The sequence below is a fragment of the Triturus cristatus genome, chromosome 7 (genome assembly GCF_964204655.1).
Source record: "Triturus cristatus chromosome 7, aTriCri1.1, whole genome shotgun sequence".
Taxonomy (NCBI): domain Eukaryota; kingdom Metazoa; phylum Chordata; class Amphibia; order Caudata; family Salamandridae; genus Triturus; species Triturus cristatus.
Genome location: NC_140590.1, coordinates 942775484 through 942919662, shown reverse-complemented (window position 1 = coordinate 942919662; position 144179 = coordinate 942775484). Strand labels below are relative to the sequence as shown.

At 43.1% G+C, this 144179-nt stretch overlaps 1 protein-coding gene across 2 annotated transcripts; it reads left to right on the top strand.

Moving 5' to 3' along the window:
* Positions 1 to 63624: 63624 nt before the first annotated feature.
* GFPT2 (glutamine--fructose-6-phosphate transaminase 2) lies at positions 63625 to 138459 on the top strand. 2 transcript variants are annotated; one of them, XM_085617930.1, is made up of 20 exons: positions 63625 to 63750; positions 85758 to 85865; positions 86373 to 86471; positions 94795 to 94920; positions 97542 to 97600; positions 98036 to 98170; positions 100375 to 100436; positions 101628 to 101707; positions 104894 to 104980; positions 105347 to 105467; positions 107262 to 107425; positions 110008 to 110103; positions 111434 to 111531; positions 122114 to 122234; positions 125286 to 125443; positions 126402 to 126516; positions 128625 to 128752; positions 129967 to 130134; positions 132847 to 133008; positions 136604 to 138459. In XM_085617930.1, exons 1-20 carry the CDS (start codon positions 63744 to 63746, stop codon positions 136646 to 136648), a joined length of 2139 nt encoding a protein of 712 aa, XP_085474056.1. In that variant the 5' UTR covers positions 63625 to 63743; the 3' UTR covers positions 136649 to 138459. The 2 variants fall into 2 exon arrangements, with proteins under 2 accessions (XP_085474056.1, XP_085474057.1); XM_085617931.1 differs by lacking the exon at positions 104894 to 104980.
* Positions 138460 to 144179: the final 5720 nt, after the last annotated feature.

The following is a 144179-nucleotide window of genomic DNA, read 5'->3' as shown; positions in this document are numbered from 1 at the left end:
ATTTGTCGTGTATCACGACCTTACCCGGACCGCGTGGACAGTTTCTCGTCTTCCGCCTCCAGCGCCCGATCGTCCTCTACTCTCCGTATTTGCAGCGGCACTCCTGATGGTTCCCAGTCAGGACCGTAGATCACTCGAGAGAGGTCTGCTCGGAACCAGTGAAGTTCGGATGATCGGCTGCCAGACGAGGGTCTATTGGGCAGGAGCTCTCCCGATCGTTGCAGTCGTTCACTCTGTCGTCAGGACCTCTCCCACTGGATCCACGTGTCTCTGATGGGCCCCACGCTTGGGACGCCAATTGTTAAATGGTAGCAGCAGTTTCAGTCGATAACCCTTCAAGTATTGCCCGGCGGTAATCGCCTCTCATACCATTCGATAATTTACCAATGAAAGAGGCAGGCGCCGGAGACTGGAAGGCAGGAAACAAAGTTTTATTCCGTCGGAGCAGAACACATCAGATCAGACAGCAAGGTATCGTCACGAGGTGCTCTAACTGCATCTCTGAGGCCTGGCCTCTTATATACAGGTTTATGACTTTATTGCAGGTTTATTGTACATGGCACATTCTTGAGATTACTTTGATGTATAAAAGAACGTCTTTGGAATCCCCACTTCGAACTCGTTCCCACACATATCTACAGTGGAAGTCCCCACCCCATCTACAGTAGGAGATGGCTATCACGCAGCTGGACATTCCGCCAATTCCCGGGGGTGTGTGCAACCGGCCGGGTCTCAGGGGGTAGGGGCTTTGATCCACTGTAATCCCTTTGATGCGGGGTGTTTCCCTTACAGTAGGGGCAATAAACTGCATCCGCAGGGCTAGGTGATGGCCTGGGATTGGTTCGGACAAGGGGGCGCAGAGGAAGGGGGTTATAAAAGAGAGGCATGACCATGTATGGGATGTCGGTCAGGCGTGGGATGTGGTTCCATGGCAGGGTCGCGCAGAATGAGGGGGTTTATGGCCCGTGTATGAGAGAGCGGGGGTGGCTAGCGCGCGGGGGATGCTCGCAGCGCCAGGGGAACGCACTGGCGATCGAGAATGAGCGGGGAGAGAGTGGGGTGCCTAAAATGGCGGCCGTGCATTCGCTGTGCGTGGCGCTGGGGAGAGGCAAGATGGCGCAGATAATGTTCAGTTACAAGCTAAATTTCCACAGGTGGAAAAAGCACATTTGTACAACAGGTCACAGCCTTATAAACCCTCACTACATAGGGCACTCCCGGTTTTATCCCGCAGCAACCTTGGTCATTCAACATCAAACAACTCCCATTTGAAAGTAATCTGAATGCCAGACGAACTGCAGCAGCCGGGGAACCCTTCAGATAACAGGCTAAATTTGCCTTGGACTTATTACATGCTCCGTGAAGTGTGACATCCCTGCAAACTAAAGAATGACCTAAAGTATTCTCACAGTCTATGTCGCTAAGAAAATAATCAGTACCTCCATCTTTACACCTGTGAGTGAAATGTAGGACCCAAGCCTCATGCATAAATCTCTCCCCATGCCCTTTATATCTGTCTACTTGATAGTGTTGTAAGCAGTTCATAAAGTGGAATGTTTAAATCGCAGAGAAATAAACCCATGAATTATCCAATCAGCTGCTATTGTCTCCGCCACAGTGAAGGGTAGTTTTTCTAGCTGTTCTATGTTTAACATTATGTATGTTGTGTCCTCCCTTGCCATCATTTTCTGTTCTCATGTTAAATTGTATGGCAGAAATAAGTTAGTAGTATTCAAATGTTTACAGAACACTCAATCATTGCACAGAGTCTGCAAAGTCCAGCTCAATTGCATGATGGACCTAAGCTGTGTTTGTCCATGCTGTAAAAGGGACACGTCTCTCTGTATGATGTCAATAGCTGATAATACAATGTTACCCAGAGAATAAATCTAGTAGATAATGTAGTCATACCATTTGCAGATCCTACTAGAGATTTTTCTAAATTTACTCTGTCAAGTTCACATATCTGCTCAGAAGCATCCTGCTGTGAAACTTTCTACAATTCGTGTATATTGCATATAAAAAGAGCTTTGGACGTGGCTTTGTAGGACCTAGCAAAAAATCCTGTAAATCCAAGTCATCAGAAAGGAGAGAGAAGTGTTCTTTCACCTCATCCAACATGAAATGTTTGAGCCATTCTAAGCACAATTTTCCGTCGCTGTATGTTGTAACTCCCCCAAGTGTTGTGTATGCGCATAATGTGGGTCTGGCTTATTTATCCTAAAACCCTTTGTGTTGTTGTGAAAACATGTGTGACACCCATTAGTGTCTAATTCCCCTCCAGCCAACCCCCTGGACAGGAATGTGAAATATTATATGTACCTTTCTTGACCATGATGTTGAACGTTTCCTCCTTGTCATTTGTGAATTGCTGCACAGTTTTGTTCAGAGAAATCATTTTTCTTGGTATAAGGCACACTCTAAACAAGGTTCATTGCCTTGAACTTGCCAGTCTTTAGTTTCCCACACAGATTTTAAATAATTATTATCACTCCAATAGTCATACTCCTACATTGACAACTGGGGAAAAGAGGGGGCTGAATAAATTAGCCTGGTATCAGTTAACATATTTTTCTTCACCGGGTAAGGGTGAAGATTATAATAATAAGACTCTAGGTCTGCGGGATTCTTGCGAGAAAAATATGCAAACTTGTGTGTAAATGTATAGCAATATTCCCAGTGTGTGTAATTAAATTCTGCATGTGGAGTATTCGCTCTATGTAAGTAATGGTGCTCATAATGGTGAAAACAGAACATTTTATCATAATTGGATGTTCCACTATACATATCTTCACTTTCAAATAGAGTATAATGTGCTAGCATTGACCTCACAGTACAAATATCCGAATCATCTGAGATGCTGCTAGGAGTAATAACATCATTCAAAGAAATCTTAAACACATATGGTATCTGCAAAGTTTCTGTCAGTCCAAAAATATTATATGGTACCTTATCCCAAACAATTCCATCAATTACTGGAACCACTGAAATGTTCACAAGGGACAGTTCCCTTTGCACTTTGTTTGATGAAGAATGAGGCTTTAACACCTCGTTTTTCAGTTCTATAGCAGATCATTTTGGAAAATAGTATCCATTCATAAGCAAAAAGAATATTCTCACAAAACCAATCCAAAGAAAAGGAAAAGCAACAAAATGTAAATCCAAATATAAATCCAAGGTGGGACAAAATATGTATTTTTAAGCCAAATTATGAATGCACGAGTTCCAAGTGGTGTAGGGTCTGACGAATCCAGGTAAAAGTCATCAATGTCAGAAAATAGCCTGAGGCAGTTTGCGCAAATGTAGGAGTCTCGTGGGATTGTGTCATCAATGATGGATCATAATAAACAACTTTGTGGTTGGCATGTGGTGTTGAAACCTGTGACTTTGCATACAGTGTTTGTATGGAGTTTGTAGATGTAACTGGAAGTAGCAAAACTTCAGTGTCAGATGTCCCCAGCTGGGTAGAAGAAACCTCAATGTTGGTTAAAGTGTGTAATGTGATTTCCTGTATGGTAGTGAGAGGAGGCATGTAACTACCCAGGAGCACTCGTGCTTACTGTGTAGGACTTACAATATGGTGTGGTTTGATCAGATCTATTGACACAAACCTTTTGACACAAACATTTTGTGTTAACAACCAGCAAAGGGCGGTAAAAGTACACTTCTAGTACCTTCAACAGCCAAGTCAGGAACAAGCACTCTGTAAGATGGGCCAAATTCCGTTTTGTCCACAATTTGTGCTCAAACCAAATCCCCAATCTTTGGAATCCAGCCAGGAGTTGCTGTTTTCACCTGCACTTCGCCAGTGGCAGAACATTTCTCAAGCTCGTTGCTTTGTTCGTCCCGGAAGTCTTTCAGTTATCGTAAGACACCCAAAAGTTCACTGATATCAAAGGGCATTTCCACCACCACTGTACTAGGATTGTCAAGGTCTGGAACCCACATCTTAACCCCAAACAGGACCTCCCAATGTTCCCATAGTTTCCGGGTAAGCCTTAGAGGCAAATGCTGGGCCCTGCTCAGAATGGAATGCAACTACTACATTTGCGCTGATGAAGACTTGCAAATCTTTTCTAAACATTTGAGCATCAGCCATTCACTGTGGCCATACCCATAGGAATCGTGAACAAGAGTCCACTGCTAACATAATGTATTTAAAGGAGCCATCAGTGTGTAGGGGTCTCCAGTGGTCCAGACAAACGCAGGCTATAGTCTTGTCTGAAATTAAGAGAGATGTCTGTGGTGGCTGTGCTGCAGTGGAAACCTTTATTTGTTGACAAATGTCACATTTAAGGACATAATCTCTAGTTTGTATGTAAAGACCAGGCCACCTGTAGCATTGATGCAATAGTGAAACTGTAGGTGCCACACCTGCGTGAGCAGATGCTAAACCTGCATGTGCTGCTAGTGTTAATTCTAGCCTGTGGTCTGAATTTGGAATCACTCTATCCCACCCTCCGGGAAGATGAGCAAACTGAATATTTGAGCACTTAGCTAGTAGGCGTATTTTGCTGGAAAACCTTTTGGTAAGGGGGTGCCACAGCGGGACGCTGTAATAGCCGTCATTATGTCTCCATCTATCCTTGTGTTAGAATTAGGGCTGGGCGGAGCTCGCGGAGTCTCACTCCGCAGAATTCCACGGAGTTAGCAGAAATCTCTGTTGTATTCCACAGAGCTCTGCTCGCAGGCAGAGTATTGGTCAGCCACCTCTAGCAGGGCTTAGTGTCTCCATGGTTACCTGTGTGGAGCCTTTGGGAATCTCCAATAAGGCTGCTCGTTGTGGGCTTTCATTGGTTTACTTTTAACTGCCACATTTGTGTTTTCTATCAAATATTCAGCCAATGGTTGTGCATGTGCGCCCACAAAAGTAATCAACATGCGTGGGTGGGAAATTGCAAATCATAGCTCTTCAAATGTGCTAAGGTCACAACTCAGGCAGGGCAAAAATCACAGTTTCTTTCAGTATAAATATATACAAAAATGTAAGCTGCATTCACCGCCTCCTGACCCTCCTACAGCCCGCAGTCCGACACCTGAAGCAGCTCAGCAGTCATCCAGATTCCAGGATCCACTGTGGAGAGGAGCAGTGATAACAACTTTGTGGAAGGATGCCATGATGGCAATTGACAGGACACACATGACTAGAGGTTCCAGGGGACGAAAAGAGTGGCACATTGACCGGGAGCCCCAGTCGCGCAGCCACCATAGTAGCACTATGCCATGCCATATCCTCCCACCCCTGAGAGGAGGGGCTCGGTTAGAGCACGACTCATGTGATGTCACGAACAAATGGGGCGGAGAGGAGGCAGGCGGGAGGAAGTCTTAAAGTAGAAGGAGGGTTTTGTCTACAGAGAGTGGGGAAAGGGCAGTGAGAAGGAAGGAGAAGGAACGAGTGGTGTGACTGAGCTGTGAGCACACCACTGCACTCTGCTCCACTGCCGGAGTGGTGTGTTTGCCAAACTTCGTGCTCCACGCATAGCGCGGAGTACCAAAAACTCTGTAAATGCCGTTGGTGGAGCGGAGACTACCGCCCATCACTAGTTAGAAAGAGTCACTGCAGCTACAACAGTAGTTTGCACTGTTGCCTTAATGACTGCACCAGTCAATGAATTGCCTGCAATATGTATTCCTACACATTGTTTACTCAGTGCGTGAATAACATGAGCCTATGGCAAACTCGCTTCAAGTTTTGATACCTGTCCCCAAAGCATCTTGTGCTTTTTAGTCTACTCTTTATAATCTCCGAATCCATTCTGACTCCATTAGTGTACATACTCATTGTAAGACTGGACATGATAATACGAATCACACACTATAAGTGTGGGGAATTCAGGATGAGTATTCTCAAGTGCCAAAATTAGATCTTTCAGTTCAGAAAGCTGTGCCCTTGCTGGGTTTGCTGTTATGGTCAGCACAGTAAACACCGCAAGAAATGCCAATACTGATGATCATTCGGCAATCACACAAACCCAATTTTTATGATCATCCGATTTTTTTATTTAATTCCTTGATTTCAATCTTTTGATTAGTTAAAATGCAAATATTTAGAAAACAATTTTTAACATTTTGATACTGTAAAGCTTTAAAGATATTTGAACATACACTGGAATCACAAAAGAAATACTAAATGACATACAAAACGCTTTGCATAATATATTACAAACACTAGAAACAAAAATGACATACAAGGCAATTGTAGCTCAGGTTCTGTACAATATTCAACCTTAATCCAAACCTAATACTCCTGACTGTTATCTTACTAGATAACTTTTTTGAATGTTCGCAGAGGCAGTGGCCAAATAGTGACCCTACTGAGCTCATTGTATTCGTTACAGAAAAGAGAAACTTAGTTGTGAGCCCAAGTGGTGGCACATAATTTTGAACACTTATTTGACAAATGAAAAAAACTGTTGACGCGTTTCAAACCCCATTCAGTTTCTTAAAGGGTTCTCCTAAGGACACATAATGCTTGTAGACCTGAAAATTAAAGAAGGGGATGAAGTTAAAACCCAATCAGTATTGTCACTCACATTCGTTGCTCTCAATCCATCCTAACACAGCACAATTTATTTACCTCCATTCTTAACTTGCGTTACATGCACCTTCTTTCACCATAGACCATCATAAGACAGCTGGAGGCTGCCACCAATGGCAACAATCCAGAGGGAAAATAACATTAACAAATCTATTGTCATTAGAGTGCGTGATAGAGTTTGAAGTGAAGTAGAAAAAGCCCTTTCTTTTTAATAAGGTACTTACTTTGGGGGAAGGCCCAAATCCTGGACTCGCATCCCTTCTTGTTTGTTAACTTTTTCTTTTATGGAATTATCTAATGGGAAAAAGAACCCTTTGTAAATTTGTGCCTTCTTAATAGTTCTTAATGCTTGTTATTCTTACGTAAAAGGCTTCTGTCAAATGCCAGTAAACTGTGTAAACTGTGTAAGTCTAAGGAATAATACACTGTAGATTCCTAATAGTACTTTCAGCCGTGTTGGTGTCACCTGGTTCGATAGTTCCAGTACCTTTGCCTAGCGGAGAGAGAACACTTCACTTGCAGATACACCATTTGTGATTTATACTAGAGTTATTTACGAAAAATGTGCTACGCAAACTGGGCGGAAGCTTGTGGGAGGGGGCCAGCAAATGGACGTGCCAAATGCATGGCTGTCATTATTTGAGTTTGCAGTGGCTCACATACGATACAAAACTTTGCCAAAAGGCACGGGGCTATTGTCAGGAAACTTGCTTTATCATAATCCTGCGGTCCGTGTATCCTTATTAGACAGCATCGTGAAACATTTGTGACTTACGGGTGAATTGTATGTAAGAAACGCTCTACAAATTATGCGAACACTTATGGGAGAAGGCAGCAATTAAACATACCGTAAATGTGGCTTTCATTAAGTGGGTTTGAACGGCACACAAATAATACGAAACTTTACCAAAAGGTTGGCATAACAAAATTGAATTAGTTGCCTGTATAGTGTAACTATACCTTTGTAAAGTGTACAAAGTTCTGCTGCTGTGAGAACTCTTATTTCTTGATATGATGTATAGCCTATTAGGATAGACCATGTTTCATGTGGCAAGGTGCCTTGGAAATAGTACAGTAAAGAAGCGTGGCTAGGTCAAACCTTGCGCAAAGCCATTATTAATAGTTACAATGTCAGTATCTAGTAAGTGCTCAAAGGGAACAGTAGGGGAATGGCCACCTACGTATCCCAAAGGCCCCTGCATCCAAAAGGCACACAAGGAGCAAATTACAAAAACAAAGTCCCGTCCCCGAGCACAACGTAATTGTTATTTCCAAGAATTTCTCCTAGAAAATATCAGTCCATATCTTAAATATTCAAGATTTCTTTATTCTCTCATTTCGCTCAGAGCCGTAGGTTTTTTACAGGTGGCTCCTAATCATCACAGTGCAAAGCCGATATAGCCAAAATGTAGCCAACACGTGTTTCTTTCTGAGTATATCGCCCATTGACTTCCTCAGGGCAGCTAATAATTACAAAGTAGTTCCACCAACATCCAGGCAGAATCTTTTCAGGGTCCCATTCAGCATGGGTCTACTCAATGGGACTTTTATTTCCAGAAGAAAAATTGTCGTATACAGTTGCAGAAACAGGGTCATTCAACCAGTCAGAGTTGGTCCTTGTGGTTACGTCTGTTCCATCAAAGAACGTATAGTATGTGCAAATATCGTATCTCGGAGAGTACTCCACCCGTAATAGAATTCCGCATGCGAGTAAAAAAAAGCCTTGGAAATAGTTAATGTGTTCCTGATATGTTAATTGAAGTTCTGAATCTTCTTACGGTCTGTAGTTGTTTGGTATGGGAGCATCAGTGTATATGTGAAAGTTTCCTGTGTTTCCGGCATTTGCTGCAGGAAATGTTACCAATGAATAGAATATCTCTGGCCTGTCTGCTTCTTGGGCTACTACCACAAAGGTAAAATCCCCTCCAATAAGAGAGAGAGCCTTTATTGTTGTAACATTTGTTTTATTGTATGTCTTCAGTTTAGTGGTAAAACCACTTGTGCTGAATTAGCCATTTTAATATGTGAAAATCAGAGATGGTAACTATGGAGAGGTGATTCTTTTAAAGGTTCAAGCTCGCACAACCTACAGCCAGAAATAAGGGTTTCCTACTTTGCTGAGGAGGATTTTCACTAACAGCACTGATGTCTCCGGATAAATGGTGAGTAGGGTATTTGGACACACAGAAGAAAATTACTCAGGAGACCCATTAAATTAGTACCTGACATAGAATGTTGGTGGTGTCATGTCATACACATCCTACTATTTCAGTAAGACTGCGTGTTTTGGCAACATAAATGTCAAAACTATGTGTAACTGAGTCTGTGCATTTCATCATAATATCTTGACCTAAGTCCTGGCTAGCTCACTGTGCACCATCTGGACCTTCAACCTTACAAGGTACCTCATAGTATATGCAACCTCAGAACATGGCAACCCTGATTCCTCAAGGAAATAGTGAAAACAGATTTACCCTTTTCATTATTGCCTCAGACTTGCCCAAAGAGAGAGACATAAGAAATACACAAATTGGTGTTTCAAGCATTTATTGAAGCAATTAGATTCTAGCACAAAATACGTACTGCAATGATTAATAGAATGGACAAAAACAATGTTGCCAGCATTACAAGAATGGTGAAAAGAATGAAAAGTTCCACCATTGTGCAATTACGTTGATTATGTGCAAACATATAATTGTACAAGAGTTACCTAGTGTTACCTATCTTCTAAAGCATAGGGTGTGCAAGTCAGCCAGAATACCTTAGAGTGATCTAACTCTCCATTTGCCTGTGGGTATGTGTCATTTGGAAGCCAGTCTTGGTGTATAATAGGCTGCCTTCCCTCTCAGGATAGTAACAGGATTCAGTGGGGCTAGAATTCCAGCATAAGGGGACCTTGACAATCCCATTGAAATGCTCCTCTGCCTACACAAGGGCTGGGTACAGTTTATGTAATAAACGTGAACCATTGTCTCAATACAGGAGTTGTGGTCTGGCTGTCATTGCTGATTCTACCCCCAGAGCTGTCGCTGAACAGACAACAACAAAAAACACATTTTGCGCAGTGAACTTAGTCCTTCTACAATATTTTCTAGGGCCTGAAAATGTGCCTTTGAAGAAGTGTAAGTGTAAGCAAACCATTTTCTGAGAACATTATTCCATACGAGTTTACAAGCAAATGTGTGTGTTAAAGTCCTTCCTGTCTGCCCAGGGATTTGATCAGTGTTGTCAGGGCCCATTTGTTACCATTGGTCGTCGGATGGACCTTTTTAACCTGACTTAGAGGTGATGGGAGTTAGCCTTTCCATCCAACAAAACATTTAGGTTGGCTACCCAATGACGACCAGGAATCGGTAGCCAAGTTAAAAAAAGGTTTATAACAAATTAATAATCGAGTTAAAATGCACAACTCTCAAGACCATGTTGTAACTGGAAAGTTCCAACCTCCTAAAGAAATTGAGGCGGACTAGTATTAAACAAACAAGCTATTCTGTAATGACTAATAGTCTAAGTCTTTCTTGCTTATACATTAGTAATCTAAATCTCCCAAATCCAGTCCAAGTGGTTCTGTAACCTAGAATTTCTCCATCAGAGAAGTCCCATTAAGGAATTTAGGTCAAGATAAAGCAAACCAGGGAGGAAAGTGTTAGCATTTCAGAAACTCAGTCAAGGGTCTTCATTGGGTCAGGAATAAGTGTTAGTCTAAACCACAATTAAGGAAGAATCAAGAGGAAGCATGGCGGTCTGAACCCTTCAAAGTGCATCCAGGCAGTAGGGATTCAGGGAAGGTGTCTGCAAGGAAAGTAGTTCTGAAGTCAGATGAAATCTGAAGGGATCTCGAGAGAGGTATGCTGTGAAGTTTTATGGGGTGAACACTATATTATATCTCACAAAGTCTTTGGGCAACACCCCTTGTACATTTCACCATCGCAGGTTCATTGTTCTCATCAATTCTCATGGTGCATATGGCAATTTCAGTAGTTTATCCCACACTGGACATGGGAATTACATCTCTTTTTCAAACACACGTTGGTTGCAACATTCGCTCAATAGTCCTTTCAGTTAACACTCTGGTTCCCCATGTACTTTTGTCAAGGTCTTCTTATCAGGCTCTCTCCTCTAAATCTGGTACAGTAATGTATCTATTCTAAACTAACAATGCATGAGAAAACCTACAATAAATGTTGTATTAGCAGAAAATTGAGAACAGTATTATATGAAATGCAGCATGGTGAAATACAGGTCTAAATAGTCAAAATAACTTAAATAATTAACTCAATGGTGCACAATTAATATGTGCATGCACTTTTACGCACAAGTGAATATAAATATCTCGCACGGTGTGCCATATTACTTGTGACATACAGTAAACCTTTATTTTAATCAAGTGTAAGTATGGCCCCTAACTACATTGAAATACATTTAACATTAGTACACATATTATATAACTATATTGTTCTAGGTAAAATCACCTTCTATATGTATGAGGATGGTTTTAATCAAAGTTTCAAGTATTAAGTGTTATCCATGTAATATAGCACATGTTTATGAAAGTAGAATTTCATCTTCACAGAAAGTATATAATCAGTTAAGAGAGGATGGTTTTAGAATTTATTAATACTTCAATTAATAGGTATATTAGGATGATTAAAACTCACACATAAGTATATTCTCTAATTCTACAGCAAATGCACTCTTCAATAATAATGTCGAATGCAACATTTTCATTAATCATTTAGTCATGTAAGAAACGTGTGAAGTGCACCTTCATGTCACGTATCTGTTAAAATGTTTGTGACGCATTTGTGACGTGTAAAGAGTGGGCAACTTTGCACTGCACTGATCCCCCTCTGATGGTGAATCAAGCCATCATATCAATGTCTTTATCAGATGCAAAAATCACAATCTGGTTGTTTTCATCATCTTTCTTCTGGAATCCTCCTGACATTTCATGTCATCATAGTATTTACTCTGTCTATCCTATAGTTTCATATCTGCTCTCTTTCTCTTCACTCTCTTTTTCACTCGAGCACATTGTATACCTTATAGATTAGAAACAAGAATAACAATTATCACTAAGGGTTTCAGAATGTTTCCAGCCATTCCACTACCTAGGCTTCCAAACCATCTGCCTATATCAGAAAATCCATTCCCTATTGCTTTGCAAGCTCCTGTTGATGTTAACCCCTTCAAATCTTTTTTTCAGGTCAGTAATATTACTAATGTACTTCTTCAAGTTCTTACTTTCATCTGGAAATTAAGTACAACATTGCTGATCTTTCAACATCTGTCAGACTCCGCAATTTTCTGCGAGGAGGAAATCTAAAGCAAGTCTATTCTGCAAAACCATGGCTCTAATGGCAACCATTTCTGTATCTATCTGCAAAAATCATCCAGCTGTAATAGTAGAAAATTTGTCAACCACAGTAGAAAGCTTTCTAATCTTGTGTGAGTTAAGTGTTATTCCTACAGATGGTATGAAAGCATCAGAGATGTCTCCTATAGTTTCACTAGCACTCACACCTCTCTTTGTTCCCACATGTTGTTCCCTTGTTGACTCATCAATTTGTCCCACATGATAAATCTTTGGAAAAACTATTCCCATTTAACATCTTCCATACAATCTCTTGGGTAACCTGTAAAATGCATTTTTCCCACAAATGCAATAAGCTCCAGGAAAAACAGGATCAAGTCCATCTAAATATAATCCCCAGTTTTCTCTATCTTCGAATGTAAGGTAACATTTATTAGACTCTATGAAATTTGTGTCAGTTGTGCATTTCTAATGAAATTACATCATTTTCCTTTATGTTGCCAATCTACAGCTAATGATTTATGATAAATGTTTTAATGTTTTTTAGAATGCTTTTATGGTTGTACACTACCCGAATAAAGCTTGTTTTGAATTGAATTGAATACAGCTAATTCTTCCATGTGATTCCCACTGATCTATGTTCACTCTCGTCTTTAATCCATTGTCGCACATTTGAATGATTTGTTGCTATAGCTAAAATGTCTCTCCTTCTGTCTTCTACTGAATCTATGAATCTACATCTGTTAAGAACCAAGATAAGTTGTCTCTATGTGTATAAGCAGGCTCCATTGTCAAGGTGGGTCTAAAGAAATGTCCCACTATCTCAGTGTTTTTCACATCAGTCAGCCTATTCAAGTGCTTCAGCACAGGAACTTCTGAAAAGATCAAGTCATGATTCAAGTAATAGTATTGAAAATGACCTTCCCTGTAGAATAAGCTCAACAATAAGCTACAGGTAACTCCATTTGTTAAAGAGAAATGGTGATAGTAATAACCTTGGCAACTGATGCAGGTAGTTGCATACAAACGTAGCAATCCATAGTGTCAGCATATTCATAAAGTAGTTTTGAATAAACATTCATTGAGTAATCTCCTCGAGAAGCATCTACATGTACTCTTTCTCATCTAATGTGGGTAAACTATTGTCAGTAGTAAATGACATTTGAGAGGCACGTGTGAAAATAGGCTCTTCTACCTGTGAAGCATGGGGTAAACTCAGAATTACTAATAAAGCAAATATACTAATGTCACAACAACAAATACTACTACACAAATGTGTTTACATTTATTAGTATTTGCGTCAGTTCTTTGATGACAGACTGTTTAACTAGAAGATTGCAGAACAGTCCTTGTAGTTAGTTCCACCTGCTCAAATAACAAAGCAAAGTTCAAATGTATTTTTCCAGTAATGTATGTACAGTGATCTTTGTGAGACTTCCTTAGCCCTACTCTGTGTTCTGCTAAAGGACCACCTTACGCTCCTTCACCAACTCGGGCCTTGGTACTCTTCTTTGTAATTTGGGCAAGGATATAAAGTTCTGTCCTTAATAAATGCTCAATTTTGAACTCATTAATGATCACTTCCAGGATTGTTTACTGGCAATGTAATTTTAAAACTCAGTTTAGTCACAAAGGTCAATTCAGAGAGGCTCAATTGAATGCGAACTGTTATAGCAAAAGGTAGAAAATGCTCTCTCCCAGTCATTTGCTGCTAGGTAAGTCCATTCAGGTGAGGAGTACCTCTGACAAAGCACTCTAGCTCTCTTTGTCCCGCCTTACTATTGGCCCTTCTTCATCACTGCCACCTAGGCTAAATTCTTCAGTATCTTCTGGGAAAGTGTGTGGTATGTGTAATTCAGGCAGACAGCGTCTCTGTCTCTCCTGTCTTCTTGGCCACTGCTGTCCTGGTACAACTCACTTTACTACTGCACTAGGCCCTTCCCCATGGTCTAAAGCTGGTGCAGTCAGACTGCTGGATGAGCCCCCTCTATACCAGCTTCAACTGTGGACTCTCTCAGACCCCCCTCAGGCCAAACAAGTGCTGTCCTAGCTGCTGGCTAGTCCCCAAAAGCTTGACTAATCTGCCCCCTCTATCTCTCTGTAGCCACCAGCACATCAGGAACAGGTGCTGTTATATCATCAAGGAGACATGGGACTCTGCAAATATGGGCAGCATGTACCCAATTAGGGAGACCTCCACACTTCACAGCTGTTGTGATGACCAGAATCACTAGGTAGGGGCCACGCCTCTTTGGCTCCAAGCATGATTTGCACCTGTGCTTCTTCACTATAACCCAGTTGTTGGGACTGAGGTCATGGCACTGCTCCTCTTGAGGTGGGTCTCTAGCCTCTTCAACCTGGTGAGACACAGAACTCCTTGTGTTTGCTTTGTTCACCCTATATTGGCAGGGTATGCCCAGACGTGGGTCCCTTGCTCACTTTGCCACTAGATTCATGCTAGCCTGGTTGATGAGGGGTGTTACCTCGAAACCGGTCCTAAGATGCTTGTTTCCGGTCCAGGGAAGACCTGGCTTGGTAGATTGAGCTGCACTGTTCCCATGGGAAACAGGGTCAAGACTGATTTGCATATGGCTGGGTCTGAACTGGGGTGGCAAAGTGAGCTAAAGAACAATGATGGATTCAACCCGGATCTGTGACTGGGGGTGAGTGTCTGAAAGTTTCAGCGCTCCGTCCATCATCTCCTTGTGTTTGCTTTGTTCGCCCTACACTGGCGTGGGTAAGCCCAGACGTGGGTCCCTTGCTCACTTCGCCACTGGATTCAAGCTAGCATGGCTGATGAGGGTTGTCACCCCAAAACCGGTCCCAGGATGCTTTTTTCCGGTCTAGGGAATGCCTGGCTTGGCAGTTTGGGCTAGACTGGTCCCATGGGGAACAGGGTCAAGACTGATTTGCATATGGCTGGGTCCGAACTGGGGTGGCGAAGTGAGCTAAAGAAAAATGATGGATTCAACCCAGATCTGTGACTGGGGGTGAGTGTCTGAAAAGTTTCAGCGTCGGTCCATCATCTCCTTGTGTTTGCTTTGTTCGCCCTACATTGGTGTGGGTAAGCCCAGACGTGGGTCCCTTGCTCACTTTGCCACTGGATTCAAGCTAGCCTGGCTGATGAGGGGTGTTACCTCGAAACCGGTCCCAGGATGCTTGTTTCCGGTCCAGGGAAGACCTGGCTTGGTAGATTGGGCTGGACTGTTCCCATTGCTGGTTCTGAACTGGGGTGGTGAAGTGAGCTAAAGATCAATGATGGATTCAACCCAGATCTGTGACTGGGGATGAGGGTCTGAAAAGTTTCTGCGCTCCGCCCATCATCTCCTTGTGTTTGCTTTGTTCACCCTATATTGGCAGGGTATGCTCAGACGTGGGTCCCTTACTCAATTTGCCACTGGATTCAAGCTAGCTTAGCTGATGAGGAGTGTTACCCCGAAACTGGTCCCAGGATGCTTGTTTCCGGTCCAGGGAAGACCTGGCTTGGCAGTTTGAGCTGATCTGTTCCCATGGGGAACAGGGTTGAGACTGATTTGCATATGGCTGGTTCTGAACTGGGGTGGTGAAGTGAGCTAAAGAACGATAATGGATTCAACCCAGATCTGTGACTGGGGGTGAGTGTCTGAAAAGTTTCAGCCCCACATCCATCATTTACTTGTGTTTGCTTTGTATACCCTACGTTGGGAGAGTATGCCCAGACATGGGTCCCTTGCTCACTTTGCTGCTGCATTCAAGCTAGCCTGGCTGATGAGGGGTGTTACCCCGAAACCGGTCCCAGGATGCTTGTTTTCGGTTCTGGGAAGACCCGGCTTGGCAGTTTGGGCTGGACTGTTCCCATGGGGAATAGGGTCAAGACTGATTTGCATATGGCTGGGTTTGAACTTGGTTGGCAAAGTGAGCTAAAGAAAGATAATGGATTCAACCCAGATCTGTGACTGGGGGTGAATATCTGAAAAGATTCAGTGCTCCATCCATCATCTCTTTGTGTTTGCTTTGAGACACAGACCGCACCACATCAGTCTTTGCAGTAATCAAGAATCATATCATCAGTAATGTTCACAAGCATATTCATGGGCATAGCTGGCAGTCTCATGGCCCTCCACATGTTGATTTCATGGTGCAACAATCCTGTCCTCCTACCTGGAGTACTATGTAGAGTCATCAACACAAGAGAAAAGTATCAGGCCACTTCTGAGATATAGCACACACTTTAGTCAAGCTGGATTTCAACGTGCCATTGACGTGCTCCACAATTCCAGAAGCCTAAGGTCTGTAACTGCAATGTAGGCTCTGTTCAACTTGTAATGCTGCACAAAACATCTTCAGGACCTCAATGTTAAAATGGGTTCCTCCTTCTCACTTCAAAGAAGTCGGAAACCGAAACAAGGTATTAACTCTTTAAACAGCAATTTGGCCACTGTGAGACCATCATTTCTCCTTGTCGGTTAAGTTACAACCAACCGTGAAAAGATGCACACATTAACTAGAACATATCTTAATCGATTGCAAAAGGGCATCTCAATGAAGTCCAACTGATTCCTGTTGAAGAGACCTCCTGATCTCCCTATGTGACTTAGTGTAACTGCTGTTCTTTTACCTACATTTTGCTGTTGCCACTCAACACATCTGTTATGTTATGTTAATGTTGTGTTAAATTAACTTATAATGCGCATGAATCACCCTCAAAGGGGTACCTCAGCACAGCAGAGACCACAAACGTGCAGCCCTAGAATTAGATTAGTTTGGTTTTAAGAGGTTTCCTGAAGCTACGGTAAACAGTACACTTTCATATGTGAGTAGGAAGTTTATGCTAGTACTCAGAGGCCAGAAATGAGAAATCTCTGTCTCCAGAGCGAGATTTTTTAATTTGTGGGACTGAATGTTGCGACTTACTCATTGATCCTAAAGACCTTCCTGGCCGATAAGGGATGAGTTTCTCCACGAGGTATCTGGGTCCGTTGCCCCCTAAGACTTTTTTTTTTTTTTTTTTGTTTTTCAAAACCTTTATTCAGCATGAATACGAAATACACAGCCCCATGCCTACAACCAACCTGTGACCGGCGGCTTGATACGAGAAGGAAAATGAATGTTAAACACAGCTGCCTGCCTACAACCCTCCAGGGGCCGGTTGCGGCATAAGAAGCAGGATAATTAGCATGCCAGCATGAATGACCACCACCCATCAACCACGGAATACTTTGCATTGAAACAGTCTACCCACAATAACATGCAGCAATGGTATAGAGGTGCCTCGTAATCGTGCACAATGACCGTCTCACCTCTCAGCCCCGTGTGCTGCCTGGCCGAGGGTATGGCTGTGGGTGTGACAACAGATATGCCTGTAAGGGACCCCAGATGTCAGTTGGCTTAGAAGCGGAAGGCAGAAGTATCCTGACAGTGTACCATATCACCAATCCAATCCTTAAATTTGGGAGCCCTGCCCCGTCCCCATCTGCAGGCTATCAGACGTTTCGCCATAAGCAGGGCGATAGTGGCAAATCTGCGGACCGGTTTTCGTATAGTTTTTGTATAGCCCAGGAGTGCCTGCGTCGGAGAGGGTGCCAGTGGGACATCTATCATTTCCGAAACGCCGGAATACACTTGTTGCCAATAGTCGGCAATCTCCCGGCATCCCCACGTCGTGTGAAGGAAGTCCGCCCCCGGAGCGTGGCAGCGCCAGCATAGATCATCCTCTCGAAGGCCCACCCTATGCATGTGTGCTGGAGTACAATAGAGCCTATGTAAGAACCTATAATGAATCACCCTGAACCTGCTACTGGAGGAGATCTGTTCAGTTTGTAAGCAGCAATAGCTCCAGAGTTCATCATCTATGGGCAGTCCTAGGTCTTCCTCCCATTTGGTACGTGCCCTGCAAGGCAAGGAGTCTGGAGTAGTGCGTAGCGAGTGGTATAGGGTAGAGACTGCGTGTGCCGGAGTGGTAGCCTTGAGTAACCGATGCAAGGGTTCCAACGTGGGTGGCTCACTAGGAAACTCCCCTGTCACTGCTCGAATACCACTACGAAGCCTGACATATAGGAAGGTGTCCATGAAAGTGGGTGCAAAGTGAGCGAACATGTGAGATTGGGAACGGAATTGTCCGTCATGATAGAGGTCCCCCCATGTTGTAATGTGGAATTTGGCCATAAAGTTTTTAAACAGTTGTTCCTGTAAAAGGGGCAACCGGGGATGGTATGCCAGGGGAAGTGGTGGAGAATAAAGCAGCGGTGCGCGTGCCACCTTCGCAATGTATCGCCACGCCAGAATGGAACTCGAAAACGTGGAGCGGTATGCCGTATGTGTCTCTGGTGTACTGAGTATCGCTCCCTCCAGTGGGATAGGAGCAACCAGCCAATGTTCCACAGCCGTCTGCGGCAGGAAGGGCGTGGGGCGAATCCAGTGATGAATGTAGTGGGCCTGCGCGCTATGATAATACATCTCAAAGTCCGGGAGGTCGAGCCCTCCCTGCACGAATGGACGAGTCAACACCTCCCAACGAAGACGCGGCCTCCTCCCTCCCCAGACCAGGCGAATGAGCTCAGACCTCAAGAGACGAAAGAAGGACTTGCCAGGGTAATATGGGATATTCATGAAAAGGTACAGGAGTTTCGGAAGAACCACCATCTTAATTAAGGAAGCGCGGCCCGCAAAGGAGACGGGCAGCGTGATCCATCTAGACACGCATGCCTGGATATAGTCAAACGCACGGCCATAGTTCATCCGCATTAGCTCTTCTCGGTCATGGGAGAGAAGTATGCCCAGGTAGCGAACCTCATCCATTTCCCACCGTAGAGGGTAGTCCAGAGGGAAAGGCTGAGCGGCCGCAGTCAGGGGAAATATAGTGGATTTTCCCCAATTGATATGGATACCAGACATACCCGCGAAGCGAATAAACTCACGGAGGATAGGGTTGAGGTTGGCAGCGGGATCACGTATGTAGAGCGTGATGTCATCCGCGTATAGGGAGATGAGGACCTCTCGCTGAAGACAGCGCAGTGCCTTGTCTCGGTGATGTTGGCGGAGCCGGGCCGCCAGAGGTTCCATCGCCACCGCAAACAGCAGCGGAGATAGTGGGCAACCCTGCCGGGTACCCCGCGACACCACAAAAGCGTCCGATATGTGCCCATTCAACCCCACCCTAGCGGCCGGCCGGTCATACAGGAGATCTATCCAGCGCGTGAAGCCCAGCGGCATGCCCATGTTGCGCAAAATACAGTGGAGATAGTCCCATTCCAGAGAGTCGAAGGCCTTGGTGGCGTCCAAAAAAAACGCCACCAATGGCAACTCCGGGTCTACATTGTGCATGATGGAGAATAGCGTCCGGAGATTATTGGAAGTGGCCCTGCCAGGGACGAATCCCGCTTGATCTGATAACACCAGGCCTCCCAGCAACAACTGCAACCGGTTAGCTAGTATTTTAGTCAGGATTTTGGCGTCACAATTAATTAACGAGAGAGGGCGGTACGAGTCGCAATACTGAGGCAGCTTCCCAGGCTTCAACAAGGAGGTAATCAGTGCCTCCCGCATTGACGGAGGAAGCGTGCCCGATTCATGCGCCTCCATAAAGACCTCCCGGAGCACCGGAGCAAGGATATCCATATACGCCTTGTAGAAATCCATGGGCAACCCGTCCAGGCCAGGGGCCTTTCCCGGAGCCATCTGTTTGATCGCATCTCTAACCTCCTCCAGGCCGATCGGCTCTGCCAGGAACTCTCGTTGACGGTCAGAGAGCCATCCCAGTGTGAGCTCCCGAAGGTAGTCGTCCATGTCCAGTGCACCGACCCTAGTAGTAGAGTATAGTGTGGAATAGTGTGTAGTGAAGGCCGCCAGAAGCGAGTGCGTGTCACGTAAGGGAGTCCCATCCTCCCCCTCTAGCTCCAGCACAAAATTAGAGACTCGCGGTGGGCGGACCGCTCCTGCCAAAGATTTACCGGGTCGTTCCCCTTCCCCGTACGTACGAGCTTTAAAGTACTTGCCCCGGAAATTTACCTCTCTTTCAGCGGTGGACATGTAGTCCGATAGCGTCTCGCGGTACTTTGCCTGCGCATCTGTATTATTGGCGTAGTCTGGGCTATGTTCTAGGGTGTGGAGTGTAGTTTCCAGTTTGCGTAATGTATCTCGCAAGGTCCTTAGTACCCCGGAGCTCTTAGAAATGCAGAAGCCCCGTATTGTGACCTTTAGCGCCTCCCAGAGAGTGGCCGCCCGGTCTACCGTTCCCTTGTTACGGGATAGGAAATCTTCTAGCTCTTGACACAATTCGGTTCGAAACAGTTCATCAAGTAAGATGGTGGGTTGGAGTCTCCAAGTCTGAGGCCTACCCATTATTTCGGGTAGACGGAACTTGGCCAGTACCGGAGAGTGATCGGAGTACGTACGGCCCACATGTCGCACCTCCACCAAGGAGGGGGCTAGGGCCCTACTCACCATAATGTAGTCTAGTCTGGCCCAAGTTGCATGTGCATTATTCCAGTGCATGCCTTCCATAGAAGTCGGGTGTAAGTGACGCCAGCCATCCACGACATCATGGGTGTCGCAGATGTCCCTTAGGTATCTGTGGGTATTAGTGTAGTGGTGCATAGATGGGTTCGACCTATCCAAAGTGGGGTCTAAAACAGCGTTGAAATCTCCCCCCCAAATGAGGTGTGTGGATCCCACGTCTCTAATCTTGTTCCAGAGAGCAATGAAACTGCTTGGGTTGTCGCAGTTGGGGCCATAAGAGCAGGCAAGGGTGATGGTCTCGATACCTATCCTACCCCACGCCATACAATAACGACCCTCGCGATCCGTGGTGGTGCCTATGGGAACATAGGGAACTCCCCTTTTAACTAGGATAGTAGTGCCTCTCGCATAAGACGAGTATGGCGCATGAAGTGAGTGGGCAGCCCATCTGGCAGCGAAGGTGGCATTGCGGAGGGGGTCCATGTGAGTCTCCTGAAGAAATACAACCTGAGCCTGCAACCTGTCTAAGGCACCCAAGATTCGCCTCCGTTTCCTTGGATCCCCCAGGCCACGGACATTCCAGGTAATAGCAGTGAGCAGTCCTCCCCCCCCCCCCAGCTCAGTGCGTGTGGTGCGGGTCATTTGTGCCGATAAATGAATTATGGGTTAAGAGGCGCAACTGGCAGCAAGGCCATAGATGTATTGGTCGAAAAAGGGTGGCATGCTGTGCTATTTCAACAAGTAAGTTCGCAGTGCTCATGCTGAAGAGCAACAACAACCCCAAAACAGTCCCTAGAAAACCCACCCCCCCACCCACTCCGACATCCCAATCATGTCGGGCATCCCCAACCCCGATCCCACCCCCTCCCACCACTGCAGCCCAATCCTGCCGGAATTTAGACCCCCTCCCATCCTTTACAACAGACATATACGCAAAAGTGGGGTATACCCTCTAGGGGACTCGCCGGTGTGCCGGACCCGCCTTTCCCAATCCCCTTTTTTTCACCCACCACACCATCACCCCAGTGGGGGAGGAGTTCAAGTGGGACAGGGGGGGAGTGCCAGGGCGAATCCTGTCATCAATGTCCAGACCAGTACCCTGTTAACAATAGGTGACAGCACATACGGGTCCCCAAACAGTAAAGTCTGTTCATCTCTCACAGCATAGAGAGAGGGCGAAAGGCCAAGGCAGTCCTATACTGGGCCAACGGAAACGGTCCCTCTCAAAAGCAGGATCCTCCCCAGCTCCACAGCCAAAGTACAGGTCACTCAAGAGAGAGGAAGCAAGAGCGAGGGGGAGCTGGCAGTGCCGAGGAAGAAAGACAGACACATGAAGGGGGAAAGAGACAGAACATGAACCAGAACAGTGGTACTCATCAGTCCGGTGCAGACGTCGGAGAGCTGGAGCCCGATCCCGTCACAGGACTGCGTCGCCGAGGGGCCGCAGAAGGCTGTTCTTTCAAAAAGTCCTCCACCTGTTGCGGATTGCCAAAAAAAAGGGGCTTGCCATGATGGGTGACCTTGAGCTTGGCTGGATATTGCATGGAGTAAGGAATGTCTCGTTGCTGTAGTTTCTTCTTTACTCCTGTAAACTTCCGACGGGCATCCTGCACTGCCTGGGTAAAATCCGGGTAGAATGAAATGGTGACGTTTTCATGCAGGATCGGTTGTTTCTCCCTGGCCAGGCGCAGTACGGCGTCCCGATCCCTGTAATTCAGAAATTTGATGATGACAGGGCGCGGCGGGGCACCAGGGACCGGACGAGGCCCCAAGGAGCGGTGGGCCCGCTCCACCACCAGCTGTGGCGAGAAAGAGTCCCTTCCAAATTTATCGATCAGCAGCCGCTCAATGAAATCCTCCATATGGCCCCCACCGCTGGACTCCGCAAGGCCAATCAGGCGAACGTTGTTCCGTCGGGAGCGTGCCTCTAAATCTTCATTTTTGTCGGCAATGACCTTGAGCAGCCGGTCCATCTGCGTCAACTTAGTCGCACCAGCCACTGCGCCATCCTCCAGCTCCGATATTCGGTCCTCCGCCTCTTTCAGGCGCTCTCCGTGTTGGTCCAGCCGGTGTACCACCGCCTCCAGGCGCGTGTTCATATTGTCAATTTTGGTATCAATGGACGTTAAGCTCTTCTGCATGCCGAGAAGGATAGTTTTCCAGTCCACCTCCTCCTCCTCGCTGGGACCCGACTCTCCACTCTCCGCGGGCAGCGCACGTGTTTTCTTTTTGGGGGGGTTGAACTGTAGCGTCGCTTGTTTTGCGTCCGATTTGCCCATGGCGGCCTCAGACGAGAGCCCAGATCTCCAAGAGTTAGTCCGCCAGGTAAGTTCAATGTTGTATGCGACCACGTGAGCACCAATTCGAGGGGCCAGCCACAGTCCGCAGTGCTAACACCAGCTCATCAGACGACCAGTCCCCTCTATCCGCCAGGATTCTGCAGCTCAGCTTGGCTTCAAGGCGCTCCGTGCAGCCACAGCCCCTTCTCAGCCCCCGCAAGGACAGGGTCGCGCCACTCCGCTCCGTAGGCCACGGGGTGCCGACCAGGGGATGCACCAAGCCAGGCCCAGAAGAGACGTCCGTCAGGCAAGGGCCGCAGCCACCTCTTAGCGTCAGTGGAGGGGCTCTGCCACCAGCCCCCACCTCGATGCAGCTCCCGGTGCCCCCGGCCACGGCACCCCCGCGACCCCCGGGCCGAGAAGCGCGCTCCTCCGCCTCAGCGCGGTCCAGCCGGGCGGGCAGGGCACTTACACGCACCGCGTCCGCAGCCCCGATGCAGCGAGGTCCCCTCAGCGTTCCCCGCACGCCCGGCACATCAGGTAGGCACCGGCAGTCGCGATGCAGGGAGGGGGACGTCCAGGCCCACCTCGGCTGTCGAGCAGAGCGTCCGCCGCGTCAGCCACAGTCCACAACTCCCCCACGGCTCGCAGGGCCCGATGAATCCCCGGTCTCGCGTTGCTGGGAGCCTCCGCTCCGATGGTCCGCTCCTCACGCTGCCCCGTCCGCAACGGGTAATATCTTCACCGCCAAGGCGCCCACGGACCTGGAACTCACACCGAGTGTACCCGCGACCTTTAGCCGTCCATTGGTGTCGTTTGAATGTCGGTAACTGGCCTGTAGGATGGTGTTGTAGGGTTTATTGTCGCCCGGCTGGCGAGAGCCTCACTAAAGCGCGGCCATGACGGTCCAGCGCCACCTAGCGCCCCCTGCCCCCTAAGACTTTATGCACTAAGCAGCAAATTTTTAAAATACTTCTTTTATGCACCAGAGGCCAATGGAGGGAGTGCAACAGAGGAATGAGGGAGATCTAGATGGCAGATTTTGACTTAAGCAAGCAGCTGTGTTTTGGACTATTTGTAGTTTATCCAAAAAGGATTTGTTAACTGCGACAAGAAGAGCATTGTCATTGTCCTGGCAACTAATCACCAAAGCCTGAACTAAGGTCTTGCGCATTGAAAGTGGGAGCAAAGGAAAGACTCTGCGCAGCAGACTCATTGCTTGAAAGCAGGTGCCTGTGGTAGCCACTGCCTGATCTAGCAAGAGTCTGGTCCAGGCGAAAGCCCAGGTTTTTACTGAAGATTTGAGTGAAGGTGCCGCTCCTAGTTCTGAAAGTATCTATTCTAAACTAGCAATGCATGTGTGTTAAAGCCGGATTACATGTGGCATATAGTAACCTTTATTTTAATCAACTGTAAGTAAGGCCCATAACTACATTTACATATACATGTAACATTAGTGCACATATTACAAAACTATATTGTTCAAGGTAAAATCACATTCGACATATGTGAGAATGGTTTTAATCAAAGTTTGAAGTCATTAAGTGTTATACATGTAATATAGCACACATTTATTAAAGTCGAATTTTATCTTAACAGAAATGACATTATCTATTAAGGGAGGGTGGGTTAGAATTGGGGGTCTCTACTTGACAGTGGCTTGCACCCTGTCCAAGAAGGGACCCTTCCTTCTAGTCAGGATGAGTAAAGTATACACCTACTTTTGCCTGTGCTCACCCTCTGGTAGCTTGGCACAGAGAAGTCAGCCTAAACCACAGAGGCAATGAGTAAAGCATTTCTATATAACCCACAATAATACTGTGAAAACACCACAAATAAACCCACACCAGTTTATAAAAAGAAAGAATCTTTATCTAAACTAAACAAGACCACAATGACAAAAATCCAAAATACTGATATCAGACTATGACTTTTAAAAGCTAAAACCAGTTCTTTCCATAGGAAACTATGAATGTGTCACTTTCAGCACAGAGTACCTGGGATGTGTCAAAATCACAACCAAAAACAACTACAGGTAAGGTGATGCGTCAGTTCCTTATGAACAGGGTGGGTGATGCGTCGGTTCCTTGCTCCAGGGGAGATGATGCGTTTGTTCCTTACTGACATGTAGGGGAGGTGATGTGTCGGTTCCTTACTGGAGAGGAGGTGATGCGTCAGTTTCTTACTGTGCGGGGAGGTGGTGTGTAGGTTTTTTACTGTAACCCCAGAGTTGATGTAGATTTGAGGCCCAGGCGCAAAGAATGCAAAGAGTGAAACGCCGGACGCACTGGAGGCAGATGCGGCAGTGGTCATGCAGGTGCTGCGTCGATTTCTTCAGCTGCAGGCCAATGATGCGTCGCTTCTTTAGCCGCACAGCAGAGTCTGCATCGTAATCGGTGCATTAATCTCAGACTTCAGAGATAGGTGGACAGGACACGCCGGGCAGCCATTTTCCATACCAGGAGCAGGCGCTGCATGGATTTCTTTGGCCTCGCGGAGCAGTGCGTTGGGAATTTCTCCTACGCCTCGATGCTGCTTTAGAAAAGTCAGCCCTGAGGAGGGTGATGCGTCAATTTCCTTCACAACTTTAGTTCTTGACAGCTTCCTTTAGCAGGAAAAAATTCCAGAGGCCCAGTTCCTGGAATAGCCACCTCCTGGCAGGTCAGAACAGCCAGCAATGGAGTTCCAGGAAGCTGTGGGTGTAGTGTTTGTGTCCTTGAGACTTCCTTCGTAACAGGAGGCAAGCACACACAAGTCCTTGGAGAATCTTGTCAAGCAGGTTGCAAAGCCAAGTCTTTGTCCTCTAGTTAGCAGAAGCAGCAACTGCAGGCCAGCCCAACAAAGAAACACACAGCAAAGGGGCAGTACTCCTCCTCACACAGCTCTTCTTCCTTGGCAGAGGTTCCTCTTGATACCAGAAGTAATCTAAAGTCCTGGGTTTTTATGCATAATATTTATACCCCATTTTTTTTCTTTGTAGTCTTTGTTTGCAAGAGTCTCTGAGTTCTGTCCTCCTTGTTCCAGCTTCATTACAGGAGGTGGAGACAGCATTGTGCAGAGTAGGTACAGCCTATTCAGGTGCTAGTGAAAACTCCTCCCACCACTTTAAATAGAAAGGTCTACTCAGCCTGGCTATGAGTCACCCAGGAAGGGTATGACACACCTCAGCCCCCCTTGTGATTGTCTAGAGCGAATGCACAACCCCAGCTCCTGTCACTCCAAAACCAGACAGTGAATACACAAACAGGCAGAGGCACACAAGATAGTTAAACAAGAAAATGCCCATTTTCTAAAAGTAGCATTTTCAAACACACAATTCAAAAACCACCTTTACTAAAAGCTGTGTTATTAAATTCTGAGTTCAGAGTGCCTAAACTCTAAATCTCTGTTTTTTCACAATTAAAAGTTACACATGTAAAATTTTACAGTGCAGCTTCAATGATAGTCTGTGGGAGAGATAGTCAATGCAATAGTGAAAAACCGAAATAAACAGTATTTCACTATCAGGACATGTAAAACATTCCTGTATATGTCCTTCCTTTCACATACACTGCACCCTGCTCACAGAACTAACTTGGGCCTACCTTAGGGAAGAGGTGTGGCGCCGCGGCCAGGTCGACGGACTCCGGAATCTGGGGATCACGGTTCGATCCCCGGCGGCAGATTAGCCCAGCACCATGTGACTCTGGGCAATAGCTTGCTTAATCTTCCCGACGGCCCCCAGCGCCTAGAGACCCTAACGGGTGATTGTTCGCGCTTTACAAATGTGGATTATTATTAGGCGTGTTTTACATGTAAGAAAAGGGAAGGTTAGGGCCTGGAAAGTGGGTGCACTTGCTAGGTTGACATTTCAGGTAAAACTGCGTGCACTGAGGTGGCAGGTCTGAGATACATTTGAAAGGCTACTTGTGGGGGGCGTGGTCTGGCCACGCAGGAAGATGGCCGCCTGACGAGTGAGCTCCGCCGCGGGATGGGCTCTTAAAGGAAATATTTTACCCCATATCGGCTTTGGAGTCCTCTTCACGTGCCCTGTGGTTGCCGGAAGTTGGGGGGCACGATTTGAGCGTGTTCCAGGGATGTGACGGCGTAGTCTTCCTGGTGTTAATCGTCTTGACGAGATTGTGTGGCGCTGCTTGCCTGACGCAGCCCGCCTGACGTACTTCCTTCGGCTGCCTCATCCTCCCCCTGAAGCCGCGCCTCTGTTGCTCATGGAGTGCGCCTGCCCCCTCATGAGGCCGCGCCTTTGTTGCTGTTGAGGAGCGCTTGCTTCCTTATGAGGTCGAGCCTTTCTTGTGGATGTCGAGCGCCCGCCTCCTCATGAGGCCGCGCCTTCGCTGCTGCTGTCAAGCGCCTTCCTCATGAAGTCACACCTTCGCTATTACTGTTGAATACCTGCCTCCTCATGTAGCCGCGCCTCCGTCAATTTTGTCTGCTGCATTATTTTCCTCAGAAATATTACCTGACAGGAGTCATGGTTCTTGTTGTGCTGCTGGTCTGCTACTGGTAGGATTAACTCCTTTTACAATTTCATTGTGGCGCTTTTGTCATTCGCCTCAGCCAGTCATTTTGCGCCTCACCCTCTGCAAAGTTAGTGATCTTCTTGCAAGAACAATTCACGATTTGTCACTCAAAACTGAACTTCCGAATTTAACTTTTTCACCCTTCTATGAGTGGCCTCACCTTTGTGATAGTTGCAGTTTTGCGCCCTTCGACTTTGATAACGACTGGTGCTGCATGGAAATGACTCTTTTTAGCGCAATTTGGGTGACTCACATAATAGCGTGCCTTAATTCAATGTCATTATAGTGTTTTACTCAATCTTTTCAGTCAGGTTGTGTATTCTTTGCTCTGATATGGCTCATGATTTCCCTGCATTTTGCAGTTCTGTTTATTCTGCAAATACAACTGTGGTTATTAATGTCATAAGCGCGCATATGTTGTTTCATCTTATCTCAGTTCTATTTATGCGCCTTTGAGCATGGCGACAGTTACACTATCTTCACCAATGCCTTAATCCTTTGCTTATGGTTTTGGGGACCACTAAGCAGTGATTTCCCCTTCATGTGATCTACTTTTGCATTTTAGTGTCTGGAATTGCGATATATTATTACCATACACCAACTGCTATTATTGTGCTTTTGTATGTCCTGGTATTCCACTGTATTTTTTTTTTTTTTTGTGATCATATATAAGCATTGTCTACCGGCAAGACGCCTTCACGCATTTTCAAAGTTTCTGTCAAATATTCTCCTCAAATGCCTGCTCCTAAGCAAGGAAATAAGTCTTCTAAGCCACTTCTTTTTGCAGAAGCTCTTAAGCAGACCATCAACATGCCAACAAAAGGTTCTGCCTCCTCTCCTCCCGTTTTACCCCCGGCTTCGGCCTCTAACGGGGGGCAGGCATCGGCGGCAACTCTACAACGTATTCTGCACGAAATATCTGAGGTTAGTCGTCGATTAGATGACATGAACCTTACAATTACATCATTAGCTGAGGAGACTAAATCAATTAAAACAGAATTCACCAGCTTTCATGCGAAGATTGAATCTCTTGACTCTAGAGTTCAGACGGTGGAGAACCGCTTGGACTCCCTTCCCAACAAAGACCGAGACCTCTTATTCTTCCATAGCAAACTTATTGATTTGGAGGACAGAAGTAGGAGGGATAACGTTCGTTTTTTTGGTTTTCCAGAGCGCATTGAAGGACAGAGTTCCAGTGCATTTCTGTGTCATATACTTCCTAAGATGACTGGTATTTCTTTCACTCCACCTCTGGAGATACAGCGGGCTCATAGAATTGGCCCTCCACGTGTTGATTCTGCTGCGCGCCCACGGCCGATCATTGCCTGTTTTCTCCGACATGACCAAACTAGACAACTACTGTCTGCTGCTCGGCTTCAAGGTTCCTTCTCTTTTGAAGGCCATCGCATCCATATGGCAGCCGATTTCTCCAAGGAAACCAATGAACGGCGGAAGGCCTTTCTCTCCATGCGACCTCAATTACGTCAGTTAGATATCAAGTATGGTCTATTTGAACCTGCACGTTTTCGTGTTAACAAAGATGGAGTCTCTAAGGACTTTTTTGATCCAGAACATCTTTAGCAATTTTTGGACTGCCTTCAACCTCAAGATATGGAGGTTCTCACTGCATCTTCGCAGCAAATCCCGTCCCAATCACCCTCTAAATCTTCTACTCCAATGTCAGATCGTAGCAGGCGCCCTCCCAGTAGCCCTAGACCTCGGGGTAGGGATCTTGAACGACTTCATCGCTCACAAGAAGATAGGAAATCTGCATTACAATCGGTTTCGGCTGCTACATTCCCACAAGACTTGCAAAGAGACAAGTCCCGCTCTCCTCTTAAAACCCCTTCAGATGCGGACTGAATAATGCTTCCTCCTGTGGAAATAGTTATCTCCAGTCCTATTGGCAGTTAATGGTAGACTCCTTTTCCTTGCGAGTCTTGTTTCTATTGTTAATTCATCATTATATTTTTGACATATTTTGCTGTTCTTATAATATTTGATTGCCTTTTTTCATCTCTTTCTCACTAGCTTCCTATCTTATTTCCTTTCCCTTTCACTTTGCCTTCTGCTATTTCTCTGCTTTATAATGCTATTCCTTTTTCTCCCTGCATTTATTACTCTCCATGTTACAATTTTATTGCATATTTCTAACTGGTTTTGCAGTTACTTGGGTGCCTTGGCGCCTAATTGTTTGATTATAGTTGTATTATTTTATTTGCTCGCATGCATATTGGTATAGGCTTTTTTGATATGCGTATGATATGTCTTATGCTCTTAGGTTACCTCACATTTAATTATTGTTAGATTTCTCTTCTTACGTAATGTCGCTTCTCAATTTCTATTTTGCTTTCTTTACTTTTCTTCTGTTCTCTTTTACAATGCTCTTCTGGGCTTCCCTTCTATATTATTAATGCATTCCTAACTGTTTCTCTCTTTCTGTGGGGTCTTTTCCCGCTGCGGCGCTCTAGTGCGCCCAGACCCACGGGTAACAGTCTACGGTTTTTTGTTCTTTACTTGCTACTATTTAATATTTTATAGTTTCTTTATTACTGTACTGCTTTTCTAAATCTTATCTCCTTTCGTCATTACTTCTTTTATTGTTTCCTTTATGTATCTCATCTAAATCAGAGTATCGTTTCCACTTATTTTATTTCTGTTTCCCCCTCCTTTTGTCATTTCTTTTCCTTTTTTCTTTGTTTGGTTCAACACGTTGTTTTGTGCTTCATTTTCCTGTTTCTGATTTTTGCTCTATTCTACTATGGCACAGGCACATTCTCTTAATGCAATTACTTGGAATGTACATGGCCTCACCCATTACATAAAACGGAAGAAAGTACTCTCCTATCTCCAGACCAAACATGTAGATGTGGCCCTGCTTCAAGAGACCCATTTGGATGCTCTAGAATCAGATAAACTTTGTAGAGACTGGGTGGGCAAGGTTATCCATAGTAGTGTCCAACAAGACGATTCCACAGACACAGGCCCCCTCCGCAAGTGTGGAGTAGCAATCCTCCTTCGCAAATCCCTTCCGGTCACTGTCTCTAAAACATGGTCAGATGTAAATGGCCGTTATGTATTTGCCAAACTTAAAATTGGAGAGTCTCACATTTGTGTTGGGTCTGTTTATGCCCCTACGGGTACCAAAAAACATTTTTTCTTCAATTATCCCGCCTGCTGCTCGAAATTAATGCATCGCAATATTTGATTGGCGGAGACTGGAATGTAACGCAAGATTCCATTCTAGACAAAACTGGCCCATTAGATAGGGGCAATGCGTCAGACAGAGCTTTGTTAGGGGACATCATATCAGATATTGGATTGGTTGACCATTGGCGTTTCAGCCATCCAACGGATAAGGAATATACTTTCTTTTCATCGGCTCATGGTACATTTTCTCGTCTTGATTATTTCCTCATCTCACATTGCACAGTTCAATTGGTTACAGACTCCTGCATCCTGGAAGCGGCCTTGTCTGATCACTCTCCTGTTCTCCTTTCCCTTGATCTGGGTCTTTCTAGGCCTGGACGTAAGCCATGGCGAATGAATATCCAACGCCACAGGACTCCTACTGGTAAGTCCCAACTGCAATCTCACCTTCAAAATTATCTTTCTACTAATCAGGGGTCTGTCACTTCCAGCAGGACTCTTTGGGCTGCGGCGAAGGCTACTTTGAGGGGGCAATTAATGCGTGATGCAGCAATTGCTAATAAGCAAAATGCAAAGAGACAAGGTGAGCTCGAATCCGACATACAAACTTATTCTCGCCTATACACCACATCTCCGTCTTTACAAAACCGTAAACTACTCGAGCAAGCTCGAATGGCCTTAAATAGCCTTTTTACATCTAAAGCAGAATACGCTTTACAGAAAATGAAAGGTCGACATTACGAGCAAGGGGAAAAGGCGGGAAGGCTATTAGCCGCGCAGTTGCGTCAGAGGGAGGCGTCTATGGCCATTCCGGCCATTAGATCTGCGCAAGGACACTTGTGCACAAAACCTCAAGACATTGTTAATGAGTTCGCCTCCTTTTACGAATCTCTTTACACTTCCGATAATCGAATGGATTCGGATAAAATGACAGCATTTCTTGCAAAAGTGCATCTTCCTTCTCTTTCGGCGGAGGGCAGAGCCATTCTCGAGGGTGAAATAACCAGAGATGAGGTTTCTGGTGCGATTGCTGCCCTGCCTTACCACAAGGCCCCTGGAGAGGATGGATTTCCTCCTGAATTTTATCGCTGGGCAGGTCACAATATTATTGATACCCTACATGCCGCATTCCAGGAGGCGGACAGTGCATCTTCACTAGGACCCCTTTCTAACAAGGCTATTATTGTTGTGCTTCCAAAGCCAGGTAAAGATCCCCAGCTTTGCAGTAGTTATCGTCCCATTTCTCTATTGAACTCTGATATTAAAATCTTGGCCAGCATTCTTGCTTCGCGTTTGCGTAAAGTCTTGCCTTCTTTGATACACCATTCTCAAGTAGGCTTTGTACCGGGCCGTTCCTCCCGGAATCATCTGCGTTCTCTGGCCCATGCACTATGGTCGGCTCAACATCTTACGGATGATGCGTTAGCCCTTTCACTTGACGCAGACAAAATACTTGGGTGTCCTCGTTAATAAAGGATTGCAAGACATGGTTGCAGATAATTTATCTCCTCTTATATCCCAAATGCAACGGGATTTTGATAAATGGAAGGCTTTGGGTCTTTCTCTTTGGGGCAGAACTCAGGTGGTTAAAATGGTTACCCTTCCGAGATTTATATACATTCTAGGTATGCTTCCTCTGCAGATCCCCTTATCTTTACTTCGATCAGTAGATGCCCAGATTAAAACTTTCATTTGGGGTACTGCTAAGCCTCGCCTTACTATCACTAAGTTAAAGGCTCACCAGTTATCTGGCGGAATTGGCCTTCCATCTATTGAACACTACTCTTTGGCGTTACATGTTTCCCAAATCTCATATTTTCTACCTGGCATCAAAGATTTACCACAATGGGTTCAAATAGAAAGACATCTCCTATCCTCAGAATCGAACCTCTCTCCTCTGTATGGTAGTGGCACTAGTCGTCTTGACCCAAAAAACCCGATATTATCTGCCATGCATAAATCCTGGCAGAGAAGTCATAGATTATTAGGCTCAAACTCAAGAATCCATGCTAAGGCTCCCCTATGGAATAACTCGGGGATCCGTATTAATGGTCGTATGTTATCCTGGCCTGAATGGCGAGCTGCAGGTATTCTCTGTCCGGATCAACTTCTGCATGATGGGGATTTTAAGTCATTCTCTCAGCTTAGGGTAGAATTTGATCTTCCCCTTCATCATTCTTCCAAATATCTTCAACTTCAACAATGTTTGAAGACCCATATGGGATCATCACCATGGCTCCTGCAAGATTCCCCTATATTATCCTATTTGCACATTTGGGGGAAATTTAAGGGTGTTACTTCTGGTATATACAAAATGTTTTCGTCTCATCTTTTTTCTAAATCTCTTTCACATGATCTTCAGCGTAAATGGCAATCTCGCCTCTCAATTTCCTTTTCCGATACTGAATGGGATTTGATTCTAGAGAATTTAAACAAGGGAGCCCGTGAATCAAGGCTCAAATTTTGTCTTTTCAAAATTCTGCATGATTGGCATTGGTCTCCTGTCAAATTACACCAAGCTGGCCTTCTCTCTCATTCTAATTGCTGGAGATGCTCCAATTCAGGTTGTGATATTACTCATATCATTTGTGAATGTCCTAGTATCCAATCCTATTGGACTTTTATTGGTGTTACTTTGAATTCCACTATGCCCCTAAAATTGCCACTTACATCTACTAACATTCTCTTGCATGATTTACGTCACTCCCCAAAGCTCACGAAACCACAACTCCGCCTTTTCCATACCTCAATTGCTACTGCCAAAATATGTATACTGCGTCATTGGAAATCAACTTTACCTCCCTCCCAGGAGGATTGGTTGGTGGCAATGATGCAAACTGCCTCCCATGAACGCACAATCTATAATCTTCAGGATCAAGCTGACACTTTTCTCCGAATTTGGTCTCCATTTCTTAAATCAAATGCTGCTGATTCTCCGGCCTCCACTTCTACCCAAACACATTAATCAGCTTTCACTCTTTCTGTCCTTTGTTTTTTCTCTTGTCTTTGTTTTTCTCCAATCCTTTGCTTCCTCCGTTGTTGTGTTCTTCTGCCTTGATCCAATTACCTTTTCTTCGTTTTATTTCTTTATATTTTCAGCACTTTTTATTCTTCTAGGTCTTTCCTCTCTTCTTTCCCTACAGCTCATTTTTATTACATTTCATTCTGTGTTTTGATCTCATTGTTGCATTAACTAGTATTTATTTATTTAAACGCATATTTATATCGTATTTATTTATCAATATCTTATTCCATGATTCCTTTCAACATGAATTTATTTTCTCTTTATTTATTGCTGTATATGCTCTAATGTATTTGCCTTATAAAACTCAATAAAAAATTTCAACTCAAAGAAAGGCTACTTGTGTGGGTGGCACAACCAATGCTGCATGCCCACTAGTGGCATTTGATTTACAGGCCCTGGGCACACACAGTGCACTCTACTAGGGACTTACCAGTGAATCAAATAAGAAAATCATGGATAACCAGTCATAATTACAATTTACACCAAGAGCATTTGCACCTTGGCACTCATCAGCAGTGGCGAAGCGCCCAGAGCACCTAAACCAGCAAAAATGAAGTCCGGCACACAACCAAAAATACAGAAGGCAGAGGCACAAATTCAATGGAAACCATGCCAAGGATGCCAGGATGGTTTTAGAATTCATTAAGACCTCAAATAATAGTGATATTAGCATATGATTAAAACACACACATAAGTATATTCTCTATTTCTACAGTAAATGCACTTTTTTTTTTTTTTTTTTTGAAACCGTTTATTACAAAATTCAAAAAATATACACAGATGGGCCTACAACCGTCAGGCCGGCCGCTAGCAGACAGAAGGAGCATACGGTACAAACAACAGCTCACATGCTGCGGCAAAAGGAAATGCACAGGAGTTAGCAGCGTTGATAGCCACACCATCCGGAACCCATATAACGATTTCTTTTTGATATAAATAACAACAAAAAACAAATCCACAAGGCAACCCACAATCGGAAACAGCGACATGTGCTCCCCTAGGAGGGGGACCCTACCAATCCATAGGAGTATCAAGGGGGGGAAAAGGTCAGGACAGGGACTAGGTGGACTCAGTGCCCGGTACCGGGGCGAGAAACCGGCTAAGGGGACGGGGCCGGAGACGGATCGGGCAATAACGGCGGGGTACAGATTCCCCCGCGGTAGGCGTTCCAGGGGCCCCATACTTTCACCCATGTCCCAGGCTTACCTCTCGCAACATACACCACCTTTTCCCGAAACATGCACCAGTCCATGTTGTCCTTTCAGGCCGAGACGGTCGGCGACCTCTGGGAACCCCACAATTGGGCAATGTCACGTTTGGCCACCATGTATCCCAGAGTCACCCACCACGTCTGCGGCGCCGAGCAGTCGGTTGGCTCCCACACATTCAGAAGGCATCTCCTCGCTTCAGGCGGCAGCGACACACGCGTAACCACCCGCAGGACCTCATGCACACCACGCCAGAATCGCTCCACCTCCGGGCAGTCCCACAAAATATGAAGAAAGGTCCCCAAGGAACCACACCCACGCTTACACAGCCCGTCCACAGCATAACCCATACGCAATAGCCTTGGCCCCGTGACGTAGACCCTATGGAGTATCTTGAGCTGGACGAAGCGAAGGCGGGCCGGTATGGCCACCTCTTTCGAGGAGGCCACCGCAGAGACCCAGTCCTCGTCGTCCAGCTCCAAGCCATCGGCGACCCATGCCTCACGAAGGCTAGTTAGCAATCCCGCGCGGTCATTAATAAGTTTTTTATAGATTAGTGAAATCGTGCTTTCCGGTACATGTCCATCCAGCACTCTGTCTTCCAGAGGGGAATACTCCGGGATGGAGGCAACATCCGGGAAGACGGAGCCTAGCGCATGACGGATCTGCATATACCGAAAGTACTCCCTGTCCTGCAACTGGAATTCCGTCTGCAACATCTCGAACGTTTTGAATCCCCCCCTAGTCCAAAGATCACCCACCCTGCTGATGCCTATCATGTCCCACCTCTCGAAGCCCTTCGAAGTCCACAGGGTGCCCAACTGCTCAGCTGCGTATAGTGGCGACGCCCGAGTCAAACGACCTTTCCACCCCATCGCTACATTAGCCGCGTGCCACACTTGTACCATGACACGTGTGGGCCCCGTCAGACGTGCGTCGAGCGAGCTGGAGTAAAGCGCACGGTTATAATCACCACCCGGCAGTAACATCTTATCCATTTCAAAGGCAGGATTTAGAGCGGGCCCGTACATGCCGTGATTAATCTCAGCCAGCTGGGAGGCCCAATAATACCGCTTGATATCCGGGAGGGCAATCCCCCCGTCATACCACGGGAGCGTCAGCTTCGCCAGAGCGATACGCGGCCTCCCCTCCCAGAACAGGCGGCGCTGCAAACTCTCTACTTCGCGGAAGTAGCGCGCCGGGACGACGTCCATTGTGTTCTGCAGAGCGTATAGGAAACGCGGCAGCGACATCATCTTAAACAATGCCGCCCGGCCGAGCGGCGAGAGCGGCAAGCGCCTCCAACGTGCGACATCCTCCTTCAGGCGCTGGAGGGGGGGAAGCAAGTTCTGACTATATTGGGCCTCCGCATCCAGGGTAATGAAGACCCCCAGGTACCGAAATCCCCGTGGGGCGATCTGGATAGGACAGCCCCGCGGAAGGATAGGTGCCTCCCCAGAGAGAACATAAACGCACGATTTAGCCCAGTTGATGACAAGGCCGGAGTTAAGGCCAAATGAATGCAATACATCAACCAGTACTATCAATGACTTACGTGGGGAAGCCAGGTATAGGAGAATATCGTCAGCGTAGAGAGATACGCGGTCCTCATACTCGGGGGTCCAGCGGAGACCACGAATAGAAGGTTCCCACCGCAGCCACTCCACCAGGGGCTCCAAGGCGAGCGCGAAAAGGAGCGGCGATAACGGTCAGCCCTGCCGCGTGCCTCTGCCCAGCTCGAATGGAGCCGATACTCTACCGTTCACGACCACCTGTGCCAGCGGGCCAGAGTACAACAATTTAACCCAACTGATAAACCCAGGGCCAAACCCAAATTTCGCGAGCGTCGCCCAAATATATGGCCATTCCAGTGTGTCAAACGCCATAGTGGCGTCCAAGGACGCCAAGATGGCCGGCTCCCGTATGTACGGGACACGTGCGAGCACCCCATGCAAACGCCGCAGGTTAAGCGCTGTGTTGCGATGGGGGATGAAGCCGGACTGATCTTGGTGAATCAAGTCACACACTACGCCGACCAGCCGATTGTCCAACACTTTGGCAAGAATTTTGGGCTCAGCATTCAATAGCGAAATGGGCCGATAGGATGTGACTCGGTCCCGCGGCCTCCCCTCCTTGTGAATAACCACAATTGTAGCCAGACGCTGGTCTAGCGGGAGGGAACCCGTCGAGTGGGCCGCAAGGAACATAGCACGGAGATGTGGTGCCAGCGTATCCGGTCGCAATTTATACAACTCGATGGGAAGACCATTAGGACCCATGGCCTTGCCGGAAGCGACCGAGCGTATGGCGAGGGCAATTTCGTCAGAAGTTGGAGCGGCGTCCAACGACACTCTGTCCTCCTCCGAAAGGGAAGGCAGCGCGATATCTCTGAGCAGGGCATGGGAATCCTCTTCAGAGCGGGAGGACACCGGGGAATACACCCCACGGAAATAGTCTGCAAAGCAAGAAACAATTTCTTCCGGTTCAGTGACACACACACCATCTTGTTTCTCAATCAAAGGGACAACTCGACTCGCTCTCTCCTTTTTGTCCAGCCACGCAAGCAATTTACCAGCCTTATCACCCACATCATACAGTCTCCCCTGTTGCTCTCTACTGAGGCCCCTGGCCGCCTCCGTGACGAGGGCCTTATAGGCCGCTTGCTTGAGTCAAAGAACATGTAATTTGTTATCCGTCACCCCACATTCTAGATCCCCCTCCAACTCTGTTATCTCAGCTTCAACACGGGTCACCTCCTCCTGCTCGCGCCTCCGGGAGTGGGAAATAAGGGACAGGGCCTCTCCTCGGAGCACCGACTTGAACGCCTCCCACAGTGAGACCGCCGATGACACAGACCCCATATTCTCGTCAAAGTAGCGCTTAAGGGATTTAACAAACTCCGCGCGGATGGTGGAGTCACGCAGGTACCAGGGATTAATCGGGACCACCCTACCCTCTCCCCTCGGAAGAATATCAAAGCGCAACAAGAGCGGGGAGTGGTCCGAGATACCCCGTGCCAAATGGCTCACCTCTCCCACCCTCCCCACATGAGCCGCCGGAACCAGGACATAATCTAGCCGTGAAAGGCTACCATGAACCCCGGAGTGGAAGGTATACTGGAGCTGCGTGGGATGCTTCAAGCGCCAACAATCCACCAGCCCCAAGGTATCCAAGAGGCCAGGCAACCACGCCTGGGCCCGGGGGAGATCCCTAGGGGGGTGACGGTCCACAGTTCCGGAAACCACAGCATTAAAATCCCCCCCCACCACTAGAATCCCCTCCGGAAGGCCAAGGAGGAGGCGCCCCAGGTCCGCAAAGGTAGTCGTCTGCAGCCCCGGCGGGACATATACTGACACAAAAACGACCACTCTGCCCTCCATTCTGCCCACCAAAACCGTGTAGCGTCCCCTGTCGTCATGGAGCACCTCATCAATCTCCAACGGGAGCGAGTTCTTAACCATAATGCCCACACCCCTTGAACCAGACGTGAAGCCCGAATGGGCCACAAGGCGGTAGCCCCGTCGATTCATAGCATGAAAGGAGTTGCCAATGAGGTGTGTCTCCTGCAGAAAAACTATATCGGGCGAAATTCGCTTCAAGAACTGCAGGACCACACCTCGCTTTATCCTGTCCCCCAGTCCATTAACATTCCAGGACAACAAACTCAGTCCCCTACCCCCCATTATAAACAGAAGCCATCGCTTGTCCCCCAGAGAGCACTTTAAAGATAACACAATGATACATTTGCCTTGTGGTGTAAACGAACAGCACCCCACCCCAACCCACCCGCCCCAACAAAACTCCCCCCTCCCTGCACCCCTGCATGAGCCCGGACAGCCCCCCCAACTTGCAGTGTGCCTGTCGCCCCTATGTAATGAAACTAGCTAGACCCCCTAGAGGAGGAAAGAGTACCCCCTCCAGACCCCTCACAACCTCCATGGGAGAGGAAAGAACAAAGACAGAAGCTTAGTCGAAAGTGGCATCATAGTCGTCCAGAGTGAGGACCAATATCAACCCCTCAGTCCCGATCCAGTGGGCCGTTTCCACCCCCCGCCTCCCCCCCCCGCCATCCCGACCACGATCCCCAGACAGAGTATCCAGCCAGTCCCCGGCTACTTCGGGACGATCAAAAAAGTGCGTGCGACCATCCACCTCCACTCGCAGCTTGGCCGGGAAGAGCATGGCATATTTTAGGTTCATGTCCCGAAGTCGGCGCTTAACGCCCAGGAAGCTCAGTCTCTGCTTTTGGACCGCTTGGGTAAAATCAGGGTAAAAGTTCACCTCCATATTTTCCAGCTTAATCGGCCCTTGCAGTCTGGAGGCTTGCAAGATCGCGTCCCTGTCCCGAAAGTTAAAAATCCGGGCAATGAGAGGTCGCGGAGGGGCTCCGACCTTCGGCCTTCCCCCGGGAACTCTGTGGGCCCTCTCCACGGCAAAAAATTTACTCAGTCCCCGAGGCTGGAGATGGGTAGCGATCAGGTCTTCCACAAATAGATCCGCCGCCGCTTCCTCCCGTCCCTCGGGCACCCCGATGATGCGGATGTTGTTCCTCCGGGCCCGACTCTCGGAATCCTCAAGGCGCCGATCCATAAGCGCACTCGCCTGACGAAGTCGGCGCACCTCCGTTTGTAGGGCCGCCACCTCAGTCGTGAGGCCCGATGCGGTGTGGGCCAACGAATCAACCCGGTCGTTGGTCTTAGAGAGATCAGCCCTCACCAGGCCAACATCCACAAGGACCGCGTCGATCTTATGTGCCAGGGTATCGAACCGCTGGCCCACCGAGGCCTTCATCTCGGCAATGGCGCCCATGACGTCTTGCAGAGTCAGATCCGTGGGCAAGTCCGGAGCATCAGAAGGGCCCTCAGAGGACTTGTGTGGTCCGCCAGGAGATCCCCTCTGAAGGGTATAGCGGTCCATGATGTTGGACTGGTGTGCGGCGCCACGCCGGGTCGACTTGGTCTTTGATCGATCTCCATCTTGTTTCGTGGCCATCGCCACCGTTCTCACACTCGCACCAGCGACGCCGTAGAGGGCAGGCAATCGGGGCCACAAGCTCCGAGGGGGGCCACCCCAGATCGGCGGGGTGGGTCACAGCCGGCAGGCAGGCAGGGTCCCCCAGCGACGCCACACCAACGCAAAGAGCTCCGTGATCTCACTCGCAGAGAAGGCGAGGGGGTGCGAAAGTGAAAGCGAAAGTGCGGGGTACGCGACCCACCAGGCCCAGCCCGCCGTTGTTGTTCACTTTGCCACCAGGTCACCCCTCAGCGCAAATCCGGGGTCCGGCGAGGAGAAGGCCGCAAACTTCAATCGGTGCTCACTCCGGCACCCGAGGTCCGACTTGAGAACGGGAAACGGGTACCACCTCAGCTCAGGCTCACCAACACAGTCCCCTCAACCGAGGCAGGATAAATACAGGATAAATGTAGGAGGTTGCGGAGGTCCTCGGGAGCCTCGCACCTACGCGGCCATCTTGGTTGCGCCGTAAATGCACTTTTTAATATTAATGTTGAATGCAACATTTTAATTAATCATTTAGTCACGTAAGAAACATGTGCTAAGTGCACCTTCATGTCAAGTATCTGTTAACATTTTTGTGACACATTTGTGACATATAAAGAGTGGGCAATTTTGCACTGCACCAGCCTATGACAAAACACAAAACAGAATGGTAGAAACAACATGAATCAACCCTTGGTCAATCACTGCCCTATCCAATATTGGCATCTTCCTCATCCTGTCTAGAAGACTCAGTTCCAGCTAATCTCGTAAAATGCTGCAAATTGCTTCTTTAATCCTCAAAGTAATGAATGTAACCCCTGATAAAGGAATTATCACCACTGAACTTCAAATTCGATAAAAGCATACTTTTAATCAAGAAATGAAGCCTGGACATTTAAGAACATAATGAGTTTCAAACCTCTACTTCCCCAATGAATTCATTGAGACAGCAGTCACTACTATTTGGGTGCAAAAACAACAGTTGATGGACAGAATGCAGAACAATGTCATACATTCACCCCAGTACAGAGATCTCGGCCTAAATCCATTGTTATTTTGCTCACCACGCCACCCCAGTTCAGACATGGCCATATGCAAATCAGTCTTGACCCTGTGCCTCATGGGAACAGTCCAGCCTGAACTGCCAAGCCATGTCTTCCCTGGACCAGAATCAAGCATCCTTGGACCGGTTTCGGGGTTTCACCCTCTTCAGCCAGGATAGCTTGATTCCAGTGGCATGGAGAGCACGGGACTCACGTCTGAGCATACCCGTCCCACTCGGGGTGACAAATGCAAAAATAACAGTTGATGGACAGAATGCAGAACAATGTCATATATTCACCCCAGTACAGAGATCTGGGCCTAAATCCATCATTTTTTTGCTCACCATGCCATTCCAGTTTGAACCCAGCCATATGCAAATCAGTCTTGACCCTGTGCCTCATGGGAACAGTCCAGCCCGAACTGCCAAGCCAGGTCCTCCCTGGACTGGAAACAAGCATCCTAGGACCGGTTTCAGGGTTTCACCCCTCTTCAGCCAGGATAGCTAGATTCCAGATCTCTGTACTGGGGTGAATGTATGACTTGGTTCTGCATTCTGTCCATCAATTGTTTTTGCATTTGTCACCTCGAGTGGGACGGGTATGCCTAGATGTAGGTCCCGTGCTCTCCATGCCACTGGAATTAAGCTATCCTGGCTGAAGAGGGGTGAAACCCCGAAACCGGTCCTAGGATGCTTGTTTCCAGTCCAGGGAGGACCTGGCTTGGCAGTTCGGGCTGGACTGTTCCTATGAGGCACAGGGTCAAGACTGAGTTGCATATGGCTGGCTTCAAACTGGAATGGCATGGTGAGCAAAAAAACGATGGATTTAGGCCCAGATCTCTGTACTGGGGTGAATGTTGACATTGTTCTGCATTCTGTCCATCAATTGTTGTTCTTGCATTTGTCACCCTGAGTGGGACGGGTATGCCTAGACATAGGTCTCGTGCTCTCCATGCCACTGGAATCAAGCTATCCTGGCTGAAGAGGGGTGAAACCCTGAAACTGGTCCTAGGATGCTTGTTTCCAGTCCAGGGAGGACCTGGCTTTGCAGTTCGGGCTGGTCTGTTCCCATGAGGCACAGGGTCAAGCCTGATTTGCATATGGCTGGGTTCAAACTGGAATGGCATGGTGAGCAAAGAAACGATGGATTTAGGCCCAGATCTCTGTACTGGGGTGAATGTATGACATTGTTCTGCCTTCTGTCCATCAATTGTTGTTTTTGCACTACTATTTGGGTGACAACTATGCTCTTCATGTTTTTTGTAAAGCTCTCTGATTCCCCCATGTCTAAGTCCTGGGCCAGGCCTTTTATCAGACCACATCTTGGGCAGAATCAAATTCAGCACCCCATGCTTACCCTCATTTCGTCCTAGTTGTAGCCTACAACTTGCTATAATGGAAAACAGAGTGCAAAGCCATTTACTGGAATGACATTTCAAAGTCATGTTTTCTTTGCATCCTGGTACTAGGACTCCTGCAGTTATAGAGGGCACAAACCAAGCTGCAAGTACTTTAATGCATAGAACAACTTTAGAACTTCAAGAAATACCAATAGTAATCAACCAAACACTAATGTTTTCCTTGCAAGCATTATTTGACCAGAAAGAGGGAAGATTTTTACCTTTAGAAAACAATACCTAGCAATTAGTGTTTGTGACTTATTACGAGTCTGGCGGTGCATGGACCGCCAGACTCGCGGGAGCATGGAGGTGCCTTATTATGACCAGGGTGGTCGGGCTGCCCTAGGACCACAGCAACCGCCAGGGATCGGAGATCTCTGGTGGATGGGATAGGATTGTGAAACTAGAGTACTAATGTCAGGTCTGTGCTAGCGAGTATTATAACCAAAAGTGAGCAACCTAATTTGAACACAAAGATTTAAAGGATGTGCAGATACCCTTAGTGGAAATTTCACAGTTCACTTTCAAAATTGATGTTGTTAGTGTTATTTGAACTACTGCAAGGCTCTCAGAACAAAAATTCCAAGATGGGGGCTGCTGAGAAAATTCCATTTGAAGTTTCAACTCTAGACTTTTAACATGAAGAGCAGTGTTCAACGGCACTAGGAACACAACACACACTTCAACCGATCTCCTGAGAGGAAAGCAGTGTTCCTGTATTGCTCAGCATTAGAGTGATGAAGAAAACTTGATTTTGGAAGTGTCTCTTCAGTGCACTTGCTCTTAACGTTATATGAGCTTGTGCGTTTGAGGAGATTTTCGTGAGCAGTGTTCTCAGTTACAAAAACGTACAGTGAGTAGTGTTTCCTGAAGAGACTTTCAAGAGTGTGTTTGAAGAGGTATCGTTACGTGAGTAGGTACTTCTAAAAAAATAATATAATCTGTTACTTGCTCAGCAGTTTTTTTTGTGAGAATTATCAGAACTGTCTTTTCAACAAATGAACTGAGTACCCAGTCGAAAGGAAAAGGGAAAGTTAAATAATACGTTTTAGCTTTTACTCAACGCTAGAGATTACTCATAAATGCAATAGAATTCAGCAGACAATTCAACAATCTAAGATGCAAAAAATGGGAAGCTTATATAAATATCGTCTCGCCAGTAGGTAGTTATAGTTAGGACCCTGTTTCTATTAAAAAAATGTTTTTTCATTTGCCAATATCTTTAGTGCCGTTTGACGAATCTTCGCGACATTTTCAAAACTAATGGTTCACTCAGGTAAGCTCCTATCCTGAAAGTTTTGGGGTGATTCGTCAAGCGAGGCCGAGAAAAAAGGGGGGTCCCAAAACGCATTTTTCCCATGTTAATTTCCATTGGAAACTTTAGACACGGCTACAGCCCAAACTGCTGAACGGAATTACACCAAATTTGGCAAAAGGTAGCTTTTGGTCCAGAAAGCACCCTTTTCTTTACATGGTGTAAATGCATTCAGTGGTTGCCGAGAAGTTAGAAAAAAAAAATATCGATATCTGAGCGACTTCTGAGCAAGAGCTGACTTCTGATTGGCTGCCAACACTCCAAACAAGAATATGTTGGCAGCCATCTTGTGACTCTATAAAACCGAGTCACAAGAAAACAGTAAAATAAAGGTTAAAAAACAAGAAAAGGGGGCAGGGTAGAAATAACCTGTCCCCCTAGGCCTGCTAAGGGGGTCCCACAAGAACCCTCAGGGTCCAAAAAAGCATTTTTAAAAATAATTTCAGCGTAACTCGCACTGGGTGCACGAATCCAGACGAAATTATTTTAAAAAAACAAAGCGCGGTCTCCCACGCTTTGTTTGTTTCAAGCCCCTGGGTTGGCCAGGTCCCGGGGGCAATTGTAAATTATGCTGTGGGGGCCCATGGAGGCCCCCGCAGGCCTGGGTAATACCACCTCCCTGGGGATTTGTTTATCATATGCGGCGGGCAGGCAGCCTCCCTGCAGCCCCAGGATCTGCCACCTCCCCGGCTTTTTCACAAAACTTGTGTGGGGGGCGCCTGCCCCCCGCTGCCCTAGGGACCGTAACCTTGCTGGGGCATTTCTAATTATGTGGGGAGGGTGTCACGGGCCCCCCCCAGCCCCAGGGACCACCATTTCCCTGAGGCAATTAATTATTTTTGGGGGGGCTTGTAAATTCATTGTAGAACAAATTGGCCCGAGGTAAAAAGAGGATCAATATTCTACAGAGGTCTCAAAGAGGACTGACCAAAATTTGAGAATTAGTAGACATGGTTCTACAAATTGATCAGTGATTAAATGAACGAAAAATTGAAAGAAAAAGAGATCTTTGCCCCACTCCTCCTCTGTTTGATAGAATAAAGTCTAATGCTACTTAATCCACAGAAACATCTTCAGGAGAAGAACCCATGCGGTTCACTGACACAACATGGATCTAAAAAATATCGATGTTCTAAATATCGAGTTAAAAATATGGACAACAAATATATCGACTTCTATACTTAATCAGGTGAGTACAAAAATATAGATGTATAAAATATCAAATTTTATATAAATATAAAATAAAATAATATCTATTAAATATAATTTTAACAAAATAAAATACATTAAGGTGCCGATTCCGATCCGGGTCGGAAAGCACTCTGACCGAGCCGGATCCGGAGAGTTTTCCGACCAAGCCGGAGTCCTGCAGTCCGAACGAGCGAATACGATGCTGCCAGACTCGGTTCGCTCATACTCACGCAAGGGCGCCCGCTACAGTGGGTATGCGTCCCTGCCATCCGTACCATACATGCCTGTGTTGGGGGGACCCTTGGGTCTCCCCCTGTGTCCGAGTCATAGGGCTGCGGGTGACCGGGGGTCCGACGCGGACCCTCATAGGCAACCACCCAGACGTTTTGCGAGCCGGACACTCCGGCTTGCACAGGCTGTCCGACGCGTGCATCGTACTGGCTCTGTCGTAAAGCGCATCGATTGCACGCCACAGTTAGCTTCCAACCGAGACGTACGTAGCAGTTCGGACCCGGGAACGACTCGGTCGGTCAATTTCATGTAGCTCGCATTGTACTTGCTCGCTCGTACAGCTGTATGAGTCGGGCGGAAAACACGCGTACGGCTCGTAGTTTTTCCGGCCGGATCGCATTCGCTGCCCTTCCGATCCGGATCGGAATCGGCACCTTAATATACATTTTAATTAAATATAACTAATAAACTTAATTAATAAAACACACAAACATACAACTGTATACATATAGTTACAATTAATAAACTAATATGTTTAATTTATGTTAAAAGTTTAAAATAATATAATGATTTAAAATATTAAAAAACAAAAATTTATAATAAATTAAAACATTAAACTATTAAAAAATATTTAAACTTACATTTCACAGTAGGGAAAGTGTTGGATAGCAAAGGGGTAAAAATAACTATTCCCACTTCAGTGAGTGCAAAAGTAGGGTAAGTGTTGGATAGCGGAGGAATTACATTTACTATTCCAACTCCAGTGAGTGCAACAGTAGGGAAAGTGTTGGATAGCTGAAGAAATGATTCTTTTAAACTAGAAAATATTTACAAACAAAACAATTAATGAATACATAAATGTATTTATTTTATTTCCTACCCTATAACACCACACCAATAACAAAACACTTCAACATTTTTAATTAAATGTACTTCCATAATTAACATAATTATTAATCAATTAAAAAAATATTGTTAATAAAAAACAACTAATTAATATTAATTGACTACACACACTATAATATCCAAAACACACACCTAAATCAAACTATAAATTAATAAAACACAATTAAAACTTATTTTTGAATTAAAAACTATTCCTAATGAGAACTAATAATAAAGTACATAAATGTATTTAATACCCACCCTTTACCCCTTTAAAAGTAGTAGTAGTAGGTAGTACTTATAAAGCGTACTGTGACCAAAAATGGTATCCTGACGCTAAGTAAAAACAACACACACAAAAATAAACAATTACCCAAACTAAGGGCATCATTAGGATGGCGGCCATCTCGACGTAAAAAGGGACTGCCCGCCTAAGGTGCGGCGGTCCCGTTGGGGAGATTAGGATGCGCCCGGCACACTGGCGGGCTCATCCTGCATTTTTGACATTGCGGCGGGCGGTGCTTCCAGCACCACCTGCCGCAATGGCAAAAATGCATTTTGTGCATTTGCATTCACAACGTGGCAGGCACTGCGCGGTGCCTGCCATGTTGTGCATGCAAATGCAGGGGGGTACCATAGGTACCCCCCATGTGCACCCCCCAAACCCCAAAATTCCTGGCGACCCACTACGGGCCCCCAATGGCAAGGACCGCTGCCGCCACGGAAAGTCAAATCCCCGCATGTATCGTAATATGGATGGCGGTATCTAACAGACACCGCCACCATATTAAAACCACACGGTCGACTCATCAACCGGGCGGAAAATACATAACAATAATAAAAAAACGATAATATTAACAATTATATTTGTGCAAACAATATTAAACACTTACTTTAGCAAAGACTTGGCTGGCATTGGCAGGGGGCGTGGCCAAATGAAACATTGCCCATGCATGGGGGCAGGAGACGCCCCGTCAGTAGAAGCCTGGAAAAGAGATATGGAATGGTGCTATTGGGCACAACAACCAGTTTATCAAAGCAGGGGCTGCCCACGCAAATGGGGGAAGATATGGGGAGCATGGGCAAAATACAGAGGTCTTTGGGCAGAGGAATGTGGGACGCATACAAACCTCCCTAGATCAAATAGCTGAGCAATATCTCATGGGAGAGCAATAATGGCAGCAGCAAAATTGCGAAAACCAATGTACGATGTAACATGGTGTACAGGGAACACGTAAACTTATGTGACTATATACTATATGTATGATGTATATCTGAAGATTGTTATTTGTTCAATAAAAAGATATTTTAAAAATAAGCTGAATGAGTGACGTAAACTTGTTCTTCATGATCTAAATAATGCGCTCGACAGGATTCATTTAATTTTCAGAATATCATGCTTCATAGAGTTCATCTGATTAGACCAAATAATTCACAAAATAAAAATGTCACAAATTCTAAAAAAAACAAAAAACACTTACCTTAAGTCGTTATTCTTGACCACGATATTCTTGCTGTCGATGTTTCTGGACCATGATATTAATGACTCCACATTTATGCAACTCAGTATTTTTTACACAATATTCTGTCTCTGCACCAACAAATGCAAATTGGATCTATTTGAGGCCCTTTATCAAGAGAAGAAAGAGAGAAACAAAGAGTTGGAAAATTATGTATATATTCTTACCATCCATGTCATTTTGTTAGAGATTCTGAAGAAACCCAAGAGTAGTAAACAGTTAAAAGACAAGCCCCATCATAGAAGGATGTGCTCTGATAGGTGCAGCCAACAAGTCAATTCCAGTTGTTCAGCAGATTGCCAATACACTTCACTCATCAGCTCCTCATCTTATCATCTCATGTACAATCATGTTGGGAAGATCTGAATTGAAGGGGATATATGTGATGATAGACTCCGAAGCCACTGGGAATTTCTGTGACATCAAATTTGAAAGAAAGTTTGGGATTTGTTTCTTCAAAAAAGAAGAACCAGAGTCTGCGTGAGCTGATGACGGTACGAACCTCTCATCTGGTTCCATTACTGATTATATGGAGGCGATTAAGCTCTTAGGTACTGACAGACATCAGAGTTTTTTTGTTTTTTTTACTTTATTTACAATTTTGACATAAAAAAACGGCCTTCTGGTACACATCCACAAGTTGAAGTTGAAAGGAAAGACATGATACAACATAAACAAAACCCACTTAGCCACGTATACTACTTTTGTCAACTCCATACACGACAATCCCCCTGTTGCACACAACAATTATACACCTTGTAGTTCATGATTGATTAATCGTAGGTTGGTGGAGAGACCTTCACCCCACTCCAATGGAAACTATCCCAGGCGGAGTATGGGTCGGGGAGGATTGTTCAATTTCAAACAAATAAGCTTTCAAGGGTCCCCAAATGTCCCTGGGCCTAGAAGTAGCTGGCAGTGTGGAGGAGAATAAATCACTATTAGTATTGCAGTGAATAGGACTATTTAGCCAAGCTTTGACAGTAGGGATACGCTTGCACCCTCAGGCTATAACTATTTTCCTTTTGGCTAATAGTAATGCTATTGATGTATATCGACAAAGCTGCTTAGGGATATCCTGAACGTACCACAGCAGGGTGACCTGCGGGGTAGGCCGGAGGTCCAGACCAGTCATCCGCCTCAGTGTCACAGAGATCGTCCTCAAATAATTGTCCACTTTCGCACAGTTCCAGGTCATGCGGGTAAAGTCTGCATAGTGTGTCCCACATTTGGGGCATGCATATGATCTCGAGTGGTCAATGGAATGGAGCTTACCTGGGGACATGTATGCCCTCCACAAAAACTTGAAATTAAGCAATTTTTGCCTGCTGTTCAGAGAGACTTCTTTAATCTGTGAACAACAAAAGGCCCATTGTGAGTCATCAATAGGGTGGCCCAAATCTCATTCCCAGTCAGCGCTAATTTTTGTGTCCCTGGCCGGTATCAATGACATAGAAGTTTTATATAGTTTTGAAACTAAGTGATCTCCCTGTGTGCTTGTAATGAGGTTCGTCAAAGGCAAATCTGATTCTGGTTTTAGTGGGAATTCAGGCAACAGTGCTCTTAAGTGCACAGCGCAGTCTTTTAAGTATGAATTTATCCATGAAGGACGCTTTGCGGAATCTAGAATCCTCTGCCAGGTGAAACATTTGTCTGCCCGGAAAAAGATCTCCACAGGTTACTAGTGAATATGCAGTGAGTGTCTTCTGAACTATCTTTTTTGCACTGATAGGTACCCACGGATTGTTTGTGAGTAGGATGGCCGATGAGTATAACTTATGCCCCCCGGTGACCGTAGCTAGTTTCCGCCAAGCCCAGTTTGTCATGGAGGCTGAAAAAGAAGCAGAGAAGCTGACCCCACAGAGAGTATATGATTGCAAGATCAAATTAGAACCTGGGGCCATTCTGTCTTGTAGTAGAATATATGCATTTACGGAAGCGGAAAATCTTTAAAGGAATACTTGGATCAATATCTGTCCAAAGGATTTATCCTCCCCTCTCAGTCTCCAGTTTCTTCACCCCTGTTTTTTATTCCTCTGAAGGATGGAAATATCAGAACATGTATTGATTATAGGGCTTCAAATCAAGTCACCCAGAAGAACCAGTATCCTTTGACATTAGTTTCAGAGCTACTAGATCAAGTAAAAGGAACAAGAATGTATACTAAGTTAGATCTTCAAGGAGCATATCAACTGGTAAGAATCTCTGAAGGTGATGAGTGGAAAATGGTCTTCAGCACGTGATTTACTTTATTTGAAAATCAGGTATTGCCTTATGGATTGTGCAATGTTCGAGCTGCGTTCCAACATTTTGTGAATGATGATATTTTGAGATAATTTTTGGTTCATTGTGCTGTAGTATATATAGATGACATTATGATCTTTTCAGCTAATTTGGGAGAATATGTCCTACATGTGAGCGCAGCCCTTGAGAAATTATTGGAAAACTACTTATATGTTAAGTTGGAAACATTTGCTTTTCATACAGATTGAGTTAAGTTTTTGGAAGGAGTATCAATTGATCTCACCAAGTTAAAAGCAATACAAGATTGGCCATCCCCAAGGAACATCAAAGAAATACAAAACTTCATTGATTTTGCAAATTTTTATAGATGTTTTGTCCCAAATTTCTCAGAAAAAGTCAACCCACTTACATGTCTGTTGAAAAAGGTGTAACATTTGTCTGTATTATCGAAACGGACATAGCCTCCAATTCCTTGAAGGAAGTATTTTCTACTGCACCTGTGTTATTACATCCAAACCCAGAAGAGCTGACTCATCTGACACGGCTGTTGAAGGAATTTTATCTCAAAGACATAAAAACACCAGATAACTGCATCCTGTGACTTACCGGTCCAGGAAACTAATGCCTTCACAAATTAATTATTCCATTGCTGATAAAGAGTTATTAGCAGAGAAACCTGCCTTTCAAAAGTGGAGGCATTATCTGCTAGGGGCAAAGCATGTGGTAACAGTTTTTACAGATCATCGGAATTTGCAGTTTTTGAAATCCGCTCAAACTCTTACGCCAAGACAATTATGGTAGTCGCTATTCCTTGCAGACTTTAATTTTGTATTGCCTTATAAGCTGGGAGTTACCAATGGTAAAGCTGACACCTTGTCTCATCTAAACTTTGGAGATAACAACATAATTCCTGAAATGAAGCCAATCATTCCCCAAGAAAGTACAGTGTGCACAATTCAGTACTCAGATATTGAAGCAGGAAAAAGAGATTCATTTTCAGAAAAAAAATGCTGAAATGGCTAATAGAAGGACCAGAAAGAAAAATCAAGAATGTTATGCCATATTTTCAAGGAACCTTATACTTACTAAATGAAAAATTGCAGAGATTAGCCTTACAGCATTGTCATGGCAGTTCTCTTGCAGGGCAGAAATGAATGAAAAAAGACTTTGGAATTGGTACAAAGAGAATTGTGGTGGCCAAATCTCAAAACTCAAATGAAACAATATGTTTCAACCTGTGAGCTATGCATTAAAGGAAAGGCTTCTAGGCAAGTGTGACAAGGACAGGTAATGCCACTGCACATTGCCCCCTATCCCTGGCACACAATCACTATGGATCTCATAATAGACCTCCCCTCAAGTCAGGATGTTTGTACAGTCTGGGTGGTGGTAGACACTTATTTAAAAATGAGTCACTTTGTCCCACTAAAATCCATTCCAAAAGCACTGCAGTTGGCACAACTATTTACACAACCTGCAGTGAGAGCACATGGTATTCCTAAATTGGTGATGTCAGACCGGGTGTCTCAATTCCTATCTCGTTTTTGGCAGTTCTTTTTGAAAAAACTGGGAGTAGAGTTTTGTTTTTCCCCCAGTTATCATCCAGAAACTGATGAACAAACTGAGAGGGTTTATCAAGAATCGGAACAATATTTACCTCTCTCTCTTAGATCATGGGGTAGACTGGTCAGAGTTAGTTTGAGCTGCACAATTCCCTTACAATAATGCCGAACACTCTTCTATTGGTTTTTCCCCCTTCTATTTAAAATATGGGAAACATCCCAGTATGTTGATAGGTAAAGAAGAAAGTGTGGTTCCAGCTGTTGAGACCTTTGTGAAAGAGTTGCAGGACACTTATCAGTGAGCAAAGACCAATTTAGCAGAGGCTACGGGTTCTTACAAGAAACTGGCATATAAGAAAAGAAGAGGTAATCCAGTTTATGTACAGGGAGAGAAAGTCAGGTTCTCTACCTGTCATTTCCACTTAAAAGGTAACAGAAAATTTTAACCTCGTTATGTGTGACCTTATTGGTGTAAAAAATTATAACTCCAGTAACTGTAAAAGTAAAACTCCCCTCTCGATTAAGAATACAACCAGTATTTCACATATCCCTTCTCAAGAGAAGTCCACCTGATTTGAGGAAAAGCATTTCTCCCGATCCAGTCCAAGTTCATTCAGAAGAAGAATTTTAGGTTAAAAAAAATGTGGATGCAAAAAAGGTTAGAGGCAAGATGTTTCACCTCATAGATTGAAAGGGTTTTGGACCAGAGGAGAGATCCTGGGAACCTCTTTCCAATTTAAATGCCCAAGACTGGTACCAGAATTTCATAAAACATACCCAAACAAACTAAAGATTGGTGGAGAAGGACCCTTGGAGGGAGGTACTGTCAGGTATGTGCAAGCGAGCATTACAACCAAAAGAGAGCAACCTCATTTGAAGGCAAAGATGAAAAGGATGTGCAAATACCCTCAGTGGACTTTTCACCGTTCACTTTCAAATTGTATATTGTTAATATTATTCGAACTACTGCTAGGCTCACGGAACTATAATTCCAAGATGGCGGCTTCAAAGAAGATTCCATTTGAAGTTGCAGGTCTAGACTTTTAACATGAAAAGCAGTGTTCAGCGTTAACACTGGTGCGCTAGGAACGCGACGCACACTTCAACTAATCTCTTGAGAGGAAAGCAGTGTTCCTGTGTTGGGCAGCCTTTGAGTGTAAAAGAAAACATGATTTTGGAAGTGCCTCTTTTGCGCACTTGCTCTTAACACTATCTGAGCTTGTGCATTTGAGGAGATTTTCATGAGCAGTGTTCTTAGGTACGAGAACATACAGTGAGTAGTGTTTCCTGAAGACAATTCAAAGAGCGTGTTTGCAGAGGTATCGTCACGTGAGTAGAGCTTTAAGTCTGGAGAAGACTTTCATCTGTTACTCATTCTGCAGTTTTTTTTTGCGAGAACTGTGTGAACTGTTTTTCAACAAATGAACTGAGTAGCCAGTCAAAAGGAAAAGGACAAAAGAACAACAAGAATTATTCAAATAAAGTTAAATAATAAGTTTGATTCGGCACAAGGGATTATTCATAAATGCAAGGAATTCACCAGACAATTCAACAACCCAAGATACAAAAGAAGGGAAGCTTAAATACATAAAACCTTGATCTACATTTTATCTAAGAAATAAAATACAGAGAGAGACTTCTACTGAATTCACTATAAGGAAAAAAATAAGTGAATTTACAGGAAGGCATCAAGTGCTTTATTCCAATCCCCTTCTCTTCCCAAATATATGACATAGGTGAAGGTCTTCATTTATCTAAATTTATCACATACAAAATAAGAGAGCAGCTATATCACTGTGAAAACAAGGTAAAATAAGAGTATAGATTTAAAATATAAGATAGAAGTAGGCCAGTGCTTTGATTGTTGTTTGCATATTTTATATTTGTGACAAGTGCAGTAAATTAAAATCCATTTGCTCCACAAAGAAGAGGATTAGGCGAGTTACCATTGAGGATTAGTGAAGAGATGTAAGGCACCTTCAGTGGTAGTCTCTTTTGTCTACCCATCCCTGTGGCCCTTGCTGGTGGTAGAAACAAGCCTTTTTGGGTTGTTGCTGGCAGTAGTGTGTGAGATTTGGGCACAGATATGCGATTTTTGGCAACTAGTGAAACTAACATTAACAAAGATATGGAAATCCTAGCAAACAGCAATGTGGTTCATTACTGTGAAAGTAGAACTTTCTGTACCCCAGGGATAACAATAATGCTGGTACTTAAGAAATCGGATTGTGCTGAAGAATACTTCAAGTATTAAAGGCCACAAGAGACACTAGTAACCCTAGTTGAGACCTGGGTGGGTACAATATCATACAACAATGTCTCAATGGGAGTCAATGGGGGACTACAATGTAGAAGGTAAATTAATTACTAACCCCGGGCAGAGCTGGCGTGGTGAGACTACGCGGAGGTCCACCGAGTTGGGGGGAAACTCTGTGGAACTCCGCTCCACCACCCTCCTCCACCCTCCTATATTAACAGTTAAAGATTAATTTAAAATTAAATAAAAACACCCTTACCTGTCCTGCGGCGTCCCCGGGCTGCCCTCCTCCCTCTCACCGTCTCTCTCCTACGTGGAGTACATCTTGACAGAACTGCGCATGCATGCTCGCGCATGCACATTTCTCGCAAGACGTCTTGCAAGAAATGCGCATGCATGCACATGCTCAGTTCTCTCAAGATGTAACCCACGTAGGAGAGAAACAGTAAGGAGGAGGAGGGCAGCCCGGAGATGCCGCAGAACAGGTAAGTGTGTTTTATTTAATTTTAAAATAGTTTATAACTGTATTTCGGGGGGGCGGACTGGCTAACTCTGCTCCGCTGCGGAGTCAGAGTTTTGCCCTTTACTCCGCATTCCCAGTGGAGCGCGGAGTGGGCAAATCTCTGCACACCCCGCTGGCGGAGTGGAGTATATGCCCAGGGTTATTAATTACACAGCAACACGTAGTCCCAATTTTTGGGTTAAATTATGTTATATTAACAAAAAGAGAAGCATAGATTCATACTTTACATGGATTGTGAAGCAGCATCAACCATGCTTATTTTAGTTGAATGCTAAGTGCAAGGTGAACACACTGTGCTTGTCAAAAAGTGTTTAAACAGCGCATGTGAAACATATAAAACAAAAACAGAGCTTTTAGGAACATTTGAAAAGAGTATTATGCATGAATATTTACTTTATAATACAACCAGTAGAAAATCATGACACAATCCCAATTAGGCTGATACGAGTCAATGGTGTTTCGACCTTCATGACTTGAGGTCATCATCAGGACAAGGGGACACAATAAAGGTGATTGTTGCCTGATGGGGAACAAGATGAGAGTTACGCCTAACAAGGAGTAAACTTAATTCAATGCAGATAAAAGTGATGTATTTGTTATAAGGTACCTGAATGAAGTACAAGCCACAAGGAAAGGAGGAGAAAAGAGCAAGGGCTACATTAGCCACCGCTAGCATAACTTAGATGAAACAGCCTCCTTTAGAACAAGTAAAAGTGTGGCCAATACACTCATGTGGAACAAGACCGCCAAAGCGTATATGCCTGGAGCTGGGCCCACCCAGTTGGTTACCAGGGAGGAGGGAGGGGGTCCACAAGCTGTCTTTCAAGATGTAAGCAAATTTGGACTGAAGAAGAGGTAGCTCAAAGGGCTGTAGGAGACAAATCACAATAACCTGGTCAGAATTTGGTGTGAGGAGGACTCAAGTAAATAAGGTTACATGGATGAGAACTCACGCATAGGTGAATATAGCTTAAGGGAGAAGCATGTCCGTGCTTGAAAGGTACGCAAAATGCGAAAAGTTAATTTCAGTCTACAAATGACATAATGAATCTGAAATTAATAATAAGCTGTAATGATTATGGGCGCACACGCTATTAAATTAAAGACAGCACTGCCCAAGGGTTTCTACTCACCCTGTGGAAATAGAGTAGCTGAGGAATGGAAGAAATGCAGAGTGATGACTGCACATCTTTTTAAATTGGAGCGCACTACAGTGAATGGAATTTTGTTTTTAAGAGTTATGATTGAATGCAGAAATTATTTGTGTCTCAAGCTGGAGGGGGCACACCATTGAGATGAAGTAGAATTGCAAAATATTGTAATTGCAATTGCATTTATGTAGCACTTACTACCCCGATGAGGCATTGAAGTGCCTTATGCCTTGCTCTAAAACTCAAGGTTAGTGGTTAGTACAGTGTTACTTGGTTGATTGTTGTTAGTTATTTATTGGTATTAGTCTTGTATGTTCAAGCAAACCATTACATGCAGTCATTCCAGTTTCTTTATGGTGGACTAAATTAAAAGGGGTAGTTGCAATCATTAGTGGGGGAGTATGTGAACTAATGCACATGGTTGGTTGAGATTAATGGAGGAGTCAGAAGAGATCAGGTATTGTTGGGTTGCGTACGTATGACTTAGAGGAAGCAGGAGAGATTGTGATCTTGTAAGTGAGTTATAGACATTTGCAGAAATACAATTATAGAGAATGCATATGTGCGATTATAGTAGGCTGTGCTCAGAAAGAGGTGGCATGCATAGGATAAAAGGAAAGAGTGGGACACTTGAAAGAGAAAAATAAACTAAAAAAACAAAATGAGAGGCGACAATCAGAAGTTTAAATTAAAAATTAGTAGTTCATGCCGAATTTAAAGCGTGTAGAAAATACATTTGAGACAACGTGCAGTTTCAGGATGAAACAATCTAGAAAGAAACAACATTATTTACTTTTTTTTAAAAGTTTTTTATTGGCATTTCTAATCATATAGAAAACATTCACATGGATAAATGCAAGATGTGACATCTAACAAATACAATATATATAATGTCCATCCGTTCGGGCAGTTGGTCTTACGTGGGATGTATTCCATGCAGTACAAAATTAAATTGTGAAGCAATCAGTGCAATCAATTGTTACAGGTACTACATGGTACATGTGTTACATGATGCGATCTGAACAATTCCACCCAGTCCCACATTTTAAATGTGCCCATGTCATTCCTACCTGCAGTCCCAGGGGCCCAATCCTGTTAGCAAGAAGTAGGTTGTCTGTTATCTAGCCGGATAAAAACCCAAAGTTCATATGCCATTGTAAAGGGAGAGCATTAAACTAGAACGCAAGGAAAAACATAAAACAGTCCTCATATGCACCGTCTCAAACAACATTACTTACTTGTGCAGATTGTGCTAAATTAGGTATTTTTGGGTGACAGTGGAATCAGAACCGTCTGTCCACTGCAAATCTACTGCTAGTCCACCAATCAAGCCAGGTCAGTTGACAGTGGTGAGGGGGTAGGGCAGCCAAGACGGGGGCGGTGGGGTTGGGGGTGATGGGGGGACTTGGGGGAGAGAAATGAAAATGAAAAATACTTACCTGCCGCTCCACTTCCGCTAATGCTGCCGGCTGCCTTGTTGCTGCTCTCGTCCGTCCCGGAAGTAAATGGGCCTCAAAGCACAGGCTCCCCATCCAATCCAGGCGCTGCTTTCAAGCATGAGCACAGTGCCAGGATTGGTCTGAAAGGGCTTGTTTGCAGCTCAGACACTGCCTGGGAGCCTGTACTTTTCTTTATCCCGGCTGTGCCACACAGTTGGGTTGGAGAAACATAATTGTGCATGCCTAGGGTGCCTGGCCAAACTGACATGCGCACTTATAAGTGCACACTGCTCCTCCTCCCTGCCATGCCCGGCCCACCTTACCCAATACTTATTGCGATGTCAGACAGCGATAAATAAAATGATAATAACGTTGTGTTATTATCATTTTATTTATCATCTGCTGGCTTTGGGCAGTGGGGTGATGCTTCTCTGCCATTACGGAGGATCCGCCCCTGTCAGTTGATCAGCTTAAATGTTTGAAAGTGAAAAATAATGCTGGACGCATATGTCTAGAAGTATCAGGAGCTTTAGGCTGCACTCAGAGGAAGCAGTAACTTCAAGATCATAGCAGTGTGAGAAACATACTTGGGAAATAATGTAAACATTGCATAAGAGTTCTTGCAAATGCTGGGGTGGGTGTCTTCTGGTGCTCACCCTAACGTTTGGCAAGTCCTTCACCAAGGATCAAGAGCTGTGCCTGATGCCTGTAACATGCTGAAAGGTACTGGGTTGGAAAGGGCATGGGTACATACATGTAATAGAGTCCGATGGTCAGGTCATTGAAATGTACCAAACAGTGTGATTACATTATAATAAGCTCTTATGAGAGAAATGCTGACTGACAATTGCACTAAGATACCTGGCCATGACACTACGGTCCTAATGCCAATTCAGACACATACAACAATAATAATAATACTGCTTCATGGATCCAATCAATCAAAGAAAATATCAGCTGATAAAATAGAAGTCGCTCCATAACCACGATGTAGAAAGCACTCTTTTGGATTTAGGGCAACAAATCATTCAAAGGTACCTCTGGGCTCATTTCCTTTAATACCATTAAGATTAAACTTCGGTTTAAAAAATGTTCTGACGTGATGGGCACAGCACAAACTGGAAGGTCAGTGCGACTTGAGAGTAGCATAGGAAGTGCCAAGGCTGGTAATGAAAGAGGGAGAATGGCTGGAAGAAAATCTACCTGTAGACAGCAATCCCATTTAATGACAGTGCCTACTAAAAGTGCGTCATTAAGTGCAACATATGACAACATTACAGTGTTAATGTGGAAAAAAGGTATTAGGTTGGACGTTGGCTTGTGGTTCAAGTATGTAAATATGTTTTTGTTTACTGCCTGAAACTGGAAGATGCTGCTCCTCTGTGTTATTTGATTGTTGATGGAAGCTACTTCATTCATCTCTTTTTTAAAATGGCAGAGCTCAGTCTATCAATGGCCTCCATGAGTAGCCCTGAGAGAGGGAAAAAAGAGGTGACTCTCCAAGCAACATTTTGAAAATGGTGAACTATGTGATCTGGATTTACCTTTGGTAGATGTAAGGTGGGAAATGTATTCAATAAAAACTCAAACCTCAAGATTAAAGAAAGAAACTCTTCACAGACCCATTGAAACTATGGTGATGGCGGGATCAGAAGCTCCTTCTCTCGGAGTTGACCCACCAGCCCCCTGCCGTACAGTGTAGAGTGCCATGGAGTCCTTTGCTCAGCGGTGGCTCCTCCTCTAAGGCAGAGGAGCATCGCCCCACTGACGTTAATAACGTTACGTTATTATCATTTTATTTTCAGTACGGAGCCCGGACCCTAGCCCGAGGGTTGGATAGGGCTTGGTTGTCCTCACAAGGAGAAGGGGTGGCTGATACATCATAAGTGCGCATGACGATTTGGCTAAACCGTCAAGCGCACTTACCATGTTCTCCACCCAGCTGTATTGCAAAACCTGGAGGAGAACATGCACAGGCTCTCACTCCCTGTCTGAGCGGCGAACCAGGGCGCTCAGACCAATTATGATACTGTAGTCATGCTGGTGACAGCAACGTTGTGATTGGCTAGTGGAGTCTGGGAGCCTGTGTGCTTTCTGCTTCCTAGAGACTACAGAACAGGACAGAGGAGAGGCGGCAGCTGGCCGGCAGAAGGAGTCGTAATCAAGCCCTCAGTATACTCATGTATCCCTTAAATGATTACATTACAAAAGTTAAATGCACATCAAGATGAGTCTTTTATATAACCAATTGCCAACACATGTTTAGCAGTGTCAACTCTACCACTCTTCAGGGCTATAAACTGAAATTTCTCACTACTTTGTTCAAGGATCTTTAATATGTACTCTCAAACCCTTTGTTACTGGATTTCTTTTCACAGGCTGCACATCTGTGTTATGGCATTCAGTGTCCTTTTAAAATATTATACACTTTAATTTGTATTTCCATGTTGCTATGTATTTTCTGTTCTCATTCATTTACTATTCTCAATGAATAGTGAACAGTAATTCACCAAGCCCCTGAGCTACCCAATACGTTATCAGTGATTTAACACATCTTGTCACCACAAGGCAGACAATCCACACCTCAAAAGTCCAAAGAGATTCTTGGTCTCAGAGTAGGTACTCGTGGTGCATTCTCGTATCTGCCTTCAGTCAAGGCAAAACTCTCCTGTTTCACTCAGTTTACATGTTCCATCTAGGAACTTTTGTAGATTGCATTTCACCTGCAGTAACATGTCGTAGGGAAGGCCAACATTTTTTTGTTGTCTCTTAATTATTTCCATTTGGCTAGACATGGGACCTCCAGGTTTGGTGTCTCAGGAATCACAATTTATTTATTTTATTTATTTATTATTTAGGATTTAAATAGTGCAGAAGCCACTCATTGAGTGCCCCCAGGATTTAGCATAGTCACCAGAGTAATCTTTATGCCATGATTAATAAAACTCTTTAAAATATAAGGTAAAAACATGAATACTAAAAATATCTCAGTGTATTATGTACTGGATGCAGGCTGGGATCAAAAGTATACTGGCGGCATCTAAATTTAGTAGAAATAAATAAATACCAAAACGGTGACGTAGAGAAGGGAACAGCATCTTGACGTCTTAGATCAGCGGAGTTAGGAACTGAATCAGTGTGTTAAGTACTGGATAAGGTGCAAATATCAAAGGTGCGCTAGCAGCATCTGAATTAAGTTGAAGTAAGTAAGTACAAAAACAAGGAGACGTCTTAGACCTCTGGAGCTTAGGTCACTTTAGAGCAGTTCATTATGAGCGGACCAAGTGTCTCAGATGAACTGATCGAGTTTCTCAGACGAACATAGCTGCCCGATCTTTAGATGTTACATCCTTTAGTCTCTGTTTCATATTGCTGAACACCAAGCTTACAGCCTTGTAGCAAGTTGAGGCACAGTGAGCAATAAAAAGTGGTTTCAACAGTCTGTGGCACGATGTAAGAAGTGCAGGGCAGCAAGAAAGCACAATAGTTTTTATAGTGGCAGAGTCTGCAGTTTTCAATTGCCTTGAGTGATCGCCATCTTGGGTAAAGATCTTTTTATGTAGTCCCATTAGCCTGGCAAAAGGATTTCTTTTAGGCAGTGTTTATGGAGTTCACATGTCAGATATGGTTGTATGCTGGAATACAACCACTCCACAGCTAGCAAAGCACTCGTATTTTGGAGCATATTCATGTCACTTTCCTCGGATAGCCCTCTAGATTGTTTTTTCATGGCGTGTTTGAGCATGGCATAGGAGAGCTGCGGGATGTTTAATATCTCTTGGTCAATTTGAAGGGTGTCAATAGCAAGTTGTCGGTGTGCTGACCAAGGATTCCCCCTTTGGTTGAATATGGACCGGAGGGCTGCTTTCATTGTGTTGGCCTGCACCTTGATTATTCTGTGGTAGTAATTTACAAATATCAACATGCTCACTCACATTTGTTTGTCTTTTCCCAGACTTTGAGCTTTTGCAAGTTCCCTGGGCCCCATTTGATCCTTCTGTTTAGATTATGTTTTTCCTCGCTCGTAGGGCATTAAAGGTGGTGACAAGTGGAAGGTAATCGCTCTCTGAATGTGACAGGATATCGCATGTAGCTGCACCATCCACTATCCTACTTTAGGTAATCATGTATTCCAAGGAGCTTATTCCTTTGAAGCATTTTTGGTAGTTAAGTTCTGGAAAGTTATTTTCAATTGTGTGCTAGACGGAGCTCCGACTATGTGCTTGAAAAAGGGTGGCTAACAAGTTGTCAGTTTTGTATCCTGATGCCAAGTTTGTCAGGTAAGAGTCCAGGGATTGATGGTTAAAATCACCACAGATGATGATTGCATGCTTTGTGCTTTCATACAGAATGGATTCGAGAGAATTGCGGAACTTGATTAACCTTGCCAGGCATCCTGTCCCAAAGCAGTTAAAATATATATTGACAACCAAGATCTTCACCTTCTGGCCATTTATTTGCAGGCCTTCCAGGGATGCCAGTCGGTGCCAGATTGTGTTCCTAGGCCCTTGGAAATGGAATCTGGTCAATCTGAGAACAAAATCCATGCATTGACTCTCAGCACTGTTTTTTTGACGCAGCACCACTGTGCTGTTGAGAAACCGCTGTGCCGGCGAAGAATCAACGCAGCGCCTCCTGTGCAGCCGAAAGATCACTGCAGCCCAAGTCCCAAGCACTGTATACCGACGTCCATGGTGCACGCTCCAACACTGCCACAGGCCCTGCTGTGCAGCTGAAGTAATCGACACATCGCCTGCTTTGCGGCTGTGAAATCGACGGAGCACCTGTTCAGCCGCATCGACACAGCGTGTCTGAATTTTTGATGCATCATCCCTGGGTGCCAAATTCTTCACCGACGTCGCACAGCAGTAACAACCGAAGCCGCATGTTTAGAGATCAACGCATCAACTCCCCTCATAGTAAGGAACTGATGCATCACCTCCCCTGACAGCCAGAAACCAACGCATCACCTCCCCTGCGCTGCAGTAATGAACTGCTGCATCACCTCCCCTGGTAGTAGGGAACCGACGCATCACATCCACTGGGAGTAAGGAACCTGCGCATCGTTTTGCTTTTCCGGCACCTCAAATCCCCTTTGCCTGTTTTTGTCTTTGATTTTGGTGCATCTCAGGTACTTTTTCCCAAAAGTGACGCTTCCACAACTTCCTAGGGACTGAACTATTGTTAACATTTTAAAAGTGATATCTTTACTTGTGAATGTTGGATTTTTGTTATTTTGGTCTTGTTTTATTCAGATAAATATTGGTTATTATTCTACATTGACGTAGTGTCCTTTTGTAGTGTTTTCTCTTTTTTAATGTGTGTGTATGCACAAATACTTTACACATTGCCTCTGAGATAACCTGACTGCTCGTGCCAAAGGGTTATCTAGCTGTGTGACTCCCTTACCCTGACTAGAGTGAGGGCCCCTACATGGACAGGGTGTAAAAACTGCCAGAGACCCCATTTCTAACACATATAATAACATCCTCCATGTTACAATGCCAAAGATCCATCAGGCCGCTCTTCTTTATTCTATTGCGATAGCTCTGTCGCCGAGCGGCCAAAAACAAATAAAATCTTGCATGCTGAACTTAGCCCTAGTGCTGAATGTTCCAGGTGTTCTGCTAGAGTGCCTATGAAGCGGTATTGTAAGCAAAACTGAGTTTGAAGAATGTTAGCCCATATGTGCACACAAATGAATGTGTTTCAACTGTCACCATGTTTAGAGAGAGAAGGCAACTTAAGAACATAAGCATGTAAAAATGTCATTTCTTCACTGGGCCTAATACCTCCATGAAACAGTTTTGACCATGTTAGTTTTAGGTAGTGTGCGGCACTGTGGAATAGTTTACAGTAAAACACACAGAAAGTGCTGCAAAAGTGAATAGGGTCAGCCGGGGAATTTTTACCCCATTGGATTGGGAGTGGCCAGGAGGTTCCACTACCCTCGGGCTGCTTTATGCATTCATATGGCCCCTCCAGTAGCCTCTTTAGAACACTGCTGGACCTGTGGAAGACAGAAGAAAGGGCAGCACTTTCTGTTGTGAACTGTGAAGAGAACCCTGAGGGCTGGACCTGTTCCCATGTGTACCAGGACTTAGGAGTAGACTCCAGGGGTCAGTTGGGTGACCTCCTAATAAGTTACAGGAACACAAACCTGCAAGACCTCCACTTTCCACTTCTAAATGCTTTACACATTTTCCTAACTAAGTCTGTCTGCTGTGTGCCTTAGCTTCCAGGGGTTGAGCTCCGGCTTAAATGACTGAAACCTTTACTGAACCCAAGGAGACTAGAGCCATTATTACTTGTGATGGACTGCCATTCACCCCACTAATAATCCACTTTCTGACAATCAGATCATATCTATTTCCATTCCTAGTCCTCAAATAACATCTCACTCCCTGCTAGGAGTGGTGTGGATGAAGATGCTTTCGGCGCAGCCCCGCCCTATTCCTCTGTTCCAGCGCAGATGAATCTGCTGTCAGAGAGCCTCTGTCCACAGTCACAGAAACCGGGCGAATGTCGACATCCTGTCTCGTTTCCCATGTCACGCAGTGGTGTGCTCTCTCGAAGAGACAAGAGCGCCAGAGGAGAGTCGGAGTTGTCATCAAAGGGCAAAAGGTGTGGATGTGACTCACTCCTCTGCGTCGACATTCCTCTGAGAAGCGTCAAGCGAAAGGCTTTACCTGCTGCTTTCTTTTGGATACACTTTTGGGAGAGGCAAACCGCCGTTCATTCAGTAAATTGTAATAAAACTTCCTGTGGCCATGGTATCGCCTCAGGCTTTCATTGACAGGATTTTAAGGGAGGTAAATCGGCGCTCTGACCCCGAAGAGTGGAGGAACGAGGGCAACACGAGTAACCTCGTATTTTAATGACATCAGAAATACTTTTATTTTTATTCAGACACATACGAGAAACATTAGGACAGAAACGGTAAAGGCACGCGCGTAGCAAAGGACCCCACAGTTAACAACAATAACATCCCGTGATGCTATCGAGAGTCAACATAACGCAGAGCGGAGCAAAACGTGGGGGGAACAAGCTGTGAGTTCGGAATATTGAATCTTGTTTCATTTCACAGCAGCAAATGCTGCAGAGATTGTAAACTCAAAACGGCGATGCCCTCTGTGTAGAGCAGACGAGTGTATACTATAATGTATCCTTTTTGCGCAGCAGGAGTCCTCGGACAGTGAAATCTGTTCACTGTGGAAGCCTCGGAGCCGAGCGCACACAAGTAACGAGTGTTTAGTTTCAGGGTTGCTGCCAGAAAATGAGCCAACTCCGGAGCCCAACGGGTGGCCATGGGAACCCGCGACAGCCAATGAGGAGACAGCCAACCCCGGCCATGCCCTTGCGCTGCTATAAAGGCTCCTTCCTCGAGAAGGGATGAGTAAAGCTGACGCGCAGCACCGGGATTGCTGAGCCTAGCTGAGAGCTGCGCAACCTCAAGACACCTCACCTGGGGTTCCACATTTTCTGCTGCGTCTACGGAGGCTCAATTATACAAGAATGTGCGGTAAGAGAAGACACTTATATATTTATAACACGTTTTCTATGTACTGGAATCTGGTTTTGCAGGTCTGGGAGGCGCAACAGGGATTCTGAGTTATTAGCCTACTTTAAAAAAAAAAGCTATGAGTTTGGAACACCCTGTCGCTTAATGGCACGCGAAAAGTCAATTGTAAATCCGTTCAAAGTTTTCGTATTCTCTATCTTACAGTTAGCGCGAAATAAATGGAGGCACGATATCTCTTACCTGGATAAAAAGAAACATTGCAACTTTTAAAGGCTAAGGTGGTGAAAGTATTTCTAGGAGTAAAAGTTAACCGGCAGAACTTTAAATTAAACTTGCATTGCCTTTCAATCACCGGCCATCAGTGGGTGATGTAGTGTGACGTTGGCAGAGCAATGGGCACCTCGAGGACAGACTGTGCGCACGGTCCTGGCACGCGCGGTGCCCAGACTGGAAGTGCTTTTCACGCTGGTTCTCCCTGTTTGTGATAAATAACTCGAGTCCTGGGCCAGCGGCGAGGGGTGACCAGGCTCTCGAATGACAGATGAGCGGTAATGCCTTACATATGGAGGAGAGAGGGGGCTCCTGCCTGCTGCTGCCCCGGGCTATGTTCACAGACTCTCTATGTACTGGGGAAGGGGCGTGTAACGTGGCTGCAAAACTAACTTCAGACGGATAGTGGTCCTCATAAAACAAGTCTTTCATTCTATTGACATTGCATTTATAGAGCGCTTATTAGCGGCTGGCGAGGCGTTGTAGCGCTTTATAGGAAGACTCTTAACATAACTGAACGTTTCAGAACAGGACCAATGCCCCGGAGTTTATGTTTCCATACTTGCTCTTTGTGAGTCTGGGTGGTGTTTATTATAACTGGTGGTAAGTGACTGATACAAACAAACAATGCTTTATTCCTGCAAAGTTCTTCTGTTAAAGTAAGCATCACCCGCAGTGACAGTTACATATACTTTACCCCCCTGGCTGCATTTGCAAGATATGTTTTCAAGAGTTTGATTTTAAAAAACTGGCCCTCTGCTAAAGAGTGCAACACACCGTGTGAAAGGTTTCAAGATGTTTTTTTTAAAATGTAAAACAGGAAAGTATGAGTTTGGTGGTCAGAAAGTTGTTTATGAACTCGTGTAGTTAGGTCGGATGAGAAAGGCGCCGTTTATGTTGGTGCTTAGAAGTAGACACCAGCAGTACAAAGCGCTACTGTTCTAGGAACTTCTAGTGTAATGGACAAAGCAGTCCTGCCTTTACCATGAAGTCATTACTTGAAATAAGAAACTTTGATTAACTTGAGATAAACCTTTCCTTTGGTTCTTATGAAGGCCCTTTACTAGCTCCAATTCTCATCCATTGAGTAATTAGGAGGAACTCACACTGCGTGACTCGCACTGTCCATTATTAGTTGGGCAAAGTGAGCATGGACCCCACGACTGGCCATAACCATGGCCCCTTAAGGCGTTACATTAAGCACACAAAAAGTTATGGAAGGATTGTTTGCAAGTTGTCTAACCACTGGCTATCGCTCGGGTTAGCATTCCAACCTATTGTTTTTTGCCCACAATGCCACCTCAGATTAGATCAAGCCATATGCAAATCAGCCTTGGTCCTGCTCCCGTGGGAACAGTTCAGTCCGAAATGCCAAGCCGGCTTCTCTCTGAAATGGAATAGAAGCAACGCAAGACCGATTTCAGCCTAATTGGGCCTCTTCAGTTGGTTGCAATGGCAAAATGAGCACAGGACCTACGACTGGCCATACCCGTGGCCACGTAAAGCAGTACATTTAACACACAATAAGGGATGGGAGGAATGTTTGCAAATAGTCTAACCACTGGTAATCACTCAGTGGCGCATTCTTACCCATTGTTTCTTTGTCCACGATGCAACCTCAGATTAGACCCTGCCATATGCAAATCAGCCTTGGTCCTACTCCAATAGGAGCAGTCCGGAACAAACTGCTAAACCAGGTCCTCTCTGAATCAGAACACAAGCCACCCAAGACTGGTTTCAATCTCGTTGACCCCAGTTGGAGGCAAGGATTCCATCCATCTTCTTGCTGGGACAGATGGTTCTCATGAGGCGCATGGTAGGTACTGTTTGCATAAGGCAAGCCTTTGTCTAGAGTGAAAGTAGAGTGAAAAACAATGGACTGGAAAACAGCCCTGAGTGATTGTCATTGGATGAGAATATTTCAAGTATTCCAGTCAGCACCATATTGCGGTTGATGCTCTAAGTGCCATTGCTATGTCCAGACTTGGGCAACATGTTCGCTGTGCCATGGGACTCAAGCCACACCCTCCTGACGAGCCCCAGCTACGGCAAAACCAGTCTGGGGTCATTTGTGATCCATTCTGGAGGGGCCTCGCCTGGCAGTTTGGGACAATTGTTCCCATGAGGAGCAGCATAGGTACTGATTAACACAAAGCGGGAGGCATGGTGGTGAAAAACAATGGACCGAAATGCGTCCCTAAACTGATTGCCAGTGGTTGAGACTAATTCAAACATTCCATCCATCACTTTGTTTTTGTTGCTTGTGCTTGGAATATTAATTTTAAATGTTGGGGTGAAGTTCTATCAGCCATAGTTGGTTGATTGCATGATTTCGCTCCATCAACGAGTCCCTGTATGAAAAAGTGTCCTTACTAGCTGAAACTCTGGATATCGAACTCGAAATCCAAGGACATCGTTTATCCTCACAAAATTCCTGCTGAGTGCCAAAACACATTTATCAATCATCAGTGTTCATCAGTTATTTCAATTTTTTTACATAGATCGTGGGCCTTATTATAACAACTGCAGCCCAGTGTCTGTTTAGTGTCTTGTGTAATTGGTTTACTTTTGCCAACACATATCCCAGTGGGGAATGCTAATCCCAGACCAAAGGCACTATTATACAATGACTTTACCTGGCACTTTATAACAGGTGGTTTCAGCTGAGAGGCCACCTGTGATGATGGGATCTAAAAGAGAGACTTTACTGTAGTTCCTCCATATCAGGGGTTTACGAACATAGACCTGAAACTCAACAACTTCCCACCTCTCATCAAATTGTCCTGTCATGACAGAATTCCAATCTTCAGCCTATATGATGACAGGTAGGTTGCATTGTGTACGCACAACAAATAACAAATTGGCCCGCTTGCCTTCACTACGCAGCTGTAACCTAGATAGTACTGGCTCCAAATCGGAGAGTTAGGACTTTTCTGCTTTTTTTCTGAGAAAGCAGGACTGAATTTCTGTCTTCCGAAATTCATGTTGTTGATTCGTTCCCGGAGAGTCCTCCTTTTTATTTAATGGCCCACTCAGTACAATCAGCGCCTGACTTCCTCAACCATTTTCCATTGCTTCTTTTTTTCACGACCGATTTATGCCTCAATGTTATTGGACTTTGTGGTCCCAATATATGGAGCCATTTTAAGGGACAATCTATTCCCTGTCAGAGCCGAGTCTTTTTAAACACCATCGTAAAACTCACTTCTTTTTGTGAACCTTTCTATTTCACAACTGCTCCTAAACCTGATGCTGCTGGACTGGCCTGCGCCAGGCGTGGCTCCTGCAGGTAGACGCAGTGGGGTAGGGCACGGAGGGGGGTGGGCGGTGAGTAGTCAACAGATGACAGAATAGTGAAATTAAATAAATAAATAAAACTTATTCTGTCATCTGTCGACTTCTCCCCTCACCCCGCCCCACCACGCTTAACTGCAGGCGCCGTGACTGGCCTATGCATGTACTTTATCTTTTCTAGTGTCAAAGACTGCATTGACAGTAGGCACACCCTGTAAGAATTCTGAATAATATCAGTCAGTCTCTTCCATGCCGTCTTGGGCTCTCAACATCAACGTGTGGGCTAGCTGTCTTCTCCTTTGTGAGATTTGGCATTGATTTGTGGCGTATCATATTACAACACACTGGACTGTGGAAGCCAATGAGAGCAAGAGCACAGTAAACACACAGAGGCACACATCAACATCAGAGAGTGAGCGCAGAATGTGTGTATCTGCATGCGGAATACAAAAAAGGAATGAGTGGAATGGTTGAATTAATTTCAGCCACTGGCAATTACTCGGGACTGCATCTCAGTCAGTGGTTTTTGTGCCCACCATCCCTCCTCAGATTAAGCCCCAATGGGAACAGTCCAGCCCAAACTGCCAAGCCAGGTCCTCCCTGAATGAAGACAATCAACCCAAGACCGGTTTCGGCCTATTTGGTCCTCTTCAGTCGGGGGCAGCTTGGTTCCAGTGGAACAGTGAGCAAAGGAGTGTGTGTGTAAGAGGGCATGAGCATGGAAGGCATGCTTCAGCATTCAAGCAAGTGCATAGAAGTCCTTCACTAGTAAGAGGACATGAGCCTAGAAGACCTTCGTCATTGTCAGAGAGGGAGGGCCTTGAAGCATGCATGCATGGATGAACATTGAGGGCAAACGTCAACATGAGACCATGAGCATAAGTCGTGCATTGTTCCGAGAACATGAACTGGGGAGGTGTGCATTGTTATGAAAGTTAGCGTATTGAAAGCATACTTAAGTATTAAATGATGAGCATTGAAAAGATGATTTGCGAGAGGAAGAATATAGAGTCATGCATTGGTATAAGAGATATAAAGCACAGAAACTGCAGATGGGTGAGAGGGCATGGGTGTAGTAGTATGCATCTTTTGAGAGTGGTAGAACTCAGAATCTATGGCATCGCGAGCACAGAAGCATGCATGGTGGTGAGAGAACTGGAGCAAAGAAGGTGCACATTGGTAAGAGACCATGCCCATAGAATACAGACGTCATTGTGACGGAGGTGGAGTTTAGGAGGTAGGCATCAGGAAAGCCTGCTTCTACGTCAATGGCATTGAGCGTGCAGGCTCACATGCCTATTCCTAATCCCACCTCTGCACAAGTTCGTGTCAGTCAATAGACAGTAGCTACAAAGTAACACCCCCTATTCCCTAAATCACTTTATTTACAGCCAGCAACGAACATGAAGGTCAAGAATGAAATGGGATTGTTGTACACAACACTCCGTGCCGCATTTGTATTGTTCCTAAACTCCGTATTTAGCAGATGTTAGTTACTATGACCCAACTTTAGATAATCAATATGCCGACCTCTGAAGGATGAGCGTCTGAGTCTGCCATACCTGGATTCGAACCCTAGGCCTCCAGGACACGCACTGGGAAAGTGTAGACCGCATCTGTGGTCATGAGCTGTGGGAGTGTAGCATTCCTGAGCATCATTCACCAACCATGCAGGAAGCGCTTACTTCTCTTAGTCTCATTGTTTCCTGTGACCTTTAACCCATACGTTTGTCACAGCAGACACTTTATAAAAACAAGTATTATTGCAAGGGATAAATGGCAGAGGCTTCAGCCCGTCAATGAATATGTTTACGGCATCAAGACCTATCAAAATTTCAATTAGTTGAAACCGTAGGTGTGAGCATCCACTGACAAGAGTTATTGCATTGCACGGCTTGTTTTCTGTGAATAGCTGTGCTAAATACAATAGGTCTGAGTTAGTTATGCTGACAAGCCAATGATCTAGGCTGGTCTGGTTATTATGAAATAATTGTACTGCTTAAGGCAGGAGGCCTGACTTATTTATTGAGAAAGGAACATGCTATTCTGTGACCACCGCTCTTTCTTTTTTTGCATAATTATGGGTTTGCCTCGTTTGTCACACAATCCATCATTTGCTGCAGAATCTGCAGATTGAATTTTTTAAAAATGTCTCAAGATGAAACGGATCAAAAGATTAAAACGCTGTGACGTGTTAGTGTGCAGCAGAAGACCCTCCACAAAGGTTAACTGGTCATCTTTCAGTTGCTTATTTCTGCATTTGGTTGTTAAACTGGCACTAATGGGGGGAAATGTTGCCCATACAGTATTAACATGTGTAAAATTGACAAAATAATGAAGTAATACTATAAAAAAGTTCTTCATTTTGCTGCATAATTAGGCTTTTCTTGCCTCAAATTTAGTCAGCCGCATAATTTGAGGCTCTTCTGCGGCATAATTCCAGAGGCTCTGGGCATACGTTAAGGGCAATAGACAGCCCTTTGTACCCCACAAGGCATTTCCCCAGTGGGCTGGAGCCCTTGGAGGCTGGTTTTGAGAGCCCATGGCCACTCATGATGCTTGCGTCACTTCCCCTAGATCCCCAGGTTCCTTGCAGCAGTCACAGGGTGGCATCAGGAGAGAGAGAATGAGAGGAAGGGGGGAGGTAGATAGAAAATAATCAGAGAGGAGGGAGAGAGAGAGGAGAAGGCGAGCGAGAATGCTTAGATGGAAAGAGAGTGACTGTGCAAAGAGACATAAAGAGTGGGCAAGTTTGAGCTTTTTTTTTACAAGACTGCTTTTGGTCCCTCATTCCGAGCCTGGCAATAGGCTTTTAAGGGTGGGTTGGAATTACACTGTGATGAAACATTTGGACAGGTAATTTGTTGCATGGAATCTCTCAGATTATTGTACTAGACAGTGTGACTGTATAATGTTACGACAAATATAACTTTATACATATTTGTGATTTTGAAATTACCGGAAGTTGCTTTGTGGTATTCTGATTGGTTCAATGGTAAAAGCTGACAGATTCCAGTGGTGTGATCTGTTTATTAAGAAAAGCTATAACAGAGGCAGTAGGGCTGGCATATTTATTGTGAAAAGCATATGTAAATAGGCCTTTAAGAGTGTATTATTAGTACTCCGTCTATACATTATGACAGTACCATTTCCAAGATTGCCACCAGCTGCTATGTTTAACCTTTTTCTTATTTTTTTATTGCAAACATACGCCCACCAGATTTGGGCAACATCATTTTTGTTTTTTTAACTTTTATACTTTTAATTGATCTTCCCTATGTGTGTTGTGTTTTTTTTTTATACATACTTTATTGATGACCGTGACAATATATCCAGTGCAATTAAAACAATAGAAAGGTGGTCTTTTGTAATGAAAACAGCTACAGCATATATATCGCGTGAATCTACCATACCCTATTCCGATTAGTGGGTAGGAAATGAAAGGCAAAAGTCCCAAGAACAACATAAGTTCCGTATCCTTGCAACTGTGACACCAAATTTACAATATAAAGCATATATAATTCCAATTAATAAAAACAAACAATGTGTGTTGAGTTATGTGTGTGTTTTGTCCTGGATGGGTGAGTGGCTCAAAGCAAGAGTGAATCATTGAGTGACCATATGAGTGCAGGAGTGAACGGATGAGTGACAAGGTGTAAGTGTCATGTGTTACTGTACGTCTAAACTCTCCACTGACTGAAGAGGCACTTTCATTTATAGATCAAACCTATTGACATTGCCTGCGCGTATAGTATGTCCTAATATAGTTATCATAAGATTCAGTATATTAACTTTGAACCATTAGAAAATCAGCACATTCTGTGAGAAAATATTGCTTCTGAGATAGGCCTGTTCTCTGCCTTTGGAATCAGAATATTACAATAATTTGAGGTTGATCACATGGCACTGCAGCAGAGCTCCTTCTCGTTCTAGAGATGCATTCAGCATCCCGTACCAATGTGTTATCTTCAGTCGACATGTCTGTACATTTAAGTTCAGCCAGTTAGAATGTCCTTGCAATGCCTAAACCTATATCAGCTGCAGCATCCCCATTGGGTCCTTCCTCTTTGTGATACCGCATCTCTGGAACGCCCTTCCCATCGGCCAGCACTCAGTCACTTTGCTTCCCAGATTCAAGCCCTCTCTCAAAGAATATTGCCTCTACCTAGATTCACATCGATGACCAACTGCACAAAGTATTTTAACTGCATGCGCTCCCCTTATCCCTGACGATACGCGGCTTGTGAATGATTGCTCCATTTACTGTCCCATCTTCCATCAGTTATACCTGCCTCCTCTTCTACATGTTCCCACCAAAACTGACACTGACCTGGTACTGCTGTCCTGATGCAATGTACACAATGTACAGTGCTCCTTGAGGAAATGCTCCTACTGCTCAGTCAATGCAAATATACATTGCAAGCCAGGTCCTCCCTGATGGAGATGGCCTGTTGGATGGAGTGGATACATGCAAGCATATCCTGTTCAGCAGAGAACTGATGACAACATACTCCAACCCGTGATTCCAGCTGGGGCTGGGGGGCTGCGTTCTCCCATTAACTAATGGGATTCGTGCTTTCTCTTGACCGCATTGCACAACCTCTGACTGTGGCTGTGATATCCTCAGGAGCTGTTAAGGTTAATTCAGGCTTTTACCGCCTCAGAGCTCTGTAAGCTCTAAGACATCTTCTCTTGATTCGAGATCTGTAGTCGAAAGGGGTCGGTGTATTTTATCCACAGTCAAATAAACCATATAATAAAATGCAGCATTTATGATGTGGTTTCATAACATTTCAGTTATAAACATGTAGGTAAATATGAGTCTTTCAGTTGGCAGAGAAATCCATAATTGGCTGGTAATGCTGGGTAAGTCTTGTCTCTCGAAGCAAAATGCTTAGGGTGAGTACTTTTGGAAAAGACGAACCATTATGCTAGCATGGAAAAAAACAAACTACCTCTGTGAGTAAAACATTGCACAATATATAGCCCTGGCATAGAGACCAAAAGCTACTCTGCTCCCTTTGAAGTAGGGGGCAGGCGGAACTCTTGGAGTTTCCCTTCATGAAATTTCGTGTAGTTACAGAAAAACTCTGCGAAACTCCTCAGAGTTCCACCAGCAGGCAGAAATATGCACGTTGCACTAATTTAGCACCAGTAGCGCAAGCAGTGCTGAAAAATTTGCACAAACGGCACCATGCAGTGCACAAAAGCGGGCAACCATTCGAGTTGATTTTGCTGCAGCTCGAGTAGACAATATACATGAGATGCAGCAAATCTACTCAAGAAGCAGTCCTCTGACCGTAATCGCTTGCGGCTGCCTGTAAATGGCCACGTTAGAAAATCGCAGTAGGCGACGCCAAATCTTGCTTGTATTTCTGGAGCCTCGCTTAGAAAAAGTTCTGCCACGCGATAATTGGTAGATATTGGCCGGATGATGCGTTTCAAGAGTAACCGGAGTCGCCAAATTCCGGCAATTCCACATTCTGTCCACCCCTATTTTTACGAAAAGTAAGGAAAGAAAGTTGCAGGACCAAACACTCTAACAACTGTATACAGCACGTTCTTTCTTTTACTACATGACTGCTACGGATTTTCATAAGGATTTTTGGAGATCAAAGCATATTTATTTGACTTGGACAACTTTTAATTTTTTCGCAGCCACCATTGCGCTTCCTTCTGGAATATTCATTAGATTACCCAGGCTTCTGATGTAGTGTTTAGCAGTCAACATCAAAATTGTGAATCACATTATAACCTAAATCACAGAAAAACAACGAAATTATATCTGTATACCCAGCAAACAGCTTACACCTAGTTATTTTAGTTTCACAGAAATGCACAGCATTTTTATTTTCCATTAAACAAAAGAACGATGGTGCTTTCATACTGCAGGGAGGTTTGCCCACAACAAAACATTCAGTACTGCTCTAATTCAAACCAACGCAAAGCAGTGTAACTTTAACCCCCCCACACACACACATTTATTTATGCAAATAGCTCGCTGCAAGTCCTGGGTATTTCCTCTTTTTTATTTGGGAAAACAAGGGAGTGTGTGAGGCGGAACAGTAGGAGGAGGTGATAGAAGACATAAAAAGAATTGAAGACTAATAGTGGCCCTGGCACACCTCAGGCAGATGAGTATGATGGCAGTGTTGCATATCATACAGAGCTGGTTGGTGGAGTGATGTCAGATCTGTGCTGTAAATTGCACAAAAGCGCATATTCACTGAATGCGGAAAGGCAAACTAAAGAAAGCCCACAACACTGAAGGGAATAAAGCAATGGGGCCTTCCCTCATGCAGGTAAAAGGATGATAGGGACTGCCCCTTACAGAGCTACGACAACAATACGATGAAAATATTTAAAGTGAAATGAAAGAAAAAAGAACAAAACGGAGTCCAAATTATTCTAGCTACAGCAACATTATATACAGTTAAAATAGCACATGAAACCTCCCTACCTACTTCAAGTGGCTTAGGCGGAGCATTCCACCCAACAGTAGGTCCACAGTAGCCACTAGTGGTTTTAACAAATGCACTACTCCCACCCTGTGCTGGTCACAGTTATACCGGTATAGGAAAGCTAATTTTGCACTCTGGTGTGACAATGTTCAGATCCTGTTTCCAGTCATGGCCGGCATGACTCGCGGGTGGGGGATGCGGCGGGTTTAATTTAAAATTAAAATACATTTTTTAAAAAAGTTACCTTACCTTCGCTGGCCTGGTTCCGTGTCACGTCTGCTGTCCTGGAACAGGAAGCAGGCAGCCTCGCTCCCCTCCCCTAAGCCAATCACAACACTGCAATGGCAGCGTTGTGATTGGTCGGGACTCCGGCCAGCCAGGCGTCTATGGAGAGGCCATTTTCTCCATTTAGGCTGCATGCAGCCGACATGGAGAAAAGGCAGAGTGCGCATGACTGGTTAGGGCCGACCAAACAGTCAGCGCTCTCAGTAGTAGGGCAAGCCACTCCTCCTCTGCCCTAGAGCAGACCCTCCCACCCCCAACCAAACCCTTCTCCTTTCTCTCAGTGCGAGAAGCAGAAACATAAAATGTTAGTTGTGAGAAAGCAGTGGGGTGACGCTCCTCCGCCCTGGTGGAGAAGCTGCCCCTGCCTGTTTAATGGACTATAGTTAATGTCACTGTAAGGGGAAGATGAGGAGTCCCAAAAAACATACTAACTGGCCTCTTTTGTAACTTGCACATGTCCATCAATGTCGCCTAACACCTTCCTTCGCCTAACAACAACATGACTCCCTCTGACCACCAATGAGCCTAAAGTATCAAGCCCTAGTTGGAAATCTTCTCTCTAAAGTAACTATCACACTTGCCCTTAAGACTACCAGATCCAGAGACAAAAGTCCAAATAATGCGAACAAGTAGGCTTGGGCACGCTCCTTTTAATAACCACTAATATGTGGATATTTCCAATAAGTCACTTATCTTTATGTCATGACTAGATCATTCTAGTCTGGTTTTATGTATGAGTAAATCCATTCTGAGTGTAACTTCATGTTCTGTGAATGATAAATATGAATTAACATTCATAACTCAAGTCGTTTGCACCTAAGTTCAGCTTATGTGCAAACCTCGTTACTTGTTTAATTGGCATATTCTGAAGATAATGCAATATGTGAGTAAAATAAGAAATCACTCCCACTAAAGCAGAGAAGGATTCAATATCTGGTGATGAAACGTCTTCATGTAAAAACAACTCTCTAATCGGAGAGAGAAGTGTACTGTTAAAGTTGACTAGAGTGGTCAAACCTTCATGTAGAAAAAGACTGTTTATATGAGTGTTAATGACTCAATATTCATACACCTCCAGTAGGTACTGCTGAGCGATAGGAATAAAGCCTGGAACACAAGATCTGAGGTGAAATAATAATTTTCACTTGAGCTTCAAACATAGATTGACATATGGCTTTGTTTAAGACTGGAAATAAGGTGTGAAGCAGCAAACATGCACCTGCCAAGGCGAGATAATTCTTTCATATCTGAGCTCCTAAAATGAGTACATTTGTACCCTTGTCAAGCAGTGAACCTCAGGGTACAGGTGTAGCTTGGTTAGTAAGATTGGGGGGTTGGGGTGTGCGAGCTTCTGATTTCCTAACAATCTCGCTGGCATGGCTTGCTAAAATACATTGTATGAGAAGCAGGACAGGGGGGTGGGGGATCAGTGGAAAGGGAAAAGAGTGTGGATTGTTAGGGGTACTTAAAACACAATCGCTTGCAAACTAATCAACATTTTTTTAATTTTTGAAGGCCTTCAATACAGAGATGAGTGTGTGTGTGTGGCCATGTAAAAATACCAGGTAAAATCTGACACACATTTAACAACACCCCACTGAAAGCACTTGTACCCATCTATTTAGTACATAATACAGTTTAGTGGGGTCTACCACCCCAAACACCGCCTCCTTCCGAAGCTACGCCCCTGCCTCAAAGTGAAGATTCCCTCTTTTCTTGATGTTCTGTGTTTATGTCGACCTACTACTCTTTTTATGAATTAAGCCCAAGAGAAAATATCACGTACAGGCTTCAGTTTTTGAAAAAAAGACCTAGTTACACAAAAAGCTTAATATACGAGTATAGAGCCACTTTCAGATTCAGACAAGTTGATTATGCACTTCTGCACAGGTTCACCCACACAGAGACTTCTGTGTCCTTATCTACTGCTGTAAGTGGAGAGTGATCATTCAGGGCGTGAATAACCTAAAAGTGGGTATGCACACAGGATGTTCACAAACTACCTGGGACCCACCTGGGAAACGATCAGAGGTGGAGATTATATTCTCTTAAGGCAGTAAATCCCTTTTCACTGGAGAAGGTGTAAAAGAAGAGGTTTCCCTTACCTTGTGCTAAAAAAGCAACTTAGAAAAAGCATTTGTACATGCACAGTTTCTGGGATATTCGCAATACAGCACTAACAAGGGACAAAATATTACCCCCCACCACGTAGAGCGTAAAAAACAAAAAAGTGACTCCTGGTGCAATAGCTGTAAATTATGTGATGAATCAAAATATCCTGCCTGTTCCATCAACAAATTGCCTACATTTTCTAGCAAATGCAGTTACAATCACTCTGCCCATTTTACCGTGTATATCCACACTTGTAACACGTGCCAACAAACTCACAGTGGGCGTACACCCCACCTACTGCTTACCATGGGTTGGTTTTGTTATCACTCTCATGTGTTTGCTTCTTCTTCGAAGGCCTGCCTCCCTCTTCTTTGGCTTGTTCCTCTCTTGTAACACAGCCTCTTTAGCATCCTTCTGATAGAAGCACTTGTATCATGCTCACATTCCGGGAAATGCTTTTTTCTTTTTCTTGCTGCACCCATGAGAGTGCATGTGTTATTTAGCTCTCTCATTTGTGTGCTGCTTCCCCCTCAAACACAAGCCACAGTACTCTCGGTGTTGCTTCCAAGCCCTCCCAGCTTGTATTGGAAAAAATTAGCAACACGGTTATATTTTTGCCAGGGTATGACTTAGGAGCAGACAATAATGATTTTCTTTGTTTTATCTCGTGTATTCCACCTAATCTATGAAAGCTCAGGCCTTGGCACACTAAGGCTTCTACGGCGCTGGGGGAAAGGATATAAACTGCACTCACACAACTAGAGTTTGAGGCAGAAAATACTTAGAAAGACTAAAAATGATATGTTTCATCTACTGAGGCCCATATATCTGCTCCCTGGGCTACTGCAGAGCACCAAATGGCTCTTGCATGTGTTTCAATTATGGGTTCTGTGGAAAGTAAATTAGGACTTGGGAAGCGTGATCCTTTGAATCCTGAAAAAATCTTTATTCTTTTTTAATTCATTTCACAATTGAAAAGTATTTGAAAAATAAACTATACCAGTTATGAAGATACAAACTAGTGAATCTTATGTACAGTTCTAAGATACCTTAAGATATGTGTTTGTTTTTTCCTGTAGTATTTTCGATTTTTTTAGTTTTTAACATTTTTTGTTTAAACTATACTTTATAAACAAGCATTGGGAAAGTCAATACATTTAAAAAAAAAAAATGTATGGAGTTTTATGTAGTGCAAACTTGACCCGAAGGTATTGTGTATCAGATCGCTTTACATAGCACCAGTTGCGTTACATGCAGCCACATTCATTTTTGTTAGACACGGGGAGATTAAGTGATTTGCTCAGAATCACAGGATGTTGAGCATCATTGCCGAGACTCGAACCCGGTTCCCCAGATTCAAGTTTGACTGCCCTAGGTGTTAGGCCAACTCCTCTCCCCTCTGTTGCCACTGTTATTATACACGCAAGATCTATTGGCTTTGCCAATGCTTGTTCATGTATTTGACTGCCATAGTTTACATGGCCTTCACAAACATGTCTTAATACATTGGTAGGCCTAGTTTTGGGGGGTCGGGGGTGAACTGACACGGCCCTGTGGTGGAGGGGGTCACCAGCTGGAGGTCTTCAACGGCAGAGGCTGCAGTCTGGGACCAAGCAGTTGTCCCACCCCTAAATAAGTTGCCGGGAGCACTATCTGCTAGTTTATGTCTGATGCCCCGCTTGCCCCAAACCTTAAATTAATCTCTGTGTACCATAAAGGTGAACATATACTTTAAGATGATGAAACGGGAGTACTTGCTGGCTAAATATATTGGATTTTAAAACCTGGTAAATATGCCTGTGCTGGATTTAATTTCAACCAAAGCGGATTCCCAAAAACATACAGTATTGCAATTTCACATAAAATCGCGCTGTTCAAAAGGCATCCACTGAAAACCATAAATGTAAGATTGATTTCTCTTATTACAAAGAATGTGCAGAAAGGTCTGTTTCAGCTCAGCCTGAAACGATAACGTTGAGTAAAATATTCCCCAAGGGTTCCCGAAACCTTTGGTTTACACAGGCAGCAGCCCAGCCACGTCATGCAAACACAAGGCCCCTTTAACAATCACAGCACAGGGGCCTCATTGTAAAGGCGCATTCAAGGGGTCTCCTCTGGAGCCAGATATTCACTCATAAGACCCACAGTGGTGGCTTGCATTTTTAAGCGAGGAGAGTAAAATGTCTAAAATAAAAGTGAAGTGATGAGCCGAGTGGTGAAAATAAAATATGCAGCCATCTTTTTCCGACTGGTGGTTACACAGGATAGCTGGCTAGGCTGTCTCACTGTTGCTGCGTGAGAAGTTGTACTTTAGGCAGCAGCTTGCCTATTAAGATGTACGTTTTATAGTAAGACACTTCTTATTGGACTATAATTCTTTCGCAAGTTTTGATAGTGGGGCAGTATGTTAGCGTCTTTTAAAAATACGAACCTGGTTTTCTGAAGCCGCTAACAGTGGAGCGCGTGGATAGTGAACGCAGGGACCCTCGTTAGACAGTGCACATGTATCCTCTTTGCATGAGCAACTAGCTGAGTTTAAGGTGGAGGGCTACCTTTTGTGATGAAGGCACAAATAGCTAAGCTGAATGACTGTGCGCTCTTGTAGCCAATTAGTTGTGGTGATCTGCGCCACACTGCAAAGCTATAAGAAATTCACAGTGTGATAGAGCCACTTAAACCCTGCTTGCACGTTTGAGGAACCAGAGAAATATATCATCCATGCACAGGTGCGGGACCGGCCCCAGACCTACCCCAATTAACCCTCCCTCCCAACTAAGAATTTTCCTTGGGAGGAGATAGAGACACGCAGACATCATGGATGCGTTAGAGAATATACAATTCTCCGGCCATATTTATTACGTTCACCATAAACACAACATGACAATTATATCAACAAAATTATTCGATTACCCAAACTTTTCAATTGATATTTACAATAGGAACAGCAAGACATTTATCTTGGGAGAACTAATAAATGTCAATTCCTATCAAGAGTTCCTCAAAGGAGTCATGACTGGCCACCCTCCAGGCACCAAGGCATTGACCATTCAAAATGATTCGGGACTGACTGTGGTCCCCCATACCACAAGTTGCATATCACAAGGGGAACTCACCTGCCCCTCAAGATAGAGCGAGCGTGGGCCAGCAAAGAAACTGAGCCCCCAACACCACCGTGCCAGAGCCAACCCAAGAAGGTAATCCCCCATGGCACCCAATGGGGATGGGTCTGGGTAACCGGGTCATACCTTGGACCCCTGGCGCAGACGCTATCCCCCAACATCCTCCAGGGCCCTGTTATGGAGCATCGTGAGAGGCTTGGGACAATCGCTGTAGCGGGAGTCCCAACCCCTACTCTATACCCCTACGGCAACCCCAGGCCCCGGTTCTTAAGCCAGAGGCTTCCTAATTCATAATTCGCCTGCAATTCAATTACTGATTCCAAGGTTGTCCACCTGTTTTGTGACCAAGACATGACTCCTTCCCCGCCCGCGACCTGACCCCTTCCTTGCCCCAATGAGAAAAAGATGCTGTCTAAGGGGATGGGAGGGTGGGACAAAAGGCGTCTTCTAAGCTGCGATCCCACGCAGTAGCAGGCCACACAAAGTGGGGGGGGGGCACGGTCACAGGCGCGTGGCAGCAACAAGGTCATTGTCAGGGGCAGCCAGGCAAAGAAAACAGGTAATCCAGGTGGGGAGGCCCTCCCATTCTTATCCTCGCCTGGCTGCCCCCACTGGCCAATCCTGATCACGAGCGTCCAGCCAGCGAAATTTTTTGAAAATGTGGCGCCACTGCTGGCGCCGCCCGATACCAGCCCGAACCGGCTAGCTCCTGCCTTAGGGGCCTGCCATCGGTCGGCGTTGTCCCCAGGGCCATTCTCTTATCTGGAAGAGGCCTGGCTTTCCCTGGACCACAGGATTAGAAAATTGCATGATTCTTGTTATCTATATATATATATATATATATAGTCTGTATGTTACCGTACCAGTTTTGATCCGTGGTCCAATTTGTTCCTCCCTGAAAATTCACTTCTAGAGATGCCACTGATTTGCTGCATACTTCTACATTCGAGCCCTATTGTGTAATGTCTGTTTTCTGGTGGTCTTCCAAAACCACTCGACATTCGGCCTGTTGAAAATCTTCTTGTCGCTAGAACGCATCAATGACAAAGGATCATAATGCTTGGTTTCCTTTTATGCAGCTTTGTAGCTATTTTTAAGTTGCGTTTTCATAACGATAGAGTGTTTCTTATTTATTAACAACGTTAGCATTCTTTGATTATCTGTACAAAACATTTGAAAACAAATGTGGTTTGATTATGGCCAATCTGAAATATTTCATGCGCCGGGTCCAACCGGGTAAGTTGAGATCAGACTCCTGCTATCGTTGTTGTGGAGTTCTCCTGATCTCTGCTCTGTCACCCTTACTATTCAACTTCCATAGGAGTCCCTTGAAGGCCGAATTACGGCCCATGGTCTTTGGTATGAGGTATTTGCAGACATTTCCGACATTCTGTTGAATCTGTATGATAACTCTCTGAAAATCCTTGTCTTTTAGTGAAACCAGGCACTTGATGACTATTAATCAACTAAGTATCAATGCCAATAAAACAGATGTAGGGTTCTGGTCCATTTAACACAGTAGCACTTCACAGCCAGTCAGTCAGGAACTAGGGTTGTCAGGTACTGACTTGTCTTTGTCCATTACCGCTGCTACTAAGGCACTTATTACCATGTGTTTAATCTTTCAAAGATGACTCCATGAATATGGACATCACATATTATTCTTTTGATAAATTTGGTGTTATTTTCTGGATTACTGTACAACTTAATAGTATAGTTAAATACAACTCAGAGCAATCTAAACAAGTTACAAGCAGTATAAAAATACATGCAATCCGATTTGTGTGCGGTCTTAAAATCTGTGACCATTTGGCTTATCACAGGCCTCTAGGCTGACTTCCAGTTAAGCAGATTATTCTTGATTCGGCATGGAAATCACTGCAGATGTTTAGCCTAAATTACTTGATGTAAAGTTGCCATTTCAAGCAAGATACTAGAGAATTACTTTGAGTATTCGGTCATAAATTAGTTCCCACTAGATGAAGTGCACAAAGTTGCTGGCATGCAGTCGATCATAGTTGGAGTTGGATTGTGGAATGCTGTACTCTCTGGTGATCCAGCTGAAGCTTTTTAAATTTGCTTTACTTACTTACACATTTGGTTCTGTTTGCTAATTATTTTACCCTAATTTACTCCTCTAATTGTACTTGGCCCTTTATGAATAGATGCTCAATTTTAATTAATTTGCCTCAGAGGCAATGATCCTCTGATGACTCTTTCTCCACTGATACGAGGGGTGGAAATTAGGATGTCTAAACTCTCTGTTAGCTGGCCAATGAGGACCATTAATTGACAGCCAACTCACAAATTATAAATAAAATTTAGATACACTGCTCTCAAGACCATACTGTAAATATAAAGAATAACAACTGGAAGTCCCAACCTTCTGAAGAAGTTAAGACGGGTAAGAATTATACATACCAATAACTCTGCAGTCGCTACACAAAATAAGAGAGGCAACACCTGATGTTCTGTCAGGGCTTGCTGATTCTTTCTACAATGCATTTAAATCATCAATACGATCTAATGACAAATCAACAAGACTCAATAATAGGCTCAGGCAGATTTAGAATATATTGATTATTGCATTAGAGATGCAAAGTTCAACACAATCACCAATTGTTTAAGTTTCTCAGTTGGAAATATCACACCTTTAATAACTGTGCCAAGCATTTAAGCAGGTGTTTCAAATCAAAAAGTAGCCACAGAATTGCAGAGTTCGACTTTCAAAAAGGCAGAAGGATAATTTGTAGACTAACAGCTCAATTTCTAAGGGGATGGAAATGCTTCAGCTATAGTCCATTAAGGACAAGTCCATAAGCAAAGCATGAATAAGATCTAAGAAAGCTTTGGCATGAAAATTGGTTCGTGTGCCACAGACTGCAGCATAGACCAGGCACTCAAGTTAGCAAAAGTTCAAAAATCGACTAGCATCCATAATGCAATGTAGCTTGCTTCAGAAAACATTTCAAAAGGAAAGTCTGTAAGCTGTCTGTGCAAAAGGACAAATGGTATCTGCGTTGCTCCTCCTTTGGGGTTTCTTCTTCTTATACATCCTTTGGTAAAGTCCTTGTGGCGTAACATCACACCACCATCGAAAGACCATCACATAAATTATGGTCACACAATGTCATCTAAAATAATTGAAACATCAAGCTAATTTCCCATGCTGGTCAAACAAAACTGCAAGTCCACATCGGCCTAACGTTGCTGAAAAGAAATAAAAAGTTGCAGCCTATGCTCATAGCTAACATTCTATTCACACAGGAACATTTTGCTGTGCACATTTGCAAAAGAAGTGAATTATATCAAGGGACTGCAGAGTTCAGACCAAATAAATTACATTATATCTTGGCATAGAACGAATCTTTGATTTCAATCAGGGGAAGGTCAATACCAGGGAAAAAGCACCTAAAAAATAAGGCCTTAAAGTTAGCATCGCATAGTTAAATGAAATAAGCTTTAACTCTACCTTAATTGTAATGAATATAAATCAATTCACATATAGTGTATAAACTTTCACAAATATTATTACATGAAATGTCTAATGTTAAAAATATCCTACTACTTAATTTTTTTGTATTAATATCATAAATGCACGTTTTCCAAAGTTCAAAATTCGGATCTCGTTTGAATGTTTTCATATTCTATCACGTCCCTGTTATCATTCTGTAAAACATCAAGCTTATACTTCATTGTTTACATATTTTGCACCATTTTTTTCCAAATGTTCCATATTAACAATAGGCCTCATATTACTAAACGACTATATTTTAGCATAAACTCAATTTTTAAGCATGTTTCATTAGGGCAACTTCATTTATATGTATTAATGTTATTCTACATATGTTTTCTTAATCTCACATTTTAAAGCACCCTTTATGGTTCTTCTGCTACACTTGTCTCTATTTCATGTATCCCTATATATCGCATGTAATGTAAAATGTTAACGTTTTTGTGTGCTCTACCTATAAATGTGTTGTGTATTATGATTTTCAAAAGTGTAAGCTGAAAGAATATGTTTAGTGTCTGGTACCCTTATTTGCCTGTTTGGTTCTATTATTGCACTTGGCTGACTCTGTTTAATTTCTTTTTTTTTTAATGTTGCGTTGTTATCCTATTTTGTATGCACTTGTGTTTGACCTGGCCATTTTTGCAGGGTTGTTACCAAACTTTTTGCTTTACTCGTGTGTTTTTTTCTGACCTGTTTTAGTGGATTTTAGGTCTCCAGCCATTTTACCACTGCTATTCAGTGAATGTGCTCTCTCCTTTAAACATTGTATGATTGGCTTGCATTTGTTTGGCATATATATTTTACCTGTAAGTCCCTTGTACAGTGGTATCCCATATACCACGGGCCTGTAAATTAAATGCTGATAGTGCTAATTTCTGATCTGAAAGGAGTAGTGTTACCATGTTTGGTATGTTTGGAATAGTGGTGCTAAATATGTACAGTGATGGTGTTTTTATGATGTGTGCAACATATAAGTCTTTAGCTTATTGCACTAACTTTGATGTTTTGACAGTTGCCTTTAGTGGAGTTTAGTCCACGTTTATAAGCAATACATAAAAATAGTGTTATATGATACTGTGTGGAGTCTTTTTTGTGGTTCATTTGTTGTGTCGCTGGCGTGAGTGTGTTGCGCAAACGCTTTACACATTGCCTCTGAGCTAAGATTGACCACTCGTACCAAGCTACCAAGGGGGTGAACATGGGTTATCTTGGGTTTGCTACTCCCTTACCATGACTAGAGTGGTGGGTTCTACCTGGCTTAGGTGAATAACAGCCAACGAGAAACCTCATTTCTAACAACTTTGAAGCTTCATTTTCTGGCATGAGTATGTTATATAAAATAAATATATATAATATATGGAAATTGATTGATGCAGTGAGTTATAAGGAGAGTCTCAACATGGTTTTTCCTATTGCACATTATCTAGAGAACTTTTAGCTGGAGCTGTAGAAAGAAAGCCAACTCGACATAAAATAGAGGTTGTGTTATTGAGATTTTGGTCCTTCACTGACTCTCTGTCCACCACCAAAGCACTGTTCCTGATGATGACTCTATATGAAGTGATTGGCAAATCATCTTTCATTATTATTTTGGTGCTTATGAATACTGGATTTTAGGTTGAAACAATTGTTGACACTGAATTCAGCTGATCTATGATATTGAGTGTTATTGACCATACACACGATCAAATGGATTATGTTGACTATTCATTAGGCTATACACAATTCTACAGTCTCGCCATAATTCATTTTCATCAATTTCATGTTTTAGAGACAGATCATGTACACTAAGACATACTGAAATATTTATAGATGTTTAAGATGTCACTACCAAGTAAATGCATTGTAGAAGCTGAAGGGACTGTATTGTTGTTTTGACATAAATACACAACAAGACAGCTATCATTAACTTCACAATGCACCGCTCATGACCTCATGGATGATAACAAAAATCCCACCATTGATGACATCATAGTAAATTTGAAATATCGCATTAGGCATTGTAATAAGGTGATAGTGAATATGAGATGCAACAGAAGTGCTCACAGACATCCCACAAAGAACGATGGCTGAAGTTACAGTGAAAACACTGAGACTACATAGAGGCAAAGGGTTACAGTACCACTGTCTGCCAACAGATGGCAATACTGATGTTACTTGGAAATGAAATGCTATAAGGTACCATTGAATGGTTACAAATTTCCAATGGCAGCTGGTAATCGTTTACAAAGTGCAACCTACTTATTTTGACTAGCTTCCAGTGTGTGCGTGTGGTTGACTATAAGAGAGACATCTCTTGGTATTCTAAAGTCAGGAAGTAGGACAATGGACAGATGCCTGCTTACCCCAGATGTAGCTTCTGGAATATTCCATTTGTGTGGCAATTGTGACACCAGTGTTTGAGGGATAGGTGGTGTAATCCCAGCACTCAAGAGAATACTTAGACAGAGTTCTTCCTCCCTTGGCAGGCCGCCATCCCGGCATTCGCTCATGCAGTGGGGTGAGCAGCCAAATCCCATTCCTTAAATTTGAAAGATCGATTTTGTGCTTTCCTCTTTGCACACATCCCTTTTCTTTGCGTTGTGCCTGAATTGCACATCATATACAGCTCAAAGGGTTCTGTGCACTGTGATATGCATAGGTTGCTAGGTGCTGCGAGATGGCCAGATCATGAATCTTTTTCTCAATGTGATTGACTAAAATTAATTGGCTTAGGTGGCCTCAGGTACTAGTAATTAGTATTTCGAACTATTGCCCATAATTCCACTTGATTTGAAGTGAAGCCAAGCTCTCTGGAATAACCTGTACAGCTCTTTTGAAACTTTACTCCACTTCAGTTTTTAAAATAATGGCACATTCCAATATCTCTGGATCTTGTGATTAAAATCAAATCTGTGTGTGTAGATTTCGAAACAAATGAAATGAGTTCTTGCTTCCCTTCTTCTTTTACAGGAATCTTCGCTTACTTGAACTACAACGTGCCCCGCACCAGGAAAGAGATCTTTCAAACCCTGATCACAGGCCTGGAAAGACTGGAGTACAGGGGATACGATTCTGCAGGTATTTGAAATAACTTCTGGTACGCCTCAGTCAAAGAAAGAGGAGTATCCCGCCCCATGATACCAGGGCCACTCCATGCTCGAGGTATATAGCCCCAGTCCTCCTGCGGTGTGCGTGCTCCCTTGTGTGCCCCTACGCCTGCACAGATTATCTGCTGCTCTTGAGAGCTCCCTTTCAATACAGATGCTTTCAAAGGACTGTGTAATCAGGCCCTTGTCTCATGCTGAGGTGTGAGTGCATTTAGATGCTTCAACTTGTCAATAGGTCTAGATGGGACATAAACTCAGAGCAGTGGAACTTACAGGCAGTCCCACTGAAGACAATACAACCTGTGCTTGAATCATGACCTTCGTGACGTTCAAGGTCATGTGTCCTGCATATAGACAAACCTATGAGCCCAAATATGATCGGGTTCGAGTTCAGTTGCAGACTAGACATTTTCTAGAAGTTCGAAAATACATATTTGTTTGTCTAAAAGGGATTTTGAATTTGCTATTTGCATTCTAGGTGTCGCAGTTGATGGTAACAACCATGAAGACAAAGAAAGGCACTTAAAGCTCATCAAGAAAAAAGGGAAAGTGAAGGCCCTGGATGAGGAGCTATACAGTAAGTTGAGGGATCTGTTTAGTATTACAGCGTAACATGCCATTCCTTTGCGGGGCCACCAGAGCAGGAAAAATAGAAACTCGCATAGGGTCGTACTCTTTAGGCCGGATTCACAACATTTTACTTTTGCCATCTTTACAGCTACAAAAAGAGTTGGGAAACAGCACATTTTTCACAAAAGCTGTTTAGCAAGCTACATCTGCAGAGCTGTTGGTGTGCAATTTGTGCTTTTACCTGCAAATTCTTTAGGTGCTAAATGTGTACTGTTGGGCGGGACAAGGGTGTTATGCATTCCTTTATCACAAAGGTATGCAAAGAGACAGTGTCATGGCCACTTACAGGCCTGGTGAGCTTCAGGCTGTCATGGGAATGTCCACTGCTGTTGAGGGGTAGAAAAGTATGGTATCAGTTCTGCAAATCCTTCTATTCCCCTAATTAAGTGGTGCAATTTAGTTCAATACATTGGCATGTGGGCTTCTGAGGGCCTGTATATTAGGCGCATGCACAGTAACCATGTTTTTAAAAACTTTGTGATCTTGGCAAAGTGCAAAATATGTAATGTTTGAAAAGGAGGAAGGTTTCTGAAGACCTTTGCAGCAATGGGGAGCCATTCCTTTGGCTGTGAGAGACAGTGAGAGGCAACAGGGTGGACCTCTGCCCCTTATCAGCCATCCACTGTAAGAGACTCCCTTTCGCAGCATATGTCCTACGCAATCACTTATTGCTGTCACTTCCTGCTGTCTTAACCTTCCTTCGTCCCCCAGAAATTTTCCTTTCCACCATGCGCACCATTGCCAGAACTACATGTGCTCCCTGATCCCCATACGCCTCCCCGTCACCCTTCTCATTCTGTTGTACCATGCCCTAATCCCCAGACTCCATCCACTCCCTTCACTGCTCTCATTCTGTGTTATACCTTGCTCTAACCCTCGGACTCCTCCGTCACTTTTCTTATTCTGTGTTATATCGTTACCTAATCCCCAGACTCCACCACGGCACATCTCCTATACTGTGTTATACTATGCCCTGATCCCCACACTCCACCCCTTCACTTCTCTCATTCTGTGTTATACCGTGCCCTAATCCCCAGACTCCACCCCGGCACCTCTCTCTTTCTGTGTTATACTGCGCCCTAATCCCCAGACTCCACCCTGGCACCTCCCTCATTCTGTGTTATACTGTGCTCTAATCCCCAGACTCCACCCCGGCACCTCTCTCTTTCTGTGTTATACCGTGCTCTAACCCCCAGACTCCACCGAATAGGCCACGTATTCACGCATACCTTTGCAACGCATGCCTTTACAACGCGGGCAATACAATGAACAAGTCGTCACCGCGAGTTCGATTACAACGCAAGTCATTGAAACGCAAGTCATTACAATGACTTGCTTTAGGGAAGTGCTTCACTTTGGAATCGTATATTTAACTATTCCAACTCCAGTCTGTGCAACAGCAGGGAAGGTGTTGGATCTAAAATTCAACAATGAGTTCCCTAAAGCAAGTCATTGTTATGACTTGCGTTGTAATGGGACGCGTGGTAACAAAACATTCATTGTAGTGTCTGCGTTGTAAGGGCACTGCGTTTTTCTGATAGCTTTGTAAACTATGTTTCCCGATTCCACCACGGCACCTCTCTCTTTATGTGTTATACCATGCCCTAATCCCCAGACTCCACCCCGTCACCTCTCTCATTCTGTGTTATATCATGGCCTGATCCCCAGATGCCACCTGGGCACCTCTTTCATTCCGTGTTATACCATGCCCTGATCCCCAGACGCCACCCAGAAACCTCTCTCATTCTGTGTTATACCGTGCCCTAATCCCCAGACTCCACTCCTGTCACCTCTCTCATTCTGTGTTATACCATGCCCTAATCCCCAGACTCCACTCCTGTCACCTCTCTCCTTCTGTGTTATACCATGCCCTGATCCCCAGACTCCACCTTGTCACCGCTCTCATTCTGTGTTATACCATGCCCTAATACCCAGACTCCACCTGGGCACCTCTCTCATTCTGTGTTATACCATGCCCTGATCCCCAGACGCCACCCGGGCACCTCACTCATTCTGTGTAATATAATTCCCCTGATCCCCAGACTCCACCCTGTCACCGCTCTCATTCTGTGTTATACCATGCCCTGATCCCCAGACGCCACCCCGGGCACCTCTCTCATTCTGTGTTATACATTGCCCTGATCCCCAGACGCCACCCGGAAACCTCTCTCATTCTGTGTTATACCATTCCCTAATCCCCAGACTCCACTCCCATCACCTCTCTCATTCTGTGATATACCATGCCCTGATCCCCAGGCCCCACCCCATCACCTCTCTCATTCTGGGTTATGCCGTGCACTAATCCACAGACTCCACCCTGTCACTTCTCTCATTCTGTGTTATACCATGCCCTGATCCCCAGACTCCACCCCGTCTCCTCTCTCATTCTGTGTTATACCATGCCCTGATCCACAGACTCCACCCCGTCACCTCTCTCATTCTGTGTTATACCATGCCCTAATCCCCAGACTCCACTCCCGTCACCTCTCTCATTCTGTGTTCTACCATGCCCTGATCCCCAGACCCCACCCCATCACCTCTCTCATTCTGTGTTATACCGTGCCCTAATCCACAGACTCCACCCCGTCACTTCTCTCATTCCGTGTTATACCATGCCCTGATCCCCAGACGCCAGCCAGGCACCTCTCTCATTCTGTGTCATATCATGCCCTGATCCCCAGACGCCACCCGGACACCTCTCTCATTCTGTGTTATACCATGCCCTGATCCCCAGACGCCAGCCGGGAACCTCTCTCATTGTGTGTTATACCATGCCCTGATCCCCAGACGCCACCGGGTCACCTCTCTCATTGTGTGTTATACCATGCCCTGATCCCCAGACGCCACCGGGGCACCTCTCTCATGCTGTGTTATACCATGCCCTGATCCCCAGACGCGACCCAGGCACCTCTCTCATTCTGTGTTATACCATGCCCTAATCCCCAGACTCCACTCCCATCACCTCTCTCATTCTGTGTTATACCATGCCCTGATCCCCAGACCCCACCCCGGCACCGCTCTCATTCTGTGTAATACTGTTCCACTAATACACAGACTCCACCCGGTCACTTCTCTTATTTTGTTATACCATGCTCTAATCCCCAGACTTCAACCCAGCAACTCTCATTCTGTGTAATACTGTTCCCCTAATCCCCAGACTCCACCCCGCCGTCACCTCTCTCATTCTGTGTTATACCATGCCCTGATCCCCAGACGCCAGCCAGGCACCTCTCTCATTCTGTGTTATACCATGCCGTGATCCCCAGACGCCCGCCGGGCACCTCTCTCATTCTGTGTAATACTGTTCCCCTAATACCCAGACTCCACTCGGTCACCTCTCTCATTTTGTTATACCATGCTCTAATCCCCAGACTTCAACCCAGCAACTCTCATTCTGTGTAATACTGTTCCCCTAATCCCCAAACTCCACCCCGGACTGCCCTTCCCCAGCCTGCTTTTCTAGATTTTCAATCACGTTCTGCAGACTAAAAAATACCATGTTTGTCAAGGGCGCGTTTCCTCTCACAACCGTATTTTTGTGAATACGCCCCTTGTTTTTATGTTGGCCCTGAAAGCGTTCTGGCTGACATGGCGCATACTAAATTTAGTGCCTGCGAAGGTTTGAGATTCATGAACATTTTTGTGTAAAGCTCCCATTCTTTAGCTCCGACCAAAAACTAAATTTGATGGCACCTAGGGCCGGTTTTGGTTCCCAGTCCGGCCCTGCTGGCAACCTACACTGCTTGCCACTCATTTTCCATGTCCCTTGTGTACACGTTTTAGAATGTTCCCTTCTTTGTAGTTTGCTGCAGGGTTCTCCTTTGGGTGAGACAGACACTGAGAAGCGAGAGAGTGCATGATCAGTGCGAATGATGCTTTCCCTCCTTGTGAGAGGATTCCTGCCGCTCCGCATGCCAGAGCAGCCTCACTCCCTCACTGTGCTCGAGGCTCGACAACATGAGTGCTCGGAGACATCCTCTGCGATTCCTGCTATGTATAGAACAAATGAATGGAATGAAGCCCGGGCACCGCTAGTAAATTAGGGGAAAAGAGCATCCCTAACTCCATGCTATATACACATTCATGTTTTTTTTCATCTTTATTTTTTATTAAGAAAATAAAAATCCTGAGTCTGTCTGGATGCAAAAGCCCCTTCTAGCCTAGCTCCGACTTTGAGTTCCCTCAAAGAACCGAACACCGGCGGTGCCTATTTAATTTTTCTAATGTAAACACAATACTATAGCCAACATTTAGCACGTATGAATAAAAGTACCTTGTCACAGAGGTTCTCCAAATTCTCGCCAGTAAAAAGTCTGTTAAATATTTGTACCAGATGTCGATGACCAGTTTTAACTGAATGACGTATGAGCTGCTTGCGTCCACACTCCCCCGATACCTTTGGCGAGAGTGACCAAAAATAAGGCTTTCAAAATGTTCAGAACTAAAAAGCAGAAAACACAATCGCCCTGAGTCAGATAAACGAGCCTATATGAATGAATGAATGAATGAATGAATACACACTTGTATAGCGCATGGCTACCCGAGGGCATCCCAGCGCTTCATGTCTACCTTTAAAATATAAACTACTATGCATGTTTTGTAGTAAGCTCTCTACATTTTTGTTGCATTCTAACCGTGCATAAAACATAGTAATTTTCTGGAATGCAGCATTGCATCAGAGCACAACCCTTATGCTGCATTGTCTCACTGTGTAGGGTAGTACAGGAAACGTGAACAGGGCAGGCTCAACAGCAGCGGGGGTGTGCACTGAATCGGTGTCTGAGCAAGGAGCTCCTCGGCCCACCTTACTTGAGAGTCTGGGAGTTTGAAAAGAGTCTTCACAAGACAGCAGCGATCTCTCAAATGCTGTTGGCGAAGACAGCCTGAGTCTAAGTTCAAACCATGTGAGCCCTGAAAGTAGGTTTTCTTGAACTTTACTGGCATTCGGTTTGGTTGGTATATCCTATCAGTGAAATCTTTATTCAGAGCATGTTGCCGCAATACTTTTTTGAACACGTGCAGGCTACCATCAGCCATGTACATCAATGGTATCACCTGTTCGACAGACAAACGGCCCAAGTTCCGTTTCGCCTAAAAAATATATAGTTTTGGAAGGGCAAAAAAATGTCATGGATATGCAGGGAAAGTAAGGTGACCACACTGTTGCTCGAATATGAATTTACCTTGAAAAAAACAAAAGACAAGAGGGGTTGGCAAAACAAGAACAGTTGGTTTAATTAAAATCTTTGGCCAGGAGTACAGATACAGAGGCAGTTCTGAGGACTGTCTCAAAGTACAATCAATCTGAAGAAGGTCTTATACATTTCTTTGGGTATCGTAAGTGTGCCTGTGGATATTTTTGAGGTAAAATATTAAGGGCCTTGTCTTTGGAGTCATAAATACGGCCCCTGATAATAACTGTGGTTGGCCTGGTCCTTGTGTAGACACACTTGGGACCAGTGGGTAATGTGTCCAGATGTCTGGCATGAGGGGTACATGATCACTGCGTGTGCTGTGTGTGCTGTGTCCTGATTGGCTGTGTGTTCCTACCTTCATATGGCATCTGACTTTTTTGTGTTTTTGGGAATGCATGCAACCCTCCGGCCATATGTGCTTTATTGGGGCCAATCTCCCTGGACCATTGTAGTGTCGCTGCACCTATCTGAGGGATTTACCTGAGTTTTCTGTTCACGCGTTTGTCTGCCGGCTACGTGCATCCGCACCTGTGACCTGGCAATCAATAACCTCAGCCTAGGTCTCAGTGCCTGCCTGACCACGTATTTCTGAGTAGGGGTTGATGGAGAGTTCATGACGGGTGAATTTGATAATAGAGATGTGATTTCGTTCTTACATGAGAATGTATCATTATAAACGTTGGCATCGATTTTATCAATATTAACAGCATTTAAAGGGGTAGTGTTCTGTGTCTAGGTGCCCCAGGTTTAGTGTAGGAATTAAGTATTCTGCCAAAAACAGTTCATAATGTGGGTGACACAATGCCTATGGAACCACTTTATTTAGGGTGTGTGTTTTAAATGGAGTGCGATTTGTTGGAAAAAATGGTTTTCAACAGGAAAAAGCTTGACTGTAAAAAAAAAGTTTAACATTCTTTCCCAAGTCTGCAAATCAAACAAGAAATTGCATTCCCATTCTAGATCACCAATATTACTCCCCTTTTCAACATCTACTCTTTGCATTCACAGTACCACATCCTCAACATTTAGCGCTATTGTTTACTCAGACTCAGGGCCGGACTGGGAACCACAACCGTCCGTGGCAAAGTGCTCGGCCGCCCCCCCCCCGCCTCCCCCTCCGGGTGATGCCACCAAGCTCTTTGCCAGGGCTGGTTTTCGGAAAAATGGCCCTGTAGCAAAAACGGCCCCCAGGGGCCCAAAACCGGCCCCCACCCGTGCAGTGAACCAGGGGATTGCCCGGTGCCCGCTACAGCCAGTCCGGCCCTGCTCAGACTTAATTTTGTATACTTCCTGTCCTATTCGAAGAGCTCCACAGCGCATGTGCAAGATCTGTGCCACACAAATATCATTAATATATAAACACTGCAGATATGTGCCTACGTTATCAAATGCATGTTTTATGTTTGAGTCACAAGGGAATGGATTTAAACATCCAACACCCAAAAAGTAGTAAACCTCATGAGGGCCCGTAGAGGGGACACAAGTAAACCTTCACTTGTAAAGTGACCCGGGCTCGGGAACTTCAGCTTCTGGATGCTGAGTAAAGTTTTCAGACTGCATAAGACTTCGCAGATGCTAAGTTCTCCATATGCGAATGGTACAACTGGGTTGGTTGCTATTTGTAGAATGTCTCGTCTATGAAGGGAAGGACATCCTGTGGCTGAGAAATGACAGGAACGATAAAGCATGCGATGGCCAGAAAATGGGGGCTGGGAAGGGATCTGTCTAGACCTCTGGGGACAGTGTGCATAGAGTGCAGAGGAGGGTTGTGGTGCTAAAGTGGCAGTGGACCATGTAAAAAGAAGGTGATGCTAAGGATGTGCATGGGTGCTGGCTCTCATAAGCGATGTCTAATAAGCGACATGAGTCCACCCGCTGCTTTTGTGACACTAGAACGCTTTCTTGCTTTCACAAAGGGCTGCAGAGGCTCCTATTTATCCACTTCTTCACACACCCACTAGTAAACTATGCACCACCAAAGTATAAGTCAGTCATTGTGTTATTTAGTCTTCTGAACTATTACCTTTGCGGATAAACCCCAAAGATAGTCTGAAAAAATGTAAATACTGGGGCTCAGCCGCAAATGTGTTTGGTTACTTTATATATGCATTCCACACAATACAGAAATTATGCTTCAATTGTGCAATTATATATGTAGGTTGGTACTTTTGGTACACACATACAGTCACTTACTGAAGCATTAAACATGCATATCGAAATGTGCCTGTTTTGTATCCTTGTGCATCTGTCAAAGGCCTGCAAAAGTGTGTGCAGTGCATGCCTCAATGTTTGAGAATAGCATATGTTACTACTTGTAGATGGAAACCTACTTTTCATTTGTGAGCCCTCTGATGCTCCGCTGGGAATGCCCACTTTTGCACAAGCACATGGAACTGACATATGCATAAATAATGCATATGCGTCGCGCAGTACACACGTAGAGCAAAATTGTGCATGTGTATTGCACGTCTTGGAGTAGTGCATACTTCACATGTATAAGTTATGACAATGAGAAACTTTTAGTTAGAAACGTCACACTATTTGTGGAAAAAACACTTAGTTGGAAAACAACTAAGCACAAGTTTACTAAGGGTTTTCATAGGTTGTTAACTGATGCAAAGCAGCACTAATCTACTGTACGATATATAACATTATCTGCACAGCACAAGGGCCAGTGCAAACCTTTGCAAATTTGGGCCTTATTTAAAAAAAAAAAAAATGTACTTTAAAATAAAAATATAATTTTCTTTTTCAAGAACAGATTTTTACAACACATTTGGTTCAAACGTTAGCACAAGTTTGAAACATGCTTTATAATAACTGATTTTCTTTCACTACCTCAACTTGGCCACAGCTTCGACTTTGACGAATATCATCAAACACAATCTACTTTTCAAGCGAATTGGTACAATACGACAAGCCCAATGTCGAAATCTAGATCTCACAATTTGCTATTTTGGTGCATTTGGGATTATACTAATGTTTTAAATTTTTTTAATAAATGTGGTTTTCTTAAATGAACTTCAGAACATTGTACACATGATGTTGCTAAGCAAACCACTATATTTAATACAGAACAAGATGGCATGGACTTGGAGGCACAATTCAAGACACATTTTGGGATTGCCCACACTCGCTGGGCCACACACGGAGTCCCCAATGCTGTAAACAGCCATCCTCAACGTTCAGATAAAAACAATGGTATGTACATCATATAAACAGGATCTTTACTGAATGTGAAAAAATCCACATAGATGTTTTCATAAATATTTGCAAATGATGCATTTTAAGAAACACTTTTCTGTATGAGATACATAAATTAGAACCTAAGCCCAAAATAAATGTAATCTGACGCTAAAAAGTTGTTGCAGTTTAAACTACAAAAATGGTAAATTGCTTCAGAGACTGGCATTTCAGTTTCCATTTTCATTACCACATTCTGTCTTGCTGACTTTCATTTATGGTATGAAAAATAAAAATTGTTTATGCATGCAACACAATAATTTTAAAGTTTAGTTTGATATTTGGAACATTGTTCTTCTCTGAGAATTGATTATATTCACATAATGTGAACCTGCTTTTGTTATCCGGGTATTTGCATGATTGCAATTTCACCATGATGTATTGGGTGTTTTCTTTTTTTAATTATTGCATATGTTATCTCCAAGCCCCGTGTCCTCTTTGAAAAGCCTTATTTATGATTTATTTTGAATAAAATTCATGCTCTCTTTTTGATATTTTTTGTACTTTTCAATTTAGAAACAATATACAACAAAAGGGTATTTAACAAATGAATGGCAGAGATGTTACTAGTAAGGATTTGAGTAATGTAGGCCATATTTTGGTAGCCGTTCTCATTGATTTTCACTATTGTTAACAGTTTTCATTAGATTTTGCTTTCCTGCCTTCTCACAACTTGACCCCTTATTCACTTCGATTGTAGATATGTCATCACCAGACCCTCTCCATTTGTCATCCCATGACTATGCCTTCAATTAAACACTTCTCAAAGATATTCTCTTTTGAGACAAAGTCTTTATGAAAACACGTGTCTGTGCTAAAGTATTGAACATCTAGGGGCATGCAAAATTCCTGTAAATTTCTTCTGTGAAATTACGTGAAATGTTGGTACATTTAGGCAAAATTATGCCTTATTATGTGAAATGTTACTCCATCATTTCGAGCTAGATTTTTGTGCGAAATTTGCTCTCACATGAATTCCTGAGGCAAAGACACATTTTGCGCTATAAAGTTAAAGCAAAAAAAAAAAAAAGCAGAACTAGGAACAATAGATTCTAATGTCCCGTACAGTCACAGTGAATGTCTACTGCGAATGCCTCATTTGTGTTAAATATTTACTGCAAATTGTGTGTATTTATCTGAAGTGGTGTAATGGCATGAGTTCATCAATTTTGAGTGACAAGTATAATGTGAAGTGAACCGGCATTGTTGCTATGACGTGGCATATATAGTCGCCTCAGCACCACAAAGGGTGGCAGGAGGTACAGACTGTGTGACTGTTTTCCATTATCGTACACATTGCACAAAGGATGTGCAGATTGCTCCTCGCATGAAATATGTGCAGGATTAAATGATTACAATAAGTGCAAATCCACCCTAATCCCACATGTGCATTGTAAACATTTAAAGGAGCACAAACCATGGTTTACAACCACAATTTATGGTCAATATAAATTGCTGCTGATAGTAAATGCTGATATTACTTAGCTCATTACTACTCTCTGTAATGACCTCAGAAGGATAAAAGGTCAGCCTTTTCTAAGAGAGACCCAAAGGGTAAAACATTGACATCAAACTCCACACTCTACCTTCACAGTTGTTTGTGATGTTGTAATCATTTACTGATTTTCTTAGATTCTGCGGTTTATAATTTTTGCAGGGAGCAAACAAAATTGGCTAAGGGGTTAGATTACTTTTGTCTGTGTGATGCACTGTGAAATTGTGTGAAGAACAAAAGACATCTTTCGTGTTGTAACTGCTTCAAACGTCATTTTACATGGCTTCCCAGAGATGGCTAATGACAAGTGGACTTTATGGGTAAAGGAAGCAGTAAACATACGTTTATGACCAAATGTAATTTTCTTTACAATTGCCGTGAATCCACAAGGGGATTCCTGAAGAACATAAATGGTTTTACGAGTGTGCACATCTGTCATAAGTGCAGTGAATTCAGTGAGGTAAATACAACTCATGAGGATGGAGAAGGACATTCCAGGTGTGGTTTGTCTTGGAAGTTTAGGAATACCCTCAAACATGCAGGATATTGGGCATCCTCTAGGCGCATCCGACACTGAAAATGGTCAGCGTTATTCCCCTGCCTATGGCTTGAGTAACTCCCCTTCCAGGATGGGAAGGGGAGCAGTGTACTCCCACTGCGAACTGTTTCTCAATTGAGAAAACCTATTCCCGGTGAGAAAAAACCCACAGTGGATTTACACAGGGTATTCCATTCCCCTGTGCAGACTTTTCCACTATAGAAAACTCTGTACATGCTCTGTGGGAAGAGTCGTGTGTAGGATCCTGTGGGAAGAGTCGTGTGACATGTTTAATAATATGCTTGTAAACCTTCGACTCACTCAACTTGTGAGGTGTGCTTGTGGAAATATTGGTGAATATCAAAAAGTAAGAAAACTACACTACGGATATATCTCTACAGGTGCAGATGTACTATTGTTTTCGTGGGTGGGGGCCCTGTGGCTCCAACAGATCTGGTTCCATGTACTTAAGGTCAATTCTGTTATACATAAATGATTCACTTGCATTTATTGACAAGTGTTATTTGTTCTGTTTTTTTTCTTCAGAATTTGCTGTCATCCACAATGGAATTATTACAAACTATAAGGACCTTAAGAAATTTCTGGTATGTTCATTATTTGTGAAAATTGTCTATATCACTCATATTGCATTAGATAACTCGTATTTGCACACCTCCTGAATCATTGCCCTGGCCACTCATGTTCCATAGTATGAGAAATGTTTATGTGCTTAACTACTAAATAACGGCCAGTATCAGTCATGTTGCATGACAAGTGACACCCATGTTGATTAATAATGAATAACTGCTCACTGCGCTCATATTGCCTGATGTGAGCAAGTCCTGTCATGTGCATACCTAATGAGCTGCCCACAAATCACAAATTGCATAATATGTGAATCTTCTTGTAGCGTGTAGCTGAAAATAAAACTGTTATTCGGGACTGTGCCTTTACAACAATGTTTCACATTCTCTTCCAAAGGCCATCTTTGGCATGCAAGAAGAAACATTTTATCTAACGTTTTGCAAAAAACATTCCAGGAGCTGAAAGGCTATGAATTTGAATCTGAAACTGATACGGAAGTAATTCCAAAGCTGATAAAGTATTTGTACGACAACAGAGAGAGCGGGGACATCAGCTTTTCAACCTTGGTGGAGAGAGTCATCCAGCAACTTGTAAGTATCGATTATTTTCTTATTAAAGAAATTAAGGAAAACTGCATTTTGAGCTCCTGTGTGATATTTAAAGTTAAAAAAAGGGCATTTGAACTCGTGAAAGTCAATTAACATTCCTAATTATACAGTATGCACTGTTACGGATTGGTGGACTTGGAATTTCTCTAAAGGGTTTCTCCTTGGCACCTACAACTGCCTCAGATCCCCAGGCAAAGGCGTAGCTATCAATGGGACAGCAACAACAGGAGAATAAATGTACACATATGTCGAATACTTTACTTTCAAAAGGATATATATAAATATAGTGCATCCAGTGATCGGAAGGCCGGCGGCCATTAGTTGCGGTGCGATTTAGAGCCGGAAGTGACGATAAGCGGTTGGCTCCTAGAGGTTCAGAGCACTGAGTTGAAACAGCTGCTTTTGGGATGTTCCATAACATACCTAACTGATCGACTAATTTTTCCTTATCTTATCTTCTTAGGTTAAAGTTAAATCCCCTGTCACAATAACAGCTGTGTCTGTATACTCTCCTTATGCCTTTTGCAATAACCAAATCCGAGTAGTGGCCAAGCTCTTCTACAACTTTACAGGCGGTCGAACATAATGTTGAACAAATCCTCACCCACCAATCTAAACGTGAATGTACATCTACAAATTAAGATTTACACATTTATATAGTGTTGAAGGGCCCCCAAGGATTAACTTCATAGAAACATTTATTTATTTGAATTTATGTATTTTTCAATACATATTTCAGATTAGCATTTTCTCACCAATTTGGTCATTTGTAAAGTACTGTCGGCTGAAACTTGAAACTTTCATACACTGAATGTGTGTTTATGAAGACAGAAATTGAGCTTGCTGTCTTTAAAGGAGCTTTGCTTCAGCCAGGCAGTTAACCTCTCAAACAACACTCTCATTATGAACCCTCGGTGCTGTGTGTTCCAAGTGGGAGCTGAGTTTCGAAATCCTGTCTAATAAATATCCTTGGCTCTGTAGCTTGGAGCCAAGGCCAGTAGCAGTTGTTCACCAATGCCCTTTAAGTGGTCACAAGCAGGAGCCTGGGACTTTTGGTGCATTCAGAAAGTCTAAGGGCCGTATTAAATAATTAAAAATAAAAACACTTACCTGGATGCGGCCGGCTGGTGCCTTTCCTCTGTCCTCATCCTGGCTTCTATAGAAGCCGGAAGCACCCAGGCTTCCCTGCAGCGTTGTGATGGGTCCAGGCATTGTGTTTCAGTGCTCAGTCAGCGAATAGGACCCTGGGCATGTGCTCCACCCACGCTGTAATGCAGCCTGGGTGTAGAACATTCAAAGTGCACATGAATGTTTTGCCGGCTCAATAGGGCCAGCCAAACATTCATGCACTTAGGAATGTGCCACCACTCCTCCCCCAGCCTCAGCGCCAGGAAGGTGAGTTTTTCAGGAGGTGTGTCACACTGTAACATTTCAATCAGCTATCAGTGTTTTGCTACCACCAGTGTTTATCCAATGGCTATGTCCGTTATAAGGGCACTAGAACAGACTGGGCATAAAGTGGGTATATGGTGTGTTTTTCACTTTTGTGAGATGGGAAGGCTCAGAAAAAGGTGCAAATTCCCAGCATCAATTCCACACATTTTTCTAACGAAAATCATATGAGCTAAACCTTATGGGCATGGTACATTCAGCAGAATGCGTGGTCTAATATATCTGTGTAGAAAAACATTTCTGTGAATCACTATTTATTTGAAAAAATACCGTTTTTAAAAAGGAAATCACATGAAAGTAACATTCTATCTTGACAGTCAACATCATCAACCTATTTACATATCTAATAGTGTTTTTCTATGGCGCCCACTGTTTATTGGCTGCATCAGGGTCTGCTATAAACTCGTTTTATTCGTTTACATGTATTGCTGATATCAGGATTGAATTGAGGCCCACTTTAGTTGGGGAATACCTGTAAGTTACAAACAAAATTGTATTCCTAAATATAAGCATTCTTAGTTTAGCAGCTAGAAAGTTTGAGGCTGTAAATGTCTGCCCTGGTCAACTTCTACACTTTATATGTGCAAAGGGCATGTTTTGAATGAACTGTCAAAATATGTCCCTCTAGCAGAACCAAGCCTTGCTGTAAAGACTGTTCATATGTTAACATCAAGCACATGGAGTTCTCAGCTAGTTTGACCTTCTCATATATTAGATGGTCTTTTGCTTTTCAGGAGGGAGCGTTTGCACTGGTCTTTAAGAGCACCCACTATCCAGGAGAAGCTGTTGCCACTAGGTTAGTGAACTTCAAGATATAATGCAGCCATGGATTCTGGGGTAATGGTGATAAATGGTGTTTTATTGCTTTCTTGTTTCGCTTGATTGATTCTCAAAGTTATTTTCCCACCTACTTTGAACATGCATGTACAAAAGGACTGAATTACTAGTGTAAATTCATCACTATAAAAACATTCACTCCAAAAATATTTCCTTGGGGAAAATAAAAATTAAATGTGCTCATGTAAGTGTACTATAAACTTTCTCCTGCAGAGGGTAACACTGCCGAAATGTTTCTGGTATACATTTGTAGGACTACCTATGGTAATGCAGTACTTGCAAAAATGTACATGTGTACTGCTAAGCATTTTGTATATCGCCAGAAAGTTGGGAATCAACGAGAATCCTCCGTGTAACTCTACACTGACAGGATTTCCGAATTTCACTAAATATTTCCGAATAAGTCATTTAGGGCCATATGTAGGTATCATCACATTTACCGATTCATAAATACCGAATTTTACCGATTCTGTATTTATGAATCGGTAAATGTAATGTAGGTAACCAATCGGTAATTATTACCGATTCGGTAAATATCGGTATTTAAGAATCGGTATTTACCGAATCGGTAATAATGCATCCCTTCCCATTCATTCCTATGGGCCTGGAGGCCCATAGGAAAGAATAGGAAGCCAGTTACCATTACCGATTCGGTAAATACCGAATCGGTCATAGGGGAGGCATTATCATGGGTGGCAGGGCGTCACATTGACACCCTGTTGCAACCCTGATTCGTGCATGTGTGCACATGTGGCGCACATACATGTATGTCTGCCACATTGCACTTTTCAAATAGCACAAAAATGCTTTTTGAAAGGTATTCGTCATTTACCATCAACTAGTAGTTGGTGGTAAATAACGAATCCAGACACCAATGATGCACTCACTTGAGTGCCCCCTACATAGCATTTCTGGATTCGGTATTTACCGAATCGGTATTTTACCGATTTCTTAATTTCCGATTCGGTAAATACCGAATCCAGAAAATCTGCCACCTACATCGCAAATGCCTAAATACCGGTCGATAACGGGATATTTACCGAATTTCGGCCGTTACCGACCGGTATTTGGCTTCCTACATGAGGCCCTTAGTCTCTTTAAATTTACTTTAAAATATTATATATGATTTTAAATGTGTTTGTTTTACTAGGAGAGGGAGCCCTCTGCTGATTGGAATACGCAGTAAATACAAGCTCTCCACTGAACATGTGCCCATACTCTACAGGACATGTAAGTTGTGCTTATTGATTTGTGTTAATGATTTAGATTCAAGTTCAGATCTTTGATGGTCACTGTTTCTTAAAAAACAAATCTGAATGGAATGAGATTATGTTATTATTATGACTGTTCCTACGTCGGCTGTAAATACAATGTAGATTCAGTTTTTTAGGAGACTGCGTGACTTGAATGCAGACTGGAGCTGCCCCTTTCAGTGTCACCCTTTACTGGATTGCTTTTGTGAGGGAGTTCGGAGATTGCCTAGCCATGGGCAAGGGACATGGAACTCTCCCCGTGTTATGTGTGAATGTTTATTTTATTTGAAAGAATGCAAGTATTCCATAATGGTAGGAACCTCCCTGAAAAGCTCACCCAGACGTATTACTGGAAATCCCTTGCTTACTTTCTCTCGTTCAGTTGTGAAACACTGTTTAATCCCGAAGCAAGTCTTGCCAAACCATAGGCCCTGGAAGCGCGCCCGGTTACCTCATATTTGGCTTCTCAATCGCTGATGAAACTAATACTCTGGAGATTCCACGACTTTCTTTACTTGAATATCATTCCCTGGTTGTCAGATTCAACCTGTTGTCTGTTTCCTTCAAGATAAGGCAGATACTTGTCTCCTCCTTTACAGGGCGTGGACTGTAGGGTGGAGATGGAAAGGCTTGGTGACATCATCACCACTCTTTCCCATTTTGTGATTACTCTGTATTTTTGTGTCCAATCTGGGGGTTTCCCATGCAGCCTCTCTTTACCCATTATTCTTTCTTGTGGCCTCTGACGAACCCCCTAAATGACACCCCTGTGCTGATATGTTAATTGCGCCTGACTCCATGCCTTACCTTCTTGTTGTGATATACATTTCTGGTCCGGACATACCTTTGTAGAGTTTATTTGGCATGTTTCACAATCCTGAAAACATAACTAGTTCACGGTCATCAGCTCTCGCTGGGCACAGTATGTAAAATTCAAGGTATATTTAATCAAAGTAACTCAGATACGTGTGTTTGAGTACCCCAGCCGCAACCCTCTGTCAGAAAGCAGTGTGTGGGGGACATGAAATGCCACTGAAAGTGCAAAAGCAATCCACTGCTATGCCCTGTTGTAGTATCTGTGGGTAATGTGTCACTTTCCAAATCACAATATTTGCAGAGATGGGCACTATGGGAGCCCTCAGAAAAGCAAGAGTTGCCAAATAATATTCATGCCTCACTGCAACTGAAAAGGGGGAGAGGCTTTACAGCAGTCTGGAAGGATGGGACTAACTTTGCATTGATGAACGTCCTGGCAGACTTTATCTATCAACTCTTTGCCTCCCACTTACACTATGTGTCCTGTGCCAACGGTGAAGGCTTTTGAGAAACCTGAAAGGCAGTTATCATAATGTTTATGCCCTCGAGAACTTTCATTAATTCTATCCCTACATGTTCCGTGGGAACAGCACTGGTTTAGAAAACTCATTTTGATCGTTTCGTTGAAAATAACATATAAACTCTGTTTTTCTCTAATGTTCTTTGTGGCATCATGAGTACCATGAGAAGAGTTAAGCAGCAGCAAAAAAAAAAAGTGTGAGAAAATGGCTAGTGAAATCACAAGCTTAAGATATGTGAAAAGTAGGCTTTTATTCCCAGTGAAAACCTTCACTGTGAGCATTCTGATTGGTCTATCCATTAAGTCCGTTTTCTAGTAACATATAATCCCTAGGTTTACTATGCAGATCAGTAATGTCTCAGTTAGTTGAGTAAAAGTCTGACAACGAAGGATGTAAGTATGTTAGTTTTTCTGTTCTTCATGGCTGCTGATGGACATCTCTCATGATCCATATTGGAACATACCAGGGGCCACATTACAGACAGTGTACACTGTCCCACTCTGTGCTGCTGCTAATCCTCAGATGGGCACGCTGCGCGCAGAGTGACAGCGTAACATATCACAGCAAATGTGCTGTTCCCAGTACAGGCATGAACGCATGCCTGCCTGGGAAAAGAGCACTATACAAATGCTGAATGACCCTTTGAAGCTGCAGTCCACTTTTTACTTCCGGCCACGTCCCGGCCTGCAGTTCAAAGAGGTAGAAATCCCCCTGCAGGTGAGATCAGTGAAATAATGCAGTCTCTTCAGGGGGTGCCTAGGATCCTCTGCTACCTCTTACTCCCCCTAGTAAGAGGTACCCTCAGTGGGATCACTAATTGTGTGCCAACTCTTTGTGGTATACAATCAGTTTTCCTCCCGATAGCTGTTGATGCAACTGTAGTACGTCCCAGATACAACAGCAATGTGTTCCCTTAGTTGCATTGGGCCACATCCCATGCAAATGAGGGATGTCCACTTGTAATTTCACTTGTGCAAAGTACGATTATTATTATTCTTGTACAGTGGCGTTCTGGCCATATTCCCCCAATCACCGCGTGACGGGCATATTTTCTTGCCAGAATGTCCAAAAATGTAAGCAGGTGTGCACAAATAAGATTTGGTATCTCCTAGCATGATTTTCTAATGTGAAAGGTCACGAGCGATCAGAGAGCCGCTTCGCGAGTGGATTTCTACTTGAACTGCAGGAAAATCAACTCGAATAGCCGGTGGCACTTGCACACCACATGGTGCTGTTCATGCTTATTTTTCAGTGCTGCTTTCATTGCTCTCACTACCAGCACTACGTTGCGGTGCAACGTACACATTTTCTGCCTCTTGGCAAAACTGCACAGAATCTCGCAGAGTTTTTATGTAACGCCCACCCTTACTTAAGGGTCTTCTGAAAGGCATAGCAACTCATTGATGACAGGTTAAATGTTCTCTACAACATCAGTGTGAAAATGTACTTGTTTATAGCAGGTCTATCGGCACCAGTAAGGTAGTGCATCATCACATCTGAAGAAAAAGGTAGGTACTACTGTGGTCAAAAAAGAACCTCCATGACAATCTGTCTTATTGATTGTCTAAAATATACCAGTGAACAACAAATCTTTGTCTTTGCTCTTATCAATGGCTTCTGAGACAATGCCAAGAAATGCGTACAATGCATCTCACATGCACAATCAAACATATATTGGCATGCATGTTCTGTGTGATTCAAATGCAGACCCGAGCTACCACTGCATGCATTTGTCATATCTAAGCATTATATTATTAATTATGCATCGTATTTGATTGTCAAATTAGCCTTGTCTTGACTTCTTTTTCAACATTTATTTTATCCAGTATCCCAGAGCTCATACACTTTGGACACACAGTGTAGCCTTTCCACAAAATCTACCGCTTTGCAACAATTGGAACATGTTATCATAGGTGGAGTATTGCTCTATACATTCTTATCTGGGCCTGTTGTTTTTGGCTTTGGTTGTTTAGAGCGCAATTTTGAATCTGAGCTCGATTTTTGTAGTGGGAGCTTCATTGATGTCCTTTTTTCTTTTCCCTTAACTAATTTCTATATGCAAATCTATCAAAATTAATTATATTATTATGTACAGCTCAATATAGCTAAATCCAACCTGTAATGACAGTATGGGTATCTTTTCTGCCAAAAATCATAAATTCCTTTTGTGGTGCATTACTGTAGCATGTGTAATTGCAAGATATTTCTGCAGCCTGGGAATGAAATAGGCCATCATGAAGGATATCTGCTTAACTAGCACTTTTTCCTTTGCCCAACAGGCAATAATATTGATATCCGGAATAACTGCAAATCCATAAAAAACAGACGTGACAGCTCCACCTGCCTTTACCCGGTTGGAAATGAAAAAAGTGTGGAATATTTTTTTGCTTCAGATGCAAGGTATTTGATGAAGAAATATATTCTAAATTGTGTTTCAAATGTAAACAAATATGTAAGAAAATGAAATGTGTTAAAATATATAGGGCCTGATTCACAAAGTTAACTAACACTTTTGAGTAGTTTAATACCTTTTGGGCTATTCACAAATTCTGAGTTTAACTTTACTCAAAAAGTGTAACTCACGTCGCCACCAAATTAAAGTGCCTGGGCGCTATTGACTCTTAAGTAATTTGCACTTTTGATTAAGTTTACTTCTTTTCTGCTTGTTTTTGGATATTCACAAAATTCAAGTGTAAATTTAATTCAAAGTGTAACTTACACTCCGATTTGGTGAACCTCCAAAAATTAGGGAACTTACTCAAAAGCGTTAATTACTTCCAAGCCCTTCAGTTAGCGAAGTGTATTTCATCACAAGGACAACCCTTTATCTGCTCACGTGGACCCGGATTAGACCAGAGTCAATCATCCAATACGTTGTTAGTTACAGATGTATGTGATTGTGCATAAGACTTAGCGTCTATAATTGCGGTTCAGGATGCTCGGTCTTATGCACATACGTCTGGGTGTTGTTTTTCATATAAACTTTAGTTAGCGAAGGTATGAATGCTACACTTTTGGGGTAAATTTGCACTTGGATTTTGTGAATGGCCAAGTAGTAAATATACTCAAAGTGTAAATTCTCCCAAAGTGTAAGTTACCTCTCTGAATCAGCCCTAAATTCTTTTGTGTGAATCATTGGGACAGTTGTCATTGTATAAGTTAACAAATTTACTTAGGCTGGCTGTTCAAAAACCATGTAAATATAAATAAAGCTTTCACTTTTTATTTATACAGATGTTTACGTATGAATGCAGACAGAATAAAATCTGTTTCCATGCATGTATCTATTTTTCAAAAGAGAAAAATGGAGAAAGTGCATACTCATTTAGGTGCATCGCCGTTGTATCAATCATGAGTAATTACCAAGCTAATGGCTTTGTATGTTGACTGTACAGTGAGGTAAGAAACAGGATGAGGCTTCTTAATGAAGTTCAGATAAGTGAAGATGTGCACAAGTGATAATACTACAATGATAATGCTTTCACATGAGTGTAATACTTTATGGTATATAGATACCTATTGCTCTAAAACCCTCCAACCATTGAATTGTGAAAGTGAATTGTTCAAATAAAAGTGGAAATGTACTAGCTGTGACATAAAAATAAGGAAAATGTCTGGATTAATATAGACGTATACATCCAAAGAAAAAAAAAACATGCAACTGGGACCCCTAATCACAATCTATTACTACAATTAAGAAAGCCATCACTGTATTTAGGAAATCTATTTTGGGAATCTGTACACAGCATAATATACTTGATAAATCCAGACAGCTGTAATTTCTCGAGGCCAAATGAAGTTGCGTCAGTACTATTGTATTGCAGTATGTTAATTTCGTGTACGTGTCATTAGATTTCATTTACGATTTGGTATATGTGTTGGGTTGTCAATATAATTCATTAGAGAAAAGTGAAGAAAATAAATACATAGAGTAGGCACTCTGTGGTTCTTTATACTAGCTTACTTAGAACTGAGAATCTTTTAACAATTTACTGGCAGATTAATATTAAATATGATGATAATGTATATACATTTTGAATGTATATCGTTTTTCCTTATGTTGAAACTCTTCCTTATAGTTGTTATCTTAATATAGTGTTGCAGTTTTAGAGAAACGAACAGTGTCACTTCACATACAATGTTTTACATGCTATCAAAGCAAACCATGCATGTGTCTTTCATTTTTTCCCCTAGTGCCATTATTGAACACACCAACAAGGTGATTTTCGTGGAGGAGGATGACATTGCATCTGTGGCCGAGGGGAAACTTTGCATCCACCGAATCAAACGTTCAGCTGGAGATGACGCCTCGCGCGCCATCCAGACCCTGCAGATGGAGTTGCAGCAAATCATGAAAGGTGGGCTCCACAGTCCTCAGAGATGACTGCTGAATTGTGATAAGCATTCCTACAGAGTCTTCTCATGGGGAGCAAGTGCACACGTAATGCTTTCTAGAAATATTTATGGCACGATCTTCTAAGCACTGCGTTTAAATGTCCCAGCATCAAATGCTCCCGATTTGCAGAAAAAGTTATAATACTCTGCAGAACACAAAATCCTACTGCAGAAAGCATGCAAAATGAATGAACTGAAATAACAGGAAAGCTAACCACACCAATATCACACACAACTTGCACACAACATACACCTGCGTAAAACAACTTCTTTATGAAAAAAACATTTTACACCTCTAATCCCACATGTCAAACGCTTTTTAATCCTGTTTATGCCACTGCCAAGATCAGATTGTCCTTCTGTCAGGTCTTATCAATGAACGATGGACACCCTGGTAATAGCTATTAATTTAGCTATGTATTTACCCAGGTATTTCTTATGCAGAACCAAAAAATGCCACTTTATGATTGAAGCACATTTGTGCTGGTTAGACTGGGATACCAACACCTGTGCTCCAGTGGTAGCTGGAATAGGCCCCAAATCAGAAATTGATAATTCAGGTATGAGAGGAAGTTGGTGTGTTCCGAGGCTGCGTAACATATATCTCGTCGATTTGCGCTAACCCAAATTCTGCACAATGGAGAAGTGTGGCTCAATGATTGGAGCGGCAGACCCTGATGCAGAGGTCTAGCCCGGGACCAGTGTTCAATTCCCCGCCTCGGCGGGTCTTGGGCTCAAAATTTCCACGGACCTGATAATTCTCGCCTCGGTGCCTATTCCAAAAATGGAGTCCCACTCTGCAACTCTGGGCAATAGCTTGCTTAATCTCCACAACGGCCCCCACAACGCTAAGGATGCCTGGCCTCCACCTTGGGGGTGCCCAGGAGTGGACGCCTCACAGGGAAAGCCAGGATGGGTTCCACAGCGGTATTCGTACAAGCGCCTTGAGACCCTTGCGGGTGAGTAGTGCGCTATACAAGTATCAAATTTACATTTACATTTTACAAATTTACACAATGTGATGCAGTCCTTGTATTTACTCTTTAGGCTCTATGACCCAGGGTGCATAATTATATATGCTAATTAGTATTGCAGCACTATTGAAAAATGACGTTTATGTAACAGAACATGCTGGTGTGTAGGTCATTTAAATGGTAGCACTGTGACTGCGACTGTGAATTATGATTTCTTTTTCCACAATAGTTTTATTATTTTATTTGCTATAAAAACTATTTCTATATTTAAATCTATTTTTTGGTATTTTACACATTTTGATGTCAATTTTTGACATTGTGCCAATTTTCTACTATCATTTTTAGAAAATAGCGTGTTTTATATATATAGATAGATAGATAGATACATACATACATAGATAGATAGATAGATAGATAGATGTAAAAGGCATGCACCATGCTCGAGAAATATTGTTCTGGTACTACCTTCGTATTGTGCACAGGTCATGTTCCAGTGTGGCTATAAGTGAGGTTTGCGAAAGCCCTACAATTATTGGTTGGTGTCCTGTCTGCCCAGCACAGAGTTCTTGGTTTAAGGCGCAAAATTTGATACTCTGGCAAAAAGCAAGAAAATATAGACTATATATTCTATAGAAAATATAGAATGAATATAGCAAGGAAGCAACCAATGACTTTCCTTTCCATTCAGTGTGGGTGATCTATTTCCTGAAGAGGTTGTTTTACTGCACTATAGAAGAGGGGCTTAGCATTGCATTGTGCTTTGATGCACTCCCTTATGCGAATCTTAACTAAATTTTCAAAAACACAGTCTTAAATGGTCAAAAAGCTACCATTCATTCCTTTGAGAATGTTCTAGAATCCAGCTGCACTTTTCCCAAGGCAGGTGTCTTGACCACTATAAAATCAGTCTTGCCTCAACCTTCTCTCCACTTCTTGAAAGGCAGATTGGCCGGGAAAACATGTCCTCCCCCACCCCCATGCATACCAATCGTAAATTGTATGTGCTATCTATGAAGCTCCCTATCTCCCAGCTTGTACTCTAGAACACTTCAGCACTAATAAAACTGGGCAGCTCTGTTTATAAAATATCAATCAGCCTCTCGGCTTCAAACTGACTGACCCTCAGAACATCTTATCTAAGTTCACAATAGATCATATACCAAGCTGATCCTGCTATGATTTCACATCTAATATTATACATTTTTTCTTATATCATGCACACTGCTTCTTACAAAATACTGTTAACTCTTTGTTGTCCTGAATCTTGGTGCAGCTATATTGTTCCAGGTTAACTAACAAATCTACCCTGCTTCTACACACTTAAGCCACTTCCAGGCACCATCACTTGACTGAATATTAGACTGATATTAGACACATTGTTATGTTTATGTTCATTTCAATGTGTTTACATTTGATGTTATCAATGTAAAAGGCAGAAGTAAAATGACTTGTTTGTGGATCACACTGAATAACTTCAGTGTGGTTACCTATTTTCAACTTTTAAGTCTATAATATATCTAATATGCAGAAAAGCTGAAGCAATAAACAACTGACATTTAAATACTTAATAGGAAACTTCAGTGCTTTTATGCAGAAAGAAATCTTTGAACAACCAGAATCCGTGTTCAATACTATGAGAGGAAGAGTAAATTTTGAAAACAACACAGGTACTGTTTCCTTATGTCTTTTACTAATGTGCATGAACAAAATGTTAAATATTTCTTTGCTTTGGATGTTTGTCCCTCTTCCCTTTCCTCCTCTTCCCTCTCTCCTTGTTATACACTACTTGATGTAAATTCTAAATCATCTTCAGTGGCCAATTGCTTTGTAGCTAGGCATGTGCTATGTAAGCCAACTAAATACATATATTCATATTTGGAAGTTTAAAAATATAGTTTCAGTTGGGAATAATATTATGTATAACTTTCCACAACCAATCAAAATTTATGAAACCTACACGGAGTCTCAATTTTTAAATTGGGTGAAGGGTGTGCCATAGGATAAATGAGTACCATTCAACTGGTTAATATGAATACCTCTTATATGCAGATGTGAATTAGGAAAGTCTTATATTTAAAGTCTGTGATAATTTTTATTTTTATTTATAATATATTTTTACTTTTTTAGAATTCACAAAGGTTTCTAGGAGTAACCCTATGAAACAGCAACTTAATTTTTTTTCACAGGGGTACTTTTGGAATTCTATTGTGAGTTACATTTTATTATGAGCAAATATGTATGTGTGAATATAGCACAAGTATATAGTAGAATGTATAGTACAAATGCACCAGCTAACTTGTTTGTTCTTTGTTCTCCACGGGTAAGTTATTTTCACTATGGAAACCTCTTACCAACACCCCATCAATGTAGGGCATGTTCCCTAACCATTTCCACACTGGAAGTGATGTACCTTTCCCCTTGCCCGGAGTAAATCTTCAACCATTTCCAAGGTGGATTTGATATGTGGAAATAATTCAGAATATCCACTAACTCAAAAGTTTATTGGAGTGTGCAAACCTTCCTGGGAATCCCCACGCTTGAAATATCACTCTCCCTCCATTGGAGTAAATATATTCACACATAATAGTACACCAAATTGGTGTAGTAATGTATGTCAGCAATTTTAATGACAAGTTCAAATTCACATTTTCTGAATAGAAAACATGAATTTGGATTCATATATCCCACAATTTAATCCTTTTTGTTCAGCTTACAAGTGAAAATAGCTTTGTGAATTGGACATATATTTTTTAAAATGTGTGCAACCAGATTGAAGTTCCGGAACAAAAATACACATTTTTCAAAAAACTTTGTTGCTCAATTTTCCCTTATTCTTGCATTAGTATATCTGTACAGACTGAAGTAAATAAGCAGTTTACCATTCTCACGATAAAATTGAGGTCGCAGTTTGGATTATTCAAAACTCTCCTTAGCTAAACCTATTGTAAAGTTGTTTATCAATTAATTATCTGATGGTATATCGGTTCTTTGTCTTAGTTTTCGTTGGTGGACTGAAGGATCACATGAAGGAATTCAAAAGATGCAGAAGACTTATAATGATTGGCTGTGGAACAAGTTATCACGCGGCCATTGCTGTAAGTTCAATACATAGATATTTCTAATGAAAATTTTATATGTGTTGCACCTGCTAGCACTCCCAGATTAAGACCTATTTCTGAAAATTAACTACTGTCTTATATAGCCATCTGGTGAATGATATCGCAGTAGATTGCAAAACTCAAACAAATGTTACAAACAATGCAACGTATTACAATGCCTATTGCCGTTTTTTTTTTAAGGATTCAGGTTTGGACGAAGAAATAGTTTTTCTCTACCCTGGATGGATCCTTTAAATATTTTCCAGACATTTACTAATATTTTGATGGATAATCAAAGTCCCATGCTAAATATTAGTAATAATTACTTACAAAGTGTTACCATTAGGTACTACCAGATTATCAAGTTTGTCTCATCAACCTACAAAAATATCAACTGCTGAATATGGACTACCACTATATTCACAAGCTAAGTATATGAAGGGAAGTACAGATTAAACTATTTTTAACTCAGCCATACCTTGATGATAAACTTAACTTCAAGGTATGTAAATGTAGAGTTGAGAATAGTAAATTAATATTTACGTATATATACTTATGTTGATGACAAAGTGGAAGTTTATATTCCTCAGTCAATATTTTTGTAGTTTGATATTTCTGATCTTGATATTCGGGCATATAGACTTCAGTATAATTCCTTGAGGTGTTCTGTGCTGGTGGGACAACCAGAATGAAGAGAGAGAGTGACAGAAACATAAATTAAAGGTAAAAATGGGAGGAGCTAATAGCTTGCAAATTAAGTAAGAGCAGAGGAGATGAATTTTTTATTTTTTCAGGTTTTTGCTTGGTTTGACACTACTTGATCCAGGTACGAGCATCTAACCACTTGTTTCCCTTTTTAGGTCTCGCTGAGCCAAAGGCTCGAAGAGACATTTTATATGTGGGATTTTCAAAGTGCTACCCACAGTCTTTTGGCTGGCCTAAACCTTGAGTGCACGATCACATGCACGTGCACAGCTGCTCCTCTGCTCATTGCATTCCCCCCTCCCTTCTCACCCAGCCCTTTGATGCTCTGCTCGATTACTTTCACTTTCGCCGCTTTGACCCTTGCATTCCCCCCTCCCTTCTCACCCAGCCCTTTGATGCTCTGCTCGCATCTCCCTCCTCCCTGGGCGTGAAGGGAGACAGAGCCATCCTGCTTGATTAATGGCTTTGCATTCCCATGTGTTCCCATAGTAAACATGCCCGAGGCGCCAGCCGAGCACAAGGCTCACGGAGACATTCTCTTTACCCTCGTTAGTCCCTGTATCTCTATTTCCTTCAGAAGCTCCTGCTTTTCCTACCTTTCTGCCCAGCGATTTGCTTGTTTTTCTTAACTTTTGGTATAAGCGCGGCACCCGGGTGCCACGATTATACCAAAGGTAAAGAAATAGAAAAAAACATCTATTTCTTTACGTTTGGTATAATCGCGGCACCCGCGCTTTACTTTTAATGTTATAAGTAAAGCGCGGGTGCCACGATTATACCAAAAGTAAACAAATAGATTGTCACGGTGTTCCAGCATCATTCACTGTGTTCCCATCATGTTTATAAGGTTACACGCGAAGGTAGGATACAGCATCAAGATAGCTCAGTGAGTTCATGTGCCCATTGCGGAGCTGCTATGTGACAGTGACTTTACAGCATAGCGCTTCTGTTTAAACTTCTACAGTTTCTAAGCGTTGATGATGCGAGTAGTACCACATCTATTGCAAATATTAAAACATCCATTAGCAAGAGTTAATATTGCCCTCTCTTCCGGAGCAAATTGCTAACTTCTAATTAGGGGCTTTTTTTGGTGAGAACTCAGGCCTTGCAGACGAAGTTGTGTAATTATGGGGGGAATATATGTTGAGCTCTCGGGCCAACCCTGCCGGTTTGGGCTGTGAACGCATCTCTGGTTACAAAGAGGACAGGACTCTGTGCTATTAATTGGGGACAGAAGCCAGCAGGGTCCCAAAAAATCAAAGCCACCTGATGGTCGGTATTATTAAGCCGTAATGTCATGGAAACAGTCCATTGTCACCGGGGGCTTTATATATTACATCATACTGCTCTGTAGCGGTTGCAATAGCTAACAATGGGATGGGTTCTCAAAAAAATTTCAATGTACATCTTTAGTAGGTTTACTCCTCGGTTTGGGCTTACATTTACTCATTTTTGAATCTCAAAGGATTCCAGGAGTTTTCCTAAAAAAGCTACATGCATTAATACTTCCTCACTCACGACTGCAGTTTTGCATGCAAATCTGTAAAGGATGTACAACTACCATGCAAAAATGTTTTGCCTGAATCAATTGTAGCTTTAAAAAAATGTTTCACTTCACCTAAACCCTCACCAATTTTGGAGGTATTCCTTGACCATTTCCACTATGGGAATGGATTTACTCCTGCTGTCGACAGAAGTAAATCTGTAACAATCTCCAAAAGGAGAATGAGCTGAGAAAAAAATTGTGAAAACCCCAAAACAAAAGCGTAGCAGGACATTCTAGCAACATGACACTCAAACAATACCTTATAGGGCATTTATTCACGCAAAAATACATGTGTGAGAAAATCTTTTCAAAAGCGGAAACGCATGATTTTTTTTAATGATAAAAAGATGCTGTGCGCATGCACATAGGCGATTCCTCCACGCTACCTAAACGTGCACATGCTAATTGCCCTGACACTGTATCGTGATTTGCTAAGAATACCACGGTGGGGCATGCACGACTCACGAAGACAATTACACATGTACATTGAACTTACATCAGCAAGTGGATTGTTTTGCGAGCAAGGGAGTAGACAGAGAATTAAAACACCCCTCACTTTTAACCAAAGCTCTTATGGCATGATGCAAGTCACTGTGACCCTCCCCATAGGAGTTCTCTTGTCTCTTCCACCCAAGCATCTATCCTTTCATCCTTCCAGCTATCCACTAATATCCACCTTTTCACCTTTACATTCTGTCATCCATTCATTCTTTCATCTATCAGTCAGTCTTTCACCATTCTGTCTGCCCACCCACCCATCTCCAAACCTCCCCATCCATCTCCAAACCTATCCATCCTTTCTTTCAACCCTCCATCCACCCTTTCACTCATTCATCCATCCTTCCACCCCATCCATCCACCCACCCATCCAACCTTTCACTCATACATCCCCTTTCACTAATTCATTCATCCATCCTTCGCTCAGCCTTTCACTCTTCCATTCCTCCATCCATCCTTTCACTCATTCACCCATCCTTTCATTCATCCATCCATCTTTACCTTATCAATCCATTTACCCTTTCACACATCCATCCATTCTTTCACTCACTCATCCATCCATGCTTTGACCATATGTCAATCCATTCACCCTCCCTTTCATTTGCCCTTCCATTCTTTTACCCATTAATTCATCCTCCCTTTCACCCAACCATCGACTCTTTCACTGAGCCCTTTTTACAGCCATCCTTTCACTCATCCATCTTTACATCAATCCCTTCACCCATCCATCCAACCATCCATCCTTTCACTCATCCACCCTTTAACTCTGTCCATACATCCACCCATTCACTCAATTCATCCATCCATCCATCCTCCCTTTCACTCATCTATGGACTCTTTCACTCATCCACTCTAACAACCATCCTTTCACTCATCGCTCTTTACTCCAATCCTTTCACTCATCCACCCATCCACTCATCCACCCTTTCACTCTGTCCATACATCCACCCATTCACGCTAGCCATCAATGCATCCATCCGCCCATCTTCACCTTGACTCATCCATCCATCCTTCAACTCATCCATTCTTACATTCATCCACTTTCATGCAGTCCATCCATCCATGCATTCTTCTATCCTCCCATTTACTGATCCATCCATTCCATCACTCATCGATCAGTCCTTCCACTCCTCCACCCTTCTACTCCATTTATCCATCCACCAGTTCATCTGTTTAGCTACCTCTCCATCCTCTCTTTCCCTCATCCATCCATCCTTAATTTCATTCATCTATCCATTCGCTCATTCGCCCACTCTGTCACGCAACATATCCATCCATCCTCCTTCACTCATTCATCCATTCTTTCCCTCATCTAGCCATAAATCCATCCTTTCACTCATTCATCCATCTTATTTTAAAAACTTTTATACAGCGCGAACGTGACCCTAGTGGGTATCAGAGCACTTTACATATGAGTTGAGGAACCCATAGGTAGATAATTATGGGAGAACAACAATGATATAACAGCGGGGAAAAAATGACAACAAAATGACATAAAGAGGCAGGCAATGGGACAATACAATTGCCAAGTAGGCCATCAATCAGCGGTACGTGATAGGACACAAAAGGACAAAAGTTTCTAGCTCAGCGCGGAGTTCATCAGTGTAGTTTTCACTTCCCTTTTGAAGACGAGTATAGAAGGAATCAGTCTAGTTTCCGGAGGAAGGTAGTTCCAGATTCTCTGGGCAATACCTGAGAATGTACGATTGTAGAAATCCATCCATCTCCCATCTACGCTTTCACTCACCCTAATCCACCTTTTCACTCACACATTCATCCATCCCTTCAATATGCCACCCATGCACCCTCCCTTTGGTTAACGTTAATTATGAGCCTTTGTCTGCCGAGTTGCAGAAAGAGGAGGCCCATCAAGAACCCCCGCTGTTGCTGCTAAAGAGGGGGATTCACACCAACCCACTTTGCAAATGTGAATTCACACTCTGTATTTCCAAAATGTGAACGTGAACTTATAAATCTGTGTACATTAGATGGGTCTAAATCTGCTTCAATGGATGGCAAGTGAATGTTCCCTGTTGGGGGTGCCCCGGAAAGTCTATGTATACCCACAAACTTGTGAGTTTGTTGGCATTCACATTTTTAGGTCTCGCGCCTAGCGTTGCACTGCATAGCAGTGCTTGCGCAGCGAGAGTCCTTTTGTCCGGGGTTCAGAAATGGACCCTGGAATCGTACACGCTAGTGCTTGTGTTTTTTGTTTTGTCTTCTATTATTCGGCTTTTAGTGGCTGGATTTTTTAGACAGAGTACGCAATAGGCCAAAGGAGGGCGCATTGCTCCACCCACGGCCTTTTGGTGTCTGTTACGCGCACTAAAGACTATCTGGTTTCAATTATCGTGCCCAAACACGGGCGCGATAATTGAAACCATATGGCTGTCTGTGGCGCGCGCACCATTGGCGGCTGTCTCTGCTTCCAAAAGCGATTGCTTTCGGTTTCGCGATCGCTTTACTTGTGGCTTTGCTTTCAGTTTTGCGATCACTTTACTTGTGGCTTTGCGGCTGCAATACAGTTTGTTGCCTAATTGGGAGGAATGCGTGGCTAATCTTTACGCGGTTACAAGGTAAAATAAATGAAGGCGGTTACAAGGCAAAGTAAATGAAAATATGCGGCAAATATTTACTTCGTTACAAGGTAAACAATGCGTGCCTAATAATTGCACTTTACTTCTCTTTTTCTAATGTCGCGTCAGGCTTACTGAAATAATTGACTGTATCTGCTTAGTTACAAAACAAGGACTCGTTGGGGCTAAGTCATACTTTCTGACTGGACTGAAAACGTGGGATTTTGGATAGAGTTCTTTCTCTTTCCGTTACCCGATTCCCTCAAGTTGTGTGTGGTTGTGTGTGGTTGTGTGAGTGTGTGTTTGTGTGGGTGGCTATGTGTGTGTGGTTGTGTGTGTGTGGTTGTTTGGGTGGCTGTGTGTGTGTGGGTGGCTGTGTGTGTGTGGTTGTGTGTGTGTGTGTGGTTGTGTGTGTGTGGTTCTGATAGTTGTGATTGTGTGTGTGGTTGAGGTTGCGTGTGTGGTTGAGGTTGCGTGTGTGGTTGTGGGTGTGTGGTTGTGTATGTGTGTGTGGTTGTGTGGTTGGGTGTGGTTGTGTGATTACACATCACATAATAACACTGTATTCAATACAACATAAATACACTCGACCTGTCACTCAGTACTACATGATTGCACATCCCATAATTACTCTACTTAACGCAAGATAAATACACTCCACACAATACCACTCTGTGCCACATTATAACACAACACATAATTACACTGTACTCAATGCGGCATAAATACACACCTTTCACTCAAGTTCGTGCTATATAAAAAAAACAACAAAAAAAAACAATTGCAATGCAATAGGTCTCACATTACTGAATCTTTGAGCTGCTATTGGCGTTGCATTATTATTAGCAATGCCAACAGCTCACACTTTAATAATGCAAGACCTATTGCATTGAAAATGCTTGTTCACTTTCCCAATATGAACAATATGAACACATGGGGTTACACAAAGGTACCTTAAGATGGTTGTGGGTAGCATAGCCTCCATGAACAATGAGGGAAGCTTCTCTGACCTCAGTCCTATGTGTAAACAAAGCCCAGGTTTTAAAATCTATGTTTTAACATCCTGGAGGCAAATCAGTGGTGATGCTGGGCCTGGCATTGCTTGAGTTAGGACCACCTATTCTTCCTTCTACAGTGTCTCCTTATCCTTCCTGTACCATTTCAAAGCACAGCATCATTGGGTCCATTTAAGAAAGGTGGCAAGAAGTGATTAGATGTTGACATATCAGATTGCAACCAATTAAATCTATCCCCAAAATACAAATTAGGAACTCTCTAAATCATTTGCACAGGTGAAGCAATTAACAGATTAACAATTTGCACCTGGTTCTGAGTTCCAGGCCTCTGAGTGAGGGTTAACAGGGTTATTATCCATGTTCTATCTAGTTCTAATTGTGGAAAATGGAAATGTGAGCTATAAGCCATGCTGATTTGTGGTAAAGTAAAATACTTGCATCAGGGCAGTTTGTGCATGGTGTGAAATTCCACCTTAGGGTCACATTGAATTGTATATCTGAAAGTGGATTAGCTGCTCCATTGTATTTAGGGTCCTACTTGTCTTGATGATATAAGTCATAAACTCTAAGAAACTGAATTCCCATTCACTGTTACTTGCTCTGATCCAGTTGCTCTTTAGGCTAGACTTAAATTTCGCAGTCTCTTTTAATGAAACAAGTTCTTCTGGTTAGAGATTCCTTATAGGATAGTACAGGGATAACATTTAACTTGACACATTTCAATACCCATTGCTGTAGCCCATGAAGCTTAGTAACCTGTGGGCTGGGTTACTAACATAACCTTTCTATTTGGTGTACCTAAACTTGACTTAGTGACAAGACTCGTCTCATCTTGTTACCCACTGCTCTTTTTGTAAAGATAATACCTTGCACATGTGTTATGTAGTCAATGTCTAATGCTTCATAAGCAAATAAATAATGGGCTGGTTAAATACCCTCCAGGGCACAAATGTGTGGGGTATAAAGTACTGATGATTTAATTAAGATTACAAAATGTAAAATATTGGGTCCGCATCAGGAGAAAGCAAGGCTAAAATTAGTGCAACACGCGGGTGGGATACTAAGGCTGGTGGGGAAGAATAGGTCGACCCTCAAACCCATAGGTCCTCCGCTACATATTTATAGGGTGCAAGCTAGAGGAGCTGTCATTTATGGCAGCGAACTATGGGGTCATAAAGTCTCGCCAAGCTTGACAAAAGAGGAGAATAGGTTTCTCAGGTGCCTAGTAGCCCTCCCTTCAAGCACACCCCTAGTGCCATTAAGACTCGATCTAGGCATCAGACCCCTGGAAGATGAACTGGCGCTCCGCCCTCTGATCTACTGGCGTAGATTGTGGGCAGTCCCCGAATTGATTCATTATAGACAGGGCCTGCAGGAAGTCCTTAGTCTTCCAAACTCGGGGAATATTGCCTGGTTCAAATTCGTAAGGAGCAGTCTGGTGGGTTTAGGCCTTGACACTCTCTGGAGTGACCCCCTGGATGCCTGCCCCAGGCTCCCAAAAAAGGTTCTAACTAAATTGCATTATAACTCCAAGGATCCCACATTATATTCCTCCATAACCTTAGGGACTCTAACGGAGCAATTTCTCTGTATTAAAAATGCCTATAGTTTCGAACCAACCTTCGACAATATTTACCCTGTACTAATTAGGAAGCTTTACCTACAATGGAGGCACGGGTCCTTGCCAATCCGTGCATTTACTAGTCATTGGTCCAAGTCTGCACCCAGCACTTGCCTGGCATGCAGAGTAACTGACGAAACCGAGCTGCATATTATATTTTTTTGTCCGGGCTATAGTGAGGCGCGCAGAAAATGGATCATTCCCATTTGTAGGAATTTAGGTTTTATTAGGTGTCATGAAGCCTTCAGAATCCTCAAGAGTGAAATGGCTGCTCATATTGTGTTTGCTGTGGCCAAATTTCTGGGGGCTTTCTGGCATTCGAGAAAACGGTACCTGAAAATGCTTACCTGATTCAAATTGCACCGGGTTAAATTGTACATGACTGTTGTAACCAGCGGACTTATAGATGTCCTGGCATTTTTAATGTTTTATGTCTAACCATTTTAACCACTTTTTATTATCCAATGTATGTTTTTAAACGCTCTTTTAAATTATCATTTTATGTACCTTTTATGGAGATTCTCTCCGAAATAAAGTTCTCTTGACTTGGTAGAACACTGTATCATGTTCTGATGTATTTCATTGACTGAGCCATTAAATAAAAGGCTGAGAGTATGTTACACCTCCCGTTTGGAGTGGGAAGAGAAGACGACCAGCAAATGAGAGGATACCGTTTAGTGTAATGTAACCATCGACCCTTTTGAGGTTAAATACCTCATCAAAATAGATGTCCTTGAATGAACTAATATAAAACCCCTCGAGAGTACCAATAGAAAAATTACTTTACTATGCTGTGAGCTCCTTCACAAATATTCTAAGTGATGTCCATGTGTGAGAAAAGAGCCATCTTCCCTTAGTGCAAAATATACAGCTTGTGAGATGTTCCAACTGATGCCTATGCACCTGTGTGATATATCGACTTACTCTCAGTTCCTAGTGTTCAATCTAATGTCTAGCCTAAAGATTCCGCTAAGGCCCTACAACCATTCAGAGCTCTACAACTCTACTTCTCTCCTCTGCCCTCAATATATTTGTCACACAAGCACCCTTGCCATCTGTGTTGTAATCCCATAAAACACTCCTGTACTCTAGTACTCCCATGCCCCACCTCCCTATTTGAGAGGTTTTTGGGCTGGTCCTTTTGAAGCCAGGGTGATTTGAAAAAACATTGGTCCGTATCTGGACTGACACCAAAAGCAAATAATTATGGAACTAATTTAGCCTAGAATAACCATAAGTGGATGATACAAATTCAAGCATTCTACCTGTCCCTTTTTTGTCCTTCCCCCTTCTGTCCTATCCACTGTACAAGTTCAATGTATGACTTTGTAACAAGGTTTTTGTCTTGTTTATCAGTCACATATATACATACATTAAGTTATGTTGTTTGTTCATTGATCCAAGTCAAGTTTTCAGGTTCCAGCTCTTACATGCCCAATTCCATGTTTTCATTGTTGATTCTTTTTTTGGGAGGTGGTGATTAATTTTATGAACCTTAACTTTGGACTCTCATTAGAATTGAGTTAAGTTCTCAGGTTGCAGCTCTTCCATGCCCAATTCCATGTTTTCATTTTTGATTTTTTGTCTTGAGGGGGAGATTTATTTTATGGGCCTTAACTTTAGACCTTCATTAGAACTGAGTTAAAGGCGCTATGCAGAAATTTGCTATTCTGTATTTATTCAGCAGTTTTGTTTTTGGTCATCCATTCTAGGCCTCCTTTTTTTTACTTCAGGGCTCAATCAACATTAATGAGCCTGACAGCACCCGTCTGCTGTGTCACTCGCCCCATGGGAGAAATTGCTAGAGGGTAGGAGCACAAAGGCCCTATAGAAAGGGGACTCACTTAAGTAGACGTATGAGTGGGAAATCATAGAGGCTTATTTCAGACAAAGACAGGTGAACAGCCTTGTCTCAAGAGATATTTGTCTATTCAAAGTATTACCCCACCATTTTTTTGCAAAAGGAGCAAATAGTAACCAAAACATGGTTTTTCATCTACTTTCTTTGTTTTCGCAATTTTCATCTCTGGAATCATTAGAGTGTCTAAGTATATGAGCAAAGAAATTTGAATGCCTATTTGCAAAATATTCTTTATTGACTACAATTTAGGTTAGTTTTCTTTTCCATTAGTTTTGAATGCTGTGTTCACGTTCTACAGAAAGCTCCAAAGTAGACGTCCAATAATGAGGAATTGGATAAATCACATCAAACATTGACATAAAAGAACTTCTGCATAAGGCAGAAAAGGTCAAATATTGTCGGCCAAACTGATAAATAAAGAGAACTGGACCTCTGTAAAATACTAGCTAAGAGGCCACTGAAGACAGTGAAGTACAAAGCTCTGCTCTGCGCAAAGGTGTCTGTTCATGATACTGTCCCAAATCAGCAAGCGTGCAGTTATAGGTTTCACAGTTGCTTCCTTTGTCTCAGATATGCATGTCACAGGAGAAGAACGAGCAGTAGACTTTACCACCTTTCTGGCAATTGTAACATAATGAGGAATTAATGAGAATGAAATTATATCTACAAAACTAGTTGAAAATCACACATAGTGAACTATGTAATGTAATAATGTCTGCCCTATGCATGTAAATCAGCTGCTTATTTCAATTCTAGACCCGGCAAGTGCTGGAAGAGCTGACTGAGCTACCTGTGATGGTAGAACTTGCCAGTGATTTCATGGACAGAAACACCCCCGTCTTCAGAGATGACGTCTGTTTTTTTATAAGTCAGTCAGGTGAGTAAATTTGCCTTTCTTGATATTCCTGCAGTGTGAATGTCAAGCTAATTTCTATGAAAGAAGAAAGAGCCAAAATAAATATTTACCAATTATTTGCCTATATATGTGGTAAGCCAACATCCTTGTAAAAGAGGGTTGAGCTTCATCAGTAACATTTATAAGGCCTACTCACTTCTATTGAAAAAATGTGTTAATGGAGTCAAACAAATCATTCTTGAAGACAAAATACAAACAATTTTGGAAAACCTAGCACATTGAATGGGAGGAAAGTTTGTGATGTTGCTTAAGACCCGGTAGGGTCTATAGCAGGATGTGCAGAAAAGTAAGTACTTCCCAGTATTCCCAGTATACTTTACACTATTTTTGCCGTTTGCAAAACACTAAGTGTGACATATCTATTTAGTGAATACTTGGCTAGAAAAATGTGATTACATTTTGAATATTCATATAGAAAACATCACTAAAATATTTCGAAACCCTTTGGTTCATTTTAAGTAATGGTCTGCAAGCACTGTCAAATAGTTGTACCTATAATATACATTTCATCACGGGTTACCTTTCACTTTAATATTGATTTGATACTAATTTTTCAACATTTCTTACACACTCCTAAATGCATCATTACCAGAGAAAAGGGGCACACAGATTATTGATGTTGTTAGATTATTGCTTTCCCTTCAATAGCATTAGAGATATTTGCAATGTATGAATAGCAAATTCCAGAAGAGGGACCCTATTGCTGAGGGCACTCTTCCCCAATTAGATGAAGAGAACAAAAAAAGTGATGCTTGGATAGCTTGGATTAATTTCAGCCACTGGTAATTACTCTGGGCTGCAATCAATTCCATCATTCATTTGGCCCACCATGCACCTCACCCAGGAACAAGTCAAATGAAAACAGCCTTGGTCGTGCTCACATGGAAAGCTTGAGCTGCCAGGCTAGGCTGTGGGAACACACCCAACTACAGAACAGGTTCAGCCTACTTGGGCCACCTCATTAGAGACCAGCTTGAGTCCCGTGGCACAGTGACACTGGGCCAATGCCCCACACTCCACACAGAGAAGGAGATGTCATTGTACTGATGCTTCGTTGGTTTTCAAGCAGGCTAGAGCATATATGAGCACAGGTTGCTCTTGATTCCCAAACCACAACCCCAATGGTGAGCAGAACATGCGTAGACCAGCTGGTACGTGGTATGAGTATCAGGGCAGTTTTCTCATCTCCTGCGGATTGCTTAAATTCATCTTATTCATGGGAAACTGCCTTGGGCAGCAAAAATCGAGTCCAAGGCACAGATCTAATCTGGCAGTTCAAGCTGGACTTCTCCTTTTGGAACAGGACCAAGACTAATTTGCATATAGCTGGTTCCTCTCTGATGTGGCATGATGGGTAAAAAACTCAATGAATGTCTATGCCCGAATTAAGACCAGTGTTGCTGTGATGATGTTAGTTGGCCGCTTGGCTTTTCATATATCCACATGTATAAAGAATGTTATAGTCAGCATACCAGCCTTAGAACTACTCACTACTTTATGGAGTCAATATAACAATTTGAACTACACTCATGGATATTTGGAGCTAGTCTGATGCTTTTAATTTAAATCTATTGTGAGCCGACTGGCAAGCATACAATGGGAAACAGATAAAAACATATTGAAAATCACTGGATCACCTAAGATGCCAGGTTTTGTTCTTGAGCCTCGATATGCAGTCCATAGAAATCGCCTGCTTGCTCATGCTTCTATATGGGATTAGGTACCCCTTTTTGATTTAAGAATATTGCAAGTCACTAAGGAGTTCTGTGACCATATAAAGCAACAAAGCCGAAGGCCGAGTTCCTTTATAATAGTACAAAACTCTGAGGCAGCATTTCTTGTATGGCATAGTGTATTTATTTCTATGTCATACATAGCCACACAATTATTCCATCAAACCACTTAAATCCTTGTGTCTGCTACAAGAAAGTGCTCTTTCAGGAAGGTGCTCTTTTGTAAGAAAGAGTATGGTTGCAGACATGAAGAAAAAAAGCCGAATCGGTTGCTCTAAATTAAACACACCCCAAACAAATGTGTGTGCTGTTTAAAAAAAGAGATTAGAAGCACCTTACTCTGTCAGATTTTTAAAAAATGCTGTGGCTCATAATGTGTAGAAACATGCAGAGAGAGTCTATGTTTTCTGTATTGACATCTCCTTTCTGCTAATCCCTGTTCATTTGAACACAAATAAAATAGAACATATATATTTCATGGCCTTCGTTTCTGCCAGTGGCGTAGCAAGGGGGGTGGCATCACAAGTTATGGGGACAGCGGCCTCCTCCCCCCAGCTCTTACCTGCGGCCATGCAGGGGGGCAAATGCAGGATTAGTTCGCCAGCACACCTCCCCTCCCCCTGAGCTCTTACCGTCACAACGGCGGCAAAGGCCTAGCTACGCCCCTGCTGCTGGCTCAGCAGCTGGCTTTGTGATGTCCCAACTCAACTGTAATGACTTATTACAGTTGCCCAGCTGCTTCTTTTCATTATTACTTTTAACTAGAGGCATCACAACTGTAGTATGGAAATTAGAGCCAGGGAGACAGCAAGTTTCCCTGAATTGTCCTATTGTTTCACTGTTTGTTTTTGGACTTTCTAAAGTTATCCACTGGCATTATCTCGAAAACATGCTTTGAGAGGATGTCAGAGAGCACATTTCCACTAACAAATATTTGACTCTTCTTTCAGGTTTATTGTTTTGAATATATCTAGCTTACTCCCCTTTGCCTCCCTTCATATATATTTTCTGGCAAATTTACTTCTAGAAGTGGACCCTAGGCCTAACCAATAAACAATGCATTGGTTACAAACACCCTCTTGTGGTGGGTTCACCAGTCATGTGTGCTATAATATTTCTCTATTTCACTGTTCAAAAATGCCATATTGTGTACCTTCTGGAGATTCTCTGGCATAAAAGCTCCCCAGACCTGCTTTTGGTTGTATTTTATCCATGATGCATTTTACGCTTTTATTTTATGGAAATAATAACTAAAAGCCATGGTTGATTTGTACTACAGGCGAAACTGCAGATTCTCTTATGGCTCTTCGGTACTGCAAGGACCGGGGCGCTTTGACGTGCGGTGTAACAAACACTGTGGGAAGTTCAATATCGAGAGAAACAGATTGTGGAGTCCATATCAATGCAGGCCCGGAGATTGGTGTGGCAAGCACAAAGGTGTGTAAAACAATTAGAAATGCTAATAATGACAATTAATTGTGTAATATTCACAAGACCTGGCGTCATAGTAGTGAAAGTTTGCACCAGTGCAAAAAATGTCAAATCCATTTACACAGGTCTGTGTGTATTGTGTCATAGGCAGTAGAAAACAGTGTTTGCATTAACACAAAACACCAACTATACAGGTTGCATGCGATTTGTCTTTGTTTTTAGAATAAGAAATGACAAAATATTGTTATCCGCATTTAGAGTGTGAAAAAGAGGAGCAGGATTAGGCAAAATCAGTGAACTTTATTTGTGTTTTACAATTTCCTTGCCCCATTCCATGTCACACAATCAGCAAAATTGTTTAAAAAAGTTTTGCCTGAATTTTTTGCAGCAGTGTAAAGTCTCCTTTAATATGTTTGCCTATTTCAACTACAATATATTGACATGCAGTGAAATATTGCTTGCACAATAATGTAATGACAAGTAGAAATTATGTTAGAATAGTTCATTTTCCCTCTTCTACTTATGTGTACTTTGTCGATATTGTGCAAGTCGACATCTTTCTGTCTACTTTGTTGCAGGTTGATATATTTTTATTAGACATTTTGACATACATCCCCATTTCCCAGAAGACCTATCTTTGCTAGAGGTTCCTAGACTAGGGCATGTTTCAGCCATGGATGTCAAACGGTCTCCCTATACTACATAGGTGAATTTTGAAAATTCAGGCTTGCAGGAATGTAGCTGTGCTACAAATGTGTATGTATGTGTGTGCATATGTGTGTGCGTGTATGTGTGTGTGCGCGCGCATCTGCGTGTGTTTAACAGTGCCTGTCTCCAAACATGTGTCAAGTCATAGTCGTTTTATAGAGTGATGACGATCATTTATGCTTTAGAACGTCTACAGATTGTGGCTCACTGTTAACTCGAATCGACCTTTCATGTTTTTCATTGTGATTTCTTTTAGGCATACACTAGTCAGTTCGTTGCTTTAGTACTGTTTGGTCTGATGATGTCCGAGGACCGTATTTCGTTGCAGAAAAGAAGACAGGAGATTATAAATGGCTTGAAGTCCTTACCAGGTATGTTACAGCCTCATCCATGCATTGTTCAAAAAACTGATTTGCACAGTGGACATGTATCAAGGACTGCTCATGCGATACAAGCACGAAATGTACAATAATTATCTGCAGCCTATAGACACTACAAGTATACATTGGTAATTAGTGCCTAACATACAGGCAAATCTATAGATTCAGTAAAATGTCACCCGTTTACACCCATCTTCACATTGTAGGTGTTTATTTTGAATATCATACCTTAAACTCATCAGAAGGTGCTTCCTTTCTGTCATTGCATCCGAACCATAGTGGGTGGCGGTGACATCACGTGCCTTTGGTTCACTGATGATACGTCAAGAAGTCACGTTGTGTGTAATTTTGAACCCAGATATCAACACAAGAAGTGACTTAGTTTAGCCTTTCGCTCTGAGAAAATCTTTGAAAATGCATAGAAAGGAGCCACAAAAGGAGTGGAAAATGAAAATTAGCATCAAACCTTCATATCTCCTCAAAGGCAGGTAAGGGGGCTGTAAGTGTGGTATGTGTGTGCCATGACATCTTCCAATGCTATCAGTTACTTTACCAGAAGGGTTAAGTGTCCTTTTAAACAATGAAGGCTATTTTCCCTGTTAGCCTCTGATACCACTTGAATGTATTAAAGCAAGGAGCATCCCTGGAGTGCTTTATTTTTGTGATAAAGGCACCATATATATTTCAACCCCAATCTGTTGTTTTAGACCACTGATTTTAAATAAAAGTGACCTTAATTTTCTATGTACTAGCATTGTAAAGGGCATATTTACTAATGTTTGCCACAACGCAATGCAGCAAGACAACTTTCTGCGCTGCGTCAAATGGGAGGGCAGGAATGCACCATATCTACTGAGATATGGTGCATTCCTGCTCTCCCTCTGAGCTGGTGCACTTGTGGATGCCAAGTGCCAACGCATGCACCTATGCACCATGGTGCAAGAGGGCCTGCATTACAGCCAGGGACACCTTTCTGCACAAAAACAATCCTCTGAGCCTTTTTCCAAGTGTGTTGCCCTGGGAAGGTGTGCCCTTTTGAGGCATTCCCTGGTTTACTAGTGTTAGTAAATCTGGAAGTGCCCTAAAACAATGGGTGGATGCACGGAAACACCCACACTCTACCCTTGGAATACCTTCCCAGAGCAGAGTAATCCAAGGCAGCGACTTGCACTGTGTTGTGTTATTCCAAATGTACTATGCCATCCAGAGTCACGCAAGGTGGCTCTGTGCGGCTCTGCGTGGTATAGTAAATTTCACTTAAGGGCTTGTGACACAAGGACAAAACCAGCTCTTCATCAATCTGCCCCTAAGTGTCCTGCATCAGTTGTACATGCATCCGTGTTGAAAAGTCATTCTTAGAGGACTTTGCACCTCTCATTGTATTCTTCATCATACCTGAAATGCAAAATGATACCTACTTATCAAACAGGTTGATTTTATTTGTAATGAATCACTTTATGTCATAACTGAATTGATAAACAAATCATGTACAAAAACGAATTATTATTGACATACATGCATACACTTACTATTCACAAATCCCAATCTTGCAAATGTTCATTGATTCGATCTGTGGAGTTTCTAAACTGCTTTAAATTTTGTATTAGTGGCAAGTAATACCTACCTCCCTCCGTGATCTTAATATGCAGTTTATAAGTCCAATTCTTATTGCATAAGACCTGCTCATTTACCATTTCTCCTAGTTGTGTTATGTAATTAATGAATTTGTTATGCTGTGACACTATCAAATGTAGCTCCCTTTTAACAATTCAGACCCAATTACATAAATGTTCAATTAATTTCTCTGATTTTTTGGCAATAAAATAAAGTATTATGTGTTTCATAAAAGCTTACTCTTTTAAGAATTTATGTTGAATCCCTAATTATAATTCCGGCTAATGTTTTGGCAATTGCTGCTTATTATGAAATATTTATATTGATTCACACACACATTTAGTTATACTCACACATATTCACATGATGCTATGCCATGGCCTCCTTCAACTCAGCGATATTCTAATGTTGTGGTAACAGTGTGACAAAGGCATCAATGACATGCCTTGCATTCATATAACACATATTTTGTCTTTATCTTGAAGAGATGATCAAAGAAGTTCTTGCTCTGGATGAGAAGATCAATGACTTGGCACATGAGCTCTACAAACAGCGATCTCTGCTTGTGATGGGTCGGGGATACAATTATGCCACATGCTTGGAAGGTGCCTTGGTAAGACTTTGAATTTGTTATATTTTGATGTGTTTTGATAAATCCTTTATTATTTTCATTGGTATGTTTAGATTTATTGATGCTCACTGTTGAATGTCTGAAATAGAACATGCTGGCTAAGCTACAGTGATCAAAGCTGCACCTGATTATGGGACGTAAGATTTCATGCAATAGACACTATGGGGGTTGCTGCACTTCCAATAAAGTAATTCCACTCCTAAAACCTGTGGTACTATGCGGTGCTGTACGGTTTAGTGATAAATGACAGCACACGCAGGGTTTTCCATCTTTTGAACGAGGAAATTAGCTCCGGAATCAATGCTTCTAAACTTCCCTTGTTTTCCTCCAAATCCTGACCTCTTTTCCATGCACACATTTTCACCTTGTTTTTCTTAGTGACGTGTGTGCAAGTAATAATATGCAGAGTGCACTTAAAACGTAGAATGCTGATTCAATTGTAAACACATTTAGGGCTAAATCAGGATTGCGGTAAATCCCCAATGAGAATCTTAAGGTTGAAAAGACCAACTCCTTTAGGCTTTGGAAGGGAATTGGTACCAAAATACAAATTTTTGTTAAGCCGGTGTGCTTCTTTTGTGTTCACTAGGGGCTGGTGTTATAGTATTAATAAATATTCATGAGAGCATTTCTCGCAACCCAAGCTATGGATTTGGAGCAAAAACAAGTCTACATAATGTTTAGGAAACTTGCTTCACAATTATTCTCTCTAGAATGCGTGCTAATGGTAGTTGAACGCGCTTGTTAAAAGCAATATGGGATTATAAAACTCAGGCTGGGGCTTTAGTATTGAAAGAAAAAACAACTAATAACTTGATAACCAATTCTGTTTATGCTGTCTGATGTCAAATGAATACATGGGATGGGCTGAAACAGAAAAATGGTAAGAGTCACATTCTGATTCAATCGTGAAGAATTATTACATCAAATGTTTCACAATTTAAAAAATAAATTGTTTATTGTAAGTTAATGCCATCTTTCTGTTTTAGCTTAAATGTCCACATTTTTTATCATTTCCTCGCTAACCTCCTTTGCCGCAAAGCACTTCAAAATACTAGCATAGAATATGCATTGGTAAAGATGTGATTTCAGTTATATTCTTTAAATGAACAAGAAATGTAAATGTTCTAAAATTGTCTTTATATTTATTTCATGTTGGTTTGACTAAACTTTTATTTTGTACAATTACTTTCTAGAAAATTAAAGAGATCACTTACATGCACTCTGAAGGTATTCTAGCAGGCGAACTCAAGCATGGGCCGCTAGCCCTGATAGACAAGCAAATGCCCGTGATCATGATCATTATGAAGGATCCGTGTTTCACAAAATGCCAGAATGCACTCCAGCAGGTTACTGCCCGCCAGGTGAGAGAATTGGAAGTAGTTTACAGACATACACAATATTTGGTGATGTTTTAAATCCAGTGTTGTATGTTATGGACTATACAGGTTATAAATATTAGGCTGTTGTTACAGGACTCAACTCCTAATATTTGGAAATACATGCTTCATAGGTGTGTCTATTGCACAAAAACACACTCTTAGTCCTTCCTTTTATGGGGAGGATTTTTCCCCTGAAGCCACTCCTTTTCTCTTTCATTTTCCAGAAACACTCGTACCCTTGGCTTATGAAATAGCAATTCAGCATGTTTAACCGCGGTCTGAAAGTACCTGCAAAATGCTTGAGGACATCCACCAACTTATGTGTTTGTGAGCGTTCAATAGACTTTGACTACCTCTGATATCTGCTTTTGTGTCCCTACTGTGCTGCCAGTTTAGGTGTGACAAGGAAAGACAATGGTTTCAGCAGTGAAACAGATGCCTGGCCAGTGGCAGGGAATGTGGTGTTCATTCAATCCGTTTCCCTCCCAGTGGTCAATATTTATTTGTGCCACCGGCTTCCTTGTCAGCATGCTACAGTTTGTCACCTTGATGAATTACAGTGTTGAACGATGACAGTGAGTGGCAGCAATCATCTGTCCCTCTTGAGACATTGTTTCAGGCTGCATTTTCTTGAGACGGTTAAACGCTTTGGGCCTTGTAACCCCTTTTGCGGTCCTCCAGCGGCACCGCCACTGCAGCGTCCACTGGAGGACCGCCAAAGCCGTGGTGCGCCAGCCCGCTGGAATAGGAGTTTAATCTTGATTGGGCGGACGGTTCTGCAGCAGTCTCACAGCAGTGGGCTGTTAGCCTCATAGAAGAGCCTAAAATACAGCCTGCCGCTGTGACGGTGCCTGTAACACCTTCCTGCACGGTGTAGCATTCATGCCACACCATGCAGGAACAGGGATGCAATTCCAGAGGGGCACAACCTGTACCCCCGTGCATGCACCCCCATGCCCAGGAGTGTCACAGGGACCCTGCTATGGACCCCTTAATCACCTTTCCACCACCCTTTTCATGCCTAGCTCACCACCCTGAAATGGACGGTGGAGAGGATACTCAGAATATGTTCGGCAGACACATAAAAACATTGCCTTTTAATGGGGTTGATCACTCAGTATCCCCTGTTGATCCTGCAGGATTCCAGAGCTCTTTCTATGATTTTGAGGCATGTCTTCATGAATCTGTGTGTTACCAGCTCGCATCCCACCGTTCTGTGAAGAGTTCGGGCCCAGCAGTGATCAACTGTAATAATTTAGGACATATGAGACAGGCTAGAATTCACTTACCACTTTTCCAATGGTAGTTGTTTGTGCTTGTTTCTGTTCGGGTCTAAAATATGACTTGGTGCTTCTTTGACATGCGGGCCATTTGGGGGCACTGGCTCAGAGACTATGATCTCTTGGGTTGTGGTTCATGGGTGTCAGGCCTTTATAGATATATGTGTATATATATATATATATATATATATATATATATATATATATATATATTGGAATTACATGGTAAAGTCTAATGCTTAATATTCCTCCAACCGAATCGAGCAGAAACTACTGTATTTTGCACTATGATGCCCTGTTCAACTGTAGACAGCTATTGTGGCATACGTAACAGTGGGAGTTGGAGGCCATCCTTGCTTTAGTCACTGAGAGGTTTTGAGTGGACATGTTGGAGAGTGGTCGAACTTCAAGGCAGGAAGCTGGTTTCCTTAAAGTGAGGTTAGGTACACTCTAAGGACTAAACTTTGTTTTTTTAATTCTGTCATGCAACACGTATGTGCAAAGTCAACCTTTTTTGTGGCATGCATCTGTGCAGCATTAACGTACCCAGTTTTTCTTTGTAATACCCTGATTTCTTACCTCCTGCCTATCCAGGGACAAGAATTTTAATTTTTGTGTTTTCTCTGTGAAATTGACACATCTCAGTGTTATTGTGGTCTTGTACCTCGATGAACTATTTAATATGTCCTTATACCAATTACATCTCAAGACAATTACACTTTACCTTCTTGAATGGCAGAAATATGTCCCTGTAAAGCTTTAAGTTTGTCACCAATCATCACATGGCTAACCTTAAGATAAGGGGGATTTAAGAGATAACAGTAAGCTACCTATCACCTTCAAAGGACAGTTGTTGTGTTTTTTAGGCAACTTTGTAAGAATGGGTGTGGAGTGGTGAGTGGAATTGAGTGTGCTTTGTCTTACCCACTGTTACTTAAAGCATTGTATTGCAAGGGCTTACTTTCCCTGATGAGGCATTGAAGTGCTTTGCAGCGAGAAGCACACTACTCTGGAATAGTGTTAATGGTTAATCCAGTGAGTATTTTTATACGTTTTTTTGGGAGGATTAGTGGGGCTGTATGTGAGTGACTGCAAGTCATTAATTATCCGATTTAGAGTTTGGCATATGGGTTACTCCATCACAAATGTGCCGAATATCCTGTCCATCATATTACAAGTGCCATTGGATATGAGGAACTTGTGATATGGCATACAGGATATCCGTCACATTTGTGATGGAGTAACCAGTCCACCCAATTTTAAATTAAGCCCTAAGTATTGTTTGATTGCGGAGTTATGGTGTCAAAGACAGCGGGGTTGTAATATATCAAAAGAGCGTTGGACAAATGGACTATGGACAAATAGAAGCACTGCATAGATCATTAAATCAGACCAAAAAACAATTTTCTTGCAGGGGCGCCCAATAATCCTGTGCTCCAAAGAAGATAATGAAAGTTGCAAACTGGCGTACAAAACCATCGAGCTCCCCCAGACGGTGGACTGCCTGCAGGGAATCCTCAGCGTCATCCCTCTGCAGTTACTCTCATTCCATTTGGCTGTTCTCAGAGGATTTGATGTAAGTTGAATTGCAAATGTTCCATGTTGAAATCATCTTGATATATATCCTGGATAATCGAAAAACAATTATTGGGAGAAGTAGTCTGTTTTCAGTAACATATAAATTGTATGGTTTCGACTGCACATATCCTAAGAATTCCTATGGCGAACAAGCATGTTTGTATGCTTCTCTCTCTTATTGTCTTGGAAGCCAATTTGCTCCTCATTTTGTTTTGTTTTTGCCAAAACGTGTTGTGACTCTGCTACTATTTTTAATTAGAACCTGTTACCTCAATATGTATTTGCTAAATATTCTACTGTGTGCTAGAATCTTCAGGGCATCACCGTTCTCAGCCCCATTCCCAATGTTCTGCTAATGTCTCTGATGAGCAACATAGCAATAATCAATCACACACAGACACTTTGGGGCCGATTTAAAAAAGCCATTTTTTGAGCATTTAAAGTAGTGCCCCTGCAGTAGTCTTTTATGTACACTTACATTCCCCCACAGCACCTGAAATGGGAATATTCAGGAACTATCCATATGTTATCCAAACAAATGAAAACAACTGTGCTCGCTTTGCATTTTATAGGGAGTTGGATGTCTTGGGTCCAGTTGACAAAGTCACATAACGGTACATAGGGCAATAGGGCACAAAATAAAATGTTTAATGTTGTGAATGTTTCTGGGTTTGTGGTCCATTCGGTTTCGAGCCAGTATGACTCACCTGCTGATTACTTTGTCAGGCCCAGATACGAACAGCACTGAATGACCACACGGCATTCTGCCTTCAGTGAAAGTCTTTGCATCAATAGTCATCCTGGCTAGCTTAAAGCTCTTGCTTGGATGGACTTACATTTACAGGAACTTGCCACTGAAAGTGGCACACATATATATGATGCTTCATGGGCTAGTTTTGAAGTTTTCTGGTGCCAGAGCCTACTGCTCTAGCTAGTTTCTTGGCAGGTATATCCAGTTGCTGATGGATGGAAGGAGACAGTAGGTGTGACTCATCACTGACTGAGCCTGCATGAGTCAGCGAACTTGAGGCAGCTGCAAAGACCTGCACATTTTTGTTGTTGGTGCTGCAACCTCGGCTTACTGGTTCTCCTCCTTTCCTAATCCATCTTGCACCCTTCTAAGAGGTCAGGGTGGCAGAGCAAATGGCAGGTCGCATCATATTAAGACCATCAGCACTTGAAACCCTGCAGCATCGCTTGAGAGTGAGTGACTCACAATGCTTCACTGCTGGTCGGAGTTTAGAAATGGAGGGCTATAACAAAACAAAGAAATAGTGATACGTTGACTGCCTTCGGGAAAGGAGACAAACCCCAGTTCTGAAAGCCAGGGAGCAGATATTATCTGCTCTAAATGCACCCTGTTGTCATCTATCATTCTCCTATGCCCAAAACAACCTTTTTCTGTATCTGGTGAACTACTTAAACAAATTTGATGATTTTATTCAAGCAGCGGCACTAATTTTTTTTGGGGGGTTATACCGCGCAAACTCAACCCGAAGGTATCAGAGCACTTTGCATGAGAACCAGTTGCGTTACAGACGGACACATTCATTTTGTTATTCACAGGGAGATTAAGTGATTTGCCCAGAATCACAGGATGTTAAGTGTCCCTGTCGAGAGTCAAACCCCGTTCCCCATCTTAGAGGTTGACCGCTCTAGCAGTTAGGCCACATCCTCTCCCTTCACTATGAGTTCATTTATAGTGCAGTGGAGGACTGCGTTGTCCACTTGTTAACTTTCACAGTCACTATCTACGCCCTAAATTCACACAAAGCATTGACTGGTTTAGTCTCTTGTGTGCTTTATTATAAAAATGTATCTCAAGGAATTACTCACTCACTCAGCGGCGGCTGGTGACTTTCCAAAGTGGTGAGGCACGAAAAACTGGTTTACGAACGATGGATTTGAGGTGATTGGGGTTCATTCTGTTTAAAGGTACTTTTCATTCAAATAGAATGTGCTCCAATCACCTCTGCAATGCAAATTTAATATTTAATATTGCAGCATATTGAAAGTACTGCTGGAAAGTAAACAAACCAGTGCTTAATTTGAGCCGGTGCTTTCCGGTGCTCAGCATCGGCACCTAATCCTCGGCACCAGTGCTTACAGCACCAGTTAAGGACACACTTACTTAGAACGCCCATGATTTTCCCCAGACTCACAGGATGTTGAGCCACGCTGACACTCGAACCGGATTCTCTAGCTCCGAAATCGATAGCTCTACCCATTAGGCCAAGTCCTCTCCAGGTTAATAATTGCCGGGGCTCAAGTTAGGAGGCAGTTTGCACCAGCACATTTCTCCTGTTAGCGCTGAGGAGAGCCCCAGCACTTTTTATTTTACAAATTAACCACTGAAACAAACATAACAATAAACTTATCTTTATCTTGAGTAGACGTGTTCCTCCTGCTTCGCGCTCCCTGGCAAAGATGTACATGCTGAGAAATCCCAGCCAATCCACGCACTGCTGTCATACTATATTTAATACCAAACAGCAGAAAAGCAGTGCGAGGATTGGCTGGGTCCGGGAAGCAAAACGCTCCATCGGAGACCGATGGGACTGTGTCTCTGCTCTTTCATCTTCCACGCAATGTTGATTAAGGAAGCCTGAACTGTGCATGTCAGGCTGGTCATATGAAAAGCACTGGCCAATCTGACATGCGCAGTTCACTTAACACAGCTTCCCATTTAATCGTCGCCAGGAGAAAGAGCTCCTCAGCCCCACCCTAAAGCAACAAATGAATGGGTGCAAGGAGTCCGTCTGGGGTGTAGTGGCTTGCAGTAGGGGGTCAACGCCCCTGCACTCACTCACCCCTCACTCTCTCACCCTTTCATGCAACTCAAGTTCTAATCTCAGAAGCAAGCAAGAGCTGCAAATAAGGATCCCGTTTTTATGTCCCACTGATCCCGTGTTGCTGCGTGACAGATATTGGCTATTGGTTTCAATTGGCTCATAGGCAGAAAACACAGTTCAAACAATATACAGCACTCATGTGTGCACTAAACACACATCTTTCAGCTTGACCTGGACTGACCAGGTCAATAACAAATATTACATTGATGAGCTCTGAAGTGTTACCCCTCAGTAAAGCTTCTTTTTGTTTCAAGTTGCTCATACACAATTCGCCATCTTGACACTGCACAATCTACTGGTAGCCACAAAGTGTGCAACATTCCCACACCACAAGAGTGGGTAGGTCGTTTGGTGGTCTGACAGCCACCTCCAAACTGTCCATGTACACAAAACCTGCCACTGATAGCAGTCCAATTGAAAAGTACATTTAGGACCAGATTAATTGTCCATCCTCTGCAGAAGTTGCCTCAATTATTCAACCTCTACATTTGCCTTATGGCGAAAATGCATGCTTAGCAAAAGTGCCTTTAGCTCAGTCAAACTCAAACTTAGCAACCATAATAAGTGAATCTATAGTTGAAATATTGGACAATCATCTGAGGTCATGCTATCTTACTAAATGTTAATGGTCTATATTATTGAATTATATATATTCTTTTGAAATGCAAACACATGGATATGACGTTTGTACAATGACTATATAACACTCCTCGGGCTTATAACACTCTTTTCTTGTTCTAGGTTGACTTTCCAAGAAATCTGGCCAAATCTGTGACAGTGGAATAGCTTCTTCTTTCAATATTCCCGAAGACGTGTCAGCCCTTCTTTTGAATTGTGAATTATTTTGGACAGTTCAAATAATTTGTGCTCAAAAGAAATTTGTAAACTAAGGCGAAGGATTTCAATATTTTTATATTTTTTATATACCGTAGCCTGGTGATATGGGAGGCCCGAGTGCTATGCCTTTACCTAGAATGCTTTTACCAAAGCCATTTGTGGTTTGAGTACTCATATCGACCAAAAAGAAGGAAAAAAATGTTTACATATGCTGTGTAGATTTTTCTCTTCTACTACTGTGCAATACATATATAGATATATATTTATGTATACATATTTAGACTCTGTTTAGAGAAACTGTGAACATCTTACTAGTAAAAATTTGTAACAACTATTCTAAAAGTATTTATGACAACAATTGTACAGAAAAAGTGTTTAAATTATTTTGTAAATTGCTACCTGTCTATGATATCTATCAGTGCAATGTCAAAAGTTACACCAGGGAAATATTTTCAGTGCGTTCCCCGCTTCAAAGCCTATGATGACCCGTGCCAATATATATTCGGAGCTCACTCATGCTGTTAGTGTTAGGCAAGAGACAAAATGAAACTTCAGTGGCCACTGTCTCCAATAAAAGGCACTATCTATCGCCCCGTACCAGCTGTAGGCAATTTTTTACCCAGACTCCAATCTAGATGCAGAGTTGGAAAAGACGCTGGATGTCTATTGTCCTATCACAGTTCTTTTATTTTATTCTTCCATTGCACCCAGGTCGGACCTCCCTATAGGGCAGTCAGGCAGTGCCCGATGGGATGGTCTGACAGGTCAATGTGTAGGCTGGTTTTTCAGCATTTAGCGGGCCTTGTTTATGGCCGGGTGGGCCGGTGTTTGCTGTTGATTTCCCTGATATTAATACAAACATTGCCCGCAGCAAACGCAAATGCCTGTCATACCTTGCAAAATACTTGTACAGTGTGTCTTTACAAGCTCAAAACTGGCCCGATACGCAGACATGGGCCACCTTTTTTTAGCTATCCGGTTCGCTATCGTCGGCCCCTTTTACTTTGGTGCCCAGGCCTATTGATGTCCCAGTCCGACCCCGGTTGCACCTCAACTGCCTTATATGTCAAAGGCCTCCACCGTCTGCCTAATATGTATTGATGCTTCTCTTTCATACCAGGAGAAATCTGAACCCGTATAATGGATTCTAGACTTGGAGGCTGATGCATCAGCAAGAATCAAGATGTGGGACAAAATAAGTTAAGTTTTGTGAGAAACAGCACGCCCAGAGATGCTCGTAATGAGCATAATGTAATACTGAGCCAGGTGAAAATGGGAGGTTGATCGCGTGCAGCATCAGTCAGCTTTGCAGGAAAACACATTTTGCACCAACTGGAAAGGAGTTTGCATGAATGCTTGTACAGGGGTTTGTAACTCATAAGGAGTATGAACAAGGTTGTAAGTTACGGAAAAAATATCCCTTATGTCAGATTGTGTATTCAGTGTGGAAACAACAATGCACATTATTTTTTCTCATTTTTCTATGTATGCAAATCTTTGACATGTGCCTTGAAGTAAGTAAACCAGAGATCCAGATTCTCCATAATGCAGTAATATATGAAAAAACAACACTCCACGTTCTAGTGCTGCCACATCACATCCGGTGCGCTTAACGAATGAAGGATTTTTGTATAACTTGAAAAAACAAATACATTCCAGAGAGCAAAGGCGGGTGTAAACCCTAACACCAAAGATGTGTACTTTGGTAATATGTTCTACAATGAAGTAATGTTGCATGAGTAAATTATATTTAAGAAACATTTTGTGACTGTTTAATTTAAATTATAATCGCACTTGGTATAAATAAATTCCATTTCAGAAATGTTCAGTGAGCATTTGATTTCGTTTATAAAAGTCCCTGGATCAAACAAAAGAGCCCAAATGACCCAGCTTCAGGTGATGTATGGCCTTGTATATCGATCTGGAAGAGCTGTGCTTGCAAAACCATATCTTTCAGGCCTTTGCATAATTTTCACAAGTTATCATGGACCTAAATAGCTGTACCCCGTGTTATTGTTGCAATGTAGCTTGCTTAGGTTGTCCTATGTATAAGGAAAGGGCATGATGTAGTGTCTTGACATGTTAAGAAGTGATCTTCTGCTTAAGTGATTCCAGACTTATGTTTGTGAAGACTGCATCTCCTACAGCACTTACCTACGAGGGTCCCTATAATGCATAGAGCTCAGAGGCACACAGGGTTGTGTGTGCCCACTCTTTGCACCTCCGAGCACAGAAGGGGCAACAGATGCTTGGGCGACCCCTTCTGTAATACTGGTAGAGCTGGGACACTATTAGAGCCGGTGGTAGCTTGAGAGGTCATCCCTCAATTGCACAGGGGATTGGCCCCATGTAAATGAAGGTATCACTTTATCTCTACACCCAATTACGGATGCGTGCACAGAGGCAAACAGACATTTAGAAGGTACACTGACAGTGCACCACAAAGAGGTGGCACACGGTCAGTGCAGCCCCTGACGGCAACCCTATGGAGGGAGAAAATGGGGTCCCAATAGCCCCCATACATCTTCTTGCAGGCAAGTACAGTCACTCACTGCACCTGCCTGTGGGAGATCTGCCCCTCTTTGATGTACAGACAGCTGCCACCTTCACTGTGAAATACGGAGTGGATTGTAAGTAGTTGCTTCATTTTTTCCTGAATGCCCTGCCCCCAAGTGGTTACACAATAACGTCTTGTAACCAACCACAAGCCATGTTACAAAAATATTGCTTGATGAAAAAAATTGAGGCTTTCTAGCCCTACAGCTCAAAACTATGTATTTTTTGCATAGGTTAAAAATGCTTCTGATTACAGGATGACTGGTCCATAATAGCGAATGAAAAGAAGACTATGTTGAATATTTCAGTCAATGGTATTTCCCATACGACGGAGTTTATATAATTTGCACATGTGAATGCGCCAATGAAGGAACATCCACAGGGGCAAAATAACTGGCTAAGCAAGTTGCTGTATGTGTGCTAACCTTTCACCTCCAAGGAAGGTGTGGGACTTTCGGATAAGTTAAGCTGGTCACAGCAGCGCTATAGGAAACCAACCCCTGATGGGGGCATGGCCACTTCAAAAGTCAAGATGGGTGGGCCCGATTCACAGAACTAACTTAAGACAAAATCCTAAACTTACTACCATTTTGGTATTCACAGAAGACACTTACTCATTTTGGTATTCACAGAAGGCACTTACTCATTTCGGTATTCACAAAAGTTAGGAGTCCTAACTCTAGGACTCCTAAATGTCTTCTGTGAATACCGAAAGTCTTAAAGTTAGGATTTTTCTCAGTGTGGGAGTAGTAAAGTTAGGACTCCTAACTTTAGGACTCCTAAATGCCTTCTGTGAATACCGAAAGCCTTAAAGTTAGGATTTTTCTCACTTTAGGAGTCCTAAATTTAGGAGGCCAAACTTTACTACTCTTAAACTGAGAAAAATCCTAACTTTAAGACTTTCGGTATTCACAGAAGGCATTTAGGAGTCCTAAAGTTAGGAGTCCTAACTTTACTACTCCTAAACTGGGAAAAATCACTGAGTTCTTGTAGTTGAAGTGAAAACAATTCTTGGCTCACTAACCTCATGCGAGTTTTTAGAATGGTCTTCCAGTTTGCTTTTGAATCAAAAGGCTTGAACCATTCCCTAAAGGAATGTGGGCCGGCATCTGTTTTTCAGCAAGAAGACTAAAAACGTGCTGGCTCTACTAACTCAGGCAGTAATCCTACTCATGTAAAAAGCACTGCAAACAGTTCTTATACAATTATCTGTAGTATATTGATGGTAAAAGAAGGTTTTAAATGGACAGGCAAAGAACACGAAGGCAAAAATGAGGTGATAATCAAACCACATACCAAAAGCATAAACAGAGGTTGGAGTAGGATGTTGATCAGTTGAAGCTTTCATAGCTTCCTTTGTATTTTGTAGATCATGGTGTTTGGACAAAATATTGATTTAAAAATATGGGAAATTAAATCTATCGCAATAAACAAATACCTTTGACAAGAATATAGGGGCATATTTAACAAAAATTCAGCCGGCACAGGAAGTTACCTTGGTGCACTGTTTGAAAGGAAATGGGAAGGAATGTTCTGTACGGCACATTCCTGTCTTTTCCCAACGCTGGTGCACAATGTGCTGCCTAGCACCATTGCATGTACCTTTGCAGCATAGTGCAAGGCTGCCTGTGTTGAAACACAGGATTGTTTTTGTGCAGGAAGGGACACCATCCTGCACAAAAACAATTCCCTGTGGCATTTTCCTCTTTCTATGTGTGCTGCAGAATGCAGAACACAGCACACATATAGAAAAAGGATGCAACACGGAGAAATACTTTCTTTCTCCTTGTTAAGCCTTCCCTGGGAAGGCAAAGCATTCTGACGCATTCCCAGGTCTACCAGTATTGGTAAATCTGGAAATGCTTCAGAATCCATGGGTGGATGTGTGGGAACACCCATGCTTCACACATGGAACGTCTTACCTGGACAGAGTAGCCCATTGCAGTGATGTGCTCTGCGTTACTCTGAATTTATCAAGCCACTCAGGGCCATACAAGGTGGCCCTTTAAAATTACTATTAAACATTGCTCATAACATTTAAAGTCACCACTTAAATTTTGCATGACAGTTCATGTTCAATTTAGTAAAAAAAAAGCTTCCTCTATCACATTCAAGCCTAAATAAAAGATTCCCCTTTCAAGTTAGCAGTCCCCCAAGCAAAAGCTCATTGGCTCGAGCTTTTTCTCTTTGTGATCATTAACTGCGCAGTCGCGCCACCATGCCGTTTTTAGAGCCCTCCCTCATTAATCCTGCAAAACCGGTAGACCCCTCACTTTGATGGCCCCAAAATGGCAGTCGTTATATATATATTTTTTTTTTCACTGAAAAAAACATAGGTTTCAGGGACATTATAGTTAGAAATTAGCGTTTAAAAAACCTTAGAAATTCACTGAAAAAAAACACAGGTTTCTGGGACGTTATAGTTCATTGGACATTTCACTCGTACAAAAACAGAGAAATTTGCCGTTATAGTTAGTTCAGCTAACTATAACTCACGCCCCTGCAAAGCACTGCTGATGATGTCACATATTACATCAGTCATGACATGGTCAGTGACATCACTGATTACATCACTGATGACATCTCAAATGACATCACTGATGACATCATCCAGTGACTGTGTGTTTAAATTTGTTTTATATATATGCCAAGGTGTATTGAAGAATGGGTGTATAAGTGTCTGGATGGATGATTTGGTAGATGCGTGACTGACTGTATAAGTGAGTGATTAAATGTGTCTTACTGAATGCATGGGTTAGTGACTGATACAGACATTCACACAGTTTAATTTGTCAGTTGGTGTGTAAGCAGTTGCATGAGTTGGTGAGTAGCTAAATGAGGATCTATATGGGTTATTGATTGGTTGTCTGAGTATCTGTATGGGTGCCTGAGTGTCTGTGTGGGTGGGTGGGGGGGCGTGTGACTCTGTGCACAGATGTGTGAGTGGATGATTCACTGGGTGTATGGGTTCAAGAGTGCATCTGTGAAGGGCTGTATGGGTGGGTGAGTATGGGTATGAGTGTGTTGGTGAGACAATGGATGCCTCAGTGGTACATGTGTGAGTAACTGCATATGTGAAAGGCAGTATATGTGAGTGTTGGAGTGTATAAATGACTATATGTGAGAGTGAGTGATTGTGAGAGTGGCTGTATGGATCAGTGTGTGCTTGTATTAGTTATTGTATAAGAGTGTAAGTATGTGTTAGTAAATGTTTGAATAAGTGAGGTGGTGTGTTTATAACTGTATAGGTGAGTAAATGGGAGTATGATTGATTCTTTGCATGACTGACTAGGTGTGCGAGTAACTCTATGGATGAGTGGCGGTGTGTGAGTGTCTGTATAGATATGTGAGTGCATATGATAATGCCGTATTGATGGTTGACTGCATGTTTGAGTGACTGTATGGGTGAATGAGTGGATGTGTGTATAGACCTAGGAATTAGTGAGTGGGTATGCACTAACTGGTATTGGTGTGTCTATGGTTTCGAAAATGGTAGTCTGTATTTTAGAGTGGGAGTATCAAAGGTTATATTAGGGTATGAGGAGGTGCATCAGATTATCACATGGATGATGTCATCAGTGATGTCATCAGTGAAGGCACTGACCATGTCATGAATGATGTAATATGTGACGATTTCAGCAGTGCATTGCAGGGGCGCAAGTTATAGTTAGCTGAACTAACTATAACGGCCACATTTCTCTGGTTTTGCATGAGTGAAAAGTCCTACTAACTATAACATCCCAGAAACCTGTGATTTTTTCAGTGAATTTCTAAGGTATTTTTAAATGCTAATTTCTAACTATAGCATCACTGAAACCTACGGTTTCTATAGTGAATTTCAAAGGTTTTTTAAATCCTAATTTCTAACTATACCTAAAAAGGTAGGACATGTGAAGAAAGAAGAAGAAAAGCGCACAAAGAAGCAAGACAAATGCAGAAAGAGGCAACAGAAGTCCAGGAAGATGGAGAAAAGTGCAGGAAGAAGCAAGAGATGTGCAGAAGGAACCGACAGAGGAGCAGAAAAACCTCCCGTGCCCCCAATTTTTTGCTGACGGGTACTGGTGGTAACTGACTCTGACTAACCAGGCCTAGAGCCAGTGCTATGCTAAAAGAAACTTAGAATACAGTGAAAACACCTACATACACTAGGGAACACTATGCGTTGGGCTATCCCTGTGATTAGCATGACCTCCTCTGTATTTGCCATGAGTTAGTGCCTGGGTCATTGCATGAGTTCATGAGTAGTGACTGGATGATTAGAGAGCTACAAGGAGAGTGCATGGTGATTTTATAGGTGGTGGTGACTGGGTGATTGGAGGAGTGCATAAGCAGTGACAGGGAGATGGCGGCACTGCATGGGTAGTGCTCAGGTAATTGTAGCAGTGCATGTGTTAGTGCCTGGGTCATTGCATGAGTACATGGGTACTGACTGGATGATTAGAGTACTGCCAGGAGAGTGCATGGTGATTTTATAACTGCTTTGGTTTGGGCAGAGTGATTGGATAAGTACATGATGCTGGATGGGTGATTGGAGGAGTGCATGGGTAGTGACAGAAGGATTCATGGAGTGCATGGATACTACCTGGGTAATTGGAGAAGTGAATCAGTAGTGTGTAGGTGGTTAGAGGTCTGCATGGGTAGTGCTCAGGGGATTGTAGCAGTGCATGAGTTAGTGCCTAGGTCATTGCATGAGTGCATGAGTAGTGACAGGATGATTAGAGTGCTGCAAAGAGAGTGTATGGTGAATCTATAGGTGCTTGGGTTTTGGCAGAGTGATTGGATAAGTACATGAGTACTGACTGGATGATGAGAGTACTGCAAGGAGAGAGCATGGTGAATTTATAAGTGCTTGGATTTTGGCAGTGTGATTGGATAAGTACATGCTGCTGACTGGGTGATTGGAGGAGTGCATAGGCAGTGACAG

Bases quoted from the DNA above. Each gene is read 5' to 3' on its own strand.
- GFPT2 (XM_085617930.1), top strand. The intron at 94,921-97,541 runs GTATGTACATCA...TTTTTTCTTCAG, and splicing joins ACGTTCAGATAAAAACAATG to AATTTGCTGTCATCCACAAT. The intron at 107,426-110,007 runs GTGGGCTCCACA...AATACTTAATAG, and splicing joins GTTGCAGCAAATCATGAAAG to GAAACTTCAGTGCTTTTATG.